The 115,154-nt window shown below is 52.8% G+C and overlaps 7 protein-coding genes and 1 long non-coding RNA gene across 26 annotated transcripts; 6 read left to right on the top strand and 2 right to left on the bottom strand.

Annotated features, from left to right (window-relative positions):
- Positions 1-779: 779 nt before the first annotated feature.
- Positions 780-15,554, top strand: BLVRB (biliverdin reductase B). 3 transcript variants are annotated; one of them, XM_075993096.1, is made up of 6 exons: positions 780-953; positions 6,568-6,618; positions 7,880-8,044; positions 8,187-8,276; positions 12,270-12,398; positions 15,278-15,554. In XM_075993096.1, exons 1-6 carry the CDS (start codon positions 875-877, stop codon positions 15,331-15,333), a joined length of 570 nt encoding a protein of 189 aa, XP_075849211.1. In that variant the 5' UTR covers positions 780-874; the 3' UTR covers positions 15,334-15,554. The 3 variants fall into 3 exon arrangements, with proteins under 3 accessions (XP_075849211.1, XP_075849210.1, XP_020138941.2); XM_075993095.1 differs by having other exon boundaries at positions 785-953; positions 15,301-15,554; XM_020283352.2 differs by lacking the exon at positions 6,568-6,618 and having other exon boundaries at positions 785-953; positions 15,301-15,554.
- Positions 15,555-18,063: 2,509 nt separating this feature from the next.
- On the top strand, positions 18,064-21,692 carry SERTAD3 (SERTA domain containing 3). Of its 9 annotated transcripts, none has more exons than XM_012774564.3 (6): positions 18,064-18,566; positions 19,975-20,081; positions 20,192-20,243; positions 20,463-21,009; positions 21,190-21,246; positions 21,352-21,692. In XM_012774564.3, exons 4-6 carry the CDS (start codon positions 20,469-20,471, stop codon positions 21,417-21,419), a joined length of 666 nt encoding a protein of 221 aa, XP_012630018.2. In that variant the 5' UTR covers positions 18,064-18,566; positions 19,975-20,081; positions 20,192-20,243; positions 20,463-20,468; the 3' UTR covers positions 21,420-21,692. The 9 variants fall into 9 exon arrangements, with proteins under 9 accessions (XP_012630018.2, XP_012630017.2, XP_012630028.2 ...); XM_012774563.2 differs by having other exon boundaries at positions 20,192-20,247; XM_012774574.3 differs by having other exon boundaries at positions 19,975-20,247; positions 20,463-20,635; positions 20,774-21,009.
- Positions 21,693-28,060: 6,368 nt separating this feature from the next.
- On the top strand, positions 28,061-31,249 carry SERTAD1 (SERTA domain containing 1). The gene is made up of 2 exons (XM_012774593.3): positions 28,061-28,224; positions 30,183-31,249. The coding sequence occupies exon 2, from the start codon at positions 30,186-30,188 to the stop codon at positions 30,894-30,896; it is 711 nt and encodes a 236-aa protein (XP_012630047.2). The 5' UTR covers positions 28,061-28,224; positions 30,183-30,185; the 3' UTR covers positions 30,897-31,249.
- LOC142861088 (uncharacterized) lies at positions 29,096-29,547 on the bottom strand. Its single transcript, XR_012912459.1, has 3 exons — positions 29,429-29,547; positions 29,215-29,304; positions 29,096-29,183 (listed from the first exon to the last, which is right to left on the bottom strand). It is a non-coding gene; the product is annotated as an uncharacterized LOC142861088 (long non-coding RNA).
- Positions 31,250-38,111: 6,862 nt separating the features above from the next.
- Positions 38,112-52,270, top strand: PRX (periaxin). Its single transcript, XM_020283353.2, has 7 exons — positions 38,112-38,163; positions 41,247-41,290; positions 41,374-41,472; positions 41,586-41,711; positions 44,061-44,217; positions 46,765-46,961; positions 47,630-52,270. Exons 4-7 carry the CDS (start codon positions 41,685-41,687, stop codon positions 51,365-51,367), a joined length of 4,119 nt encoding a protein of 1,372 aa, XP_020138942.2. The 5' UTR covers positions 38,112-38,163; positions 41,247-41,290; positions 41,374-41,472; positions 41,586-41,684; the 3' UTR covers positions 51,368-52,270.
- A 1,289-nt stretch (positions 52,271-53,559) lies between these two features.
- On the top strand, positions 53,560-60,876 carry HIPK4 (homeodomain interacting protein kinase 4). Its single transcript, XM_075993093.1, has 4 exons — positions 53,560-54,024; positions 57,034-57,390; positions 58,694-59,542; positions 60,389-60,876. Exons 1-4 carry the CDS (start codon positions 53,560-53,562, stop codon positions 60,566-60,568), a joined length of 1,851 nt encoding a protein of 616 aa, XP_075849208.1. The 3' UTR covers positions 60,569-60,876.
- A 763-nt stretch (positions 60,877-61,639) lies between these two features.
- Positions 61,640-78,784, bottom strand: PLD3 (phospholipase D family member 3). Of its 5 annotated transcripts, XM_012774580.3 has the most exons (14): positions 78,634-78,757; positions 74,422-74,534; positions 69,940-69,972; positions 68,977-69,068; positions 68,796-68,870; positions 68,565-68,707; positions 67,943-68,126; positions 65,715-65,835; positions 65,512-65,639; positions 64,187-64,387; positions 63,354-63,493; positions 62,789-62,954; positions 62,229-62,328; positions 61,640-62,134 (listed from the first exon to the last, which is right to left on the bottom strand). In XM_012774580.3, exons 4-14 carry the CDS (start codon positions 69,022-69,024, stop codon positions 61,947-61,949), a joined length of 1,494 nt encoding a protein of 497 aa, XP_012630034.1. In that variant the 5' UTR covers positions 69,025-69,068; positions 69,940-69,972; positions 74,422-74,534; positions 78,634-78,757; the 3' UTR covers positions 61,640-61,946. The 5 variants fall into 5 exon arrangements, with proteins under 5 accessions (XP_012630034.1, XP_012630035.1, XP_075849207.1 ...); XM_012774581.2 differs by lacking the exon at positions 74,422-74,534 and having other exon boundaries at positions 78,634-78,748; XM_075993092.1 differs by lacking the exons at positions 74,422-74,534; positions 78,634-78,757 and adding an exon at positions 71,677-71,694.
- A 164-nt stretch (positions 78,785-78,948) lies between these two features.
- C16H19orf47 (chromosome 16 C19orf47 homolog) lies at positions 78,949-106,695 on the top strand. Of its 5 annotated transcripts, none has more exons than XM_075993091.1 (10): positions 78,949-79,030; positions 84,238-84,289; positions 88,577-88,664; positions 88,772-88,886; positions 90,341-90,422; positions 93,617-93,754; positions 95,476-95,625; positions 97,506-97,576; positions 99,862-100,210; positions 100,873-106,695. In XM_075993091.1, exons 2-10 carry the CDS (start codon positions 84,271-84,273, stop codon positions 100,968-100,970), a joined length of 1,110 nt encoding a protein of 369 aa, XP_075849206.1. In that variant the 5' UTR covers positions 78,949-79,030; positions 84,238-84,270; the 3' UTR covers positions 100,971-106,695. The 5 variants fall into 5 exon arrangements, with proteins under 5 accessions (XP_075849206.1, XP_075849205.1, XP_075849204.1 ...); XM_075993090.1 differs by having other exon boundaries at positions 95,473-95,625; XM_075993089.1 differs by having other exon boundaries at positions 99,862-106,695.
- The last annotated feature ends 8,459 nt before the right edge of the window (positions 106,696-115,154 follow it).

Here is a 115,154-nt window from a genome sequence, read left to right as displayed (position 1 = left end):
CATTCAAATGGGGTCCCAGTGTCACACATCTTTGTCATGACACATGTGCTGTCACACGCTGTCACAGTCTAATGGTCACACACTCCCATATAGAACACCTCACACATGTTCCCTGCTCACCATATCACACAGGCTGACCCACGGTGTCACCACGAGGTCACCAAAGAACAGTGTCAATGCCTGCCACACGTGGTGTCACACACAGTCTCACTGTAACACAGGGTTGCACATGGAAGAAGACACAAGGTGTCGCCCACAATCATGCTCTCTCTTGTGGTGACTTAGGGTCACACGGGGTCATATAGGTACATAGACACGCAGTCACAGTGTCTCACACACATACACACACACAGTCCTCCCTCATTTTGTCTCGGTGCCTGTTGGGGACGCCCTGGGGATAGTGTGAGTCCCCGAACTGCCTCTAGGCGCTGGGAGAAGGAGCGCGAACTAGGAGAGACCGGTGGGCGTGGCTCTGCCAGCCCCGCCCTCCCCGGGTGGCTGGAGCGCGGAGACGCGGTGCCGAGTGACGCGCTCTTCTGGCCCCGCCCACTCGCGCCCTGTCCGGATGGAGGCGGGGTCTCACAGGGGCTCGCCTTCCAGCCTGAGGGGCGGACGGAGAGGGCGGTGCTGGTTGTTGGTCCGGGAGCGAATGAGCTAAGTCCCGCCCCGCCCACCTGCGTTCCTCCCAGCTGGAGGCGTGGCCTGTGTGGCCCCGCCCCCTTACCGGAGCGGAGCAGGGGGCAGGAGCGTGGCCCCAGGAGCCGGCTCCGCCCCGTTGTTCCCGCTAGAAAAGGGCAGAGAGCGCCACCCAGCAGCCACTGGGTTCCCGCGTGTCCTGAGACCCTGGAGCCTTGCGCTCCCACGACCCGGCAGCATGGCCGTCAAGAAGATCGTGATTTTCGGCGCCACCGGCAGGACCGGGCTCACCACCCTGGCACAGGCGGTGCAAGCAGGCATGAGCTGGGGCGGGCGGGGGATGTCACCGGGTTCACGGGCGTAGCATTAGGAAGGGGCAGCGTGGAACCGGGCCCAGGCTGCTGGGGGCCACCAGTGCCTCAGCCAGGTGTGTGAGGACTGGGGGGGGGCAGAAATGGGGAAGGCTATGAGATCCAATTTTACGTGAGTCCAAGGCAGAGGAATTGGCCATGGGAGCCTGAGAACTCCAGTGACACCATTGTGAGTAAATGCAAGAAGGCCCTTCTGCAGTGTGGTGGTGGTTAGCACGCCCAGAGTGGGTTTGTTTACTAAGCCAGGCCCAGCCAGGCCCAGCACCAACCCGTCTTCACATGTGTTAAATCCTCGCAGCCCTTATATGGGGTGGGAGCTAGTATTACCCCACTTGACAGACGAGAAAACTGCAGCCTAGAGAATGACTTGCCCAGCATCACACAGTTGTTAAGTGACGGTGCTGGGATTTGAAGCCAGCTCATGCTCTTAACCACCAAAAGTCCACAGGCTCTCCGCTTGGGCACAAGAGCTCAAAATTGAAAAAGTTGGGGGGCAGGTTGCTGTAAGCACCTAATGGAAAGCAAGTACAGACAGAGACTTGGGGGCACTAGTCCTGGAAGTCAATGAGGGCTGCAAATTCAGAGTTCCTCCAGGACAGGGGGCAGGAAAGGGGATAGCCACCCTCCAGCATCCCCTGCACCCATGGTCCAGATTATGCCAACTCCCAGCGGGGCCTGGGACTTCCAGATAGAGGGCCCCACCCCTTCTGACTCTGAAGATACTTACTATCCGGGTCCTCCAAAAGGGTGGAGCCCACAGGATGCCACTCAATGCTGTCTCCCTGCCCAGCCCTCCCCTGGAGGAACTATGCCTGAAAGTTCCTTGTTAGACCCACGGCTCTCCTCCCTCACAAGAAGAACTATGAGCATCTTGACTTGCGGAGAGGGGGAGAGCCATGGGCCTCCCAGTTAAAACCAGTTTGCTGATGAGCATTTCTGAGAGGAAGAGGGTTCGGGAAGGAAGTAAGGAAGAAGTTGAGAGGTGCTGAGTCATCTGGAAATCCACTGAATTCCACTCCCCCATCCTGCTGGTCACAGGTGGGACTGCACCCAGGGGCATTGAGAGCTGGGACTTAGGGTGTAGCTAACTCTGAAAAGTCTCTTTGCTGCTCTGAGCCTGACTGTCCCCATCAGAAACAAGAAGGGCTTAGATGAACTTAGGTTCTCAATGGTTCTGCAGGGCCAAGAGTCATGACAGGCACGGACTCCAGTGCCAGCCATGTTCCATGCATAGCTGGTGCTCAATAAATGCCTGTAATCCTAGCACTCAGGGAGGCCGAGGTGGGCGGATCGCTCAAGGTTAGAAGTTCAAAACCAGCCTGAGTAAAAGGGAGACCCCATCTCTAATATAAATAGAAAGAAATTAATTGGCCAGTTAAAAATATACACAGAAAAAATTAGCCAGGCATGGTGGTGTGTGCCTGTAGTCCCAGCTACTTGGGAGGCTGAGACAGGAGGATCCCTTGAGCCCAGGAGATTGAGGTTGCTGTGAGCTAAGCTGAGGCCACGGCACTCTAGCCTGGGCAACACAGTGAGACTCTGTCTCAAAAAACAAACAAACAAACAAAAAAAAAAACATAACTCTTTGGCTGGGTGAATTCAGATTATCCCTAGCACTGAATTCTGCAGTCTCTAGATCAGACTCACGTAGGTAAAAATTCAATGTTGTCCACCTACTAGCTGTGTGATCCTGCCCCAATTGCCTAAAATTGCCTATTTCCCCATTCTCAAAATGGGCAGGGGAACAAATACCTACCTAGTTGAGTTGTTGCAACCTGGTGCTTCTCAAACTTTGAGCCATAATGAGTTCTGAAATATATTTAATTGGTCAAAACAATATCAAAATGTATCACATGTTAAATATTAGTCTTATGAAACTTTTGCTTCAATTATATATCTGTAGGTTCTTATGTACTGGGTTAGACTGTGAAATCTATTTTGTGGTGAGGGTTGAGATGAAAAAAGCTTAAAAAGGGAATGACTTCTGCAATTTACTCTCAAATTTGCATATATACATCTACTTTTGTATGTATATGTATAAATGTATTTATGTACACATGTATATAATTATACATTAATACATATTTTATACATATGCACACAGACAAAGAAGGATAAATCAAAAACAAATGTGATGAATCTCTTACAACTTCTCTGTAGGTCTGAATTTATTTCAAAATAAAAATTTACCCAAAAAAGTAAATAAAGGCCAGGCACGGTGGCTCACGCCTGAATCCTAGCACTCTGGGAGGCCAAGGCGGGCAGATAGCTCGAGGTCAGGAGTTCGAAACCAGCCTGAGCAAGAGTGAGACCCTCGTCTCTACTATAAATAGAAAGAAATTAATTGGCCAACTAATGTATATAGAAAAAATCAGCTGGGCATGGTGGTGCATGCCTGTAGTCCCAGCTACTCGGGAGGCTGAGGCAAGAGGATCGCTCGAGCCCAGGAGTCTGAGGTTGCTGTGAGCTAGGCTGACGCCACAGCACTCACTCTAGCCTGGACAACAAAGCGAGACTCTGTCTCAAAAAAATAAATAAATAAATAGAAAATAAAAAGAAATAAAAAATACATAAATATACCCCCCAAAAAAGAAAATACCCACAGTTGACTATATTGGCTCCATGGAAGCCCCCACTGCTCCCCCAGGTGTGAGAGCACCACGGATTTTTGTGTCATTCCCTTCTGAAAGGTGTCACATAGTTTGGGGATGGCGGGTGTTGTGATCCTCGTGTCAGGGACAAGGAAGCGGAGGTCCAGTCGGGGAAGACGTTGCTTGAGGTCCTCAGCCAGTAAGTGGTAGAGCTGGAGTTTGGTCCCAGGCCCATGGGTTCAGTGAAGCCTGTGTTTTTGTGTTTATAAAGGGTCTGGAGGTGGCAGTGACTATGACACAGTCCCTGAACTCGCAGGGTCTTGGTTTACTCCAGGTTACTCCAGCTCAGCAGAAGGAGGGCCGTGACGGAGGAAGTTGAGTGACTGGGGGACCTGGGGAAAGAGGGTGAAGGGTGTTCCAGGCAGAGGGCACAGCACGTGCAAAGGCCCGGAGGCAGGAAGCAGCATGCGGAACTGACAAGTGCAGTGGGCGGAGGCTGAACAGGGCAGCGGCTCCAACAGAGGCTGGGGAGAAGAGGCCAGGTCCTGAGGGGCCTTGAAGGCTGTCGTGAGGACTGTGGCTTTATCGCAGGCCATTGAGAGGTTTCAGGAGGGATCAGAGCAGGGAGGCACTTAGATATAACTGGAAAGCTCGCTCTGTCTGGCTGCCATGTGGAATATGGATTGGAGGGGACAGGACTGGGTCTGGGAGCCCAGGGACCAGGAAGGAGACTCAGGGCTTGACCAGGCCAGGGCTTAAAATTGGGAAATGATTACCAGACATAATAATAGCAAACAACCAGATAGCACTCATTTCTGTACCAGGTACTACCCTAAACTTTTTGTTAATTGGTTTTAATTTTGCTTTTGAATTTTTTATAAGAGCTTTGTGAGCTATAACTCACATACCGTACCATTCACCCATTTAAATCATTCAATTTGGCCAGGCGAGGTGACCACACCTTTAATCCTAGCACTTCAGGAGCCTGAGGCAGGAGAATCGCTTGAAACCAGGATTTGGAGTTCGAAACCAACCTGAGCAAGAGCGAGACCTGGTCTCTCCAAAAAACAAAAAATTAGCCAGGTGTAGTAGTGTGAACCTGTAGTCTGTACTCCCAGCTACTTGGGAAGCTGAGGCAAAGGATCACTTTGAACCCAAGAGTTTGAGTTTGAGCTATAATGATACCACTGCACTGTCTACCCCTGGCGACAGAGTGAGATCCTGTCTCAAAAAAAGGGGGGGGGGCATGGACAATATATGTAACCTTAACATTTGTACCCCCATAATATGCTGAAACAAAAAAAAATAAAAATAAATATGTATATATTTATACACACACACTGTGGTTTTCACAGAGTTGTGCAAATTCCATTACAATCAATTTAGAACATTTTCACCCTAAAAAGAAAGCCCTAGAAGTCACTCCCCATTTTTCTGCCCAACGCCTCCCCTAGCCCTAGGCAACCACTTGTCTACTTTCTGTTTATATGGATTTGCCTGTTGTGGACATTTCATATAAATAGAATCATACCATATTGGTTCTTCATGATTGGCTTCTTTCACTTAGCAAAAAACATTTTCTCAATGTTCATCCATGCTGTAGTATATATCCGTATGTCGTTTATTTTTTATTGCCAAATATTATACTGTATGGATATATCATATTTTATTTATCCATTCTTCAGTTGATGGATGTTTGGGTTGTTTCAGCTACTGTGAATAATGCTATTAGGAACATTCTTGTGCAAGTTTTGCTGTGGATATATCTTTTCTTTTTCTTTTTTCTTTTGCAATTAATTAGCTGTCTCAGGTTGAATGTTTTCTTTGCTTTTGGGCATATATCCAGGAGTGGAATTGCTGAGTCATATGGTAATTCTGTGTTTAATCTTTTGAGGAACTGCCAGATTGTTTTCCAAGACAGCTGCATTATTTAGCAGCATATGAGGGTTCCAGTTTCCCCACATGCACATCAACGCTTACATCTGTCTTTTTTATTACAGCCATCCTCATAGTCTCACTCTGTTGCCCTGGGTAGAGTGCAGTGGCGTCGTGATAGCTCACTGCAACCTCAAACTCCTGGGTTCAAGTGATCCTCTTGCCTCGGCCTCCCGAGTAGCTGGGACTACAGACATGCACCATCATGCCTGACTAATTTTTCTATTTTTAGTAGAGACTGGGTCTCACTCTTGGGAAGCTAAGGCAGAAAGATCACTTGAGGCCAGGAGTTTGAGACTAGCCTAGGCAACATAGTGAGACCCCATCTCTATGAAAAAAAAAAAAAATTGAAAATTAGAGTCACTTTATAAATCAGACCCTAAGGTCCAGAGAAATTAAGTGGCTTGCCTAGGGTCACATAGGTAGTCAATGGTAGGGCTGGGATTCAAAACCAGGGTTGCTTTGAGGATTTAACAAGCTAACGAATGTAAGGCACTTGGCAGCTGACACATAGTACTGTACAAATATTATTTATTATTAGCTTCATCACTGCCCCAGAGTGTAAAAAATCTCCTGTTTGTTTTTGAAATAGATAATAACAGCTCTCAAGAGAAATGAAACAATTCTATTCTTTTTCCTTTTCTTTTATCATTTCCAGGGTGAGGGATTAATCCTGTGATAGCTGCCAGTGGTGACCAATGAGGTTTCTTTGTTAGTATCATTATGAACTCACAGAGTTTTATATTTTTGACATGTTTGAATTCTTTTGGACAATCACGACGCTCTCCCTGCTTTGCCCAGTGGGAGCCCCTTCCAGTGGCTTCTGTGTCCTTTAAACATTGCCCCATCATTCCTTAAATACCACCTTACCTGTCCTTTCTCTGCCCCAGCCCAGCAATCAGACATTCCCCCCAGGAGCTCTGGGTCATTTTTCAGAAGAATGAACCTCAGAGTCTATCTTAGCTTGGGCTGCCACAGCAAAATACTGTACCAAAGGCCGAGTGGCTTAAACAACAGACATTTTTTTTTTGCAGTTCTGGAGGCTGGGGAGTCCAAGATCAAGGTGCCGGTAGATGTAGTCCCTGGTGAGGGTCCTTCTTGGTGTGTTCTCACATATAGGGGAAGAGAGAGAGAGAGAAAGGGGGAAAGTGGGAGAGAGGGAGAGGAAGAGAGAGAAAGAACATTCTGGTCTCTCTTCTTATAAGGACACTAATCCCATCATGGGGGTCCATCCTCATGACCTCATCTAAACCTAATCAGTCCCAAAGTCCCCACCTCCAGTCACATCACATGGGGGAGGAGGGGTTAGGGCTTCAATATATGAATAGGGGTGGGGCACAAACATTCAGTCCATAACTGAGACCACAATTAATCATTTTATTTCTACAATATCACCATTAAAATATACCCAAACATTAACATCCTTTGCGACTACTTAAAACAAAGGACGAACTATATTAGTTGTGAATTCTAAAATGTGTATGTGTGTTCTAGGGGTGGGAGACAGTTATCAAAAATTCTTTTGGGAGGGGGCATACTGAGGTGATGTTCAAAATCTTTAACGAGGCCAGACGCGGTGGCTCACGCCTGTAATCCTAGCACTCTGGGAGGCCGAGGCAGGCGGATTACTCAAGGTCAGGGGTTCGAAACCAGCCTGAGCAAGAGTGAGACCCCGTCTCCATTATAAATAGAAACAAATTAATTGGCTAACTAATATATATAGAAAAAATTGGCCGGGCATGGTGGCACATGCCTGTAGTCCCAGCTACTCGGGAGGCTGAGGCAGCAGAATTGCTTGAGCCCAGGAGTTTGAGGTTGCTGTGAGCTAGGCTGACGCCACAGCACTCGCTCTAGCCTGGGCAACAAAGCAAGACTCTGTCTCAAAAAAAAAAAAAAATCTTTAATGACCCCTAATGAGGAGGGCCAGGCCTTTGGGCAGTAAGGCCAGGGACAGGGTCTGGGGCTAATCCCAGTGCTGATCAGTCTCTTGGCAACTCAAGTTCTCTGTACCTCAGTTTCCTCCAGGACCATGGATAGGGGCCATAGCAGTGCCTGGCATTAACCCTTTAATTGCTGGAGGGTGGGGAAGTCTATAGTGGAGCTCTTTGAAGGCCTCAGTGCAGATTTTTTGTGAATCAGCATGAAAGTATCGCCTATTTTAACAGCTAGCTGAACATGGGCCGTAGATATGCCAGCAAAAAACGTTGGAAGGCCACTCACTGTCCCAGAGCAGGAGACCTAGGGGATGAATCTGCGGGCTCATGGTGCCCTCCTGGACCCACCCCCTGCACCCCAGAGTGCAGGCCGCAAGCCCACTGACCCGCCTCTCTGCTCCTCTGCCCACAGGTTACGAAGTGACCGTGCTGGTGCGGGACTCCTCCCGGCTGCCGTCCGAGGGGCCCCGGCCAGCCCGCGTGATTGTGGGCGACGTCCGGCACGCGGCAGATGTGGACAAGGCCGTGGCTGGGCAGGATGCTGTCGTCGTGCTGCTGGGCACCGGCAGTGACCTCAGTACTGAGCCCCCCCTCTGCCCGCGGCCCCCCCCTGCACCTCGGCCCCCGGCACCGCCCCCGCCTCCCGCCCCGCCCCTGCCACCCCCGCCACCACCGCCACCGCCGCCTGCCAGTGACAGCCACTCTCTGTCCCCTCTAAGGTCCCACCACGGTGATGTCCGAGGGCGCCCGGAACATCGTGGCAGCCATGAAGGCTCATGGCGTGGACAAGGTCGTGGCCTGCACCTCGGGTGGGTGGTGGGGCTGCGGGGGAGGGGCTGAGCTGGAGGGCGGGTGCTGGACAGGCAGCCCAGGGGGCTCTGAAGGATGGCATTGGAGCCATGCCAAGTCGCCGTGCATTTACTGAGCACCAGCTGTGTGCCTGGAGCTTGCTGGCCGATGCTGAGATGCGGTGGTGACCGACACAGCCCCGGGCGCTGCTCTCGCAGTGCTCACCGAGGGGGCAGGGGGAGAACAGGTCCATGGCCAGACTGACACCCCAGATGATCAGGGCCAGGATGGGGGAGGCGCAGGCACAGGGGGCAGGATGGGAGAAGCCTAGAGGACCGCGGGAGCCCAGAGGAGGCATCTGACCCGCCTCCCAGAGGAAGTGACAGAGCTGTGGCGACATGCCGAGTCTCTGGCCTCCCAGAGCCCCCAGTGATGGGGAGATGGACATTAAACAAATGGTTGTCCTGAGCTGTCCAAAGGGCAGGGGGCAGAACAAGAGCAGTTCGTGCTAACACCATTTATTGAGCACTCACTATATGCTCGGTGCTGTATCTGAGCACTTTTAGGGATAAATGCCACTTAATCCTCCCTAAACTCCTTTGAGTACTCATACTCAAAGTGACACATAGTAGGTGCTGCAATTTTAGAATCGTCCGCTCTTCGGTTTTGGCTTGGTTTTTTCTTCCATGTCCTGAAGACCAATTTGAGTGGTTAAGACAACTTTCAGTCCCATGGAAGAAACTAAAATGGATTTAATCTGCTTTGTTTTATTTCCAAATTTTTTTGTTTATATTTTTAAAAATATTAAAGTCATTCAAGTTGACAACTAAAATTATTTTTTTTAAATATATTAAAGTCTTATGTTCGCCAGGATTTGGCTGGGTTTTTTTTTTTCTTTTACCTTTTAACTTTTTATTTGGAAATAATCTCAAAATGATAGAACAGTTGAAAAGACACCAATGTCTCTGTCTCTCTCTCTCCTTCTTTGACCCATTTGAAGGTGACAAGACATCATGGTCCTTTACTTAAGTGTGTCTCTCCTTAATATGTTTTTTTTCTTTTTTCTTTTTTCTTTTTTTTTTTTTGAGACAAGGTCTTGCTTTGTTGCCCTGGCTAGAGTGCCATGGCCTCAGCCTAGTTCACAGCAACCTCAAACTCCTGGGCTCAAGCAGTCCTTCTGCCTCAGCCTCCTGAGTAGCTGGGACTACAGGCATGCACCACCACACCTGGCTACTTTTTTTCTATTTTTGGTGGAGACGGGGTCTCACTCTTGCTCATGCTGGTCTCGAACTCCTAAACTCAATGATCCACCCGCCTCGGCCTCCCAGAGTGCTAGGATTACAGGCCTTTTTTCAATTTTTTATTATGAAAATTTTCAAACAGAAAAGTTGAAAGAATAGTAAACACCCATATTCCTGCCATCTTGATTCAAAAACTGTTAATGTTTATCATAATTGGTTTGTCTGTGCACATACACATACACAAATATTTTTTGATTTTGTTTTTGTTTTCCTAAACTATTTGAAAAGGAGTCGCAGACCCAGGAACCCCTTCCCCAATTCCTAAGAAAAGAAAAGGACTTTCTCTTCTAGTACCACTGTCACACCTTAGAAATTTAACACTAATTCTCTTCTAGCCTCTAATTATTAGAGTCTAATATTTATTCCCTCAATATCCAATTTCAGGCCGGGCATGGTGGCTCACACCTGTAATCCTAGCACTCTGGGAGGCCGAGACGGGCAGATTGCTCGAGGTCAGGAGTTCGATACCAGCCTGAGCAAGAGTGAGACCCCCCTCATCTCTACTAAAAATACAAAGAAATAAGTTGGCCAACTAAAATATACAAAAAAATTAGCTGGGCATGGTGGCGCATGCCTGTAGTCCCACCTACCTGGGAGGCTGAGGCAGGAGGATTGCTTGAGCCCAGGAGTTTGAGGTTGCTGTGAGCTAGGCTGATGCCACGGCACTCTAGCCTGGGCAACAGAGTGAGACTCTGTCCCCCTCCCTCAAAAAAAATCCAATTTCAAGGTAAAAGATTAGAAAGATCCTTGTCATCTAAAGAGCTTGGCATTTATCCATTAGGGCTTGGGAAGGATTGTTTTTTTGGAGGTGTCTGAGAGGATTAGAAAGAAACCCGGGGTAAAAAGCAGACTGGATTTGAGATTGCGTGCTAGAGGCTAGAGGCTGCCAGCAATGTTGAATGAGGAAGGGGAACTAGGGCTCTGAGGTCCTTGCTGAGTGGCTTGGGCCCACCACTGTACACACTGAACCTCAGTTTTCTCATCTAGAAAGAAGGAATCCTATAGACCAAAATTCTTCAGGAGGATAAAAAAAAAAAAGAGGGAATCCTGCTCTCTATGAATCCATGAGACAATTAGTGACTACTGAGTGAATTTTCCTCTGTGCCACACCTTTTTATAACTGCTAGTATTAACTCGGACAATTTTTATTATTCCAATTTACACATAAGTGGCAGAGGCAGGTGGCCAGTGGTAGATCCAGAATTTGAACCTAAGCAGAACCTAACCTTTTTTTTTTTTTTTTGAGACAGAGTCTCGCTTTGTTGCCCAGGCTAGAGTGAATACCGTGGCGTCAGCCTAGCTCACAGCAACCTCAAACTCCTGGGCTCAAGCAATCCTCCTGCCTCAGCCTCCCGAGTAGCTGGGACTACAGGCATGCGCCACCATGCCCGGCTAATTTTTTCTATATATATTAGTTGGCCAATTAGTTTCTTTCTATTTATAGTAGAGACGGGGTCTCACTCTTGCTCAGGCTGGTTTTGAACTCCCGACCTCGAGCAATCCGCCCACCTCAGCCTTCCAGAGTGCTAGGATTAAAGTCGTGAGCCACCGCGCCTGGCCAGAACCTAAGCTTTTCTCTATTTCACCAAACTGCTCCTAAAACATTTAGCATAGTTCTTAGCATATGGTGAAGTGATCCATAAATGTCAGCAGGTATTATAGCTTAGCCAAGGCTAATTCCTGCAGCAAGCATTTGGTGAGTACCTGAAGTGTTCCAGGCCCTTCTAAGGGCTAGGGATGGAGCAGTGAACATAGATACATAGATAGCTACATAGATAGACAGAAAACAAGACACCAAAACTGGTGTAGGAAAGCCCCGCTGAAAGGTCACCTTTGACTGAGGTCTGGAAGGAAAAGGAGGGAGCCATGTGGCCGAGAGGGAAGTGCATTGTGGGCAGAGGGATCAGCCACTGCAAAGGCCCAGAGGCTGCAGTGGAGGAGTGATGGGAGAGTGTGGGTGGTAATGGAGGAGAGCTAATGGGATCTGATCAGGTGGGGCTTGGGGGCTGGACTGGATGAGGACTTTGCTTTGTGAGTGAGATGGAGCCAAGGATAGGACCTAACTCAGGTGCTCACAGGCTCCCTCTGGCTACCTGGAGGGGGCAGGGCAGGGCCACCAAGGAGGGGACTGTTGCGCTGGTCCAGGCAAGAGGTGGCAGTGGACAGGACCAGGTGGGGTGAAAAGAGGTTAGATTTGAGATGATTGTGATCCGCTGACAGCGCTCATCTGGGGTGTGAGGGAAGGAGAGGAGGCCAAAAAGACACCCCCTTTTTTTGCAACTGGAAGGCAATGGTGAGCCACAGCAGGATCTAGTCCTGGCATCAAGACAAGAGAGCTGGCCGGGCGAGGTGGCTCACACCTGTAATCCTAGCACTCTGGGAGGCTGAGGCGGGCAGATTGCTCGAGGTCAGGAGTTCGAGACCAGCCTCAGCAAGAGCGAGACCCTGTCTCTACTATAAATAGAAAGAAATTGATTGACCAACTAATTTATATAGAAAAAATTAGCCTGGCATAGTGGCGCATGCCTGTAGTCCCAGCTACTCGGGAGGCTGAGGCAGAAGGATCGCTTGAGCCCAGGAGTTTGAGGTTGCTGTGAGCTAGGCTGACGCCACGGCACTCACTCTAGCCCAGGCAACAGAGTGAGACCCTGTCTCAAAAAAAAAAAAAAAGACAGGAGAGTCCAGGCTGACCCTGCCTTGTGTCTTCCCTAGCCTTCCTGCTGTGGGACCCGGCCAAAGTGCCCCCACGACTGCAGGACGTGACCGATGACCACATCCGGATGCACAAGGTGCTGCAGGAATCCGGCCTAAAGTATGTGGCTGTGATGCCACCACATATAGGTAAGTGGGGTGGGGACCCTGTGGCAATGATGCCACCACCTGTTCCCTCCTGCCTTCTAGGGACATCTGCAGGGCCTTCTGCTGGCCACCCTAAAATTGCAAACCTTTCTGTGATACTGTGAAATACAGATACTTCTTCCTTCCCCAAATCCTGGCATACAACTCCCTTGGAATCTCCAAAGTGACAAGTGTCTTTTTGTATTCTAATGAGTTGACTGGTGGCTGGAAGCCCCTTGGTAGCTTCAGGATGGGGGCTGGTCACCAGAAAGACTGAGGCAGGTTTTGGGGGTTGGGACTCTTACCCCCAACCCACAACCCCAGTGGCCCAGAGGACCCACGTGGTGTTGTCTGCTTTCCTGGCGTGTGGGGAAAGCACCCCCGTACACACAGAAGGTCACAGAAGTCTTCGGTCTGTGTTGATTGTTGAGAGAATAGGAAAAGTGCTTCACTTTGGTCTTTCTCCTGTATCCTCAGACTTCCTCCCCATGTTTTCTATCCTCCTTCCCTGCTTTATTTTACCTCCTTTCTAACATACTGTTTGATTATCTCAGCAATTCACTCAAATTGTAGAAATGTACAACAACAACTATCATTTACTATGATTATCTCTATCGGTACTGGGTACTGGGAGCTGACAAAGCTCAGTGGGTGGTTTTTGCTTGGGGTCTCTCATGCAGTTGTGAATTTGGTTGGTGGCTGGACATAAAATCATGCACTTAGTTGTCAAAAAAATCTCTTAAAAAAATCTCTAGATTCTTGATCAGATTCTTTAAATATGCTTTCAACCTGCCCACCCCCACACCAATCAGGATCCAACTGACGGTCAGGCACATTTATTTAATAGTTGCCATGCCACCTTTAATCGGGAACGATCTCTCATGCCTTTTTTTTTTTTAAGTTTCTCATGACATTAACCAGGCCAGGTGACTTTTTCAATGTCGCACATTCTAGATTTTTCTAGTTGTTTTCTCACAGATTCAGATTAAGCATTTCGGGCAGGAATGCCACATGGGTGTGTCGCTTATCTCACATGATCGCAGTAATGTCCCTGCATGGGTGACACTACGTTTGATCCCTCAGTTTAATTGCTTACTGTTGGATATTATTTTTATTTTTACTTTTTTCATTACAAAAGCTATCCATAGAAAGGTATTATTTTTAATTACCATAGGGCAGCCACTAAATGGCCTCTCAACAGCCAGATTTCGGCTGCCCACTATCCCCAGCAAGACCGCGTTGTACCCCTGGCATCAGGACATACCGACTCTTTGTTCACAAGATCAGAAAAATATGACTGCTCTTCCATTGCCTACAAAATGCAGGCCCACACTTGACAGGTCACTTAGTCCTCTCATAGGGGTCCAGAGAGAGGAAAGCATCCAGAGGGAGGGGCCCAAATCTAACCATTCCCACAGCGAAGTGACCCTTTGTAACCCAGGGACGTGACTTCCTTTCTCCAAAACTCAGTTTGCTGATTTGTAAAATAGGCTTAATAATAGGTCCAGGACCGGGCATGGTGGCTCATGCCTGTAATCCTAGCACTCTGGGAGGCCGAGGCTGGTGGCTCCTTTGAGCTCAAGAGTTTGAGACCATGACCTTCCTCTTGGGCATAAAAGAGGGGAAAAAAAAAAAAAAAGAGTTTGAGACAAGCATGAGCAAGAGCGAGACCCCGTCTCTACTAAAAAATAGAAAGAAATTAGCTGGACAACTAAAAGTATATAGAAAAAAGTTAGCTGGGCATTGTGGTATGCGCCTATAGTCCCAGCTACTCGGGAGGCTGAGGCAGGAGGATCACTTGAGCCCAGGAGTTTGAGGTTGCTGTGAGCTAGGCTGATGCCACAGCACTCTAGCCCAGACAACAGAGTGAGACTCTGTCTCATAATAATAATAATAATAATAATAATAATAATAATAGATCTGGGCCAGGCATGGTGGCTCATGCCTGTAATCTCAACACTTTGGGAGGCCAAGGCAGGAGGGTTGCTTGAGGCCAGGAGTTCGAGAACAGGCTGGGCCACAAAACAAGACCCAGTCTCTGCAAAAAAATAAAAATTTACTGGTGGTGGTGGCGCAGGCTTGTAGTCCCAGCCAGCTATTCAGGAGGCTGAGGCAGGAGAATCCCTTGAGCCTAGAAGTTTGAGGCTGCAGTGAGCTATGATGGTGCCACTGTAGTCTAGCCTGGTGACAAAGCAAGACCCTGTCCTCAAAAAATGATAATAATAATAGGTCCTACCTGTCCTCTGCTTTATTTCTCTCCATCTAATATATTGTCTGTTTTGCTTTCTTATATTCCTTGCCTTTTCTTAGTGAATGTCTGTATCCTCAGGGCAGGGATTCTTATCTTTATTGTCCCTTGCTGGCTGCCTGTAATAGGTAATCAATGAGGCTTTGCTGACTGAATGAAGCAAAGGATGTAGACAAGTGGCCATACCTGGGCCACCTGGGCTGGGCACACAGAAGGCACCCTGGGAAGGTTATCTTCTGTCGGGGGAGGGGAAAAGACATCTGCTTCACCCAGTCCCTCTGTTTTTTTGTTGTTGTTGTTGTTGTTGTTTTTGTGAGACAGCGTCTCACTTTGTTGCCCAGGCTAGAGTGAGTGCCGTGGCATCAGCCTAGCTCACAGCAACCTCAAACTCCTGGGCTCAAGCAATTCTGCTGCCTCAGCCTCCCGAGTAACTGGGACTACAGGCATGCGCCACCATGCCCGGCTCATTTTTTCTATATATATTAGTTGGCCAATTAATTTCTTTCTACTGATAGTAGAGACGGGGTCTCGCTCTTGCTCAGGCTGGTTTTGAACTCCTGACCTTGAGCAATCCGCCCGCCTCGGCCTCCCAGAGTGCTAGGATTACAGGCGTGAGCCACCGTGCCCGGCCAAGTCCCTCTGTTTTTACCTTTACAGGAGACCAGCCGCTCACCGGAGCCTACTCAGTGACCCTGGATGGACGAGGGCCCTCGAGGGTCATTTCCAAGCACGACCTGGGCCACTTCATGCTGCACTGCCTCACCACTGCTGAGTACGATGGGCACAGCACCTACCCCTCCCACCAGTACGACTAGGACTCTGGCCCCATCCAGGAGGATGGCATGTGGGAAATGAGGAACAGAGGAAGGGAGCAATAAATTTTGAGCCAAGAGCTTCAAATTGTTCTAGAAGACCTGACTCTGACTCTTCCTCTTCTGCCTTTGCCTGAGTATTTCAGTTTCTCCCTCCGCCTGCCTGTGTCACATTTTCTGAGTATTCAATCATTTATTTGTTCAGTAAGTTTATTGAGTCCTTCTCCTGTGTCCAGCCCTGTGCTAAGGACCCAGTGGTGACTGTGGGGACCCAGTGATGGCCAAGATAGCCATGAGCCCTGCTTTCATGGACCTCACGGTCCAGTGGGAAATCTGCCCCAGCTTAAGGAGCAAAAAAAGCTGTGTGGCAGAGGGGATGTCCAGCTTGAAACCTGGTTTGGTAAGAATAGGCCAAGAGAAGGTTCTAGGGCTTGACAATATTCCCAGCAGAAGGAACAACATGAGCGAAGGCCAGGAGCCATGCTTTCCATGGCTCCTTTAAAAAACTAAAACCTGTCCCCCACAGCTAATAATACTTGTACTCTGTAGCGAGTATGATAGAACTAAGAGGCTGGGCCATGGAAGCCAAATTGTGTTGTAAAACCTTTGAGCTTTATTCTGAGGTTTTATGCAAGCAGTGGAGTCACAAGCACCCTCAAACTCCTGGGCTTAAGGGATCCTCCTGCCTCAGCCTCCGGAGTAGCTGGGACTACAGGCATGCACTACCATGCCCGGCTAATTTTATATGTATATATATATATATTTTGGTTGGCCAATTAATTTCTTTCTATTTATAGTAGAGACAGGGTCTCGCTCTTGCTCAGGCTGGTTTCCAACTCCTGACCTTGAGCAATCTGCCCACCTAGGCCTCCCAAGAGTGCTAGGATTACAGGCGTGAGCGCCCCGGCCTGAAATTACTTAATGTATTATGTGTCTTCATTTTCAAGAGTCCCTATGAGGGCAGTACTAATATCATGCCCATTATATGGAAGAAGAAACCGAGGCACAAAGAGGTGGTCACTTCCCCAGGCCACTGCACCCAGCCCAAGGTTGTGTTTTATAAAGCTTCCCTCACCTACTGTGTGAAGGTGAGGCTGAGACCGAGGCAGGGGCTTTGAGGAGGGGAGAGAGTGGGTGGCAGGAGCGCTCAGGAGCCTGAGTGGACAGTCCCTGTGGGAGGGGAGGCAGGCATCCAGGAAGCAGAGCAGAGTATGGATTGTAACCTGGGGACAGAGTGACAGTAGAGCTTTCCTGAGGTCCAGATCCTGGAGGTAGAGCAGTTTGGGGAGGGGGAAGGGAAACCACTGCCTCTTCCTAATCATGGCCCTCTTTGGAATCTACTGTCTACTTCCTTTGTTCCCCAGGGACACTTTTCCAAGTGTGGTGAGCCACTCTTCTCTCACTACTTTCATGGACCTCACAGAACCCTTAATTCAGAAGACTGGATTAAGAAGACTGTGACCCCACAGTCACCCACCCACCTATCCTCCTGCCCAATTGTATCCCCTGAGAAATCCTTTCCAGTCCTACATTGCAAACTGCAGAACGACTTGGTAGACAAACTCGAACCGGCAAGAACTGGCCTGAGGAGCCTTAAACCACCCTTCCCTGAGGTGGCCTGGAGAAAACTGCCTTCCTCTCTCTCCCAGAGGGAAAACTCGTTGTGGGGGTGGGGCATGACTGGTGCAGGCTTTCAGAGGACACTAGCAGGGATTTATTTCAGCCCTCTCGATTTCTCTTTCTTCGACGCTGTTTGCAGAGCACTTAACAAACTTTCACTGGGCACCTGCTCAGTGCCCAGCCCAGTGCTGGGGAACGCTGCGGGCAAGCGGCGGGTGACAGATATAACTTGGGTCCTCTGGGAGCCCACAGTCCAGACAGTGACAGCCCAGGACTGGGATGGGGGAAGCACAGGAGGCCATGGCAGCCCGGAAGGGGTCCTAACCTAACCTGGACTGTCAGGAAGGGCTTCACAGAGGAGAGCACCTTCGAGATGAGTTCTGAACAGAGGCAGCCTGGGAACTGAGGGTATATTTTCAGGATGAGGAAACAAGCTTAAAGATCCAAAAGCCTTTCATTCTCTCTTTTTTTTTTCCAGCTCAGGTAGCAAAGCTGAGATCATTTTCGTTTTTAAGCACTTGCTATGTGCCGGGCATTGTAGACACTGGAGCAAGACAGGGAAGAAAACAGACAAAAATCCCTCTTTTCGCGGTGGTGGTGGGCGCTTGAGGCCATTTCAGAGACACGGAAAGAGAATTGGTGCGGCAGGGTCGCAGAGAGCCCGGCGAGCGCCCCAGGGCAGATGGTGAAGGGCTTTGTGGCAAAGGAAGGAGTTTGGACTTTGTCTCCAGGGCGGTGGGGAACCATGAACTACTTTCCAGCAGCGGAGGAGCCATCCTGAGAGAGTAGAGAGGGTGGGAACCAGGCAGGACCGCCCGGGCTGAGAAGACCGGAGGATTAGGAAGGGGCAGCTGCGTAACGGGGGGCGGGGAGCCGGAGTAGTGGAGGGGCGGGGCTGCGGTCGCCCAGGCAACTCAGGCCGCGCCAAACTATTGGCTGGACTTCCGCTGCGTCATCCGGCCGCGCTCACAGCGCCGCCCTCGGATCCCCGGGGGCGCGGCCTCCGCGAGTTGCTCAACCCCGCCCGCCTGGAGAGCCGGGAGCTGAGGGGCAAACTAGCCCGTCTTGCTCCGCCATGGGGTCCAGGCCGGGTGTAAAGGAACTGTAGAGAGCAACGCTGATGCTCTCGAGCGAGGGCTGTAGCTGAGTTGAAGGAAGCGGTTTTGGTAGACATGCCACCTCCGCCCTGAAGAGGCGGTCCCGCCCCCTGGCTAGTCGGAATCCTTTAAATGGCCCGGGGCGTTAGGGAAGGGAGGGCGGATCGGGCGTCTCCAGGCGACAGGGGGGTGGCTCCACCCAGCCAATCGGCGCCCCGCAGCGGGCCGGGCTCCAGCCAATCGAAGCTCGCAGCTCAGCTCCGGGGCGGGGCTGGGTGGGCCCGAGGGCAGAAGGAGAGGCCCCGCGGAGGTGAGCGAGGTCCCAACCCAGCCCTGGTGGGTCTCAACGCTGTAGGCGTTTCGGGAGGTGGTTGTTGAAAACCTGGCGGCTGAGGTGAGGAGTGGCCGCCTGGCTAGGGATCTACCTTGGAGGGGGGAGCGAGGCGCGGCGGGGGCGGGACGGGAATGGGGGGCGCAGATTAAGGGTGATGATAGGGTTTGGAGGGTCTGGGGACCCGAGACTTAGTTGGAGATCCAGGTTTGAAGGTGAGGTTGTTGGGGCAGGATTTTCAAGCGGAGGGAGTTTGAAGCTGAGACGTGGGGTGTTTGGAGAAGTGAGAAAACTAAGGGAAGGAACTTTCGGGACAGGGAATCTGGAGATTAGACCCTATTTAGGTCTTCCAGACGGGTTGAATTAGGGGTTCTGTAGTGTTCTGGAAAAGGTGTGAGAGGTTTGAGGCTGATTTGTAAATGCCCGGCTTTACAAATCCCGGGCATTTGTAAAAGTGAGAGAACTAGGGTCAAGGAATCTTGAACTCCAAGACGCATTGGCAGGGAGTGAGAACTGCAAAGAGTTCAGTGTTCGCATCATGGGGTCCGATGGGGAGTTTGGAGGTGAAGTCCAGAGGCGTTTGGAATTCAGGAGAATTGGAGAAAGTTTTGGGAGAGGTATTAAAAGTGGCATACCTAGTCTCCCGAACGGAGTGGATCGCAGAGCATTTGTCGTCTCTTAGCAATGTATTGGGGCCTGGGTCTCTAGACCCGAGGGCACTTTGGGGGAAGAATCCCGGACCTTCGGGGTCGGAGGGACCGGGAGAAAGCGGTTTTAGAGCTGTGGTCTAGGGTGGGGGAGGGGTATTCCGGGCGTGGAGCTCAGACCCGCCGCGCCGGAGGCACTGGAGGGCGGGGCTCGGCCGGCGCCTGGCAGCTGGACGTCCGGGTTCCCTTCCCCCACCCAGCCGGGTCCCTGTGCGCATGCCTTAAAGGAGGGTTGGCCGGGGGCGAGGGTGTTCCTCCCATCAGCCAGCAGAGCCCTCTGGGGATTGTAGTGCGTGCTCGGTGTCAGTCCGTGTACCTGGCTGCTATTGGCCCACGTTTCCCAGAAGCCCCTGGGCCAAATTGGGGCGTTCCTCGGTGCTGAAGAGACGCCCGGGGAGGGGGCGGGGCTTGGCGTGAGTTGAGTCCTGGCGAGTTTTCCTATGGGGCACGCTTTGGGGGAAACTGAAAGCGCGGGCAGAGGGACTGAGGAAGGCCCCTTCCCTGCTCTTGGGAGTGCTCCCAGTCAGTTAAGGAAGAGGGCACGGGCAGAAATATCCTACCCGTGAAAGAAGAATCTCGAAAAAGAGGTGCCCTAACAGGGTTCCAGGTAGCTCGTGTATAGTAAGCACTCAAAACTATAGTGAATAAATGGCGATTAACTCTTGTTATTAAGCACTTACCATGTGGTGGGCTCTGTTCCTATTAATCGTGGGATGTCCTTGGCGGATGTAGTGAAAAGTATGTTTACAATCCCCATTTTACAGATGAGAAACTGAGGCCCAGAGGTGATATCACATCACTTCCCAAGATCATACAGCTGAGCAGTGTACAAGGCAGAATTCAAACCCGGGATTCCCTACTTCCAGTCCAGGTCCCTGTACTCCACCCCTTTCTTGTGTGTGTGACATGTTTGAAGAAATGAGTATTGTGGAAGAACAATTTTAAGACTCAGGGACCTGAGTTAGGTTCTTTACTTTGCAGATGAGGAAATTGATTCTCAAGGATGTAAATTCACTCTTTGAGGCCACAACAGGCAAGTAAGTGGGATTCAGACCCAGCTTTAAGTCCATATCTTGCTTTCTTAATCTCATATATTTACTCACCTCCTTAGCCTTGTAGGATTCAGACAACGTTATTTTACAAATGAGTCAACTGAGGTTTAGATAATTAAAAATCAATGACTATACAGGCCTGAGAAAGGGGGGTTTGAACTAGCTCTACTGTGTCAGACTTGCCCTTCTTCTCTCCACAGGGCATCATGGTGGGAGGCTTGAAGAGGAAGCACTCAGATGTGGAAGGGGAGGAGGCGGATGAAAAGTGGGACTGGAGTCCAGCAGGCCTGCAGAGCTACCAGCAAGCCCTGCTCCGCATCTCCCTAGACAAAGTCCAGCGCAGCCTGGGTCCCCGAGCGCCCAGCCTCCGAAGGCATGTCCTCATCCACAACACCCTCCAACAGCTCCAGGCTGCACTTCACCTGGCTCCCGCCCCTGCCCTGCCCCCAGAGCCCCTCTTCCTGGGTGAGGAAGATTTCTCCCTGTCGTCCACCATTGGCTCTATTCTCAGGGAGCTGGAGACCTCCATGGATGAGACGGAGCCTCCTCAGAATCCAGTGGCTTCCCCAAGCCTCCAGAATGAATTGCCACCCCAGCCTGATCCAGTCTTCTTAGAAGCTCTGAGCTCCCGGTACTTGGGGGACTCTGGCCTGGATGACTTCTTTCTGGACATTGACACATCTGCAGTGGAAAAGGAACCTGCACTGGTCCCGCCGGAGCCTCCTCACAACCTCTTCTGTGCCCCAGGTTCCTGGGAGTGGAATGAACTAGATCACATCATGGAAATCATTCTGGGGTCCTAAAATTTTGATTTGGGGTGGGGGAAAAGCCTCATGTCAGCCTTGGTAGGCTAGATCCCTGGATGCAACTTTGTGTGTTTTGGGGGTCTCTAAACAGTGACTCTGGCCCCCTTTCCTCCCATTTCAGGGTTCCACAAACTGTCTTGCATGTGTGTGCGTCTGGTTACCCCAGCCTTCTGTGAAGGTGGGTCTTCCTGAATTAATTTATCTGTTCCAAATGCCTTAATGAGACTCTGTTTCTGGGAGTCTGATCTTCCACTTACACATTTCTTCTGCCTTTTCCCTCCAGTTCCTACTCCCCTTGTGACCACTGGGGGCTCAGGGAAGATAAAGAAAGCTAGGCCTGTCAAAGGATGACAGGGATGTGCTGCCAGGTTGCTATGGAAACCCAGGCTCTGCCTCTTGCACCTTGAGGGAGTGGGAGGGGCTGGTCCCCTCCTCCCAGGCTGAACCCCACTTCCTCGGCAGGACCCCAGTCCCAGCAGCCTCCTGATTCATAACCAGGCCGGACCACGTGCAATAATAGGGTGGAAACCAAACTGCTCCATGCTACATTATTTAAAAGAAAGGCAGGGTTTGTGGTGGCTTTTTTTATTGTAATTTTTTTTAAATAAAATATTTTGGAAGGAATGACGCTGTCTTAAGTTTCTAAGATTCACTGAGTCGATGGGAGAGCCTGTTGAATTTCCTAGACACCTGCACCCCTTCACTGCCAAAGTGGAGGCAGGTATATCATTGCACATAACGTTTATTGAGTACCTGTTAAGAGCACTGTTCTGACCACTTTATTTGAATTAAGTCCTTTAATCCTCATGATTATATAGAAGTACATACTATCATCACATTTTATATAGGGGAAACCTGAAGTTCAGAGAGGCCAAGTCATTTACTCAGGGTCACCCAGGAAGAGCAAGGACCAGGGAGCTAGGACTCTTTAGAGGACAAAGACCTCTAAAGAGATGCAGCAGGTGAACTTGCACAGCATTAGGGACTTTACTGGAAGCGTTGGGAGGAGGACCACACCGGGTTTAGTCCATGGCAGAGAAAGGTTGGGGATTTTGCCTGTGGTTTCTGGATCAAAGCCAGATTTTCTCACCCTGCGGGGATCACTAAGTCAGAAAGTGGAGGGGTCACCTGAACAGTTAGGTGCCAATCCAGAAAGAGGAAGGGGTGATCACAGGGATCTCCAGAAAGCATGCCAGGTCTGCATCCCAATATGGATGCCAAGTGAATCATGTCTTCCTCCTGAAGACTTCTTGTCACGCTCAGAATAAAACCTCAGCTCTACAGAGGCTTCCTGATTCATAATCAGGAGCGAGGACTGAATGACTCTCACTCCTGACAACTTTCCCAGTTTCATCTCCCACTCTCTCCTTCAATCACATGGGTCCCCTTTGACCCCTGGCCCCTTCTTCCCACTACAGGGCTCCTGCCCTTGATAGTCACTTCCCCCATAGCTTCACCAATCCAAATGTCGCCTTCTCAAGTCTTCCTTGTCCTTCCTAGCTCAATGTGTCCAGGTGGGTCACCTCCCCACCACAGCCTGTTTGACTGTCTAAGTAGCACCTATCCGATCTCAAGTTATTTATTACCCATTTATGGTTAGCCTCTTGCTCTACCAGCAACCGAGAGGGAGGGGCTGTGTCAGTGTTTGCCCAGCGATACCCCACCTAGTGCCTAGAACTATGCTTGGCACATACGGGCTCTCAAAAAATTTGTTGGAACAAATGAACTCCAGACTTTGCAATGGCCGACCCTCCCTCCCACCTCTCTGAACTCACACCCTCCTGTGTTCCAGCCACGCCATTCCCTGCTGCTCTCAAACACTCAAACTCGCCACCATACTCCACCCTGCAGACCTAGAGTAATACCTGCCTCACAGCAAAGTGTGTAAGACAGAGCCTAATGCACACTGAGGTTTCCCGTAATGCTCAGATTTATTGAGTGCCTGCTGTCCGCCTGGCACTCTTCTGGTAGGCACATGAGCAAAATAGACAATTTTTGCTCTCATGGAGTGTAACAGTGGAGGAAGATTGAAATAAATATGAAAAAGAAGTTAAAATGTACAGCCTGCAGGTGGTGGTGATACATGCTGTGGGGAAAAAAAGCCGGAGACTGGAGGGGATATTGCTATTTAGATGGGACAGCCAGAGAAGGCGCCACTGGCAAAGTGGCATTCAGGTAAAGACCAGAAGGAGGTGAGGGGTGAGCTGAGTGCTCTCTGGGGGAACAAGCCAAGCAGAGGAAACAACCAGTGCAAAGGCCCTGAGGCCAGAGCCTCAGTGGAGTGACTGCGGAACAGCGAGGAGGGGTGTGACAAGGAGCAGAGTGTGCAAAGGGGGAGAACACCAGATCAGGTGACAGGGGAGAGGGGCCAGATGGCTAGGGCCCCCTGTGTGTCCAACAGGGCAGACTATAACTTTACCTCGAGTGCGATGGAAGCCACGGGAGGGGACGGATGTGACTGGACTCATCTTTTTCTTGGAGCTGTCTTCGACTGTGCTAAAGACAACCGAGCGTGGGGGAATCAAAGCGTGTAGCCTGTTAGTACCACGGTGAGGCACAGTATGCAGAGCACCCACTCTCCAGATGAACAAACTGAGTCTCAGAGAGGCCCAGCTCCTTCCCTAACGTCGCGCCAGGCAAAGAACTGGCCACAGAAGTGGAAAGGCTGGCCCTGCGGAGGGACCCGAGTCCCCAGGGCAGAGTCCACGTTCCCTGAGCTTCCCTCCCCAGCCTGCCCGCGGTGGGGGATGGGCCCGCGGCCCTCGCTAGGCGGGGCGGGGCGGGGCGGGGCAGTTCGGTCCCTCCTGGCTGCCCACCCTCCGCCCTGGGCCGGCCAGCCGGCGGGACACCAGCGAGGCGACCGCGGCCCGGAGCCTGCCTGGCGCCTCCTTCCTCCCCAGGGGCTGGGCGGGGCGGCCGGCTGGGGGCCGGACCCCCCTCCTCCCTCCCTCCCTCCCCAGCTGGCGGAGGCTGCTCCCCAGGCCTGCCCAGCCTGGTGGCTTCACTTCTGGTTTCATTTCCCCGAGGCCCGGGCCTCTCTTTTTCTCCCTTCCCCCAGCCTTGCAAGTCCTGGCTCCTTCTCCGTTTTCTGGTCTCTCTGAGCGCTCTGGCTGCAGGCGCCTCTCCCCACCGTCCCGTTCGGTTTTGTTTCTCAAGTCACTGAACAGAAGTGGAAATTATTTTCCTCATTAATTCATCTTCCAGGGCCTTCTGATCCCACTCGCAGTAAAAATTGAAAGGGTCACAGAGGAATCTAAAAGGCCTGGTAACTTCTCTGACCTCCTCCCAGGCAGCTCCCAGTCCAGCCTTGCTGCCCCACAAACCTCAGGGCCTTTGCACTGGCTCTTCCCTCTGTCTGGAACACTCTTCCTCCAGAGTTTTGCAGCCTCTCTTATTTCATCAGGTCTCTGCTCAAATGTCACCTCTTCAGAGACAACTCCCTGCTAAAGCCACCTACCCTTCCATTACACTCCTCCCACTCTGCTTTCTTTTCCTTTGCACTTATAGTTCCTAAAGTACTATGTCATTTCTGTCAGTTTATTGTCCATCGCCTCCCATAAGGAATTTTTATCTATAATTTCACTGCCGTATCTTCTGTACTAGAATAGTGTCTGGCACACAGAAGGGGCTTAAAACATGAATGTTTGTGAATCAATGAATGCATTTGTTTTCATGTCTTTTCTCTCTCCACCCCCCTCCATGAGAGGCGAGACCGTATGAGCTTTATCCAATGCTGTAACCCTATCACCTACAACAGTGCCTGCCACATAGTAGGTGCTCAATAAATACATGTTAAATGACTCCTGTGAGTTCTTCTTCGGTGGATGACCTGGAGAAAGCCACTTGGAAACCCCAAGCCTCCTTTTTGCCAGACCATAAAAATGGGTTGTGTGTTTATTAGGGATCCACAGCTGTGAAAGAAAAAAAGCAAAAATATAAATAAATAAAAAGAGAAAAAAAAGAAAGAAAAATAAATTTAAAAAAAATGAGCTGTGAGAGTAATTATGTGAATTTGCCTAGCAGAGGCTTGGTTGTAATTAGCATTTTACCCTATTTTTATTATGGAAAAATATTCAAGCACATAGAAAAAAATGAGAAAAAAAATATTCTGAGCACCTGAATACCTTCCCACCTAGATTAAATTAATAGTTCTTAACATTTTGCTAAGTTGCTTTTATCTACATATGTATAGGTATATATACATTTTTTTCTTTTCTTTTTCTTTTCTTTTTTTCTTTTTGAGACAGAGTCTCGCTCTGTCATCCTGGGTGACACCTCTGTCAGCTGGTGTCATCATAGCTCACTGCAACCTCGAACTCCTGGGCTCAACCAAACCTCCTGCCTCAGCCTCCCAAGTAGTTGGCACTATAGGCATGTGCCAGCATGCCCGGCTAATTTTTCTATTTTTATTAATAGTAGAGATGGGGTCTTGCTCTTGCTCTCAAACTCCTGAGCTCAAGCAATCCTCCTGCCTCTGCCTCCTAGAGTGGTAGGATTACAGGAGTGAGGCACCACACCCGGCCATGTATATATTTTTTTTCTTTTGCTTAACCATTGAAGAGTAAATTTCAGATAGCTTGACATTTCTCCCCTTAAAAGCTCAGCAGGTTCTCTTGAGAATAAGATCTCTTGAGGCCAGGAGTTCAAGACCAGCCTGAGAAACATAGCAAGACCCCATCTCTACAAGAAACAAAAACCACCAGGCATGATGGTGCGCCTGTAGTCCCAGCTACTCAGCATGCTGAAGCAGGAGATTGCTTGAGCTCAGGAGTTTTGAGATTGCAGGGAGTTATAATGACACCACTGCACTCCAGCCTAGACAACACAAGGAGACCCTGTCTCAAAAAAAAAAAAAGAATAAAGACATTCAGGCTGGTCATGGTGGCTCATACCTGTAATCTGTAATCCTAGTGTTGGGAGGTTGAGGCAGGAGGATGGCTTGAAGCTAGGAGTTTGAGACCAGCTGGGCAACAAGGTGAAACCTCCTTTCTCCAAAAGAACAAAACAAAAAAATAGAATAAGGACATTCACCTATAAACTACAATAATATTTCATATCTAAGAGAATAAAAATTCCCTAATATCACCTAATATCCAGTCCATATTAAAATCTCTCCAATGGGCCCAAGAATACCTTTTTTTTTTTTTTTTTTGAGACAGAGTCTCACTTTGTTGCCCAGGTTAGAGTGAGTGCCGTGGCGGCAGCCTAGCTCACAGCAACCTCAAACTCCTGGGCTCAAGCAATCCTGCTGCCTCAGCCTCCCGAGTAGCTGGGACTACAGGCATGCGCCACCATGCCCGGCTAATTTTTTCTATATGTATTAGTTGGCCAATTAATTTCTTTGTATTTATAGTAGAGACAGGGTCTTGCTCTTGCTCAGGCTGGTTTCGAACTCCTGACCTCGAGCAATCTGCCCGCCTCGGCCTCCCAGAGTGCCCAAGAATACCTTTTATAGTTGTTTTCTCTTCCCCCAAATCAGGATCCAGTGAAGGTTCATGTGCTATTTTGGTTGTAATAAAGAAATTACATAGTATCTCTCTCTCTTTTTAAATATATTAGAGATGGGGTCTTGCTGTATTGCTCAGCCTAGTCTTGAACTCCTCGCCTTGGGTCATCCTCCTGGGTTCCAAAGGGCTGGGATTGACAGGCATAAATCTGGCCAGTATCTTTTATTCTGGAACATTCTACTTCCACCTGTTTTTGTGTTTTCTTGACATTGAATTTCTGGCAGAACAGCCCAGTTATGTTGTAGAATGTGCCACATTCTGGATTTGTCTGATTGATTATTTCCTATAAGCTGGAGACTGGGCCTGATGAGAGTCAGTTTATGCAACGTAACAGGGAAACTCCACAGGGTATGGCACACACTTCCTAATAAGTTATTGGAGGTGGCACCCAGCGTCAGGATGTCCCACTGATCAGTTTCATCTCACAGTTAAGGTTGTGAGCACATCATAAAAGAATTTCCTTCTTTGCAGTTAGCAAGTAACCTTTGGGATAAGGCTTTGGAGCCTGTCAAGATCCTGCTTCCCACTAACCTTTCTTTCACTCAAGGATTTAATTATGCATTGAAAATTGCTGCCTGAATTAACTATTGTAATTAACACTTTCATGAACTTCGGCCAGGGGCTTTATTCACAACAGTTTTCCCCATAGATTTGGAGTTAGCAAATGAGCTACATGACAAAGGTAAGTCTCACTGCCAGTTTATCAAATATTAAACTCTTGTCTACCTCCAGCCCCATCCCATGTGTCCACCCGCTTTGAACTAAGCTACAACAGCTATAATACTAACAAAAGAAGACGTTGCACCCCACTCTGAGCACTTTGCACAAATTGTTCTATTTAATCCTCAAAAGGATCTTCTGAGCCAGGCGCTATTTCCCTCATTTTAAAGAAGATGAAACCGAGACCCTAAGGAATAAAAACACTTGCCCCAGGTTACGCAGCTACTTAGAGAGTGGAGCCCAGGATGTGACTGGTGGTATTCCACTCCCACTTCCCGCCTTCGTCCACAACGGAGTCCAACTGTCCAGCATTTGCTAAGTCTGGCGTAGTGCTCTTACAGACGCGATCTTATTCCAGCTTTCCTAACTCTCAAGCGCTAAAGAGATCCCTATTTAACATACTAAGTGTGGCTCGGAGAGGTCGAACATTTTTCCAAAGTCACGCATCGAGGGAGTGGTGAGTCAAGATTTGAACCCAGGCCTACCTGGCCTAGAGTGTAGATCCTTGTTGGGGCTGGGTTTGGCAGGTGCATGGGTACGTGTGAAAAGCCTGTACTTGGAGAAGCAAAAGCCCCTACCCACCACCAACCCATAGCCAGCCACCCCTCCTTCCCCTCTTCCCTCACGCAGCAGCCCGGGCATGCGCCCTGAAGGCAACCTCCCCTTTTTAGAATCTGCCCCCTGCAGGCTCCGCCCATCACCGCCCAGGGCCAATCCCTGGGGTGGAGGGCGGGGCCGCCACCGGAGTGGGCGGTAGCCAAGGGTAGTCAGGAGTCTGGAGTCGTGCGCCGGAGTCAGAACTGCGTCTCGCAACCCAGGCGCCGGTTGCTGAAGGAGAGCAAGCGAGCAAGCGATGCTGCCGCCGCCGCCGCTTCCTGATTGGCTGTGGTTGGCTATCTCTTCGTTCTGATTGGCAGCTAGTGAGCAGGGTATGTAAATGAAGGGGCCTGGGGAGAGAAGGGGTACCGGCCGGCGGTCGGGTTCTTTAGCGAGTTCGATCCCTGGGTCCGGCAGGTGCGCGCTGGGGCTGCCCGGGATCGAGTAGCGCGGGCCTTTACGTGTCGTCCGCCCCGGCCGGGCCGGGTGAATCACGCCGGAGCCCGAGAAGGGGGCGGAGGCGCCGGCTCCCTGGCTCCGACTGCGTGACTCACCCGCCCCCGCCGCCGCCGCTTCTGGAGGAGCCGCCTCCACTGCCGGAAGCGAGCGGAGGCCAGGAGCACAGAACAGCCCGCCTGGGGTCTCTGCTTGCGTGGCCCCGGGCGGCAGGCAGGAACCGCAGCCGGGGCGCGGGGCAGTGTAAAGGGTCCCGGGGTCAGAGGGGCCAGAATCCGGGGGGAAGGCTAGCCTGGGCGCCGCCAGGGGGCGCCGGGACCCGGGGGGCGGAGTCGGGGGTGGGGGCTGAATTCCTGCGGTTCCGGGCTCCCGGGTCTTCGGAAGGGGGCGAAGACCCAGCTGTACGTAGCGCGGCGGGTCACTCTTAAGGTCTTGCCAGGTCCCGTCCTGGGGACCCGACCCTGCAGTCTTCCTGGCCCAAAAAAGTAGGTTGGGCCAGGAGTCCAAAACTCCAGGCACCCCCCCCACCGCCCTGCCACCCCGGGGGGAAGAGTGTGGGTCCTCAAACTTATCTCGGTGACTGCCCCCGTGCCCATGGGATTTCCTGGCAAGCCCTGTCCCCTCTGTCTCCCAAATAAGTCCTTTATCAACCAGCTTCCTTTCATGTCCACTACCAGCTTCTACCCCAGGCCATCGTCATTGTATAGTAGCCAAGAGTACAGTAGCCTCCCAAAGGGTCTGGAAACCTAATCAGCTCACAGCACCTCTCCCCTCCCTGCTCAACCCCCTTCAGTGACTACCCACCACACTTAAAATCCACACTCCCCACCTCTGCCTATATGGCCTTCTGCGACCTGGGCCTCTGCCTCCCTGCTCCCCAGCCCCCATCTGGTCTCCTACCATGTCACTCCGTGTGCCAACCACACTGGTCTCTTTGCAGTTCAAGCTCATGCAGCCTCCGGGTCTTCCTTTGCCTTTGTTATTGTTCCCTCTTGTCCAGATGCTTTACCCTGGTCCCTCTGTGGCTGACTTCTTCTCTTGCCTCAGGGCTCAGTTCAAATGTCACCTCCTTACGGAAGCCTTTCCTGTCCATCTCCAGGACCTTCTAGTTTCCTCCTCTCAATATCTGTACATTTCCCGTGTTTGTTTATTTACTGTTTGATACAAAGTAGACACCTGATAAATATTAAACTACATGAAACAGCCACTTTCATAGGAAAAAAAGTAAGGTTAATATTGGCCATTCGAATAGTTCATTGAAGAAATAATAATGTTATTAAGAGTACTTATGAGGCCAAGTGCAGTGGTTCATCCCTGTAATCCCAGAATTTTGGGATGCCGAGGTGGGAGGATCACTGGAGGCCAGGAGTTCAAGACCAGCCGGGGCAATATATCGAGACCTTGCCACTACAACAAATTAAAAAATTAGCTGGGCGTGGTAGTACACACCTGTAGTCCCAGCTACTTGAGAGGCTGAGGCAGGAGGATTGCTTGAGCCCAGAAGTTCGAGGTTATGGTGAGCTATGATCAAGCCATTGCACTCCAGCCTGGGTGACAGAGGAAGACCCTGTCTCAAAAAAAAAAAAAAAATTATTAATAAGATTGATTACTATGTACCAGGCATTGTTGTAGGTGCTTTTTGTTTATTTTCTCATTTAATTCTTAAAGCAAGTTATGAAACAGATACTGTTATCATTCACATCTTAAAGGTTCCCTAAGAATGCCACAGAGATGTTAAGTGACTTGCCCAAGATCACACCTACAGTAGTTGATAGAGCCAGGTATGAACCTAACATTTGCTTTCCATAACTGAATAACTCCTCCCTCCTTGCAGACAATGCTGAGCAAGGGTCTGAAGCGAAAACGGGAGGCGGAGGAGGAGAAGGAATCTCTGGCAGTTGATGCCTGGTGGCTGGATCCTGGCCACCCAGCAGTGGCACCGGCATCCCCAGCTGTGGCTTCCAGCTCCCTCTTTGACCTCTCGGTGCTCAAGCTCCACCACAGCCTGCGGCAGAGTGAGCCGGACCTACGGCACCTGGTGCTGGTGGTGAACACACTTCGTCGCATCCAAGCGTCCATGGCACCCACGACTCCCCTGCCACCTGTGCCCAACCCGCCTGCAGCCCCCAGCATGGCTGACAACCTGCTGGCGAGCTCGGACGCTGCCCTCTCAGCCTCCATGGCCAGCCTCCTGGAGGACCTCAGTCACATCGAGGGCTTGAGCCAGGCCCCCCAACCCCTGGCAGATGAGGGGCCACCAGGCCGCTCGACTGGGGGAGCCCCACCCAGCCTGGGTGCCTTGGACCTGCTGGGACCAGCCACTGGCTGTCTGCTGGACGATGGGCTCGAGGGCCTGTTTGAGGACATTGACACCTCCATGTATGACAGTGAACTTTGGGCACCAGCCTCTGAGGGCCTGAAACCGGGTGCTGAGGACGGGGCAGGCAAGGAGGACACTCCAGAGCTGGATGAGGCTGAGCTGGACTACCTCATGGACGTGCTGGTGGGCACTCAGGCACTGGAGCGGCCACCAGGGCCGGGCCGCTGACCCGGAGGGCTTGAAATGGTTGTCTAGTCTCTGAACTGAGCCTGGTGGCTGGACCCACTCACCTTAGAAAGACACAGCTGGGTTCCCTAGTACTAAGAATGGAGCATGAGCTACTTTGGGAGACAGAATCCAGTCCTGGGCATCTTCACATCCGTCCTCTTGCCTTGGGGCTGGTGGTGGAGTCTGGGATTGGCCCCTAGTGATGGAATGCCAGGTCTGGTGGCTGGAATGTGATCGCCCAGGCCCTGTGCTGGACTGAATTTCTTGGGGCCATATCCTGGGCTGTTCCTTCCCTGGTAGAGGGAAGAGACCCCAATCAGTTTTTTCAAATTAAAACCAGTCCTGGGAAACAAGTCCGTGTGCTTCTTTGTGTGAATGTGAACATGAGAAAACATGTAACATTTCCTGAAAGTGGACTGTGTACCAGGCACAGTTCTAAGAATGTGCATGCGTTAATTCATTTATGCCCATAACAGCCCCACAAGATTGTCCCCATTTTACAGTTAAGAAAACTGAGGCTCCAAGAGGTCATCACTTGAGGAGGTGGGTTTTAAATCATGAACTTTCCTGCTTTATTAGCTTGAGAGAGAGGCAGACCAACTAGGTCTGGCTGCGAGAGAGCCCTCCACACGAACTCAGCAGAACAAACCCAGCCAGGTTTCCTTGTGCCCAGTGTGTGTATATAAAAGGTAGGGGGAGAATGCCCCAGGCCACTGTTTAAAAATGAAGGCTGCTCCTTCCTGGAGTCACTCTGTGTATCTGGAGAGGAGAGGGCAAGGGAGCTTTCAGGATGGTCCAGAAATAAAAACAAGAGGCTGGAGAAAGCCTCTCCAAGGAGCCCTCGCAGTCAGACCTCCAGGAAAATGGTGCAGGAAAGGAAGACACCAGCCAGCTTTTAAAAATAAAATCCACTCCCGGTCTCAAATCTCTCACTGGGCAGAGGATGGGGCAGCCCGGAGGCTGTCTCCGAAATAAAGCCACTAGGTTTGGTGGCTGGACTGAAAAAGAGGGCGCTCAGGGGCAGGCCGTTGTGCTTTCCTTCTAGAAGAAACTCGGGCCCAGGCGAGCCGGGGCCACCTGCCTGCCTGCCGAGTGTCAGGGCCGCCACCGCCGGGAGTCTGCGGCCGCCCCCGCGGCCCGGCCGCATTCCTGGCCGGGCTGGGAGGGGCCGCACACTCAGCGGCCTGGCACGGGACGCGGCTGCGTCCTTCCTGGCGGCCGTGGGGGCAGGGCGCAGCCGGGCGGTGGGGGCGGGCGAGTGTCGCCCTGAAAGCTTAGGGTCGGGGCAGCGAGGAGCAGAGAGCTGCAAGGTGACCTGAGGAGCCAGCTGGGCCTGGAGCGGGGGACGCGCCGGCGAGGGGACACCCAAACCGCGCGCCCCAGTACGTCCCGCCGGCCGGAAGCTGCAGGGAGGCTGAGGCAGGGGTGGGGCTGGGGGAGGCGGGGAGCCCCGGGCCGGCGCCTGGGTCCTGGAAGGGGCGGGCAGAGCCGAGCTTCCTGGAGGAGCGGAGGAAGTTGTGCCCGTTTCTGGAAGGGAGGTGAAAATGGCGTGCAGGGAGCCGCCGCCGGGCTGAGGGTCTTCCCGGCGCCGGACTCCAAGCCCCGGTGACGCCAACCGCGGGACGGCGGCGACTCAGACTCAGTTTTGCCCCCGGCCCAGACCCTGGGAGCCAGGGCTGAGCTCAGCGACGCCCCCTGGTGCCCGGCCTGGGGTTCCGTGATAGCACTGCCTTAAGTTCCCTGGAGATGGGTCTCCTGGTCTAGGAGGCCCCCAGAGTGGGGTTATTATTAACACTCTCTGTTTACAACATCCTAAGAGCCTGTTTCTGATGTTTCTGAGTGCTAATCAGGGGAGTGACCTGTGATACCTACCCATGCAGTCAGCCTGCCCATCTGTCAATGACCCTCCCATTTTCCCCGTGTCTCCTTGGCCAAGTGATGCTCCCTCTCCCCAGAGCCTCTAGGTACGGTTGCACAGGTTGTGCACCTATTTAAGCGGCCGCCACGCATGTCTTAGGTACCATGCATTTACATATTTCTTACAACAGTTGCTTGGCAGATGTGGGTCAAATGCCTTGAGGAGGGAACACGACTTTTGCACACAAGCAACCATATGGGCTAGGTCGGCCCTAGTCCCTTCCTCCTGGTGCCTGGGGTTTATGAAAGGCTCATGCCTGCGGACTTGCCCCTCTCTCCCCATGTCTGACCCCTGGATTGCGGTGCAGGCTCTCTGGCTGTGGTGGAGTGTGTCGCTCCACCCTCAGGCTCGGCCCCAGGACACCACTGCACCTCGGCCAGCAGATTCCAGGGCCCACACCATTCCTAGCCGCGCTGCCAGCCCTGGCGCTGCTCCTGCCTTTCACAGAACCTCTGTGTGTCCCGGCCACCACACCCCCAGGCCAGCTCCCCTCCACGGGCATTCCCAGGAGCAGCCCCCCCACACACACACACTTTCTCCCCCCACACCTGGGGGAGCTGTGACCAGACACCCTAGGCCTCCCTTCTCTCCTTCCCTTCTTTCCTTCCCTCCTTCAGCAAACATTCATGAGTACCTACTGTGTGCCTGTCCCTACGTAAAAGGTAAATCTGACCACATCTGTCCCTCCCCTGGGCCCTCAGGATATACCCCAGTCCTCTGAGATCTGAATCCTGCACCTTCCAAGGTTCACCTTCGACCCCTATTCCATTCATCCATTCACTGAACATTTAACTGAGCACCGGCAGTATGCATTCCCAGTGCATTGTGGAAATCTAACGCAGAGATGTGGCTGAAGCAATACGCTTTAGAGAAGAGGTTGTGCCTGAAAGCCAGACCTACCTCCTGGGTCTGGACCCCAGCTTTGTCACTCTGCGGCTGTGTGACTCTAGGCAAGGTAATTAACTTCTCTGAGCCTCGGGGTCCTCATCTGTAAACTGGAATAGTAATAGTATCCACTCGAAGGGCTGTTGTTCTGGGGAAGGGGAACAGCATGTGCAAAGGCTAAGAGGTGAGGGACCCTACAACATTTTCAGGGATCTCTAAGCTTCAGGGCTTGGCTGGAACGAGGAGGAAAGTGAGAAGGTAAGTGATGCGACTGGAGGGGCCAGCAGGGGCCAGGGCACCCTGGATGGGGGACTTTACTCCAAAGGTCCCAGGTAGCTATGAAGCAAAAGGGTCCCTTTGCCAGGTGCGTGTGGTGGTGGCGGAGGTGGGTGAGACTGGAGTCCTGGAGCCCAGGAGTGGAGAGCCCAGGGAGGGACGGAGCAGCCATTGGGATGGAAAGAGGGGAAGGGACACTCAAGAAGCCCAGTGGACAGGCTGAGGCTGATGTCCCATGATTGAGGAAGGGTCTATGATGAGGCTCAGGGCTCTAATAAGAGGACTAGGAGACAGTAGGGCCACCCATGGGATGGCGACTAGGGGAGACAAGCAGATCTAGGGTTGAGGCTGAGCCCAGGGAGAGGCACAATGGGTGCAAGGGACGGGGGGCGGGGGACACTGAAGGCATTGAAGCTGCTGGGCCCTGGGACTGGAGCTCAGAAGACAGGACCAGGAAGCAGGGGTGGGCGTGAAGGGTGGGGGCGAGGGAGGCACCGGTTTCCCTTGGCTGGACCCAGCAGCAGGGCAGGGCAGGGCAAGGCAGGCTCCTGCTTGGCTCTGACTGGGTCCGGAGAGGGTGGTCCCCAAAGAGAAGCTTCCACCTCCTTCCCCAGCCCGGCAGGATGTCCTGTGTTTACTGAGGTGGCCTTGGCTGGAACCAGGACACTGGTGCCACCCGCTAAACTCAACTTCCCCTGGCCACACCCCTGCGGGTGAGGGACAGAGAGAGAGAGAGAATGAGACAGAAAGAAACCCTCAGGCAATGCACGAGGACAGAGAGGGACACAAAGACAGAGACATCACTCACAGCCAGCTAGGAAGGGGGCCTCCTTAACCTGGGACGGGGCATCTGCAGAAAGCACGTGGCTAATGTTAATATCACACCTAACAGCAAAGATGGAATGCTGTCCCCTGAGACTGGAAACGAGCAGGGGTCTCTGCTCTCTGAGACGAGGGGAGGCAGGACAGTGGGCGCCAATGTCCCTTTTCTGTTTGATCCTCAGCAGAGAGAGATGGGCTTTCCTCCTCCCGTCCAGTCTGGCCTGTAGCTCAGCCGTGTCCCACCCTCAAGTTCTTAAACGCTCAGCTCTATGTTGTCCCTCCCATAACTACCCAGGGCCCACAGGACAAAGTCGCAGTCCCTCGTCATGGCACTGCCGGGCTCTGGACCTCCTCACAGCTGCCCCTCACACTCTCCCATGAACCACTTGCTCAAAGGGCCTTTGCCCGGGCTGCCCTGCGGCCTGGAACACACTCTCATTCATTCACCGCCCATGGCTTTGCATTAGCTCCTACATACCCTTCAGGTGCCGGCTCAAATGCCACTTCCTCCAGGAAGCTCTCCCTGACCTCTCTTCCTGGGTTGAGGTGACACCCTTCCTGGGCACCCCCATCCAGGCCCTGACGCTGCTGTGCCTGCGATTCCCGCCTCTCGGCCCTCATCATTCTGGCTTGTTCCCTGTTGGACTGTGAACTCTGTGAACGCAGCCCTGAGCCATCTCGGTCACACAGTGTCCCCAGCACCTCCACCACGGGGCTGGGCACAAGACCGGGTGCTCGCTGAGTGTTTGCTGGTGTTGAAGAAAGGACTGCTCCCTTTCTCACCGCCGGTCCTCTGCCTGGAACCCTCTGCCCTGCCCTTTTCCTTGGCTCCCTTCTCCCCAGCCTTCTTCTTTTTTTTTTTTTTTTTGTGAGACAGAGTCTCGCCTTGTTGCCCAGGCTAGAGTGAGTGCCGTGGCGTCAGCCTAGCTCACAGGAACCTCAAACTCCTGGGCTCAAGCAATCCTCCTGCCTCAGCCTCCCAAATAGCTGGGACTACAGGCATGCGCCACCATGCCCGGCTAATGTTTCTATATATGTTAGTTGGCGAATTAATTTCTTTCTATTTATAGTAGAGACAGGGTCTCACTCTTGCTCAGGCTGGTTTCCAACTCCTGACCTCGAGCAATCCGCCCGCCTCGGCCTCCCAGAGTGCTAGGATTACAGGCGTGAGCCACCGCACCCGGCCTCCCCAGCCCTCTGGTTTGACTTCAAATGTCACCTCCTGTAAGAATCCTCTCCTGAGTCTGCCCCCCAGGGTGGAGTTAGGTCTCTTGGTGTCCCTGGTGTCCGACAAAGGACCTGCCACCAAACAAGGGCTTGCAAATGTTAGTTGAATGAATAAATGAACAAATGAATGTTGAAGTGAATCAGTGAATGAGAGAGAGAGATCGCAATGATGTGAGGGTCTCTTCAGGCGGCAGGAGCCCTGGCCACGCCATCCCTTCCACCCCTTGGGAGGAGGGTTCGGGCCACACCCCACCCCTGGCTGCTGCCAGGCCTGGAAGGCATTTCCCAGAGCTCAGCACATTCCTGCCTTCTCTGGTGGCCGAGAGTGGGCAGGGGGCATTTCAGAGAGAAGGGGGGAGGTCCCTAGCATTCTGGGATCCTGCCATCCCGGCCCGGTCCCCCATGCTCTCGGAAGTAGGCCCCAAGGTCTCAGTGGGGGGCTGGGCACAGGTCTGCAGAGGGGCCGCCCGAGCTGGGGTGAGGGGTGAGGGCTCCGACCGAGGCGGGGGCCTGGTGTCCGGCCCGGCTGCACAATGGGGCAGAAGCTGCTGACGTGGGCTTTGGGGGTAATCCCCCAGCCTCACCCGGGCCAGGCCTGGGGCCTGGGCTCAGAGAGCGGCGAGCGTCCGAGGCAGCGGCCGGGTGGGCGCGAGGGGCATGTGGGGGTACCTGTGCTCCCTGTGCCGCCCCCCGGGGTCTGGTGAGTCGGGGAGGGCAGGCTGGGGGCCGGGCCCGGGGCCAAGGGCTAGGGGCGAGGCCAGGCCTCAACCTGGCGGCCTTGGCTTGGAAGTTGGACAGGGCTGGGTTCCAATCTGAGCTGCTGCCAATTACCTGCTGTGGGGGAACTTGGAGAGTCACTGGCGCTCTCTGAGCCTCCTTGTCTGTGAACTGGGGGGACAGAAGAATGTGGAGGGGTCTTTGGGGTCCAACAGAATGGGGACTGGACCACAGCCACACCAGCTCTTGTCCGGGTAGCTATAAATCAGGCCACCTTACACCCGTGGTTCAGAAGCAGAGCTTTGGTGCCCAGAATAGTGTTTTGTATGTGACAGGTGTCTCCCCAAGTGGCAACTCCATTAAACAGAGAAATGGGGCTCCCTAATGCCCAGTTTCACTCAAAAGGGGCCAAAAGCCCCTGACAAGACTAGGTAGCCATCTAATTTGTGTGAATAATAATAATACAAACTATTTAAGAGTAGCACTCACTCTGTGCTGAGCATTGTTTTATGTTTTTAGCCTCTTTTATTTTATTTATTTATTTATATTTGAGACAGAGTCTCACTTTGTTGCCCAGGCTAGAGTGAGTGCTGTGGCATCAGCCAAGCTCACAGCAACCTCAAACTCCTGGGCTCAAGCGATCCTGCTGCCTCAGCCTCCCGAGTAGCTGGGACTACAGGCATGCGCCACCATGCCCAGCTAATTTTTTCTATATATATCAGTTGGCCAATTAATTTCTTTCTATTTATAGTAGAGACAGGGTCTTGCTTTTGCTCAGGCTGGTTTCGAACTCCTGACCTCGAGCAATCCGCCCTCCTCGGCCTCCCAAAGTGCTAGGATTACAGGCGTGACCCACCGCGCCCGGCCATTTAGCCTCTTTTAACTCATTTAATCTTTACCACAACCCCACGAGGTGGGCGCTCTTACCATCCCCATGTTAGAGGTAAACTGAGGCCCAGAGGGAAGCTGTGACTTGCTGGAAGTCAGACAGCCAGGAAGTGGCTGAGCTGGGATTTGAACCTAAAGTGAGACGGAGCGGAAGGAATTTATCTCAGAGGCCCCAGGAAGCATGGGGGCCAAGCCTGGGTCCAGGAGCCAGGACATGGTGGGGCGGGTGGGGTGCTAGGACTCTACGTGGGGGCAGTAACGTGCGCGTCCCCGGAGCAGGGCTCATGGTGGAAGTCTCAGCCCAGGCAGAGGACAGGCGACGGGGCTGTCTCGTGGTCCCCACCCCCTTGTGGATGGATGCAGCTGGAAGAGGGGATGTTTGTTTCCCCACCACCCACCCTCTGGTGACGTCACGCCCCAGCAGCCAATGGCTGGGGGCTCCCTCTCCTCCCCCTCCCCATTCCTTTTCCCCCCAGCTTAGGGCTCGGGCTGAGCAGTCGGACGGGAGCTCTGGAGGTGTCTGGAGGCCCAGTGGTAAGAGATCAGCCAGCCGGTCCCCTCCCTGGCCAGGCTGAGAAACTGCGGGACTGAGATCCAGGGTCCTGGGAGGTGCTGGGGGGTGTCCGGGGTTCAGAAGGCAGTGTGGTAAAGGTGTTAAAGGCACAGACTTTAGAGCCAGACCCTGGGTTCAAATCCCAATTTCCTCCTCCTTTCTGGCTGTGCAGCCTTGGGCAAGATACTTCACCCTTTGTGCCTCTGCCTTCCCATCTCTAAAATGGGCTGATGTCAGGGCAACATCTTAAAGGGCTGGCATGAGAGCCAATGGGTTGCTGTTATCAAAGAGCTAAGGCAGGATGAGCTAAGGGACATTCTGGTCCCTTGAACAGGGTGCTTGGGAGGTGGCATGGATGCTGTCGGTGGCAGGCTGGTGTCTGAGCTGGATTTTGTCCCTCAGCCAAAGTCCTCCTTTGGTAAGGGGGCCAGGGGGGACCGCTGAGGAGCAAAGGCTGGGTACGGGACACTGTGAGATACACAGCCCCCTCTCTCCATACGCTGTGTTGCTGTAGAGACTAGATTATAGTCACTGAGCACTTTCCATATACTAGGAATATTCTCAGCACCTTCTGTTGTCTTACAAAGCTTCAAAGCCACTCTGTTGGCTCCATTTTACAGATGAAGAAACTGAGGCCCCAGAGGTGAAGAATTTTGTCCAAGTACTCTCGCCTGGGAAGTGCTGGAACAGGGACTAACTGAGGCAGGGACTAACTTCTCCCGCACAACTAGATGGCCTCAGATAGTGGTCAGGAGCCAGGACGAGTCAACCCCACACGCCCATTGCTGGGGGCACCAGATCACCGGTGGTTGGGGAGAACCAAGGCGCTGTGTGGGCAGAATTCCCAAGTGAGGCTGGCGTGGCAAGCGGGGGAAAGGGCCAGAAGGGCACAGCCCTCAGCGGATTCCTCAGTAGGTCTCAGCTCAGCGGAAGGGCCCACCCAGGGCCCAACGACAACCCCTCTCTCCCAGCCATTCTGAGGGGCATGAGTAGCATCTGAAAGGATATCTGAGTTGCACATGCCCCAGGGAGATGTTACAAAGATTTAATGAGCCACAGCGTGGAAGGATCTTACTTAGCACATAGCAAGTGCTCAAGAAACAAGGACCCCGGGAATTCTGGAAGCTCAGGTTCGGACCAGGGCAGCGCCACAGTGACTGCCCAAGAAATGGGCTTTTGGCATCTGGAGGGATCTGCCTGGCCTTGATTCCCCAGGGAGGTCCTGTTAGATCTTCCCCTAACACAAGTCAGGGACCCCCTAGGAACCTCCCACCTCTCCTTCCCCTGCCTAGCGGGATGGGCAGAGCTGGGAACACAGAGTGCCTGGGGTGGGGTGGGTTTCCTTCCGAAGCTGCCCCCACCTTACCCTAAGGAGCTGGGTACTCAGCTCAGGAAGGGCACAGTTGGGCTAAATATAATCTGGGCTGGGCGCCTGTCCCGGGCAGGGATGAGGAAGGAGGGACTCGCTCTCTCTTGCCCCGCCCCGCCTGAAGTTCCTGCGCCAGGCTCTGGGTGCGACCCTCCCTGCTCGGGCCTGGACCAGAGACCTTGTGGCCCGGGAGACCCTCCCTGCATCTCCACCACCGTCCCCAAGGTCCAGGCCTCTCCCACCCCCAGCTCAGGATGCTACCTTGTGTCATCGTCCTGGATAAGGGACTGAGTTAGCTTGCACACGTGGCTTTGAGTCCCAACTCTGTCACTGTGCTAGCCTGTCCCTTAACTCTCATTTACTCATCAGTAAACTGGGGTCCCATGAGACCAAGTTTGTAAAGCGCCTGCCTGGCCTGGTGCCAGGGAAAGCTCCCTCTAAAAATGTGTTTCTGCCACCCTCGGTCCCTCCTGCCCAACCCAGCTCCTGCCCCAGCGCCCAGAGCCACCAGTGCAAGTTAAGGTGCAGAATAGGGGGCAGCGGGCCACTTCCTGGCTGTGTCACCCAGGCAGGTTTCTTCCCCTCTGTGAGCCTCAGTTTCCAGCCCTGTCATAGCCACCATGTCCAGGGTGACTTTGAGGGCCAGCACAGGGCCCAGTTCAGAGGACATGCCCCAGGCACGGGAGACAGCTGGGGAGAGGGCTGCTCCCCGCTTGGAGGGGCGGGGGGCCCAGAGGGGAGGCTGGGGAAGGACACACAGACCAGGACCCCTAGGAGACCCAGAGAGCAGCCCTCTGATACTATGGGGGACCGCCAGTGGAGTGGGTGCCGTGAGAGTGCTGAGGGGTCCCCATGCCCTCTGTCCTGGCCAGTGGTGGGCTATGAAGGGCCATTGTGTGGCCGGGGTGGGTGGGCAGGGGCGGAATGTGACCGGGCACAGCAGACGGGCCATTGTGCGAGGGAATGTGCCGCGTGAGGCCTGACCTTTCCCTGTGCAGCAGGGGTTGGCGGGTTGGCATGCCAGGTGGGGGCCGTGAGGACACGCCCAGGGTCAGAGGTCGGGGGTGGGGGGAGACAATATCCATCTCCATTTCCCCAGAACAGAAGGGCCTGGTGGGGGGCGAATCCCAGCTCTGTTCCTTCTGTTGGTGCCATGTTCCACCTTGGGGACAGTTCCCCTGGTGGCTCAGAGGACGTGGTTTCGGAGGTGGGGAAGAAGGTGAAGGTGTAGCGCAGGGATTGGCAGACGGTAGCCACTCCCTACCCACCAGCTGAGGACATAGGAGCTTTCCGACAAGTTCAAGTCCTGGCATAGCCATTTGTGACCTGGGCTAGTGACATCCCTTCCCCTAGCCTCAGGTGTCTTCTCTGTAATGGGCGGTTCTGAGGTTCCTGTGCAATGAGCCCTGTGGGGCATTCGACGCAAGGTCAAGACCACTGGAAGTTCTTAGTAATAATAATAATAATAGCAAGTACTTATCCAGCACCCCCCTCAGTCGGCACAGGCAGTTGGCACAGGGCTCTGCTGTCAGACAGGCCTAGGAGTCAGTTTTGGCTGTTGGGTATAGGGCTTCTGAGCCTCAGTTTCCCCACCTGCACTATGGGGACAGGGTATTGACAGCGCAGGCAGGGTCAGGCACTCAGGAGCAATCGGTGGGTGTTAGACGCTGACACTGCGCACATTACTCTTCTTAGAGCCCCGGACCCAGGAGGCCCAAGGAGCTGGAGGTGACCCTCAGGTGAGCCCTGGCTAGTGCCACATGCCCCTCCCGTCTCGTCCCTGGCCCGCCTGGAGCCTCATGCCCTGGTCTTTCCCTGGCAGGCAGCAAGAGCCCAGAAGAAGGGCGCGAGCCCCGCAGACAGCTGTGCGTCGCCTCGGGCTGGGCTCCTGTTAGGAGGGGGTGCCTGTGCCGAGGCAGCGGTGAGAGGACAGCTGGGGTGGGGGGGGCCCTTCTCCTCGCCCTCCTCCTATAAGCGTGGCCTCCACCTCTCATCCCCTCCTGGCCTCAAGCCTCCACCCCCTGTCCCCCGCAGGCCCAGAGGCAGCTGCTCCATGCAGAACTGAAGCTGGTCCTGCAGCAGAAGGGGGAGAAGCAGCAGGAGCCTGGGGCCCAGGTGACTCCCAGCAGTGCCATGGAGGCCAGGAGCCGGAGTGCCGAGGTGAGTGCCACGTCCTGCAAGGGGGACTTGTGGGGCATTGGCGGGGGAGCAGACTAGGGCAGCCACGAGACACTTTCTGGTTTCTCTGTGCCTCAGTCTCCCCATCTGTGAAATGGAAACAGCAACAGGGTTTATTTTATGGGTCACTGTGAGAAGAAAAAAATTAACATATCTAAAGTGCTTAGTGCAATTCCTGGCACAGACCAAGACTCAAAGCAGCTAATTCATTGGAGGATAAAGGAGTTAAATTAATAGTGACCTAAATCTAGCACCCTGGGTGGCGGAGGTGGTGGATTGCTCAAGGTCAGGAGTTCGAAACCAGCCTGAGCAAGAGCGAGAGACCCCATCTCTACTAAAAATAGAAAGAAATTAATTGGCCAACTAGAAATATATAGAAAAAGCTAGCCGGGCATGGGGGTGCATGCCTGTAGTCCCAGCTACTGAGGAGGCTGAGGCAGAAGGATTGCTTGAACCCAGGAGTTTGAGGTTGCTGTGAGCTAGGCTGACGCCATGGCACTCACTCTAGCCTGGGCAACAAAGCAAGACTCTGTCTCAAAAAAAAAAAAAGAAGAAGAAAAATAAAATAAAATAGTGAGCTAAAGAAAATCCTGCAGAATACCTTAAGAGGCAGTACTGTAGGAGTTAAGGACATGGGCTTGGACCCATGGGCTCGAGCTCCCAACCCTACCACTCCCTCTGTCGAGCCCTGGGCAGGTTACCTTATCTCTTTGGGGCTCAGTTTCCCCATCGGTGAAATGGGGTAATGGTCCTCCCCTCCGAGTGGTTTAAGGAGTGCCACTGGGGCCATTTGCACAGGGTCTGGTGCCAGGGAAGCGTCCTTGAATGTCAGCCGCTGTCACTATCGCTGAGATAGAGCATTCGCACTGACAGTGTCTTACTGTGTGCCAGGCACAGAGTGGGTCCACTTTTACCGGAGCCAGGCGGAGGCTGGGGTGGCAGGCAGGGAGGTAGAGTGCGAGGAGGTCTCTGCCTGCAGAATGGCCTCTGGGTTCTGGGGTCATAGACCTAAGTTTGAGGCCCAGCCACTTAACTTGCTGTGGGGCATTACGCAAGTCACCTCACCTCTCTGGGCCTTAAGTGTCCTCCTCTGTGACTGCCCAAGGCCTTGGGAAGGATGAAACGAGATGCTGCACATAAAACGCTTAGCCCAGGGCCGGCTAAGCCAAAGGGCGGTGTTGATGGTCATGCTGTTGTCCCCTGCTGCCCCTGCCATGACTCTTCTTACCCACATTGCCCTGTCCAGGCCTCTAGTCTCTTGAGCCACTGCTGTGGGGCATCTGGCCAGACCTGCTTTCCCCTCTGAGCTCCGGGATCAATTCCAGCCCATGGTGGCCTCGATGCCCTGCGCCCATTAGTGTCCCCTGGGATCTCTGCTGCTTCAGCTGACAATCAGAGATTCCTTCCCCAATGCACCCTTTACTTTACTGTGGGGAAGTGGGCCCAGAGAGGGCAAGATTTTCCCCAAAACACACAGCAGATTGGATTCCTAGACAGAGCCCAGGTCTCTCACTGCCTTTTCTGGGAAGCCCCTAAGTGAATCCCACAGGGCGCTGCTGCGCCAGGGCCAGTCAGCACCATTTACAGCAAATACCAGGAATGCCATGTCTGCGGGTCCACCATTCATTACCCACGCACCCCCCTTCACTGGATTCCCTCTCCCGTGGGCGTCATGCAGGTCTTGGGGTCACGGAGTCCACAATAGAGCACATTCTCACACACATTCAAGCCTGCGGGGAGGCAAATCTCACTCCCCATCCCCACCATCCTGCAAGGTTTAAGGGTCCAGCCCTTTCCTCGGAATCCCACCCTCAACCTCACCCCCTGTTCTGCTGTAATTAAAGCCCCGCCCCATAGCTCAGTCCCACCCTTAAAAGCAAGGGTCTCCGCCCCAGGTCCGAAGGACCCCTCGCAAACTCTGGCCACACCCCCTCATACCTTTGGCCCCTCCTCTCCCGCCTGCGCTCTCGGACCCGGCTCCAACCCCTAGCCCCGCCCTCTCGAGCTGGGCACGCCCCCATGCCCTGGCCCCGCCCCCTATTTACATACAACTGGGGTTCCCCCTCGCCCTCCCCACCCCGCCCCTTCCGACCGCAGCGCTGGGGGCGCGCAGAGCCGGCCTGTAACAGTGACGCGGGTCCTGGGGAGCGAGCGGTGCGCGCGCTTGCTGGCAGGAGAGACGCCAGAGTGGGTGGGCGCGGACTCCCCCGGGCCGCGCGGAGGGCCATGTGCCCTGGGGGCCCGCCCGAGACCCGCTTTCAAGCGCGAAGTTGGGCTCGGGACAAGGTCCAGCCCTGGCGCCCCGTGGCGACTCCTCGCCGCCCTCTGCAGGAGCTGAGGCGGGCGGAGTTGGTGGAGATCATCGTGGAGACCGAGGCGCAGACCGGGGTCAGCGGCATCAACGTAGCGGGCGGCGGCAAAGAAGGGATCTTCATCCGCGAGCTGCGCGAAGACTCCCCCGCCGCCAGGAGTCTCAGCCTGCAGGAAGGTGGGCGGGGCGCGGCGTGGGGCGGGGCCGGCCTGCGGGGGCGGGGTCAGGAGGCTGCCCTGGGTCCCTTCAGAGGCTGAAACTAACCTGGACGTGTGGGCGTGGCCGGCCTGCGGGGGCGTGGCCGGCCTGCGGGGGCGGGGCCGGCCTGCGGGGGCGGGGCCGGCCTGCGGGGGCGGGGTCAGGAGGCTGCCCTGGGTCCCTTCAGAGGCTGAAACTAACCTGGACGTGTGGGCGTGGCCGGCCTGCGGGGGCGGGGCCGGCCTGCGGGGGCGGGGCCGGCCTGCGGGGGCGGGGTCAGGAGGCGGCCCTGGGTCCCTTCAGAGAGGCTGAAACTAACCTGGACGTGTGGGCGTGGCCAGCGACCAAGAGGCGGAGTTAAGGGCTTGGGCGGAGCTTTGCGGGCTTTGTGGTTGTTAAGAACCGGCTCTGGAGGTTCATTGTCTGGGTCCGAATCCCAAATCCTCCTTTTTACTAGCTTGTGATCTGTCTGTGCCTTGGTTTTCTCATCTCTAAAATGGGACTAATTCTAGTACTGACCTCATAGGGTTATTATGTAGATTAAATGAGTCACTATTTGGAAACACTTAGCACATAGCTAAGTGGCACACAGTGCTGCATAAATGCTAGTTAATGTTTTTGTTGTTGGGACAGGAGAAAAGGGGTGGAGTTAACAACTTAGTGAGGGATGTTTTAGGAAACATGAAGCTGATGTGATTTACTCATGCGACAACTATTTAAGTGCCTTCTATTTCAGACATTATCTTAGGTGCTTGGGCTACAGCAGTGAACAAAACAGACAACAGTCCCTGCAATTATAGAGCTTACATTTTAGTGGGCAGAGACATAAAAAAAAAATAAGTGAAATGCCTAGTAAATTCGAAGGCACTATGTCCTATAGATGCCAGAAGGAAAGCTGCATTTTTAAATAGTGTGGGCAGGGAAGGGTGAAAAGGCTGAAGGTGGTAAGGGAACAAGACATGTGCCCATCTGGAAGAACATTCCAGACGGAGGGAAAAGCTAGCGCAAATGTCCCAAGGTGAGAGTGTTGGAGGAACAGCAAGGGAGCCAGTATGGATGCAGCAGAATTAGTGAAGAGGAGAGTTAAGAGATGAGATCAGGGTGGTCAGGGGAAGGGCAATTTTTAGAGGACTTTATAGGGTGTGGTTGAGGTGACAGAGTGAGACTCCATCTCAAAAATAAAATAATAAAACAAAAAGTCCCGAATCTGGATGAGCTTCCCAAGAATCCCCAAGGGGTGACTGAAGCATGCGGACAGAGAACGCAAAAGATCCAGAGCCTGAACCCTGGGGCAGTATGTCTTTAAGAGGTCAGGGAGATGGAAAGAAACCATTGATGGAGGCTGAGAGGGAACCTCCGGAGAGGTTCCAGGTGGTGTGGCCCCTGGAAGCCAAGGGACGTGAGTGGATGAAGGAGAGCGTGAAGTTGGGTCAAATGCTGAGTGGTCCAAGCAGATGAAGTCTGGGACTTGAGCATTGGACTTAGCTACAGAGGTCACTGCTGCGACTTGAGAGCAGCAGTTCAGGGGTGTGTGTGTGCCTGTGGGGAGGTGAGGTTGGAAATGTCATTGGAGAAGTGGGAATAAATGCTGCTAGACAACTCAATGCACTTTGCTGTCAAGGTGAACAGATAAATGGGCCAGGAGCTCCTGTGGAGGGAGATCAAGATAACTTTTTTTTTTTTTGAGACAGGGTCTTGCTGTGTCACCCAGGCTGGAGTACAGTGGCAACATCACAGCTCACTGCAGCCTCAAACGCCTGGGCTTAAACAATCCTCCTGCCTTAGTCTTCTGAGTAGCTGGGACTACAGGCGTGCACCACCACGCCTGCCTAATTTTTAAAAAAAGTTTTTTAGAGATGGGGTCTTACTATGTTGCCCAGTCCCAGTCTGGTTCTGAACTCCTGGCCTCAAGCGGTCCTCCCGCCTTGGCTTCCCAGTGTTGGGATTACAGGCCTGAGCCATCGTGCCTGGCCAAGAAAACCAACCTTTCTTTTGGGAGAAATAATAATATATGTGTATGTTGACTGGAATAATGCAGAAGAGAGAGGTAACCCATGACGTGTGAAGTGGGGAGAATTGCTGGAGGATGACCCTGAGAGGGCGATGGAGGGATTGGCCTGAGCTAGGAGTGGGGACAGTTTATCCCTAAGGAACAGGAGGGACAGTAGAGTAAATCCCCGTAGGAGCAAGGAGGTGAACAGATGGTGTGGGAGCTTCTGCAAGGTTCCTTCTGAGTCTGTGCTCTCAGTAAACAAAGTCAGTATATTAAACATAAGGTCGGGGTAGGGGAGTGGAAAAGCGACGGGCGTGACCTGAGTGGGCGTGGATTTGTTCAGTGCGGGAGGGGCGGGGCTTGAGGCCATGGGGCGGGGCTTCGTTCTTTATAGTCTGGACCTTAGACCTGCGCAGGGCATAGGAGGGGCCAAAAGTTGGGGCGGGGCCTCACCGCGCAGGCTCGGAGGAAGTGGGCAGAAGCAGGCCCGCGGGGAGATGCCCACACCTTGCCCGCCTCCACCTCGCCTGCAGGAGACCAGCTGCTGAGCGCCCGCGTGTTCTTTGAGAACTTCAAGTACGAGGACGCACTACGCCTGCTACAATGCGCCGAGCCTTACAAGGTCTCCTTCTGCCTGAAGCGCACTGTGCCCACCGGGGACCTGGCGCTGCGGCCGGGTACCGTGGCCGGCTACGAGATCAAGGGCCCGCGGGCCAAGGTGGCCAAGCTGGTACGCGTGCTTAGCCCGGCCCCGGCGCTGGAATGCCCCAGCGATCCCGTCTCTGCGCCGTGAACCCCACTCCCCGCCATGGTGGCCAGAATTGCCCTCTGTATTGTCACTAACCCAGCGCTAATCCCACCCTGCCCCTTGTTCTCTTCTCCTAAACTCCTCCCTTGGAAGGAGAGGGCAAGGAAAAGGAGGGTAAAGGAGGGGGACCCGGGGACCCACCCACCCCACACCAGAGCCCTCATCCCCACGATTGGATCCAGGCTTGCCAGGTGTCCTGAACCAGGGTACTTCGAACCAGTGAAGTCAGGTTCCCAGCCTGAGTGCTGCTCAGTTACTGCTGAGTGACCCTGGGCAAGTTTCTTTCCCTCCCTGAGCCTCAGTTACCCCATCTCTAGAATGGGGGTGTTGGGGAAAATCCTGAATGAGAACCTAGAAGCCTTGGGTCCCAGATCCTACACTCCTGTTGACTCCTTTCAAGATTCTAAATGAATGTCTGCCTTCCCCTGCACTAATAGTGAAATGACAGGCAGGAAGTGGTGACGGTGTTTTGGGGACAAGATACTTGACCCAACACATCCCCAGCCTGGTACAATACCAGTGGGGCTCTTCCTGTCCACTCCTGGCCTCCCACTGTCCCACTGCCTCCCGCCTCTCTCCTCTCTCCCCAGAACATCCAGAGTCTGTCCCCTGTGAAGAAGAAGAAGATGGTGTTGGTGCCCGGGGCCCTGGGGGCCCCTGCTGACCTGGCCCCTGTTGACGTCGAGTTCTCCTTTCCCAAGTTCTCCCGTCTGCGTCGGGGCCTCAAAGCCGAGGCCGCCAAGGGTCCTGTCCCCGCTGCCCCTGCCCGCCGGCGCCTGCAGCTGCCTCGGCTGCGTGTACGAGAAGTGGCTGAAGAAGCCCAGGTAGCCCGGCTGGCCGCCGCCGCTCCTCCTCCCAGGAAGGCCAAAGTAGAGGCTGAGGTGGCAGCAGGAGCCCGTTTCACAGCCCCCCAGGTGGAGCTGGTTGGGCCCCGGTTGCCGGGGGCCGAGGTGGCTGTCCCCCAGGTCCCAGCACCCAAAGCGGCCCCCTCCGCAGAGGCAGTCAGCGGCTTTGCCCTCCACCTGCCAACCCTTGGGCTGGGAGCCCCGGCCGCACCTGCGGTGGAGCCCCCGGCTGGAGGGGTCCAGGTGCCCCAAGTGGAGCTGCCCGCCTTGCCCTCACTGCCCGCTCTGCCCACACTGCCCTGCCTGGAGACCCGGGAAGGGGCTGTGGCCGTGACGGTGCCCACTCTGGATGTGGCAGCACCTGCCGTGGGGGTGGACCTGGCCTTGCCGGGTGCGGAGGTGGAGGCCCGGAGAGAGGCCCCTGAAGTGGCCCTGAAGATGCCTCGCCTCAGTTTCCCCCGCTTCGGGGCTCGAGCAAAGGAAGTTGCTGAGGCCAAGGTGGCCAAGGGCAGCCCTGAGGCCAGGGTGAAAGGTCCCAGACTTCGAATGCCCACGTTTGGGATTTCTCTCCTGGAGCCCCGGCCCGCCGCCCCGGAAGCTGTTGCTGAGACCAAGCTGAAGCTGCCCACCCTCAAGATGCCCTCCTTCGGCATTGGGGTGCCAGCGCCTGAGGTCAAGGCACCCAAGGGGCCTGAAGTGAAGTTCCCCAAGGCCCCTGAGGTCAAGCTCCCCAAAGTGCCCGAGGCAGCCCTTCCAGACATTCGACTCCCGGAGGTGCAGCTCCCGAAAGTGCCAGAGATGAAACTCCCGAAGGTGCCGGAGATGGCCGTGCCCGAGCTGCAGCTTCCAGAGGTGCAGCTGCCGAGAGTTCCAGAGATCAAAGCCCCCGAGATGAAGCTCCCCGAGATGAAGCTCCCGAAGGTGCCTGAGATGAAACTTCCTGAAATGAAACTCCCGAAAGTGCCAGAGATGGCCCTGCCTGACGTCCACCTCCCAGAAGTGCAGCTCCCGAAGGTTCCAGAAATGAAGCTCCCCGAGATGAAACTCCCAAAGGTGCCCGAGATGGCTGTCCCCGACATGCACCTCCCGGAAGTGCAGCTCCCGAAAGTTCCAGAGATGAAGCTCCCTGAGATGAAACTCCCGAAGGTGCCCGAGATGGCTGTCCCAGACATGCACCTCCCGGAAGTGCAGCTCCCGAAAGTTCCAGAGATGAAGCTCCCAAAGATGCCGGAGATGGCTGTGCCAGAGGTTCGACTCCCCGAGGTGCAGCTGCCCAAAGTCTCAGAGATGAAAGTCCCCGAAGTGAAGCTTCCCGAGATGAAGCTCCCGGAGATAAAACTCCCCAAGGTGCCTGAGATGGCCGTGCCGGATGTCCACCTCCCAGAGGTGCAACTGCCAAAGGTGTCAGAGATTCGGCTGCCGGAAATGCAAGTGCCAAAGGTCCCAGATGTGCATCTTCCAAAGGCCCCGGAGGTGAAGCTGCCCAAGGCGCCAGAGGTGCAGCTAAAAGGGGCAGAGCAGGCCGAGGGGGTGGAATTTGGCTTCAGGATGCCCAAGATGACCATGCCCAAGCTAGGGAGGGCAGGGTCCCCACCACGAGGCAAACCAGGTGAGGCAGCTGCTGAGGTCTCGGGGAAGCTGGTGACACTTCCCTGTCTGCAGCCAGAGGTGGGTGGCGAGGCTCGTGTGGGCGCCCCCTCTCTCATCCTGCCCTCCGTGGAGCTGGATCTGCCAGGGGTACTCAGCCTGGAGGGGCAGGCCCAAGCAGCTGAAGCGGGCAAGAGGGAGCGGGCAGAGGGCCCGGGGCTGGCAGCAGGGGTCGGGGAACTGGGCTTCCGAGTGCCCTCCGTGGAGATCGTCACTCCACAGCTGCCCACAGTGGGAGCTGAGGAGGAGCGGCTAGAGATGACGGAGTTGAAGGTCAAGCCCTCCTCCAAGTTCTCCCTGCCCAAGTTTGGACTCTCAGGGCCAAAGGTGGCCAAGGCAGAGGCCGAGGGGGCTGGGCGAGCCACCAAGCTGAAGGTGTCCAAGTTCGCCATCTCACTCCCCAAGGCTCGGGTGGGGACGGAGGCTGAGGCCAAAGGGGCAGGGGAGGCAGGCCTGCTGCCCGCCCTCGACCTGTCCATCCCGCAGCTCAGCCTGGATGCCCATCCGCCCGCAGGCAGGGTGGAGGTGGCGGGGCCCGACGTCAAGCTCAAGGGGCCTAGGTTTGCTCTGCCCAAGTTTGGGGCCAGAGGCCGGGACACCGAGGCGGGAGAGCTAGTGCCGGGGGCGGCTGAGCTGGAGGGCAAGGGCTGGGGCTGGGACGGGCGGGTGAGGATGCCCAAGCTGAAGATGCCCTCCTTCGGGCTGGCTCGCGGGAAGGAAGCGGAAGTCCAGGCTGGGCGCGTCAGCCCCGGGGAAAAGCCGGAGCTCGCCACCGGGCAGCTTAAGATCCCCGAGGTGGAGCTGGTCACCCTGGGGGCCGCGGAGGAAGGGGGGGCAGACGGAGCAGTGGCTGTCAGCGGAATGCGGCTGTCAGGGCTGCAGGTGTCCACAACCAGGCAGGTGGTCACGGAGGGCCATGAGGGGGTGCTGAGGGTGCCGCCACTGGGCATCTCCCTGCCCCAGGTGGAGCTGACCGGCTTTGGGGAGGCGGGCGCCCTGGGGAAGCAGGCTGAGGGCACAGCGCCTTCGGCGGAGGGCACAGCAGGCTACAGGGTGCAGGTGCCTCAGGTGGCCCTGTCTCTGCCCGGAGCCCAGGCGGCAGGTGCGGAGCTGCTGGTGGGCGAGGGTGTCTTCAAGATGCCCACCGTGACCGTGCCCCAGCTTGAGCTGGACGTGGGGCTGAGCCGGGAGGTGGAGGGGGGCGAGGCAGCCACAGGCGAGGGGGGGCTGAGGCTGAAGTTGCCCACCCTGGGGGCTGGGGCGGGGGGAGAGGGGGCCAAGGACCAGTCCCCAGGGGCCGAGCACACCTTCCACCTCTCGCTGCCTGATGTGGAGCTCTCGCCACCCTCCGTGGGCAGCCACGCCGAGTACCAGGTGGCAGAGGGCGAGGGGGAAGCGGGACACAAGCTCAAGGTGCGGCTGCCCCGGTTTGGCCTGGTGCGGGCCAAGGAGGGGGCGGAGGAGGGTGAGAAGGCCAAGAGCCCCAAACTTAGGCTGCCGCGAGTGGGCTTCAGCCAGGGCGAGGTGGTCATGGGGGATGGCTCCCCCAGCCCCGAGGAAGAGGAGGAAGAAGGCAGTGGGGAAGGGGCCTTGGGACGCTGGGGCCGGGGCCGGGTCCGCTTGCCACGGGTGGGCCTGGCAGCCCCCAAGTCTCCTGTCGGGGAGAAGTCACCCAAGTTCCGCTTCCCCAGGGTGTCCCTGAGCCCCAAGGCCCGGAGTGGGAGCGGGGACCAGGAGGAAGGTGGCTTCAGTGTCCGGCTGCCTAGCGTGGGGTTCTCGGAGACAGCGGCTCCAGGGCCCGTGAGGATGGAAGGGGCCCAGGCTGCCGCTGTGTGAAGCCCCTGGGCAGGTGGAGACCCCCTTCCTGTCCTCCCACCCTTCCATCCCCCCGTTTTGTGTGTGGCGTAACTAGCACTAACCCCAGAGGGCCAGGAGGTGGGCGCCTGAGCGGCGCGGGGCGGGTGGGGGTGCCAGTGCCTGTCTCGCGGGCGCCTGTATCACACCAAGCCATGTGAATAAAATAATCCAGAGGTAGCCACGTGTCGGGTCGCCTGTGTCCTGGGGAACCTGCTCCCACCAGGCCTGGCCCTGCCTTTCCCGTGGATCAGGTTTGACAGCCCTAACCGCCCTGGCCCCACCCAGGAAGGGCCCTCCCGGTCTCCTCTCCAGGATTCTGGGTTTAAAGTCCTCACCCCAAGCACTGGGCTGTCTCTTAGGAACGTGTCCCAGCGTCCTCAGCACCTGTCAGGGCTGGGTCTCAGCTCCCAGGGACTGTGGGCCATCGACCCTCTCCCTTGCCCCATATCCACTCAGGATCTAAGTCGCTAGGCGGTCACCGGGACCGCCACACTCCTCCGTGTCTGCCGGTGACGCCCCACGCTGGACAGAGAAGCCTCGCTGTCCCGTCCTAGGTCTCCTCCAACGGCCCCCCACTCTCTTCACATCCCCCTCGCCCCTGCAGGCCCCTCCTCGCCCTTTCCCTTCCAGCTGAGCCCCAAGCCCCATCCTCCCTACCAACCATGGCGGGAGTGACAGACACGGTGCCTGCCCCTGGCCAGCCCCCAGCACTGGGCTCTTCCTCCCACCCGGACTGGCCTTTCAGTGTCAGCTGTGACCTCTCCGTGGCCACACTTGAAGGTTTCCTGTGACCCCTGTCCTGACTCCCAGGGCCCCTTCCTTCGTTCTCTCTCTTTCCCCCACACCTCCCTCTCCTGCGTCCCTTTGGGTCCTCAGGGTGCCCCCCAGGCCCTCACCCACCCCCACGGCCTCCCTGGGCTGTGTCACCCTCCACTGTGGTTTCCGCACTGCATCTCGGAGCTGACACCCGTCCCCAGCGGCACCTGCACGCCTCCACTGGATGTCCCCAGGCACTGGGAGGCTGTGTGGGTGGCGGTTCAGAGTTTGGCTCCAGAGCCCCGCTGCTCAGGATCAAAGCCTGTCTCTGGCACCCAGCTGGGTGACCTTGGGCATTTTTAAAACTTCTTTGTGCCTTGATTTTTCTCTTCCATAAAATTTCTACTTTGTTTGTTATAAGGATCCGAGAAGACTTCTGAGGCACTCAGTACGTGTTTAAATGTTTTGATGTTAATTTCCTAATTTGACTTCAGTATTTTCTCCCCCAAACTGCTCCTTGTCCATGTCCCCTTCTCAGGGACTGCCCCCTCATGCCAGAGCGCTGGGCTGGGCCTGGGCAGCTCCCTTCCTTCCCCCCAGCCGGTCAGGCCCCCAGCCTGGCCTTCTGAGTGTCTCATCCCCAGCCTCCTCCTTCCCTCCCAACCTCTGCCACCTCCACCCGCGGACTCCTTCCCGAGCAGCACTCTCACCCCTCAGTCCACCCTTTCTCACACGGTAGCTTTCTGACACTCAAATCTGACCCTGCCCTGCCTTGCTCAAAGTCCTTCTGTGGCTCCCCAGTGCCCTCAGAACAAAGTCCAAACTCCTTAGCCCGGCATTCAAGGCCTTTTACAAGCTGGCCCTATGGCAGCCACAGGCTGGGATGGGCGTTTTCTGAACACAGACACACACCACCCCCCCATCCCTCTAGCTCGAGAAGCCTGCCCTCCTCACCTCTGTAGGTGTGTCCCCGTCCTGCGTGCTCAGGGTCCATGATCAGACTCCCCTCTGCAGCCCCTTCACTTGTTTGGCCTCTCCAGGGTTCCGCCACGGGCGGGGGAGGGGCCCGCCTGGCACCCCTCCCCCATTCCAGCCAGGGGCTCAGGTCTCCAACAACAGAACCGAAGCCACTCAGCAACGCTGGAACCCATTTGGGGGGGCCTGGGGCCCCTTGTCCCAAGCCGGGAGGGCTTTGGGGGAGGGGTGCAGCCCCTGGCAGACTCACAGTGTGGCCAAGGGGGCTGGAGGGTGCCAGGGAGGTGGGGGCCAGCCTCGTAGGAGGAGGCACGAGTGCGGTTCTCTTTCCCCCGCTGGGGGGGCCGTGGGGCCGGCGGCGGCGGCGGGGCGGGAGGCCGGGGCGGCAGAGCCTGTGGTGCGGGGGTCTCGGCGGGGCGGTGCCTGGCAGCAGGGACACTATGGCCACCATCCAGTCGGAGACCGACTGCTACGACATCATCGAGGTGCTGGGCAAGGGCACCTTCGGGGAGGTGGCCAAGGGCTGGCGGCGAAGCACGGGCGAGATGGTGGCCATCAAGATCCTCAAGAACGACGCCTACCGCAACCGCATCATCAAGAACGAGCTGAAGCTGCTGCGCTGCATGCGGGGCCTGGACCCGGAGGAGGCCCACGTCATCCGCTTCCTCGAGTTCTTCCACGACGCCCTCAAGTTCTACCTGGTCTTCGAGCTGCTGGAGCAAAACCTTTTCGAGTTCCAGAAAGAGAACAACTTCGCGCCCCTCCCTGCCCGCCACATCCGGACGGTCACCCTGCAGGTGCTCAGAGCCCTGGCCCGGCTCAAGGAGCTGGCCATCATCCACGCCGATCTCAAGCCCGAGAACATCATGCTGGTGGACCAGACCCGCTGCCCCTTCAGGGTCAAGGTGAGTGGCTGGGGCCGTGCAAAGGCCCTGAGGCAGGCGCGTGCCAATGAGGTGCATTTGGGGAACACTGGGAAGGCCTGTGTGGCTGAACCGAGTGAACGAGGTGGAGAGGGAGGAAATGAGACCAAGGGGGTGACAACGGGGCCGGGTCATGCAGGGCCTTGCAGGCCACAGCCAAGACTTTGGTTTGCTGCTGTGGCAGACGGAGCTACAGGAAGACTGTGAGCAGAGGAGGGATGAGATTCCGCTCGGGTGTTGGCGGGGTCCCTCTGGCTGTGTGAGGGGAACAGACCGGGGGGTGGGCAGGAGCAGGAAGGCAGGGAGGTGACCGCGCTAGTCCAGGTGGAGACGTGGCAGATGGGACAGCGTCCGGGCAGTGGGGGCAGCAGGTGGGGGAGGGTGCTGGGCAGATGTGGGAGCTGCAGACAGCAGGGGCTGTCGACGGGTCCTATACGGAGGGAGGGAGGAAGCGAGGATGGCAGGTGGCATGCCTGTGCTCATGGCCACCCTGGCTCTGAGCCCCCTGCCCTGCCCCCCATCCCACCAGACCCCTCTGCTTGTGAGTTTGTCACTGTGCAGTGATGGGTCTGTGCCAGGAGCACCCTGAGGGCAGGGCCAGGGCCACCTTGGTCATCCCCGTGTCCTCAGCGCCTCCGAGCACAGGGCTGTCACGGAGTCAGAGTGAGACGCAGGTTTGTCAGAGACACCGAGGAATACAGAGACAGGAAAAGGCAGGTCGTTCTGCCCCAAGCGATGGAAGGACAGAGACCCAGGGACGGAGACATTCCCACAGACACAGCACTTGGCCAGCAGGGTCGCCCCTGCTACCTTTGCGGAATGAATGAGCGAGTCCCACAGTCGTGACTGAGTGCCCAGCGTTGCTCAATGCCTTAGGGATTCCAGCCCTGGCACTCTGGGATCAAGTCCAGATTAATAGTCATTTCATGACACTGCCTCTGCTAATGACGGTGAGGGCTGGCTGAAGGAAAAGCAGAGAAATGCAGAGAGGGAAACTGAGGCCGAGACCAAGATAGTCATGGACTTTCAGGGCGAAAATGGCTCCACCCAGATGCACGAGGACAAATGCTTTCAGCCGTTCAGTGTTGGTTTCACCAAGCACCTGTCACGTGCCAAGGGCCTGTCTGTGGAGGGTGTTAACAGTGCCTGGTGATGGGACAGAGAGGACTTCAGGGAGGTGACTTTGTCGTGGGCGACACAGCGACAGAGACAGAGACACTGAGATACAAGAGACAGGCAAGCAACGAAGAGGCATTTGGAAGGAAAGAACAGGAGACATCAATGCAAACAAGAGACAGAAAGAAGAATGCCAAGGGCCAGATGTGGTGGCTCACGCCTGTAATCCTAGCACTCTGGGAGGCCAAGACAGGCGGATCGCTCCAGGTCAGGAGTTTGAAACCAGTCTGAGCAAGAGCGAGACCCCGTCTCTACTATAAATAGAAAGAAATTAATTGGCCAACTAATATATATAGAAAAAATTAGCCGGGCATTGTGGCGCATGCCTGTAGTCCCAGCTACTTGGGAGGCTGAGGCAGGAGGATCGCTTGAGCCCAGGAGTTTGAGGTTGCGGTGAGCTAGGCTGACGCCACGGCACTCACTCTAGCCTGGGCAACAAAGCGAGACTGTGTCTCAAAAAAAAAAGAAAGAGAATGACAGGGATCCAAACGCAGTTCATTCATCCTTTATTGAGCCCCTATACTGTGTGCCAGGCACTGTTGTAGTATCTAGGGATGCAGCCTGGAACAAACGCACAGATCCCTGCCCTTGTGGGACCAACATCCAAGTTGCAGAAAGAAACCATGAACTTGATAAAAAAAGTAAAATACACAGGGTGTGACATGCTGTCAAGAGCAATAGTGAGGCCAGGCGCGGTGGCTCATGCCAGTAATCCTAGCACTCTGGGACCCGAGGCGGGCGGATCGCTTGAGCTCTGGAGTTCGAGACCAGCCTGTACAAGAACGAGACCCATCTCTGCTAAAAATAGAAAAAATTAGCCGGGCATGGTGGCGAGTTCATGTAGTCCTGGCTACTCGGGAGGCTGAGGCAGGAGGATCGCTTGAGCCCAGGAGTGTGAGGTTGCTGTGAGCTAGGCTGACGCCACAGCATTCTAGCCCGGGCAACCAGAGTGAGACTCTGTCTCAAAAAAAAATTTAATTTATTTAAAAAAAGAGCAATGGTGAGAAGTAGAAGGCGTGGAGGGGGATGGGAAAGGAGGGGGCTGCCACTTTGACAGGATGGTCAGGGAGGCCTCACTGAGAAAGTGACATTATTTTTTTGCTAGTTTTTTCACCCCTCACTTCTCTTTCAATGGAGAAGGTGACATTTGAGTAAAGGCTGGAGGAGGTGAGGGAGGGCGCCTGTGGGCAGGCGGGGCAGCCGGTGCAGGGCCTGAGCTGGAATGTTCTGGAGCCTGCAAGGAAGAGTGAGGAGGCCCGTGTGGCCAGAAGAGGGCGAGTGAGGAGCGGGTAGCGGGAGGGGAGGCAGGGAGGGGACAAGGGCAGAGGGGGGACTTTGGCTTTTGTCGCAGGATGTGGACGTGAGCGGGGCAGGGGTGCGATGTGGCTCAGGTGGCCACAGGGTCCCTCTGGATGCATGTGGGGGCGACCAGACGGGGGGACGGCGGGGAGGAGGCCCCTGCGTCAGTGGGAATCAGTGGGGGCGGGGGGGGGGGCAGCGTCGGAGTCTGTCTGGAAGGTGGAGCCAAAGGATTTGTTTGGACAAGGTGTGGGGAGAGAGAGAAAGACGGGGTCCCGTCCGTCACAGGCATGAGTTCTAGGGGACAGCAACAGAGGCAGAGCTAGACACACGTCCAGAGACAAAGGCCAGGAGAGACACAGGTAGGGACATAAACAAGAGATAGACTCACGGACACAGAGACGGGCAGCGTCGAATGACAGGTGCAGAGACACCAGGTGCGAGATGGCAGGGGAGGCCCAGGCCACTGTCCCTGCAGCTCGACCTGCCCGCTCCCCTCCTCCCCACCCCCAACAGGTGATCGACTTCGGCTCCGCCAGCATCTTCAGCGAGGTGCGCTACGTGAAGGAGCCGTACATCCAGTCGCGCTTCTACCGGGCCCCCGAGATCCTGCTGGGGCTGCCCTTCTGCGAGAAGGTGGACGTGTGGTCCCTGGGCTGCGTCATGGCCGAGCTGCACCTGGGCTGGCCCCTCTACCCTGGCAACAACGAGTACGACCAGGTGCGCTACATCTGTGAGACCCAGGGCCTGCCCAAGCCACACCTGCTGCATGCTGCCCGCAAGGCCCACCACTTCTTCAAGCGCAACCCCCACCCTGACGCCACCAACCCCTGGCAGCTCAAGTCCTCAGCTGACTACCTGGCCGAGACCAAGGTAGGGGGACAAGTGGGGTGAGGGCAGTCAGTGTCGGGGCTACTACATCAAGATAAATCTGAGCTGGACGCAGTGGCTCATGCCTGTAATCCTAGCACTCTGGGAAGCCGAGGCAGGAGGATCGCTTGAGGTTAGGAGTTCAAGACCAACCTGAGCAAGAGTGAGACCCCCCCCATCTCTACTAAAAATAGAGTGTCGAGTGCCTGTGGTCCCAGCTACTCAGGAGGCTGAGACAGGAGGATTGCTTACGCCCAAGAGTTTTGAGGTTGCTGTGAGCTATGATGACACCACTGCACTACAGCCTGGGTGACAGAGTGAGAATCTGTCTCAAAAAAAGGAAAAATCTAGGTTAGACCTCGGTGAGGACTGGAAGGTTGTGGGTCAGCCTTGGGTATTGTCACAGCAGGAAAGATCTGGGTGAGAACAAAGATGGGCCTGGAAGTTTGAGGGTCAGCTCTCGGGGCTGCTGCAAGACAGATCTGGGGGAGACTGCAGGGAGAACTGGAAGTTTGGGGGTCACATGTAGGGGTTGCTGTAGCGGGGGGATCTGGGTATATCCCGAGTGTGACGGAAACACTAGGGCAGCTCCTCTGCCAGCTCCAGCTCTGGGCTCAGCACCTCGTGCAGCATGAGGGATTTGGGTTAGACCACAGAGAAAACGTGAGGCCTGGGGTCGGGTGTGAGCGTTGCAACAGAAAGAGGGATCTGAGTGAGACCCTGGGTGGGACTAGAGGTTTAGGACGGCCCGTCTGCTCCTGCATGGCTGTGATCAAACCTGAGCTGCAAGAGTTTGGGCTAGAGAGCAGAGAAGACGAGGACTTGGGGCTCTTGCTTTCTCAGCAAGAAGGGTCTGTGTGAGGCCGAAGGCAGGAGTGAAAGTTCTGGCAGGTCCTCTGACAGTTCGCCAGCTAAGGCAGCAAGAAGCCTCTGGGTTCAGCCGGCCACCGGGAGGCATGGGGGGCTGCGGTCAAGTGTGGAGGCTGTGGCCATAAAAGGGACCTGGATTTGGTTCCGGGGAGGACCAGAGGTGCACCCTAGTGTAGGGCAGCCCCTCTGCTAGCTGCCAGTCGGGTTGGACCCACGGCGCTGGGGAGGACTGGACGTCTGGGCCGAGGTGTGGAACTTTCTGGAATAGAGAGGCGGGGTCTGGTGCGAGGATCAGGTGCGGCCTTCCCAGCAGCAAGGGAGCTCCAAGGCGGATATGGGCAGACCTAGAAGTCGGGGGTCACGTGTGGGTCCCCCAGCGGGAGTGCCCGGGCCCTACTCCGGGATGCGTGTCAACCCTGCGCCCCATGCCCACCAGGTGCGCCCCCTGGAGCGCCGCAAGTACATGCTCAAGTCCTTGGACCAGATCGAGACTGTGAACGGCGGCGGCGCGGCGGGCCGGCTGACCTTCCCGGACCGCGAGGCGCTGGCCGAGCACGCCGACCTCAAGAGCATGGTGGAGCTGATCAAGCGCATGCTGACCTGGGAGTCGCACGAGCGCATCAGCCCCAGCGCGGCGCTGCGCCACCCCTTCGTGTCCATGCAGCAGCTGCGCAGCGCCCACGAGACCACCCGCTACTACCAGCTGTCGCTGCGCGGCTGCCGCCTCTCGCTGCAGGTGGAGGGCAAGCCCGTCGTGGCCGCCACAGAGGACGGGCCGCCCTACTACCGCCTGGCCGAGGAGGAGGAGGCCGTGGGCATGGGCGGCGTGGCGGGCGGCGGGCCCTTCTTCCGAGAGGAGAAGGCGCCGGGCGTGCAGAGGGCCATCGACCAGCTGGACGACCTGAGCCTGCAGGAGGCAGGCCGCGCGCTGTGGGGCGAGGCCCGCGCCGACATGGTCTCCGACATGCTGACCCCTCTCAAGGCGGCCGCCCCTGGCCGCCGCGTGCCAGACTCGGGCCCCGAGCCCATCCTGGCCTTCTACGGCAGCCGCCTGCCCGGCCGCCACAAGGCCCGCAAGCCACCTGCAGGCTCCAAGTCTGACTCCAACTTTAGCAACCTCATCCGGCTGAGCCAGGCCTCGCCCGAGGATGACGGGCCCTGCCAGCGCAGCGGCTGGGAGGAGGGAGAGCGACGCGGGGCCTCTGCCGAGCCGCCCGCCATCCCGAAGCGGGATGGGGATGGGCCCAACATCCAGGACATGGCCATGGACGCCGAGGTGAGCCAGGTGGGTGTGTAGGCTGTCCGTGCTTCTGCGGTCCCCCAGACCTGCCTCCACGGTGGGGGCACAGCCGACTCCGGCCTGGCCTCCCACACATCTGTGTCGCCTGCCACGGGCTCAAGGTCACGCTAACCCACCCTCAGGAAGGCTCAGCACACACTAACCCGTGTTCAGAATACAAGATTTGAAAAGGGCCGGGCGCGGTGGCTCACACCTGTAATCCCACCACTTTGGGAGGCCGAGGCCAGAGGATTGCTTGAGGTCAGGAGTTCGAGACCAGCCTTAGGCAACAGAGCGAAACCCCGCCTCTACAAAAAATGAGAAAAATTAGCCTGGCATGGTGGCGCCCACCTGTAGTTCCAGCTACTTGAGAGGCTGAGGCAGGGGGATCGGTTGAGCCCAGGTTTGAAGCTGCAGTGAGCTATGATGATACACCACTGCACTCTAGCCTTGGTGACAGAGCAAGACTGAGTCTCAAAAAAAAAAAAAAAAGAAAGAAAAAGAAAAAATTGAAAAAGCTCTGCACACACTAACCCATATCAGGATCTGTGGTTCGGCCCGCACTAACCCATCCTTGCTACGGGGTAAGGCTCAGCACACACTAACCCGTACTCAGGACATAAGATTTAATAAGACTCAGCACACACTAATATCCTAAGGATATGAGAAGCTTAGCACATATTTATCTACCTTCAGGCTGTGACAAAAACTCAGGACATAGTGATCCACCCAGAAGTGATAAAGGCCGAGCCCTGGATAAGACCCTGGCGCCAGCTCACCCGCCGCAGGAGGAGTGACAGGCTCGGTGGACACTAGCATTTCTCGCTGACACCCCTCTCTTCTCCCCCACAGAGGCCAGGCCCTGAGCTCTTCGACCCCAGCAGCTGTCCCGGAGAATGGCTGAGTGAGCCAGACTGGACCCTGGAGGGTGTCAGGGCGCCACGGGCTCAGGGACTCCCGCCCCGCCACCCACACCCACACGGTCCGTCGCGGACCACCAGCTTTCTGCAGCACGTTGGCGGGCACCACTGATGGCCATCCCACCCCTGCCTATCGCTGGGGGCTGCGCTAGCCGGGCCGCCGTCCCCTTCCGACCCCAACTGCTCCTCAGAGCCATCCCCCGAACCCACAAATTATTCTTACAGAAAGATAGTTATCCAGAAACTCCACTCCCCCTGCCTGCAGCACATGGCTGCACACACACCCCGAACATAAGAGGGCCTTGGGGTCTGGCACACGGTCCCTCGGCCAGACGGACAGCAGGAAGGGGACCGCACCCCACTGGCCCTGAGCCCGCCCTCGGCCCTGCTGCCTCTATTTCAATAAAGAACTGTTCAGCAGTCCTGCTTCAAGACTGTTCTCCCTGCCGGAGGCCTGGACTGGGGTTCCAGGCTGGCCCCCAGGGCCTTGTTCTGGGGTGCTGCACCCCATTGGCAGCTGGCTCAGGCTGGAGGCTGGGCCGCTGTCATGCTAGGAGGGGAAGGCTGTGCTTGGCAGACTAACTCGTCCCCTAAACGTGCTAAGCGCTTGGCACATTGAGAATCCCCCCTTAGAACATCCTGAGTGTTCAGCATGTGTCAATCTGAGCTTGCCAGGTGCTGGGGTCTCATCGTCTCTTGGCCTGACCTTCCTACGTGTTATGGCCTTGGCATGCAGTCGTCTATACTTGGGACATGCTCCATGTAAATTCACTTGGCAGGCACAAACTCACGCTTGTTGTATGCGCCAGTGTTCAGACATGCTAGTCCACCCTGGGGACAGGGCCATGGTTCAGTCCATGCTCATCTATCTGGGATCATGCTTAGTGTGCAGCACACACTACCCCATGCTGGCTACATGAGTGTTCAGGCCATGCCAGGCCACACAGTCTCACGCTGCATGCTCAGCACACGCTAGCCCAGGTGCGCGGACGCCGAGGGCCGAGCACACGCCAGCCCACACCAGTCACATGCCGAGGGCTCAGTACATGCCAAACCATGTTGGTCACACGCCGAGGACTTAGCACACACCAATCCACACGGGTTGCACACTGAGAGCTCTCCACACTGAGCTGTCCCCTAGCCCTGTCTCCCCATCTCACACCACTCAGTCAGGCACAGGCTGTACAGACAAGTTATTTACTTATTATAACCTTGGGCCCACTTTGCCCTTGCAAAGGGGGGTGGGCCAGGGGGCCGGGCCCAACATGCACCCCCCACTTCTTCGGGGGCTGATCTCTCCCCCAGCTCTGCTGGGCCCGGGGCCACAGCGTCAGGCCGGTGGGGGCAGAGGTAGAGGCGGGAGAGCAAGGGAGAGCCTGTGGAGCCACAAAGGGGCAGACAGAAGCGGGGGCGCGGGGACAGGGACCGGGACCCGGAGTGTTGGGGTCCACGGGGCCCGGCAGGCCTCGGCCTGTCTGCTGGACCGGGCCTCAGAGCAGGCGGCAGACGTTGCCCACGCTGTTGGCCGAGGTGTTGAGGTCATGGCTGTAAGGGGAGTCCCAGTCCCTCTGGAAAACGGCCTCCAGCTGGCTGCGCAGGCCACTGCGCCCGTTCTGCGTCACCAGCAGCGCGGTGCCCGCCGTCTCCGTGAAGTAGTTGCCAGACCAGTTGGAGGTTCCTGCAGAGGAGGGTGCACGGTGAGGGCTCCAGGGGGCGGCCAGGCCCTGCTACCTGGAGCCCCCCCGCCCCCCGGCGGAGCCCAGGACTCTCACCAATGTAGGTCGCGCGTTCGGTCACCATGTACTTGTTGTGGTTGACACGGGCATAGGGGATCCGAGCCTGGGCCTCATCCGCAGGGACCACGAAGAGTTTCTGAGCGGGAGGGGGCATGAGAAGGAGCATGAGGTGCAGGGTTGTCGCGGTAGCCCCGGTGCCAGGGAGTGGGTGGAGCCAGGTCTGGGGGACTGGGGACTCGGCTGCTGCCCGCAGAATCCTCGGGGGTCGAAACAGGGCCCAGCGGAGGGGTACCCAGTAAACACAGGCTCTGGTCACCTGCAACCCTGTCCCTCTAGGAGGGCTCCTATTCACTCCTGCGGTCTCATCTCAGATGTCCCCTTTCCCGGAAAGTCTTCCTCGGCCCCTCGGCCTCGGCAGGGGCACCCCCATCCACCCGACCCCTCTGCCTGGGCCCCCCATCCTGGCCCGTGGTTTCCCCATCATGACACGGCTTGCCTGGGTCATCCTTGTCGGATGACACATGAGCCCCAGGCAGGCTGTGTCCCCAGTGCTGCCCCAAGCAGGGACGGAGGGGTGGCCTGGGCTGGGTGCTCACCACCTGGACGTCGGAGCGGGTGCGGTTGTCCCGCAGGGAAGCCAGGGAGAGCAGGAAGGCACGCATGGATGGCTCCGAGTGTACCCAGCAGCTGATGAGCAGGCGCACCTTGACGCCCCGCTCGTAGATGGCCCGTCGCAGCCCCTCATCAATGGCCGGCCAGAACCTGGGGGCAGCGGGTGGGTGCAGGGTAGGGAGGGCCCCTTTATCCACGGGCTTTGGCCTCAGGTTTGGGGAACCGAGCCCGGGGGCTGCTTTGGCTTCTGGGAGGACCACGCCATCGCTCGCCTCCGGCCCTGCTCCTGCCTCCTTAAATCCCCCTCATGCCCCCCTCCTGTTCCTGGCTACCGTTCACCCAAACCCAGTCCCCCGCCATCCCCACCTCCCCCATAGTCCCTTTCTCCTGTCTCAAGCACCCAGATTCCCTTTCACTGTCACCTCCCAGGCCCCTCTGCCTCTCTGTGGCTTCCCTCCCACCCGTCCCCTTGCCGGCTTTCTGAGCCCCATCACTCCCTCCCTGTCCCCCCACCACCTGCGGCGGCTCCCTGGCCACGCGCCCGCGTACCTGCGCGGGTGGGAGAACTCCATGGCGGGCAGGTAGTTCATGACCGAGATGTAGATGAAACTCCGGGCGTTGTCCACCACGTTGAGCAGAGCCTTCAGGTCTTGGGTGCGGCCGCTTGGACACAGGGGTGGGGGTGCACTCTGCAGGTGAGGGGACAGTAAGACGTGTGCTCTGCCGTGAAGCCCACGTACGGACAGCTCTCCGCGAGCCACGTGCTGTGGATCTCACTGCATCCTCGGCCTCCACGAAGCCACAGATCACACTTCCCTGCATCCACAGTGACTCTGGGGACTTGGCCAGGCGATTCGCTCGAGGGGACCTAGAGGGACCCAGGTTGCCCACCCCAACTAGTGAAAATATACTAACGGCTTAAAATGCGCTGTCGGGAGTGCTCAAAACCTGCCACAGGCAAGAGCCAGCGACGTCCAAGACGGTGGCCACTTGCTGCCATCTCACGTGTGCTGAGCACTTGGAGCGTGGCTAGTGCGGCCGTGGAACTAAGCTGTTAAGCACATTTCATTTTAATTAATTTAAATGGAAAGGGCCGCAGTGGCTCTCCTGAAAACAGACACCAAGGGCTCGGTGTACGTGAACTCAGTGGCACCTCACCTCGTAGCCCTAGAGGTCGGAAATGTGGATACCCATCTTCTAGGTGACACCGAGGCCTAGAGAGGCTGGGACAAAGCCCAGGTCCCTGACCAAGCAGAGTGACCAGAGGTGAGGGCCAGTGGTCAGGACGCCCCTCCCCACCAACCACCAGGCACGGCCAGATGGAGGCCAGGAGTGACAGCATGGGGACAGAGCGTGGCAGGCCCCACTTGCCCCGGACTCACGGCCAGGTAGGCGAGAGCAGGGGTTCCATTGAGGCAGATCTCCATGGGTGTCTCTTGATTGTAGCGGGTGTCATAGGGCCGGGGCCAGGTTGACGGGATGGAGCTGCCTGCCTGGCCCAGGAACCAGTAGGCCTCAAAGATCTTGGTCAGGTCTCGAGCCAGGCAGCTGCAGTTGTACATGACCACGCCCAGCTCCTTCACCTGTGGGAGCACAGCACCGAGCCTGGGATAGCGGCCTGGGGCCCAGAGACGCCACGGACACTCCCAGCCCAGCCTCTCTGCCCCTTGGTCTACCACCCCTCTCGGTCCCTCACCCCCTGCCGCCACCCCCGTGATAGCTAAAGTTCTGGAATGGCCATGAACTTAAGTTTTGGTGAAAATCATTCAGTTATCCCAAAGCTCCAGGTTCCTGAACCTGTTGTCTCCACCCTCCACCACGCTAGCTCCTGCTCATTCTTAGGTGTAGGTTGGCCTGTTTCCTCCCCCAGGAAGCCTCCCTTGACTGCCCAGATGGTGCCGGGCTTCCTCTGGGCTCTCAGAGTCTCTTGGGCCTTCCTGATCGTTCTCTCTGGTAACAAACCTGTCTCCCCATTGGGCCGGGAGGACAGGAACCAGGGATGTCTCAGTCACAATTTATCTTCAGCACCTCCCCGCATAACTGGAGAGATTAGGAGTTTAGGGAAATAATTGTTGATGGAATGAATGAGTTAATGTCCTGTCCTCCCACCGCCTAAGCTGCTCCCTCTTTCCTGCCTGTTAGTTACTCCCCATCCTTTGGGCATCAGGTTAGCTGTCACCTCCTTTGGGACACTTTCCTCGATACCCCAGGTTGGGTCAGATGCCTCCTCTGGGCTTCCGAAACCCTCTGTTTCCTCCATTTGGCCCTGATTCCTCCCTGACCCTGGCCCTGTCCCCTCTGGGCTGTCACTGCCTGGTCACAGGCCAGCCTCTGCACTGGACTGAGAGCCCCATGAGGTCCTTCTGTTACCACCATGCTCCCAGCATCATCCAGAACAGGGCTGGGCTTAGAGTCGGCGCTCAGGGAATATATAACGAAGGCCAAATGAGTGGACGCTGAATGGCCCATAGAGGGGCCGGCAGCTGCCATGAGGGACTGGAGGGAGGCCCAGGCTTCCAGGAGCAGGGCAGGGCAGTGGGAGCCCAGACTGGGGGATGTTTCAGGAAGCCCAGTAGGGAGCAGGAAGGAAGCCGTTGCAGAGAACAGGTAGAGAGGACTCTGGACTGAAGACGGGCGCAGGCGGAGACTGCGTGCCCAGTGGGGCAAGGACTGGCCTGGATGGGAAGGTAGACAGGTGCACACAGACCTGGCTCAGTGAGCGCCAGTCCATGTTGGCACTGCCCAGGTAGAAGTGGGTCTGGTCCACCACCCAGAACTTGGTGTGCAGGACACCATGGGTCAGCTTCTGCATGTCCACCATGCGGACCTGGGCACCTGTGACCAACAGGGGCAGTGGTCAGGAGCCGGCCTGGGCAGCCCCGGGCGGCCCCCAGCTGGCCCCCCGCTCACCGCTCTGCAGCAGGGCCTGCAGGTCTGCCTGTGGCTGGGGCCCGTTGGGCTTGTTCACGGCGATGCGGATCTTCACGCCTCGCGGCGCCAGGCTCTGGAGCTGCCGGAGGACCTCCTCGCCCTGCGGGGAGGGGGCGCTGCTGAGGGGCTGGGCCAGCCAGCTCCAACCCCTGGAGGCACGCCCAGAGGGGCTATTTTGAGATGTGATTAGGAGTAAACAGGCTTTCTATTAGCCTTTCTAGATTAAAGCCTTTACAAAATAAACTATCAAAACCCTTCTTTATCTATTTTAATAATCAGCTGCTCTCCCAAGGCCTCCCTGCCCCTCCTGGGACCTTCCAGATCCAGCACTCGGAGCAGCAATGCAGGGGCCTCCAGGAATCTGCCAGGATGTTGGGGGCGAGGCTCTGGCTGGGGTCCGGGAAGGTATGGGGTGAGGCACGGTGATGCCAATAACAGTCAGAGATCATCTGGTACCTACTGTGTGCCAGGCTCTGTTCTAGGCCCCTTCGTGTCTGAACTCATTGAATTCTCACAACCCTCCGAGTCAGGTCTAATTATAATCCCCGCGGTGCAGATGAGGAAACTGAGGATTCGAGAACTCAGTAGTGCAGTGGGATTTGAACCCAGACTGTCTGCCTCCTACGTCTGTGTTATGAAGTACTTCAGTGGGAGCCAGCAGGGATTGGAGTTCATGGTTTTTAACTTTATTATTATTATTATTGTTATTATTATTTTTGAGACAGAGTCTTACTCTGTTGCCTAGCTAGAGTGCCGTGGCATCAGCCTAGCTCATAGCAACCTCAAATTCCTGGGCTCAGGTGATCCTCTTGCCTCAGCCTCCTGAGTAGCTGGGACCACAAGCATGCGCCACCATGCCCAGCTACTTTTTTCTATATATATTAGTTGGCCAATTAATTTCTTTCTATTTTTAGTAGAGACGGGGTCTCGCTCTTGCTTAGGCTGGTTGCCTATTATTATTTTTTAAAGAATAGGTTCTCACTGTGTTGCCCAGGCTGGAGTGCAATGGTTATTGACAGGTGTGATCATTGCTCTCTGCAGCCTCAAACTCCTGGGCTCAAGCAATCCTCCTGCCTCAGCCTCCCGAGCAGCTGGGACTACAGGTGCGTGCCACTGAGTCCGGCTTTGGTTTTTAACTTTCATAATTATTATTTTTAAGGCAGTACTCAAGGAGCCCTGTCATTTTAATAGGTTTTAAGTCCACTTCTCATAAAAAAGAGGCAGCTGGGAGAAGAAAACAGAATGAACACATTGATCATGATTATCAATGGAAGGGGTTAGTCACCTAAGCTGTTCCTTTTCAAGTCGTGAAGCTTTTATGTTTTTTCAGTTTGTCTGAGACCATAACAAGAATATAGTAATGGCAAACACTCCCAAAGGGCTGACTGTGCCAGGCACCGTGCTACAATTTGCATGGATTAGCCTATTTCATCCTCATAAGAGCCCTAAGAAGTGGGTGCTATATATTGGCCCCATTTTACAGATAAAGAAACTGAAGCGGCCGGGGCGCGTGGCTCATGCCTGTAATCCTAGCACTCTGGAGGCCGAGGTGGGCGGATTGCTCGAGGTCAGGAGTTCGAAACCAGCCTGAGCAAGACCCCGTCTCTCCTAAAAATAGAAAGAAATTGATTGACCAATAAAAATATATATACAAAAAACTAGCTGGGCATGGTGGCGCATGCCTGTAGTCCCAGCTACTTGGGAGGCTGAGGCAGTAGGATCACTTGAGCCCAGGAGTTTGAGGTTGCTGTGAGCTAGGCTGATGCCACGGCACTCACTCTAGCCTGGGCAACAAAGTGAGACTCTGTCTCAAAAAAAAAAAAACCAAAAAGAAACCGACTGAGGTTTCACAGCTGGGAGTCGAACAGCTGGGAGGTGGCAGCCTGGCCCGATGCTGGGCTCTTACTTGCTCTGTTCTTGCATTTCTTTGTGTGGCAGGGTCAGGGCCGTTTGTGGCTGACCGACATCTGCCAGTCTAATCCCTTGTAACCAAACCTGCACCCTGACATTCAGAGGCCTCCAGATGACCATGACAAATGCCCCCAGTCCAGAGGGCCATGTGAAGACAGCAGCTTCCAAACACCTGTGTCCAATCCGCTGTATGAGACATGCCCACTGGTCTCCCGGGCTGCAGGGGAAACCCCTTCATCCCCCCACTGCCCCCATCCCTCTCCCGGCTGTCGGTTGGGGCCAAAGCTGCCAGGTACCTGCTGGGCAGAGGGCTCCTGCGTGCGGGTGTCATTGTTGGTGAGGCTCCAGTAGAAGGAGGCGATGTCCAGGCTGCTCCGGGCGCCGGCGAGCAGCCCCAGCCAGGCCTGGCTGGTGGAGGGGTTGCCCGTGGAGTCATTGGGGAAGTGCAGGCCCTCGGGAATGCTCTCCACCAGCACTGCCCTGCGGTGGGGTGGGGGGAGCACCGTATCAGCCACCGGGTGCTGGAGATCACTGGCCAGGAGGTGAGTGCTCACCTGTCTGCCCACAGGTGCGTGGAGGGAAGACTGTGTGTGTGTCTATACTCCGTGCATTTGTCTGTCTAGAGATGTGGAGATGGGTTGCATATCTGCATGTCTGTGTGTGTCTACCAGCAGACGTGGATGGAAGATGCTGCGTGCATCTGTCTGTTCGCAGACCTGGATAGAAGATGACGCTGTGGCTGCCATGGCAACAGTGTATGTCAGGGGGAGGGGGGTGGGCATGCACTTGGGAGTCTGCAGCCTCCTCACTCATCACAAGCACTGGGTGCGGCTAAGCGCAGGCCCTGATCAGTGTGTCTAAGTGTCCCTGGCCTGGCAGAGCCCCTCCCCCACACACCTGCCCCTCCCCCACACTTACTCGCAGGGGTCATAGCAGGGGGCTGGGCGCTGGTTGGGCCCAAAGAGATGTAAGTCACCGTATTCCCATAGAAACAGCTGAGTCATCAGGGCACCGAAGCCCACGACCGCCAGGATGAGGACCAGCAGGACCCAGCGGGCTTTCTGTGGGGAGGAAGAGGTGGTCAGCCAGCCCAACAGGGACAGTCCAGCCTGTCCCTGAGACTGATCAAGGGTGGCGGAGGGCTCCTACCTTCTCTGCAGCCTTCCACGCCTCAATCTCATTCATAGGCAGCTCGTTGGAGGGCTCCTCAGCAGGCACCTTCAGCTGGGGGACGGGGATGGGGATGGTGGGGGGGTGATAGGGTGGCTCGGCTGGGCCCTGGCCCTCCGCTTCACCCAGCCCCTCCCCACTCAGCTTCCCATCCACCTACCTCCTGGTACATCAGTTTAGGCTTCATCTTGCCTGGCAGCTGGGGCATAGGAAGAGCCCAGGCGGGAAGGTGGGTGTGTCAGGGTCTCCAAACTGGTGGAACAAAAGCAGGCACTGTGTGGGGTGTTCTAGGCTTTTGAGGGACATCACAGAAGGCAGATTAGTCTTGGGGCTATGGGATCCACTGGGTCTCCTTGCTCATGATCACGGGGGCCACTGGCATCGCGCCCACGAGCCCAAAAGGAGGAAGATGATCGTTGGTCAGCAGGGATTTCGAAATCCCTTGAGGTCCGACGCCTGTGCTTTCCTCGCATCGCTCTGCAGTGTCCACCCTGCCCCCCTTCGCACCCACGCTGTTTCCATTTAGCACCCTTCTCTATCCCTGCCCCGGCTCTAATCTAGGATATTCCCCAAAAGACAGCCCTGGATGGGGTCAGCGCAGCCCCAATCCTTTGCACCTCGTCTCAGTCCTGGGGCTACTCACGGGGCATTTTCCAGGTGGCTCCTCTGCCCTCACCCTCAGGTACCCACCACGCCAGACAGCTCTGCCCAGGACCACCGGGGCCTCCCCTCCCCGCCACCCCTCAGCCCATCTCCCCCGCCATCCTCCCCCCTACCCCTCAGGGGCCTCGGCCTTACTCGGCAGGCGGCTGCTGCTACCTCTGCGGGGCCCCAGCTTCTGCCCCGACAGGCTGAACAGGGGCTGGAGGAGGGAGGGGGCGGGGCCTGAGGGGACTCCGCCCACTGCAGCGGGGAGTCTGCGCAGTGCGCGCGTCAGCCTGGGCTCACCGCAGCGAAAAGGGGGGCCGGGGCGCCCAGATACGGTCCCGCCAACCTGGCCGGGGTGGGGGGAGCACGGCTGGGGGATGGGATTGGCCACACTCCACCCGAGAGTCCCTGTGTGAGGCAGGCAGGCCACAGGTAAAGAGAAGAAGGGACCCCACGTCTTTTCTTGTCTACAAACCTGTGAATTTTTGTACCATGGGGCATGCATTACCTAGTCAAAAATAAATACATAAATACGATTAATAAAATGCTTATAATAAAATAACATGGAGAGAGTAAGGTTGAATAATAGGAATAAGAGTTGGGGCGATAAATTCAGCAGAAGACAAAGCTCATGGTATGGGATGGAAGAAAAGGGCAGGGGAGATGGTGGATTTTCTGCTGGAGTCTGTTTGGATTTCAGTATTTGATTTTGTTCTTAAAAAAGCCAACTGATATTTTGATAGGGATTTAAATAAATTTGTTTTTGATCCAGGCTTCTGGATCGCACCCATCTCATATCTCCCAAGCAAGATTTAAAGTCACGGCTGGAGAAATAAATTCGAGACCCCTCCTCTCCTCCTCCCTCCTCTCTTCATTGCGAGAGGGCGGCATCTTTCTCAATGCAAGGGACAGAACACCCTCTCCCCTGAAACCCCCCAAACACACAGGGCAGGAAGTCAACAGATAACTGCAGAAAAAGAATATTAATGGGAGAAGCAACAGGTTAGATGCGGTCGCCTTCAAGGGAGTGGGATTTGTGGGGTGGATCAGGATTGCATTTTATGGTAAACCTATTTCCTTTTTTTTTAAAAAAATTGTGAAATATCAGCTACTTACAAAGAAGTATAGAAAGCATCTCCATGCAGATTAAGAAATAATTATAAAGCAAACACAGGCATGGCCAGTTTTGTCAGTTTTTAAAAAATCAGGGACATGTATTCCTGTGATTAAAAAAAATAAATAAAAAGAACATTCCCAAGGGGGGCTAGGTTCTCCCCTAACTCCATGCTCCAGTCCAGATCTCATGGGATAACTTGGAAACTCCTCCCCACCAAGGTCCAATCCCAGATTGGAGAGGGCAGGGCAAGCTAGAGCCCCTCCTCTCCTTGCTGGGAGACAAATGGGGATGGGTTAAAATGGATCCCGCAGGGAACAGCAATAGGTCAAGGTTATTTGAAACTGCAGAGGTCACCAGGAGAAGCAGATACCACCAGTCTTGGAGGTGGTTGACCACAGGGTTGTGGGTGGGGAAGGGAAGCAGGAGGGCAGGAAATGGGTTTTGCCTTTCAGTGTTCTGTGAAGGCCTTGGTGAGAAGTGTTTTATTGAAGAATATGGGGTTGAACTAGCAGGCAAGGTAACATTAGGGAAGCCAAGATGACTAAAAACAAACCTGAGGGAGAGGTGGCGTGTGGAGATCTGAGGTGATAGTACCGAGACAGCCTCAGGGCTGGAAAACTGGAATGGCCACCAATAAGCCAAAAATTAGGAAGAAGCTAGGTGGACTTCATTCATATTGTTAGTGACTGGCTTTGAAATTGTGCAGTGATTCCAGGTCTTTAATGATGGGTTTAATTTTTTTATTTGTATAAATTTAAGGAGTACAAGTACAGTTTTATGTGTGTATATATATATATATAGAGAGAGAGAGAGAGAAAGAGAGAGAGACTGTGTGTGTGGTCTGGGCTTTTAATGTAATAATGTAACCATGACCCGAATAATGTACATTATACCCATTAACTAATTTCTCATCTCTCACCCCCATCCCACTCACTTTAACTTTTGACATATTTTTAACAAAGCAATACACCTAAGGCTTTTCAAAGGAAAACTAGCATGGAGAGGCGGTTTGGATTGGATTAGATTGATGAGACAGTTAATATAGTAGGTGCTAGAGCCAGATACCTGAGTTTGAATCTGTGCTTCAGAACTTACGAGACTGACCTTGGAGAAGTGACAGCACCACTGTGCCTCTGTTTCCCCATCTGTGAAATGGGCATGTTAACAACATCTACTTTTCATAAGGTTGTTCATTAAATTTACACTATTTATTTAGTACCTACTGTGCACCAGGTATTGTTTTAGGCACTGGGGATACAGCTGTGAACAAAACAGACACAAGGGAAGATGGATAATGAATAAGATTATAAGCAAATTATATGTTAAGAGGTAATAAGTGCTATAGAGGATCAGAGAAATGGGATGGTTTGCAATTTTAAATAAGGAGGTGAGAGAAGGCCTCACTGAGAAGGGGGTACCTGAGAAAAACTTCAATGAAGGGAGGGAGGAAACTACCTGGACTTCGGGGGGGAGAAGGGGGAAACAGCCAGTGCAAAGGCCCTGAGGCAGCAGTGAGCCTGGTATGGATGGGGAAGGGCCAGGAGGCCAGTGTGTCTGCAGTGGAGTGGGCTGGGGGGGGGAGATATGTCACAGAGGCGGCAGGACCAGATCCTGCAGGGCTGCCTGGACGGTGGTGAGTAGGACAGCGTCACCCTTGGGTTCCCAGCAGAGGAAGAATGACGCAATTTGCCTTGGGTTTTATAGCAGGTTGAATGGTGGCCTCAAAAAAGATATGTCTGATGTGGGCACAAGCCCTGGAACTTGTGCATGTGACCTTACTTGGCAAAAGAATCTTCTCGGAGTAATTAAATTTAGATCTTGAGATGAGATCACCCTGGATCACCTGGGTGGGCCCGAAATCCAATGACAAAGGTCCTTATAAGAGACAGAGGACACACAGAAGGCCCCCTGGACCAGAGTGGCAGAGATGGGAACGAGGTGGCCACAAGCCCAGGAATGCCTGCAGCCACTAGAAGAGGGGGCGGCTAGGAATGAAATCACCCCTAAAGCCTCTGGAGGGAGCGTGGTCCTGCCAACACCTTGAATTTGGACGTCTGGCCTCCCAAAGTATGAGACAATAAATTTCTGTTGTTTTAAGGCAAGTTTAAGGAAATCTGTTACAGGGGCCCTAGGAAACGAACCCAGGGCTGTTTGGTTAACAGGCTGGGGCAGGGAGCCCAGGGAAGAGGCTACTGGGAGCATCCAGGCAGGGGCATGGGACCAGCACGCAGGCAGCCACCAGGGCGTGGGCGGCAGACACGGGGTGAAGAATGGGCTGGCTCTGGATGCATTTGGAAGGTGGAGCGGGTGGGATTTCCACATTGGATGGGGGTTCTGGAAGAAGCAAGTAGTGAAGGATGACTCCAAGGGTCTCAGCCTGAGCAACTGCAAGCATGGAAGAGCCAGTAGTTCATTTGGGGAAGACAGAGAGGAGTGAGTTTGGGGAAAAGACCAGGATTTGGTTTTGAATGGGTCAAATTTGAGACAAATGACTCCTGAACCGAACACCGTGCACTGCACAGCCGCTGACATGCGAGGGGCTCTCAGCAAACATGAGTAATTGTCAAGGCACAGCTCCAAAGGCAAGAGAGTTGCTTTTCATTGCAGGCCTTTGCTACTTAATTTCTTAAAATGTACATAGCACTTCCATGCACATTAACTTATGGCGAGGCTCAAGCTCCTAGCTGGGGTGCCCCTTCCCCTAAAAGACTCAGTGCTCGTGTGTTCCCAGGACCCCAGAACCCACGAGGGTGCCCTGTGCAACCAACCCAAGCTAATCCTTATGCCCAGCCTCCCTGCTGGCGTGGGGCGGACCTCCGCCAGGAAGCGCGTGGCCTCCCGGACCACAGAATATCCCCCTTGAACCCTTGGCTGGTGGCCCCGCCTGCCTGTGATACCGCAGCCCGCAGAAAAAGAGGAAACAAAACCCACTGGGCTTTCGAGACATGTCAGGTCACAGCTCCCTGAACACCCCAGCCCCGGGTGAGGGTGGCAGAGAGAGACTTGACCCTTCCTGCACCAGCAGTGATTTGGACTGGGGGGCTCAGGCTTCACATACGGCCTCTGCCACTTCCTCGCCGAGTGGCCTTGAGCGCGTGGGGCTTTACTTCTCTGAGCTCTGCTGGCCTCATCTATGAAATGGGTATCATCTTATACCCATCTGGAGGGAAGTAGCTGGGGGGATCTCTGAATGGGTAACGGGCTGGGTCTCAGAGTCCCACAGTCCTGGGTTCAGATCCAAGCTCTGTGAACTAGGAAAAAAAGAGCTCCCTCCTCTGAGCCTCACTTTCATTCTCTGAACAATGGGGAGATTAATAATAAATCCCAACCTCACATTTTTTGGGAAGAGTCAACAAGCTCACCCACAGCAGGCAGAGAGCACAGGGAACCCGCACACATGCTGGTTGGTGAGATCCGTGTGGACCCCGGTATCCTGAACACATTGTCATCACAGATAATAAACCTATTTATGTGTCCCTTGAAAAGCTAAGTGTGTATCTGATTTATTCCTCTAGCTCCGGTGCCCGGCACGTTGTAACTGCTCGATAAATATTTGTTGAAAGCAGAAGAGACAGAACAGTAGAATGGAACACTTTGAAAAAAAAGACTTTCTTTAGATGTCTCTCTAGACCTAGTGACGCTTGTTTTCTGTACAATGATAACTCTCTAAGGCCACAGCAGAGAGAGTGGGTGCAGAACATGGCATCTCAGCAAAAGTAAAGCACACAGAGTGGGGAAAAGGTCAAGGCTGATTCATGCCATCGGAGAATGCCAAGGAGGGTGCTGCAGAAGCCAGTGGGAGGCACGGGGCAGGCCCTACCGCAGGACACAGTTACAAACCCACGGGCCTTCCACATGGTTGAAAACAAATGTTCTCATGTTTAAGGTTGCTAAGTTTTCACTTGATGGTGCAGACGCCTTTGGACTGAACAATCGACTGGTGGTGGTCAGGTCTACAGAAAACAGAACAGAATACTGGTTTTGCAAACTGGGCTTTTTTGTTTCTTGTTTTTGTTTTTCTTTTAGGCAGTAGTTCCTTTATTTCAAAGGACCCATTAAGATAGGTTCTCTTCTCTCTCCTAGGGAGAGAAGAGGCTCAGCCTGAAAAACAATTAAATAGGTCCAAAGCAGCATCCTGAGTGGTGAAGCCTTCTGAATTGGAACTAACAAATCTAAGCCGCCCCACTCCTGCTCAAAATCCTTCTGTGGCTCCCTACTACCCTCAGGACAAAGGGCAAATTTCTTACCAGGTTCTATAGGGGCCTACATCGACAGGCCCGGATGGACCTTCCCCCACCATTATAGCTTTAGTTCCCCTTGCTGAACCCAAAGCTCTGTCTCCTCTCTCCTGAACTCCAGCTCTGGAGATCCCAGCCTCTCCCTGACTCCCCCAGCCCTGGGCTCTGTCCTGGACCCCCACACTTGGCCTCCTGAGGGTCTCTCCCGCCTACCCTTCCCCTCGGCAGCTCCGACCTGGTCTCTCCCACTCCGGTCACCTCCCTTGGCTCCCAGCCTCCACTCAACTCTCCCAGTGCCCTTCCATTTGAATGTGGCTCCCAAGTGTTCTCAGGACGAAGTCCCAGCTCCTCACCGTGGCTCTCTCACCATGCTTTCCACCCCAGCCAGATTTAATATCTTTCAGTTTCTTGAACTGAAATCACACCAAACCCTCCCACAACTGCTTCTCCTGATGAGGACACCTTTCCCTCCTCTTCGTGCTGCTACATGCCTATCAGCTCACGTGCCACCTCCTCCATGAAGCCCTCCAGGCTCCCACAGTCCCCTGTGCCCCCCCCCCCATAGCCCGTGCTGTCAGTGCCTGGTGATGGGTCTGTTTCTCACTGCACTGGGAGCCCTAGGAGAGCAGGGCTGGGCTGTCTCAGTCACTGCTGTGTCCCCAGTACCACTGAGCACAGGAATAGTACGTGCCAGGTGCTCAGTAAGCCAGGTCGTTCACCTGTCATTCAACTAATACTTATTCAGTAACTATTCTCCGACAAGCCCTGTTCTAGAAACTGGGGCTACAGCTCAAAACAGAAGGAAAAAACCCCTCTCAATGCTAATATTCTACTGGGGGGGGGGAGAGCGAGAATAAATGAGTGACAAACGTGGCGTGTACCTTGGGGAAAAATAACGGCAGGCCGGGGGGGGTGGCATCACAGTTGGGAATGGCTGATGCTCCGGTTCAGAAACAACATGACAAGTCTGGGGCAAAGGAGCATGAGTGTCCCTGTTTTTCAGGTGAGGCGGCAGGGCTTGGGGAAATCACCTGCTCAGGTTGCCCTGGTTTGTTGGCTGGGAACTTGAACCCAGAACACAGCCCGGCTCCAGGGCAGTGCACTGTTCAACCAATTCATGAACAAAGAAAAAATAAGGCAGGATCTCCCTTCATCGCCTCACGTGAGGGACCCAGCCACCCGAGGGAGGCGTGAGACTGTCCTGCCTGTGACAGTGCAGGACTTGAGTGGGGCAAGGGGGTGTTTTGATCATTGAACCAGGCACTGCTCACAGCACTTTATACGTTTAATTCTCACAACGGACTTTTTTGACATCCCACTTAAGAGATAAGGGAATTAAAGACCTAGAGAGGTTAGGTTTTTGGCATAAAGGGAAACAACCAGGAAATAAATGGTAAGAGCCACGATTTCAACCCAAGTTGCCTTGGGGTTCCAGGGATAGACGCCCCACAACACGTGCCTCTCCTGTTGTTCACCACCTGTAGATCTGCAGGTGGCCACCCCCTCCAACAGCTACTGAACCCAAAGCTGGTGGCTTTGACATCTCAAAAACTCCATCAGCACCTCCCTCCCCCTCCAAAACTTTGACAAAAAAAATTTTGTTTTTGAGATGGGGTCTTGCTATGTTGCCCAGGCTGGTCTCAAACTCCTGGGCTCAAGTGATCCTTCTACTTTGGCCTCCCAAGTAGCTGGGACTACAGGCAGGTGTGAGCCACTGTGCCCAGCTCTGATGGATATTTGAATCTTTCTTCAAATATAAAGGATATGTGAGTGCAGTTTGAAGACTCTGGCTCTCCTTCCGACAAGGCTGCCTCTTGCCGATCCATCTGGGTGGAAGTTCTAGAGTTGCTGATGCTGCTCAGGGTGATGGCTTCATGGTTCATTGGCTTGTGTCCCTCCTCTGCTCCAAATCCTCTGTGGCTCCCTCCTCCCTCAGAGGAAAAGCCAGTCTTCTCCATGGCACAAGAGTTCCTATCACAATCTGCCCCCATCACCTCTCTGACCTCGTCTCCCTCCCTCGCTGACTTGCTTGCTATTCCTTAAATATTCCAAGCACATTCCTACCCCAGGGCCTTTGCATTTGCTGTTCTCCCCGCAGATAGCCATGCCACTCTCTCCTCTCCTTTAAGTCTTTGTTCAAATACCCCCTTCTCAGGAAACTTTCCCTGACCACCCCATTTAAAGCTACAACCTTGACCTCACATTCTCCATCCCCCTTCTAACATCAAACAATCTACTTACCTGTTTGCTCATTGTCTCTTACTCCCTCTAGACTATAAACTCCATAAGGCAGGGTATTTTTGTCTGTTTTGTTCACTGATGTGTTCCAATGCCCAGCACAGTGTTGGGCACGCAGGACGTGCTTAAGAAGGACGTTCTGAATGAGTAACTTGTGTTTTCGCTCCATATTGCAGATGCAGTAACTGAGGCATAGGGAGGTTAAGGCGGCTGCCCAAGGTCGTGCAGCTGTTTAAGTACTAAGAGCTAGAACCAAGATTGTTCCAGCCCGCAGGCTCACGTCACTAACCACTGAGCTACACTGCCTCACTAGGACAAGCTGAGTGAAGAGGACACTTACCTCTCTGCCTGGAGATTCAGGACTGCTGGGGTTTCAATGAAGTGCGGAGGGACCTGCCTCCTCTCTCTATAGCTCCGATTCTAAAAGTCCAGGGAGGTCTGGGGCTAAGCTGCTTATGGCCTCCCCCCGCAAGCCCTCCATGACGCCCACGGCACTAGCTAAATGCTCTCATTTTTAGGGGTGGGAAATCACTCAATCCAACAAGGTCAAGAGATAGGGATTGAATATTTACAGAAGCAAGGTTCATGACGGCTGATAGGCCACCCCCTCGGTGGCGGTGACGTGGCAGAGGCAACAATGGAGGTCGTGGGGTGGTGTGGTTGCTGTGGCAGAGGGATTGGTCACAGCGAGGAGTGTGACAACATCACCAGAATGATCAGGGTAGCTGGGGAGAGGAGAGGTGCGACTGTGAGTGAAGAGGTGATTGGATGAGGGTGAGGGTGACAGCGTTAATGGTTTTAGCCAAAAATGCCACGATGAGCCGAGCATGTCACAAGAATAAACTCACAGAATCTTCACATTCACCCCTGACGCAGGTGTCCCCGTGTGCATGTGCAGATGAGGAAGCTGGGATTGGGAAGGCGTGGCAAGGTGATCAAGGTTACCCAGAGGTTTAGTGGTGGAGCTGGGTGGAACTGGCACACCCTGCGCAACGGGCTCTAGGGCCCGCATGGTACGAGCAGGTGAGATGTGGCATGTGACATGGGGAAATGACAGAGACGTGGAGGGGAGAAAAACAACTGTAAAACTGGGTGGCTCCTTATGGGGAAAACTGGAAGACTGAGGCATGGATGGTGACTGTCTGAGGAGCAAAGGTGACAGGGGAGGCACGAAGACATAAGGGATAATGACATGAGCGTCGCCTGAGAGAGATGGTAACGGTAGCTGCGCGAAGGTGACATGGGGGTATGACGACGATTTAAGAGAAATGAGGATTTCATGAAGAAATGGCAACAAAAGAGGCGTGCAGGCGACATGAGAAGGAGACGATGACTTAAAGGGGGGGCGACTGCGACATCTAATGGCAATGAGGACTTAAGGCGAACGGAGGCGAGTTAAGGAGGTTGACAGCGACATAAGGAGAGCGATGGCTACAGAAGAGGAGGGGGATGCAACATAAGGGGAGGGATGGCGACATAAAGGGACGGAAGACGACATAAGGAGAGGGATGCATTACAGACAGGAGGACAACACAAGGAGGCAGCCGAGGCGCTGCGCCCTCGGACCACACAGTACCTGCAGTGCTCGTCTCCCACTCTGGGGCCAGCCTCGCGCACACCGTCCAGGCTGGAACCCCGCCTGACCGCCCCCATCCGCGCGCAGGCGCACTCCCGCTGGACTGCCGGCCGCCGGGGGCCAGGCAGGAACCTTTCTCATTGGCTGCGCTCCTCGCCAGCGCCAGGAGCAGGGAGGCGCTTGGGAGACTGGGGGCGGTCACGTGACGGTCGCCGCGCCACTCTCGCTGGTGGCGGCCCGGCGGGCTAGAGCGGCCGCGGGCGGGTCAGCCAGGCTTCCGGCGGGGAGGGCGGCGCTTCCGGGGCGGGCTGCTGGGGACCAGGGAGGAGTGTCTGACAGTTGGCGCCGCCGGGAGGGAGGGCGGGCGGCGCGAGTGGGCGCGGGCCCGGTGGGCCAGGTGAGGCACGGGCCCGGGGTGGTGGGACTGGGCCGAATGCGGTGGGGATGGATGGCGTCCAGGGCTCTGGAGTTACAGTCTGAGCTCCGCTGTGCGGCTACGGACAGACGACTTGTTTCTTTGAGCCTCAGTTTCCTCCTCTGTAGAATGGGGGTCAGAATCCGACTGTAGCACCCGCTTCATGGGTTAGAGTGAGGAGTCAGCTCGTGCACGTCAGAATCCCTAGCTCAGCGCCTGCACAGAGTGCTCCCTTCGTTGCTTATACTATTATTGTTAGTATTGATGCTTGAGCTTGGTGTGAAAAATTGGGCTTGGAGGCCAACGGATTTCAGTTCAAGTCCCAGCTCCACTGTGCGGCAGTGGGCCTCTGCCTTCCCTTCCCTGAACCTCATGTTTCTCATCTATACAATGAGGACTAATTTAGTTCCAATATCATAGGGTCGTTTTGAGGATTCTAATGAAACATGTTTAAAGCTTTTAGCTCAGGGCCTGGCACAATAAGAGCTCATAGATTGGGACTGTAATGGTAATGATTCTGAAAATCACTGGTGTAACTGGGAAGTCCCAGGAAGTAGTGGGAAGGAATGTTATGGGACCACCAGGTTCTTTTGCCTGCTGTGCAGTAATCAGGCCAATACACTGAGACAGCAGGGGTTGCAGCAGAGAAAGAGTTTAATAATCATTGGGCAGCCAAATGAAGAGATGGGAGGAACCCCTCAAATCCATCTCCCCAAGGAGTTCTGGGCTGGGTTTTTCTTTTTTTTTGAGACAGGGTCTCACTATGTTGCCCAGGCTATAGTGCAGTGGTATCGTTGTAGCTCACTGCAATCTCAAACTCCTGAGCTCAAGCAATCCCCTTGCCTCAGCCTCCTGAGTAGTTGAGGCTGCAGGTGTGCACCACCATGCCTAGCTAATTTTTAAATTTTTTGTAGAGACAGGGTCTCACTGTGTTGCCCAAGCTGGTCTCAAACTCCTGGCCTTCAGTGATCCTTCCATCTCAGCTTCCCAAAGTGCTGGGATTGCAGGGATGAGCCACTGTGCCTGGCCTGGACTAAGTTTTATAAGAGAATTTTGGTGGGCAGGGGGCTTGGGAATTGGCATAATTAATTGGCTGGGTGAGAATGTGTGAAAAGTACAGGGATGTAAGAACGGCATTTCTGAACTGAGTCAGTTCTTTGGCAGGGATCACAGGACCACCTGTCCCATTGGAATGCAGTGTCTGGGAAATATCTTAAAAACAGTCTTAGATTGGAGATTTTATCTGTAAGAGCGATTATGGGAAGTTATGGGACTTTGTGACAAAAGGCTATACCACTCAAGCGGTAAACAGAAGGGAGTGGGCTCTGGGGCAAAGGCTGGTTAATGTTTAGCTGTTTTTCTTTTTTTTTTTTTTTTTTTTTTTTTTTTGAGACAGAGTCTCGCTTTGTTGCCCAGGCTAGAGTGAGTGCCGTGGCGTCAGCCTAGCTCACAGCAACCTCAAACTCCTGGCTCAAGCAATCCTGCTGCCTCAGCCTCCCAAGTAGCTGGGACTACAGGCATTCGCCACCATGCCCGGCTAATTTTTTGTATATATATTAGTTGGCCAATTAATTTCTTTCTATTTATAGTAGAGACGGGGTCTCACTCTTGCTCAGGCTGGTTTCGAACTCCTGACCTCGAGCAATCCGCCCGCCTCAGCCTCCCAGAGAGCTAGGATTACAGGCGTGAGCCACCGTGCCCGGCTTGTTTAGCTGTTTTTCTTCAAGACTTATGTCCTTGTTAAAATCCCAGCATCTTGCTTTGAATTAATATTATGAGGATGGTTTCTGGAGGAAGCTCAGAGACAGCAATAGGAAAAACTTAGAACTAGAGCCAGGAAGAATCGACATTCTGCCACTTACTATTTGGCCAGTTCCACCGAGTCCTGTACTATTAGATTTTTCTTTTTCTTGAAAACACCTGATACATTTTCTTCCAGTCAATTAATTTGGGAAGGAAAATGTGCATTGCTATCTTAATGGAAAACTAACATTACTGGCCATAAAAGGAAGGAAAACTTAACCTAAAATGCAATGGAAACAGAACAGTCTATTAAATTATAGACAGAAATGGAAAGAGAATTGAAGAGAGAATAACTTGTACTATGTGATCCCATGTTGTAAGATCCTATGGACTCCATCAAGTTGTCTTATACTCAGTTCCCAACTCAAACTTTGCATACCAATGACACTAGGTCATTGACTGTCCCACCCTGTCCCTCAGTGAAGGTTTATTTGTTTTGTTTAATGCAGGAGCATTGTTCTAAGGGCTTTGAGTTTATTAACTCATTTAATCTCTATTACAGCTTTATTAGTACTCTTATTCTCATTGTACAGGTGAGAGAAGTGCGATCAGCAAGGTTAAGCCACTTGTCCAGAGTCAGGATTAGGAAGTGGTGAAATTGGGATTTGGATCTCAGTCTTCTAAGGGCCTAGCACATAGAGTCTGGTACATGGTAATTACCTGAGTTTTGGGAACTGTCATTTTTTAAATGACTATTTTGTTAAAGTTTTCATTATTCAGAAAGTCAGTGCTTTTAAGATTGCGGAGAGAGGAAACTGAGTTCAACAAGGAATTCTGTAGTAGTAGCGGGAGAATACCAATACTTACAGGATTCTGGTGAGCATTAACCTGGACTTTGCAAAGACAGGCCACTGTGCCTGGCTTGTAGTAATCCCCTGATGGCACTAACCATAGCTAATGGGCTGACTTGGGCTCAAGTCCTGACCCCGCCATTACTTGCTGAATAACCTTGGTCTTGCCACTCTAATCTGTAACATGGGACTCATTTTTACTTTTTTCCTAGGGTGGTTGTTCTTGGCACTTAGTAAACACTCAACAGGAATGACTACATGGGCATTGGAATCAGGGAGAACTCGTTTTTGAATCCCAGTAAGGTCAGTTGCTAGACATGGCATTTGGCAAGTGACTGCACCTCAGCGAGTTGGTTTTTTCATTGATTAAAATGTGGCTAATAATAGCCCTCACCCATGAGGCTGTCGTGAGGCATCAGCATGATGCTTGGCCCTGGTCCCGGGGCACAGTCAGTGCTTGGTGTGTGAGAGATTGTTCTCTCTGACTCGAGACCTCTCCATGGCCTGCTCTCTGAGAGATGCTTGTTGTATTGTCTTTGTCCAGTGGTAAAATCTGGAAGGGAAAGTGGATCTAAGAGTGGCAAGTGCAGGGTGGAGCCATGTTTGTGGTCATGTTCATCAATAAGAGATTCAGCAGAAGCCAGAGGTGGGCAGGGTGAACCCTAGCTGAGGGTAGAGGAGAGAGTTTCTTGCGTGGGGACTTAGGGGAAGCTTCACAAAGCGATGGCAACCAAGCAGAGGGAAGGAGAGCTTGTCAGGAGGACAGGAGGAGATAGGCATTTAGGCACAGGTGACATCCTGTGAAAATACTGGGAGGCAGACCAAGCACCTGGGTGGAGAGGGAGGGTTGGGGTGGGAAGAAAGGAGCAGAGTACTTAGTGTGCACCAAGCACTGTCTCAGGTGACTTCATCCATAGAAACTCATCTAGCCCTCACAGCAGTCCTCCAAGGTAGGTAATGTTTGCACCAACCCAATTCACAGATGGGGTTACCAAGGCTTGCCAGATGAAGTAACTTGCCAAGGCCACACAGCTAGTAAGTGGTAGAGCTGGATTTGAATCTGCAGCCCAGTTCCGGAGTTCTTACTCTTAACCAGGCTGTTATACCATTAAATTGGGTGTGGCGTGGGGTGGGGCAGATCGTATGGGGTGGCAAACAGGTGCTGGGGCCCAGGGCCTTCTCCACCCTTTGGAGGGGGTGAGGGAGAGGGGTCAGGATTGGGGGCTGGGTGGGTAGAAAGGAGCAGAGTGAGGGGAGAGGGCAGAAGAGTGGAGGAGAGGAGCTGCACCGGGGAGAGGAGGAGGCTAAGTGGGAAGGAAGTTTGGGCCAGGCACTGTGGGCCAAGTAGCTGTAGAGTCACGCAGCACCGAACCAGCACGTGAGAATAATTTCCCTGAGTTCCCTGTCGAAGCTGCTGTTAATGGAGAAAGTCTCCAGGAGTGCTGATAGGTCTTTAACTCCACCTTCTACCACCTGCTCATCTTTTCTAAGTGAAAATTGGTTTTTCGTTTCTTCTCTGGGGCCCCTCGTGATCTGGTGCCCCAGCTCCCTGACCTGTCCCCTCCGTGCTTGCTCCACTGCCACACCGGCTCCTTGCTGCTGGCTCAGGGCACTGGACTTGTACCTCCTGGGACACTCTTCCTCTGTAAGACCACAAGGCTCATTCCTTCCCTTCCTTTGCGTCTCTAAATGTCACTTTAGAGTCTTTGCCGATCACCCTATTGAAAATTGCAACCCCTCCCTTCCCAGGCCCTGTATGTTTACCCCATGACACCAAAGCCTTCCTAACACACTATATTCTTTTTTTTTTTTTTTTTTTTTGAGACAGAGTCTCGCTTTGTTGCCCAGGCTAGAGTGAGTCCCGTGGCATCAGCCTCGCTCACAGCAACGTCAAACTCCTGGCCTCGAGCGATCCTCCCGCCTCAGCCTCCCAAGTAGCTAGGACTACAGGCATGCGCCACCATGCCCCCCTAATTTTTTCTATATATATTAGTTGGCCAATTAATTTCTTTCTATTTATAGTAGAGACGGGGTCTCGCTCAGGCTGGTTTTGAACTCCTGAACTCGAGCAATCCGCCCGCCTCGGCCTCCCAGAGTGCTAGGATTATAGGCGTGAGGCACCGCACCTGGCCACACTATATTCTTAATTGTTTTGCTTGTTTACTCTTTGTCCCCCCAGTCCCCTGACCCCGGCTATAGGCCAAGTTCCATGTTTTTGTTCATCTCAAAATTTTTAAGTGCCTCACACATAGTAGGTTCTCAGTACAGAGTGTTTGGATGAATGAATGAATGGGTCTTAGGTAGGGGGTGTCTATTTTCTGTCCGGCTTCTATTCCAGCTGACCTTTCCGGCCGTGTGGGAATGGAGCTGTGGACATTTGCTGTCCCTGGGCCCTGTCCCAGGCACAAATGGTAGTTGTGGTGGCAGCTCTGTCTCAGGCTGACTTCCTGCCAGCTGCTCCAGGCTATTCCTGGGCGATGAGCCCCCAGCCCAGGAACGTTCCCCTGGCAGGCAGACAGACAGGCACCAGGAGAGGGACATACACTCGCAGCCGGTGGCGACTCATGGGCCCTCTCCCCTTTTTCTCTCTTCCAGGCTCCAGGGAGCAGCGTCAGGGCCAAGGAGACAATGGTCTCCGTGACTATGGGTGAGTCTGTCATCTTCTCTCCAGGCCCCCCCTCCCCACTGCCCTTTTTGAGGTATGGCCTTGGTGGGGGAAGACAGGGTGGGGGAGGGAGGGCCAGGTCACTGGCAGGAACAGCTGTACTCTGAGGAACGTAGGGGCGGGGCTGGGGCCTGCTTCCTCGCTTGTCTGCTCCTGTGTGTAGTTTAGCCTTAAAGAACTTGAATTATGAAGTCCGTGGGTCTCTCAAGTGGCCTGTCAGAGCCTTGGTTTTCTCACCTGTGAAATGGAGATGATAAACTCCCTACATCCTAGAATTCAGGAGATTATCTTAGGAATAGGAAAATCTTAGGAATAGTTCTCAACACATGTGAACTGTCACTATCACCAGCCTTATCACCATATGCTCTTTAAACTCTGTATTTTGGTTTTGCCAGAGCATGGGGATTAGTAGGTGCCGGTGAAAAATTTTGAGATTTATTGGACATATAGAAAGATCCATAAAATCATAATTGCATGGTTTTAAGAGCAATTAAAAAGGAAACATTTGAGTATATCCTTTATGATTCCCTTTACAGAAAGCACAGAAGCAGGCAAAACTAATCTATTCTGTTAGAAGGGGGGTGTAGGGACCATAAGGGGAATGCCCGGAAACTCTGAGCTGTTAGGAATGTTTATTTCTTGATCTGTGTGCTGGTTACGATATGTTTGGTTTAGGCAAATGTATCAACTTGTGTACTTTGTTGCCTGTATGTTATAGTTCAACAAAAAGATTGAAGAAAACCAAAGCTCCTCTAACCATCCAGGTCAAGAAATATAATATGGACAGCTTGCTGAGGGTCCTACTCCAATCATAGTCCCTCCCTTTTCCAGATAGAATAAACTACTCTCTTATCTTTTGTGAACATCTTTCCTTGTTTTTGTAGTCATATCACCAGTGGAAACATTCTTATTCTACAGACTTTGGTTTTGAACTTGTATGAATGAAACCTTGCTATGTGTTCTTTTGTGTCTGGCTTCTTTGTTGCCATGCATAGCTATACTTTCTTTTCATTGCTATATAGTATTTCACCACATGAGTGGCCACCATTTGTTTATCAGTGCTACCATCAATGGATATTAAGTTGTTTCTGGGTTGTAGCTGTTGTAGACAGGCTGCTATGAATATTCTTGTACATGTTTCCTGGTATGTGCAGCAAGCCACAACTCATCAATACCAAGACACACATTGTTACACAACTTCACATTTCTGAAGTGGTGGTACATCTTACAGCTGGTGGCAGTTGAATTGGCCTTGAATTTTCCTTCTAAGTAATGCAGTTAATGATGGTGTGTGCTGGAAGGGACTTTTGCAGTTCTTGGGACACTGGGTTTCAGTAATCTTGTGGTTAAAATCACGGGCTTTGTCTCAGAAAGAAAGCTACCACCAACCTGTTTTCTCCCTTTAATGATAGTTTAATTGAGATCTAATTCATGTATCATACATTTTACCTATTTAAAGTATACAGTTCAATAGTTATTATATTCTCTATTCATAGAGTTGTGCAACCATCACTACAGTCAATCTCAAAACATTTTCATCACTCCCTCTAAAAACCCCATACCCATTAGCAATCATTCCCACTTTCTTCCCCAACCCCTAACAGCCACTAATCGACTTTCTATCTTTCCAGATTTGCCTGTTCTGGACATTTCATATAAATGGAATCATTCTGTGGTGCTTTTTGATACTTAGACGAAGGTGCCTGCTTTTGGCTAATGGAACCCAGGGCCCAGTGGCTTGGCAGGTGGATAGTGCCTATGTGACGTAGGAAAATGGTGCCCCTTTCCTCTGGGCTAGGGGAGGAAGTCCTAAGGGCACGAGCTCTTTGCCAGCCTCAGTCCCCAAGGGCTTGACCAGTTAGCACCCTGGGAGATAGGCCTGTGTGTGGCTAGCTGGGCAGGGGCCTCCTTGGGAGAGATGTGGCTCACGGCCTTTGTCTGTGCCCCACACTGCCACCCACATCAGACCCAGAGTGTCTCTTTCCCTGCTCTGAGCCTCAGTTGTCTTCAAAGCAAAATGGGTGAAGTAATAACAGATTTCTTCTAATCTAAAATAGTGTGGATTGTAGCCAGGCACGGTGGCTCATGCCTGTAATCCCAGCACTCTGGGAGGTCGAGGTGGGCAGATTGCTCAAGGTTAGGAGTTTGAAACCAGCCTGAGCAAGAGCAAAACCCTGTCTCTACTACAAATAGAAAGAAATTAATTGGCCAACTAATATATATAGAAAAAATTAGGGGGGCATGGTGGTGCATGCCTGTAGTCCCAACTACTCGGGAGGCTGAGGCAGCAGGATCACTTGAGCCCAGGAATTTGAGGTTGCTGTGAGCTAGGCTGATGCCACGGCACTCACTCTAGCCTGGGCAACAAAGCGAGACTCTGTCTCAGAAAAAAAAAAAAAAAATAGCGTGGATTGTTAAATGTACTGTTATACACCATGAGAAAGAAAAAAGTTGTTAATTAAACCATGATGCACCAACAATCAGAAGTAGAGCCGGCCGGGCGCTGTGGCTCACGCCTGTAATCCTAGCTCTTGGGAGGCCGAGGCGGGCGGATTGCTCAAGGTCAGGAGTTCAAAACCAGCCTGAGCAAGAGCGAGACCCCGTCTCTACTATAAATAGAAAGAAATTAATTGGCCAACTGATATATATATATATATAATTAGCCGGGCATGGTGGCGCATGCCTGTAGTCCCAGCTACTCGGGAGGCTGAGGCAGAAGGATCACTGGAGCCCAGGAGTTTGAGGTTGCTGTGAGCTAGGCTGACGCCACGGCACTCACTCTAGCCTGGACAACAAAGCGAGACTCTGTCTCAAAAAAAAAAAAAAAAAAAAAAAAAAAAAAAAGAAGTAGAGCCTATAATAGTTTCAGAGATGTTAAAATGTGAGAAAAAAACATTCTACTTAGAATCAATGATCTTATCTACCATGTGGTCTGACAGGTCAAGGTCAGCTGGAGGTTATATCCAAGAGGCCAAAAAAGAAGTTTAGAAAGAATAAAACTTCATGGGTGGAGTCTGCCTAGTCTTGGCCATGGCTGTATGTTCAGTGGTGGTAGTAACAGTAATAATAATAACAGCTAACATAGGTTGAGGATGTTTTCTGTGCCGACCACCATTTTTTTTGGGACAGAGTCTCACTCTGTTGCTCAGGCTAGAGTGCTGTGGCGTCAGCCTAGCTCACAGCAACCTCAAACTCCTGGGCTCAAGCGATCCTCCTGCCTCAGCCTCCCAAGTAGCTGGGACTACAGGCATGCACCACCATGCCCAGCTAATTTTGTTTTTATATATATATTTTTTCAGTTGTCCAGATAATTTCTTTCTATTTTTAGTAGAGATGGAGTCTTGCTCTTGCTCAGGCTGGTCTCGAACTCCTGAGCTCAAACGATCCTCCCACCTCGGCCTCCCAGAGTGCTAGGATTACAGGCGTGAGCCACCGTGCCTGGCCCCAACCACCATTTAAAGCCCTTTATGTGAATTTTCTCATTGAGTCTGCACAGTGACCCAAGGATGATGGTGCTGCTATCACTAAAATGTCAGGACAAGGACTTCCTCTTGTGCCCTGTGGTATCCCCAACGGACCAAGTACCCAGTAAATACTTGTTAAATATATTATTCCAAATTTACAGATGAGGAAACCAAGACACTGAGAATTAAGTTGCCCAAAGTCTCCCAGCCAGGAAATGGCAGGGCAGGATTTGAACCTATGCTCCAGCTCCAAAGCCTGTGTTATAACTTCCATGTCTCTCTCTGAGGCAGAGCTGCTCCTGTGGTGGGGAGGAGGCTTGTTGAGGCTTGTGGACTAGCTCTGTGACCCTTCTCTCCAGCTACCTGTGGATCCTGTCATCCTCTGTGCTGGCTGGCTGAGAGGGACCAGGGCAGAGAGCCCAGAGTCTAGTCCCCCTAAATCAGTCCTTGGCCACACGTGTATGATAAGTGCTTAGAGTCATGCTGCGATCCAGGGCAGGCCAGAGCTGTACGGGCAGAGATGCCTGGTTAATGGGGTTCAGAGTTTGGAATCTCTGCCTCTCGAGAACACTGTAGCCTGGAGTGAGTTGCCCAACTTCTTCTTGCCTCAGTTTCCTCATTGGCAAATCGGAGGAATTTTTATACTGCTTAACTCATGGGGTCAGGAGGGCTTAGTCCCATCATGTGTGTGAAGCACTCAGCACAGGGCTCGGCGACCTGTGGGTGGGACCGTTGCGACCGTGGTTTTGCTGCTGCTGTCTCTAAAGAGAATGACATGACTAATGAGCCCCGTCCAATCTCCCAGCTACTTCCGAGTGGATCCAGTTCTTTAAGGAAGCCGGCATTCCTCCAGGACCTGCTGTCAATTACGCTGTGATGTTTGTGGACAATAGGTGAGGTGGCTGAGGGCACAGGGCTGAGCTTGGGGGGAGGGAGGTGGGGAGCTAGCTGGCCCCCCACTCTGGCCCACTTGGGTCCTCACACTGACCCTCCCCTGCAGGATTCAGAAGAGCATGCTGCTGGATCTCAACAAGGAAATCATGAATGAGCTGGGCGTGACCGTGGTGGGCGACATCATTGCCATTCTCAAGCATGCCAAGGTGGTGCACCGCCAGGTGGGGTGCCTCGCCCAGCCCCTTTGTCCCTGGGTTTAGTGTGGAGGTGGAGGGGCACTTGCAGAGCCAGCACGTGGCCTGACAGCAAAGGCAGGCTGACCTGGGTTCCAGGGCTGGTTCACCCGTCTGCTGTGTGACATTGGGCACGTTGCCTACCTTCTCTGAGCCTTACTTTCTCCATCTGTAAAAAGCAGAGGCAAACCTATCTTGAAGGAGTGTTGTGAATATTAAGCTAAATAAAGTCCTAGCACAGTGTCAACTTCCTGTAGTAGGGACTTAGTAAAGACTCTCTGTAATTACTATTACTGCTACTTCTTTTTTTTTTTTTTTTTTTTCTTCATTTAAATAATTCTTAGCATCAAGATATTACTGCTACTTCTTATCTTTCTCATGATCATTATCATCTCCAGGACTCTCTCTGTCCAGGACAGGAGCTTCCTATGTGGGACCCAGATGGTGGGGACTTGACTGACAGTTTGGCCATTGCAGTCTGGGCCCCTCCACTTATAGTGACCCACCTTTCTGGGTTTCTTTCAGATGGGCTTTTCACACCCCCCTGCTGCGCAGGGTGGCTGTGGCCGCGTCTACCAGATATTGTACGAGGCCCTGCCTGCCAGGCCTGGGGTGAAGTGCTCCTTAAGTTACAGGAGCTAACACTCACCCAGCACTTGCTGTGGCTGGCCAGGCCCGTCTCCGTCCCTTATCCACGTGAGCTCAGTCACTCCTCATTGCACTTGACCCCGAAGGAAACTTACCCCAGAGCTGTGTTCTCAAGCACTCCACTTTAACAGACAGTAGCTGCTGTGGGTATTCGCGTCATTTTTGGTGGCCTATTCCATTTCACGACAGGCCTTCATCTCTCTATCAGCTAGGACAGAACCCCACAGTGAGGGCTTTCTCAAGCCGGGACATTCTCTCAGTTGTCATAGAGAAGGTCACTGAGCAAAACATTGTTTTGTTTTGTTTTAAACTTTTAAATTTGGGAATAATTTGGGGATGATAGAAAAGTTCCAACGGTAGTACAGAAAGTTTCTGTATTTCTTTCATGAAGGTTCCCCTGTTAATATTTCTCATAGCTGTGGAACATTTGTCAAAACTAAAAAGTTAAGATTAGTTCACTACTATTGATTAAACTATAGACTACTTGCATTTTATCAGTTTTTCCAGCAATGATCTGTTCCCAGGTCCAGTCCAGGATTCCACATTGCGTTTACTTGTCATGTCTCCTGAATCTCCTTTGATATGTGACAGTTTCATAGTCTTTCCTTGTTTTTTGATGGCCTTCATAGTTTTGAAGAGTGTTGGTCAGATATTTTGTAGACTGTCTCTCAGTGTAGGTGTGTCTGATGCCTTCTCATGGTTAGGAGTAAAGTCAGGTTTGACCCTCCTGGTACTGTTCAGATCTCTAGGTCCCCAATTCTGCTGTGGTGACTGAGGTGCCTATCTTTTTACAGGACATGTGCAAAGCTGCCACCGAGTCAGTGCCCTGCAGCCCCAGCCCCCTCCCAGGCGACATTCGCCGTGGCACCTCTAGTGGTGAGTCCCGTCTGTTCGGGTCCCTTTTCCTTCATTCTTACACTCCAGCAGTGAAGGGGACACACTTGGTCATTGTGTCTATCCCGCAGTCCGCAGAGGTGGAAACAAAACCATCTGAGACCCTTTTCTCTTAGGGAAAAAAATAAACACGGTAGTGAGTGGCTATACACACAGTTGCGTGTGTTCTATGAAGTCACCACATACACTGAATTAGTGAATACTGAGCCATTGCTCCTAGGGGAAATAGAGTATTAGGTTTTAGCAAGCCTCCAGTCATATTTTCATTAGCTGGTCAAATACATAACCTTATTTTATGTATGTTTCCTTTTAAAGAAACCTTATTTAATATATATTGTTTATTCATTATCATGGAACTCAACAGCCAATGACAATATAGCTCAGTCTTGAACAAGGCTTATCTAACATGCATGTTTTTTCCTTAAGGCATATCATACCCTTCTTGCACTTAGCTGTCCTACACAGCCCTTCAACACTGTGCTTGGGGGCCATTTTAAATAGGAAAATCACCAATAAAAGGCATAAACATTGAAAAACATTCACATGTGTGGCATTAAGTAACCCAGGAAAAGGATACTTGTTTACAGTATGAGAGCTAAACCAAGAAGGCACAGTGCCTTATTTGACCTCAGCTGGGAACATGTGTGTTGGGTGACTCAAATTTTCCCCCATGCATGTCTATAATTGACTAAAATCACTGCCTGTATTGATTTTGGGGAGATAAATGCATTTTAGTGAGCAGGTAAATTTGCAGTATGGAATCTGTGAATAATAGATGTTAATTGTATTTATCCTTTTGCTTTTTTCAAGCAGTATGATACCTTTTCTTAAAATAAACTTTAAAAATTTAACATATTAGCCTTTGCTGCTTGGCAAGCCACCCCGAAACTGGGGTTTAAAATGTAAACCTTTATTTCTCATGATCTGATTGGTTGGCTGGTCAGTTTTGCTCTGGGCCAGCTCAGCTGATCTCAGTAGTCACCTGGCAGCTAAGTCGAGGCTGGGTTGATGGCCTCATTCGCATCTCATGGTTGGCTTGATGTCATCTGGACCGACAGAGGTGACTTGGCCATGTGTCTGTCATTATCCAGTAGGCCAGCGTGGGCTTGTTCTCACAGTGCTGGTTGTGGAGTTCCCAAAAGCAGCATAAGAGGGCAGGCTCTGGTGCGCAAAGCACCTCTTAAGCCTCTGCTTGTGTAACATTTGCTTTTGTACCGTTGGCCAAAGCAAGTCACACGGCTAAGCCCAGAGTCGGGGTGAGCAGGGCCTACCCAAAGGCGTGGATACGGGGAGGCTGAACAAATTAGGGTTCATTTCTGCAACAGTCCTTGACAACACACCTACAGCAAAGGATTCAATCATAACAGTACGGCTGAATGACCTTTACAGACGGGACATCCTTGTAGCCAGCATCTAAATCCAGAAACAGAAGCATGACCAGCCACTCTGAATCCCCTTCCTTGCCCCCTCTCAATCACGACCCTCTCCAAGTATCCATTACCCTGATTTCTAATAGCACAGATGAGTTTGCCAGCCTTTTAAATCTTTATAAATTAAATTTTCATACCTTTCTGAATGTCTTTAATAGTTTTAAAGAAGTTTAAAAAATTAAAACACACATAACCAGCCTGGACAGTAGCAAGATCCCATCTCTAGGAAAAAAAAAAAATTAGCCAGGTATGGTGGTGTGCACTTGTAGTCCCAGCTACTTGGGAGGCTGAGGCAGGAGGATCGCTTGAGTCCAAGAATTGGATGCTGCAGTGAGCTATGATGATGATGTCACTGCACTCTTAATCTGGGCAACAGAGTAAGACCCTGTCTCAAAAATAAATAAATAAAACACATACACAGAAAACTAGTGAGGAAAGTGGGCAGTTAAAAAGAGAAGGGGGCCAAGCATGGTGGCTAACACCTGTAATCCTAGCACTTTGAGAGGCCGAGATGGGAGGATTGCTTGATGCCAGGAGTTCAAGACCGGCCTAGGCAACATAGCGAGACCCTGTCTCTACAAAAAATAAAAAAAAAAAAATTACCCAGATGTGGTGACACCTGTAGTCCTCTGTGGGGAAGAATGCTCCAGAAACAATGCTAGAGTGCTGTGGCATCAGCCTACCTCACAGCAACCTCAAACTCCTGGGCTCAAGCGATCCTCCTGCCTCAGCCTCCCAAGTAGCTGGGACTACAAGCATGTGCCACCATGCCTGGCTAATTTTTTGTATATATTTTTAGTTGGCCAATTAATTTCTTTCTATTTTTAGTAGACACGGGGTCTCACTCTTGCTCAGGGTGGTCTCTAACTCCTGACCTTGAGCGATCCTCCCACCTCGGCCTCCCAGAGTGCTAGGATTACAGGCGTGAGCCAGGGCACTCAGCCTTTAAAAACAACATTGTTGATAATATGCTTTGTAACATTGTACATGTGTGTTTGTGTTGGGAGGGGGAAAAGAGAGCAATTCTTTGTACTGTGCCGCCCTGATGGCAACTCAAATTCAGTAGAGCAAAGATTAAGTTGATTGTTTAGCCTCAAATGCTGGTTACGAGTCAGGATGATAAAACATCATATATCTGACCTCTTTTAAGCAATACATTTTCCGCTGGGTACAGTACAAGAGGCATGGCCCTCTCAACTGCATGCTAGTGATTGATTGACAGGGTCTTGCTCTGTTGTCCAGACTGGAGTTCAGTGGCATCATTGTAGCTCACTACAGCCTCAAACTTCTGGGCTCAAGTGATCCTCTGGCCTCTGCCTCCAAAGTAGCTGGGACTAGAGGCATGCACCCCAATGCCCAGCTGATTTTTAAATTTTTTATAGAGATGAGGTCTTGTTATTGCTCAGGCTGGCTCAATAAGTGATCCTCCCGCCTAAGCCCCCCAAAGTGCTAAGATTATAGGCGTGAGCTACCATGCCTGGCCAACTGCTTGCCTTTTATACAAAAAATCTTGATTGTATTGTACTCGGCCAGGTAGAGTATTGTGCATGGAGGCTCTCACAGGGACAGAAACCACCCCACCTCAAGCATCTCCATCACGAGGACAGTACAGCCACAGGGGTGACACCAGCTGACCCTTCCTCATTCAATCCTAAGGCTGGCCTTCTCCAGCCTAGCCCTGAGACTGCTGATTCAGGCGGACCTCCCAGGACCCCACCCAAAAAGACTCCCCTTTTCTCTCCACAGCCGCCTCCCGAATGATCACCAACAGCCTGAACCGCGACTCCCCACCTGGCACTCCCCCTAGGCGGCCAGACACCAGCACGTCCAAGATCTCAGTCACTGTGTCCAACAAGATGGCAGCAAAGAGTGCCAAGGCCGCAGGTGAGGGGATTCAGGCAGGAGGTGGGAGGAGCTAGAGGTGAATATGGGTTGGCAGAAGGCATTTGGGGGTTATTCTTCCAACTCTGTAAGGTGCTTTGCAGGACACAGAGCATACAAAGAGTTTGGACTTGAATCACTTCTGTGAACTTACCAAGTTGCTGCACTCTGTGGGCCTCACTTTCCATGTCTCCGTAGTGGAGGGTGGTGCTACACTACTGAGAGGAAGGTGGTAGGAAGCACTTGAGACGATGTGTTGGAACACACGTGCATTGCAGTTCTCACTTGGTGGTGCAGTCTTTTTTAACAGGTGTTCAGTGAGTCCCCCACTGGTGCATGGCCTTGTGCTCCATGCCTGAGGTCAAAGGTAAAGAACCTACTGCCTCCTCTTAGCAGCCAAAGGATCCTGTAAGACCTTCAGTCTGATCCTATCACAGCCTTGACTATAACTCTCAGGGCTTCCCATTATTCCATTAAGAAAGTCCAGTCTTCTCCTAGTGGCCTTATAGGACCCTGCGTAATATCGATTAATGTCTTGTACCTCCCTCTTGCTTGCTGGCTCAGCTCCCCTGCCCACTGAGGGGCCCTTCTTCCTCAGCCTTACCCATGGCTGGCCTCTGTTCTTCTTCCAGGTCTCAGCTTGAAAGCTGGGGATGGGACTCCAGTCTTTGGGCTCCAAGCCCTCCTTCCGTCCTCCACACACTCCTGCCTTTGTTGGACCCAGCCCCACAACGGCAATCTTACCGTGTCATTAGGCACATGTGGAAACTGAGGCCCAGGGAGCTTCATGTTTCTGACGCCCACTCCCATCATGCCCTGTCCACCTCCACTGTGAGGTCTCCTCTTTGTCATGTGTGTTCGAAGTGCCTCACCCCTCTGGCCTTTGATCCGTGTGCCAAGAACAAGAAAGTTAAAATGAGTTTATAAGGATTGAAAAGATGGTGAGCCAGGGAACGACTGGCTCTTTTACCCCTCAACACATTTGACCGGTTCTTTTTTTAAAAATATTGAGGTAAAGTTTAGTTATGCACAGTGCACGACTTGTAAGTATGCAGCTCGATTACTTGTTAAAAAGGGAGCATAGCCATGAAAGCGCTACCTAGTTGGAGCTCTAGAACTTTCCACCACTCTGCAGGCTCTCTATCTGAGAGCCTGGGAGGTCCGCCACAGCCTGGGGATTCCAAGTGCCTTCTGTAACCTCACGTTGCCCAGAACTCTTAAGTTTCTCAGTGGTCCAGTCAGTGGCGATGTGGGTGGTTGGGAATAAAAGGGATTGTAGCCATGCGAATGCATTAAAGGGAACCTGTAGGCTGGGTGTGGTGGCTCACACCTGTAATCCTAGCACTCTGGGAGGCCGAGGCAGGCAGATCGCTAAAGGTCAAGAGTTTGAAACCAGCCTAAGCAAGAGCGAGATCCCATCTCTAATAAAAATAGAAAGAAATTAATTGGCCAACTAAAAAAATATATAGAGAAAAAATTAGCCAGGCATGGTGGCACATACCTGAAGTCCCAGCTACTCGGGAGGCTGAGGCAGAAGGACACAGGAGTTTGAGGTTGCCATGAGCTAGGCTGACTCCGTGGCACTCTAGCCCAGGCAACAGACTGAGACTCTGTCTCAAAAAAATAAAGGGCACCTGTGTGCCCTTTGCCTGGTGTCTGGCCCCTGCTCCAGGAGAACATTGCATCTCAGAAGGTGCTGAACCCCCACCTTCCTCCCCTAGCAGCGCTAGCCCGCCGGGAGGAGGAGAGCCTGGCTGTTCCCGCGAAGCGGCGCCGGGTCACTGCTGAGATGGAGGGGAAATACATCATCAACATGCCCAAAGGCACCACCCCCCGGACCCGCAAGATCCTGGAGCAGCAGCAGGCAGCAAAAGGTACCAGCTCGTGGGAGGCACACTTCAGTGTGGGGACTGTTTCCCTTTACTGCATTGTACGGGGTTGGTCAAGCCCTACAGGCGATGGCTGAGAAGCAGGCTCTAATGCGGATCCAAGGCCTTGGGCCAAGGGGATAGCCATGGTGGCCGCAGAGCAGGGGCCACATCACCTGTCATGCTGTAGTTAGTGTAGGTGGGCTCCTCAGTACCTCTCCCCTGAGGGGCAAGGGCAGGCAGTCAGTGATGGCCTGCCTGTAAGGTGAGTGACCGTGACCGTGCCTGACCAAGGGGAAGGGCCCCAAAGTGGGCACCGCTGTTACGAGCCAGAGGAGACAGTTGTGATCCAGTCCAAAGCTAAGGCTCATAGCTGGTAGTGCAGAGATGGTGTTCCTTACCGTGGGATTGTCTTAGACTATCCTACACACACTCCTTGACTCACGGTGGGGTTGTGTTTCAATAAGCCCATCTTACGTTAAAAATATCGTAAGTCGAAAATGCACTTAATACACCTAATCTACTGAACAACGTAGCTTAGCCTAGCCAGGGGTTCCCAAACTTTTTATTTATTTTTATTTTATTTATTTATTTTTTGAGACAGAGTCTTGCTTTGTTGCCCAGGCTAGAGTGAGTGCTATGGCGTCAGCCTAGCTCACAGCAACCTCAAACTCCTGGGCTCAAGCAATCCTCCTGCCTCAGCCTCCTGAGTAGCTGGGACTACAGGCATGTGCCATTATGCCTGGCTAATTTTTTCTATATATATTAGTTGGCCAATTAATTTCTTTCTATTTATAGTAGAGACGGGGTCTTGCTCTTGCTCAGGCTGGTTTCCAACTCTTGACCTCGAGCAATCCGCCCGCCTCGGCCTCTCAGAATGCTAGGATTACAGGTGTGAGTCACCACACCCGGCCCTCAAACTTTTTAAACAGGGGGCCAGTTCACTGTCCCTCAGACTGTTGGAGAGCCGGACTATAGTTTAAAAAAAACTATGAACAAATTCCTATGCACACTACACATATCTTATTTTGAAGTAAAAAAACAAATGGGCAAAAACCCCTGCATGTGGCCCGTGGGCCGTAGTTTGAGGACGCCTGGCCTAGGCTTAGCTTAAATGTTCTGCTTTTGCCCCATACTAAAGGCAAAAATTGTAAGTCAAGCCATTGTAAGATGGGGACTGTCTGTGTGCATTCTCATGGAAAAACTTTCAGATGATGTGGAAACATATACAGTAAAACCATCTCCCCTCACTCCCATGTCCCCTGTCTCTTCTTAACCTCTGCAGACTAGCATCTGTACATGTGTATGTACAGGTATATAGGTGTTTTTTTTCTTTTTTAAACTCAAAAAGCATCATCCTGTAAGTATTGTTCTATAACGTTTTTATTGAGATAGTTTGCATTAGTGCTTGTAGACCTTCGTCATTCTTTATTTAATGGTTATTTATTATTTCCGTAGTATTTATATAACATAATTTAGTAAACATTCTCCAGCTGACCAACATTTAGGCTACAATATAGGGAGAGGACTCACTGCCTTTCGTCAGATTCTCTTGGAGACCATGACCCCAAGAAGTGAAAGGGATGAGTAGGGATTAAGAACTGTCCCACGCACACATTTTGTAGCTTGTGCTGCGGTGCGAGGGATGTGTGTGTCCGTTTTAGCCAATTTTTCTCACATCGGACACCAGCCATCTGCGGGCAGGCTCAGGACAATGTGAGCCGACAGCGTAGACTCAAACCTGACTCCGTGCAATCTGTCCCGGAGCTGGCTGGCATCTGGGCTGGCAGTGTCACCGCCTGTGGTGTCCATACAGTGCTTGACATGGGCCCGGCCCATAGGGGCCGCTCAGCAGGCGCCGCCTGATGGCCTCACTTTCCTTCCAGGTCTCCACAGGACATCCGTGTTTGACCGCCTCGGCGCGGAGACCAAGGCAGACACGACAACAGGGAGTAAGGTGAGTTGGGAATGGGGGAGCAGCTCTGGGCTCGCCAATTCTTGTGTTGCCTGGGTGTCATTTTACTGCCACTTCCCTCTCACCCCTCACATGGCCCATCTCATCCACCCTCCTGGCCTCAGCGCCCTTCTTTGCTCTGGCTGCCTTCCCTTCTGTCTTCTGCCCCATCTCCTGACCCCATTTCCAGCCGCAGGGATCCGGCAGACTCCTGGATGTCTCCCACCCACCATGTCCCAAACTGGCCTCAGCATCTTCCCCCAAAGCAGCTCCTCTCCCGGGCCCCCGTGTCAGGGCCGCCCACCACCGTCTCCATTCCACTCAGTCACCGATCTCATGACCCCGTCTGTCTCCACCTCCCCTGCCACCTCTCCCTGTCTGGACAGGGCGAGAGCTGCTAGCTGGTCTTGCACAGTCGCCATTAACCTGCTGCAGGCCCCCGTCCCCACAACAGCAGCACGTGCTGCCCACAGGCAGGGCCCGTCCTGTTCCCCTGCTCGAGGCCCTTCAGAGGGCTTTTCACTGTGTTCACGGAGAAGCCTGCCCCTGTCGCCACGGCCTGCAGTCCTGCATGTGGTTAGGAGCACAGCCTGAAGTCCACTGGGGCCTGGCCACATGGCCTTGGCCATGTCACTTAAACCCTTGTACCTCAGCTTCCTGATCTATACGGTAGCCACCCCAAAGGACCGTGTGAGGATTGGGTGAGATGATGCCTGTGCGGTGCCGGCTGTCCGGCACGTGGTGAGCGCTCTTTATTTTATTAATTAATTAATTAACTAATTTTTGAAACAGAGTCTCACTTTGTTGCCCAGGCTAGAGTGAATGCCGTGGCGTCAGCCTAGCTCACAGCAACCTCAAACTCCTGGGCTCAAGTAATCCTCATGCCTCAGCCTCCCTAGTACCTGGGACTACAGGCATGCACCACCATGCCCAGCTAATTTTTTCTATATATATTAGTTGGTCAATTAATTTCTATTTTTAGTAGAGACGGGGTCTTGCTCTTGCTTAGGCTCGTTTTGAACTGCTGACCTTGAGGGATCCTCCCACCTTGGCCTCCCAGAGTGCTAGAGAGTGCTCTTTTTTTTTTCTCTGAGACAGAGTCTCACTTTGTTGCCCAGGCTACAGTGAGTGCCGTGGCGTCAGCCTAGCTCACAGCAACCTCAAACTCCTGAGCTCAAGCAGTCCTTCTGCCTCAGCCTCCCGAGTATCTTGGACTACAGGCATGCGCCACCATGCCTGGCTCAGTTTTTCTGTATATATTAGTTGGCCAATTAATTTCTATTTATAGTAGAGACAGGGTCTCACTCTTGCTCAGGCTGGTTTCGAACTCCTGATCTTGAGCAATCCACCCGCCTCGGCCTCCCAGAGTGCTAGGATTACAGGCATGGGCCACCGTGCCCGGCCCAGGAGCACTCTTTAAACATGAGCTCCCCAGCTGTGTTTCCCACCTCTCAGTCCCTCGCTTGCCAGGGCACAACCACTCTGACTTTCTCTCCCTTTCTAGAATCTTTTAAGTGCGATAATAACACGCAGGATCATGTGGCTTGAAGATTCGGCCATGTAGCTTGGCACACAGTGAGTGCTCAGTACATAGGATGATTATTCCTGCCTCAGGGACTTAGCATATGCTCTCTTCTCTGTGGATTCATTCTGGAGGGCCTGGCTTTAAAGTTGGTGCCTCAGAGAAAGTTCTTTGGACTCTAAGAGGAGATGAGCCATCCTTGTCCCCTGCCCTGTAGCACTCTGTTGTCCTTCATAGAATGCATCACTGTCATCCTTACGGAATTGTTTGTGTCATTTCTGATGCTAAGTCTGTCTCCCTGACTGGGCTGTAAGCCCCATGAGGCAGAGCTGGGGCTGTCTTGGTCATCACTGCATCCCCAGCACTGCTCAGCTGAGGGCCTGGTACAGAGCTGGGACTCAGGAAATACTTGTCAAGTGAATGGCCAAATTAATCTTCCCATTCATGCCCACCTATAGACCTTGCACGTGATCGTGCCTCTGCATGGCACGACCTTTCTCTTCCTTTTGTGTTAGACCCATTTAACACTCAGGTATCAGTGCAGATGTCCCCTCTCCCAGGGAAGCTTCCCTGAGTGTCCAGGCAAGGTTAGATGCTTCTTCTGGGCTCCCAGCCCCTGTCATGGCTCTCCCCACTGTCTAGGCGTCACTGATGGGTGTTTCTCCCAACTGTGAGTCCCAAGAGGCCAGGCACAGAGGAGGCAGCTCGTCATGAATGTGCATTGAGTGACTGAATGACTTCCTTCTCCTATCTCTGACCTCTGCAGCCCACAGGAGTCTTTAGTCGCCTGGGGGCCACCCCAGAGATGGATGAGGATCTGGCCTGGGACAGTGACAACGACAGCAGCAGCTCTGTCTTGCAGTATGCTGGGGTCCTGAAGAAGCTGGGACGGGGCCCAGCCAAGGCCAGTCCCAAGCCGGCACTGACTGTCAAAGCCAAGGCCACAAGCTCGGCGACAACGGCCACTGCCCCGACACTGCGGCGCCTGGCGCTTTCCTCACGCCCTGGGCTTGAGAGGAAACCGGAGTCCCTGTCCAAAGTCAGCATCATCCAGAGACTGGGCAAGGCCGCCCTTGTGCCTGAGGCCCAGGACAGCCAGGTCACGAGCACCAAGAGTAAGTCCTCAGCTGAGGTCAAGGTCACCATTAAGAGGACTCTGGTGGGGCCCCGGGGGAGCAGCTCCAGCGAGGGCCTTGGTGCCCAGATGGACCACACGGGCACTGTGAGCGTGTTCAAAAGACTGGGCCGCAGGACCTTCTAGCCCATGTGTGGGGCGGGTGCAGGCGGCAGAACCTGCAGGTGTCTGTCCCAGCCCCTCTCCGGGTTCCATCTCCCCTCCTGCCAGCTCCTGGATGACACTGCTGTCTCCTCCGGCACGCAAGCCGGGCCCGAGTGTTCTGGGGACTCACCGTGTTCCCTAGTCTGGCATGGTGTGGCCTGGCCTTGCCCGCTCTGGGACTCTCCTTCTCTCGTGTCCTCTGTTTTCTCCTCCCTGTGGCCTTGGTGGACCCACATCTCTACCTCTCCCGAGTGCCAAGCGCTCGTTTCTCTCCCCCATTTCCCCTCCCTCCCTCTCAGCGGCAGTGTCTGCTGCCCCAGACCCCAGCTCCTCAGCCTCCCGTCCCCCGTCACCCACAGAGCGGTGCCACCTTGGGGGGCTCCCTTATCCTCCTACCCGTCGACTTCCCGCACTCCTCTGTGCCTCCCCCCATTGCTTTAGCCTCTCTCCCCCCTTCACTCTGTTCATTTCTCTTCTGTTTTCTGTCCCCGTGGCAAGGCCCGACTGTCCGCTGCGTCCTGCCTGACCCTCCTGCTCCTCTGGCGTCCCAGCGGCCCCCTCGTCGACGGTGGCGTCGAGCCTGTAGAGACTCTTAGGCACCCTCCGCCCCCAGGCTGGAGGGGCCTCCCCAGACCCGGGGCTGCGGCCGGGCGACTCTGTTTTCCCGCCCTGGACACCTTTTTCTCTGAAAGTCGGTGGCGGGTGGTGGGCAGAGGCACCGGGAAGGAAAGCCGGTGCCGAGAGCGAAGACAACGGCTGTTTTAATATATTTTTGTGACTTTCAAACTGTTTCCCTCCCCTCCTTCAGGGTGAGTTGCAGGCTGTTTTCACATGAAGCACAACGCGGGTGGGGGCGCTGGCGAGGGTGGGCTCACCCTCTGAAGGTCACGCTCCCGGCACACACGTGGGCCACGTCTTTGCTGCAGGCCCTGAGTTGACGGCAGTAATGGTCACGGTCACCGTCAGTTAGGTTGTCTTCTCCCCGCAATAAGCTGCAGTGGTTCTGTCCCTCTGCCCCCGTCCCCTCCATAGACGTCACCTGTTCCTGCCACTCTGCCTGTTGGCGGCTTTCCAAATTATGGGCTCCATTTGTGTTGACTTCGTCACTTGCCCCCTCACTGCTGCACAGCTCCTCTGTGCCGGGTCTGTCCTAGGAGCTGGGGGGCCCGCGGTGAGCGGGGCAGACCAGGGCCCTGCCGGCGTGGCTGGCGTCCCCAGTGAGGGACATGGAGGTAAAGTGATCGTGCTGGCCAAAGAATCAGGGCACGGGAGAAAGCGGCCAGGGCCACTTCAGGTGTTGGGGACAGGAAGGCCTTTCAGAGGCGGTGACATGTAGGCTGAGTTGGGGACGAGAAGGCGTGGCTTTGTGAACAGGACAGCGTTCAGGCAGTGGGACAAGGAACACGAAGGCTGCTGTGGCTGGCGAGTGAGGAGCCTCCATCCAGCATGAGGTGAAGGCGGGTGGACAGGAACCAGGTGACCTGGGGCCTGGTGACCCAGGACGAGCGATGTGGACCGTAGCCCGAGAGCACCGAGTTGTTTGGGAGGGTTTGAAGCAGGGGCGTGATGCTCAGACCTGCCCGCTGGGACGATGGCTGTGGCTGCTGGGAGGAAAATGCGTTGCTGGGAGGGAAGGCGCAGCGGCCACTGCAGTAGTCCAGGCAGGAAACGAAGATGGCTCCGAGCGAGGTGGTGGCGATGAGGAGCAGAGAACAGGGGTGGGCACAAGGTGTGCTTTGGAGGAAAAGCGGTGGGATGCGCTGGCGGATTGGAAGTTGAGGCCAGGGGAAGATGGGAATCACGGGGCCTGCCGCGATTTTAGACCTGAGCATCTCGGGGAAGGGCTGCTGGCAGAGATGGGAGATGGGAGGGAGGAGGAAGTCGCGGAGGGGAGCTCCGACTTGACCGTCTTGGGGGTGAGGGGCCCGTGAGGGCTCCAGGCGGAGATGTTGAGCAGGCTGCTGCGGCTCGGGGGGCCACCAGGGTGGAGGTCACAGCTGTGGGCAGTGCTCAGGGTGCAGCTGGAATCAAAGCCAGGGGCTGCTGATTCCAGCTGGAAAGGGAGCACAGAGATTGGAGAGGACCTGGAAGGGGGCCGTGTTGATATCTAGAGAACAGGGTGTGCTAAAGGAGCCAGCCCAAGGGTGGTCAGGGAGAATTAAGAGAACAGGTAAAGAGGAGATTAGACGTCAACCATTTATTTATTTGCTTTCATTGTGGGAAATATACATAATGTGAAATTTACCGTTTTAACCACTTGTAACTGTGCTGTTCGGTGGCATTGCGTCCGCTCACACTGTTGTGCACCCGTCACTAGCCTCCACTTCTACGACCTCTTCATCTTCCCAAACTGATCATCCATTTATGTTTAGTTTTTCAGTTATGTCTTATTAGGAGACCACTGTGTGTCAGGCAGTGTCCTAGGCACCAGGCCTGGGGTGGGACAGTCTGGACGTCAGGGTGAGGGACATCAGTAGAGAGCAGTGTAGACCCCTGTCCCTGTGAGGACCTGAAATGATGGCAGATACTGGTGATGTCAGATTCTGGGGCTGCCTTTCGTGTCATTGCCACCAGGAGGAGCTCACACACAGGCACGTCCCCTGCTGAGCTTCAGCTTTTTTTGTTTTCCTAGTAATTTCCTCTGGTTCCACTTCATGAGTAATTTTAACAACTGCCGGGGGTAACTGGAAGAATTCCAGTTACTAAATTTAAGAGCCCATGGTAATTTCTTGATGTATAATAGGAACTGCAATGATATTTAATAGAAAAACATGTATAGCTCACTTACCACCTAAGGCCTACCTGTGCCAGGTAAGTTGTGTCACTGTTGCTCTTTACAGAGGCCCCGAGAGGGGAGTGTACTGCTGATAGCCTCACCCGGTGGGCATGTGGCAGGACTGGGTTTGACCTCAGGGAGCTGACTTCAGGATCCTCGCACCTTAACCCCGACCCTGTGCTGCCTGGATTACAGATTTGGAATGTAGCCTCTTTGGATGGTGCTTTTGGACTCTCTGGAGCTGTCTGTGTGTGCATGTTCCCACCACCCCATCAGCTTGTCCTGGGACGCGTGTGCAGCTCTGAGCTGCTGCAGGCCTTCGGCGTCATGCCCCGTGACCAGAGCCCATGCCACTCCAGAGTCACTGTGTCCCACCCATTTGACTTGGCAGTTCTCCCAAATCAACGCCAACAGCTGTGACCCACAGGGGTGGATCATTTTTTCCCTGCTTCTATTAAGCATCTTTGAGCATAAAGAATACATCCATGTGGTTCAGAATGTGAAAGATACAAAAGGCTCTACAGTAAAAACTGTCTTCCCTCGCCTCTTACCACCAAGTTCCTCCCCAGCGACTACCCTCTTGTGTAATCCTTCCAAAGGGTGTGGGTGTGTATATATACACATATAGATATATACAAACATAAATCAGAGGGACATGTAGTACACACACACAAATACACATGAGTATTAACAGTCTATTCCTTTTTGAAGGAAATTCAGGTTGTTTCCAATCTCTTGCTATTACAAATAGTTTGCTATAACCGTAATGAATAACCTTCTTCACCTATGGAATCAATTCAGGGGTGAATTTGAAGAACACAATTATATCATTAAAGTGTAAATACTGACAGTGAGTCAATAGCAAATCTGAACTAATTCTTGCCTGAGATTATTGGCATTCTTCAGGTGATTGATTTATACAGTGACCACCCCATTTCATAAAGGAATGAAAAGCAGTTGGGCTCTTCTAATTGGAGACTGTTGGAGGAATTGGGTCAGGGGATGTAGAGAGCCAACATTAAATACTACCAATGTGCCAGGAAGTGCGAAGTAAACTCTTGCCAAAGTTGATGGACCTGTCGAATTGTGAGGGCAACACCGTGAAGGGCAAGGACTTCCTGTTCCCATCCCATGAGCAGATGAGGAAAGGGAGGTGCAGTGAGCCCAGGGCTAGACCTGAAGCAACCCAGCAAGATGATGCTGTGCAGATGGTGGTCTTGGGACAAGGTCTCCTTCCAGACATGTCACCTCCTCTGGCAGCTCAGCCCAGTGGAAACTAAAGCCAGATGAGAACTTGTAGTACCTGGCAGCCGTGGCCCAGCCCAGCCCCGGCCTTCCTCTAGTGCTGCTCAGAGGAGCCAGGAGTTGAGCTGTAGCAACTTTGACCCCTCCCTTGAGGATCTATCCTGACTTAGTTTGGCAAGTGCTACTCCTACAGGACTGCCTTTGAAGGCCTGAACGGGGTATTGGAGGAGAGTTGTCATTTTCCTATAACCTGCTTTGTGAGCTCTAAATTAGGGCTTCACAAACTTCAGGGAGAACCTTTCTTTCCCCCGTTAGTAATAGACTTTATTTTTTTAGAATAGTTTTAGAGTTACAGAAAAGTTGGGAAGATGGTATAGAGAGTGACCTTATACCCCAAACCCAATTTCCCCTATTACATTGGGATGGTACATTTGTTACAATTCATCAGTATTGACCCACTAGTATTAACTAGAGTCCATAGTTTATTCAGATTGTCTTAGTTTTACCTAATGTCTTTTACTGTTCTAGGATCCCATCCAGGATACCGTATTATATTTATGTTGTCAAACATTTTTGTTGACAAATAAGCAGCTACCTTGTCTCCTGAGGCTCCTCTTAGCTGTGGCAGTTTCTCAGACTTGCCTTGTTTTTATGATGACTTTGATAGTTTTGAAGAGTACTGATCAGGTACAGGATCCCCCTGAACTGGAATTTGTCTGATATTTTTCTCATGATTAGACTGGGCTTATGTGTTTTTTTTGTTTTTTTTTTTTTTTGGAGACAGGGTCTTACTCTGGGTTAGAGTGCAGTGGTGTAGTCACAGCTCACCGCAGCCTCAAACCCCTGGGCTCAAGTGATCCTCCTGCCTAAGCCCCTCCAGTAGCTGGGACTACAAGTGCTCGCCACCATGCCTGGCTAATTTTTTTATTTTTCGTAGAGACAGGATCTTGCTATGTTGCCCAGGCTGGTCTTGAATTCCTGGCCTCAAGTGATCCTTCTGCCTCAGCCTCCCAAAGTGCTGGGATTACAGGCCTGAGCCACTGCACCCAGCCCAAGGGGTCATGTATTTTTTGGAGGAAGACCTCAAAGGGTAAAGTGCCATTTCATCCCACCACATCAAGGGTACATACTCTCAACATGATTTATCACTCTTAAATGTTAACCTTGATCACCTCTTTGTCTAGTTTTCTACTTTGTAAAGTTACTCTTCTTTCTCCTTTTATGTATTATGTTCTCTGAAAGGAAGTCACTCCGCACAGCCACGCTAAAGGAGTTGGGGGGCGTTTGCTCTACCTCCTTGAGAGCAAAGTACCTACATAAATTATTCAGAATTCTGCAACAGAGATTTATCTGTTCTCCATATTTGTTAACTTATTCAATCATTGATTTTTTTAAAATCAATTTTGACTCTTGGATATGTATTTTATACTTCGGGTTATAATCCAATATTACTTTAACTTTCTTGCTCACGTGAATCTGGACCTGGCCATTGGGAGCTTTTTCAGTTGGTTCCTGTGTCCCTTTGGCTTGCTATACCCTCATTGTTGTGTGGTGGTTTTGTTTTTTTAGCATGTCCTTACTTTCTGACCCTACTGAGCACTCCAGACTTATTGTGTATATTTCTTGCCCCACCTTAGAGTTAGCGATTTCTCCAAGGAACCCAGTTTCTTTCGTTGCAGAACTGTTAGAAACCAAGATCTAGGCATGAGATGTGCTTGTTGCTACTGGAGTAACGCCTCCTTTTTAGAAAATGAGATCTTCATATGGAACTCCAATATATAAAGTGTGTTTAAAATAGAAAAGCAATAACTTATTAGCATATGTTTGAATGCATATTTTGGATTAATTCATGCAAATACTACAAAATTCAAAAGGATATACAATAAGACTACTTACTGCCCAGTAGACTGGCAAAAATTTTCAGTCTCACGTGTTAGGGAAGATTGCAGATGGAAGAGCAATTGGTACCAACCATTTTGGAAAATAGTTTGGGCTAGGAGTGGTGGCTCACGCCTGTAATCCTAGCACTCTGGGAGGCCGAGGCGGGTGGATTGCTTGAGGTCAGGAGTTCGAAACCAGCCTGAGCGAGACCTTGTCACTACTAAAAATAGAAAGAAATTAATTGACCAACTAAAAATACATCACAAAAAATTAGCCAGGATTAGCACATGCCTGTAGTCCCAGCTACTCGGGAGGCTGAGGCAGTAGGATCGCTTGAGCCCAGGAGATTGAGGTTGCTGTGAGCTAGGCTGACGCCACGGCACTCACTCTAGCCTGGGCAACAAAGTGAGACTCTGTCTCAAAAAAAAAAAGAAAAAAGAAAATAGTTTGGTAGGTTGTGGTGAAGATGATACACTTTCCAACCCAGCAACTACTCCTCTAGGAATATACTCTGGAGAAACTCCCACATGCATACAGAGAGACGTTTGTAAGAATGCTCATAGACATGCTGTTTGTAATGGCATAAATTTGGAGACAACCCAAATAGCCATCAACTGGAGAAGGGACAGATTGTGGCATAGTTGTTCCAGTTATCTAATGTATAATGAATCATCCAAAAACTCAGCAGCTTAAATCAACAATCATTTTATTATCTCTTATGGTCCTGGAGGTTGCCTACACTTAATGAAGCTGTTAGCACTTAGGGGCTCTCCTATGGTTGCAGTAAGATGTCACTGGGGCTGGTGCCCTCTTAAGGCTTCCTCACAGATCTGGTGGCAAACCAATACTGGCACTTAGCTGCGGCCCTAGCTTGGGCCGTCAGCCAGATTGCCTGCCTGCACATGGCTTCTCTGTGTGGCTTGGGCTTCCTTACAACATGGTGGCTATGTTCCAAGAGGGAGCTTCTTGAGAGCCAGAGAAAACTCTATTGCCTTTTCTAACCTAGTAGTCACGTTGCTTCACTTCTGCCATGGTCACTGACCCACTCTGATTCAAAGGAGTCATGATAGTCTCCACCTCTCAATAAGAGGAGTGTCAGCGTTTCATTATGAGAAGAGCATGTGGGATGAGAAATTGCATTGTGGCCATCTTGGAGAGTTGGACATCAATATCGGATATGTATTGGATGTGGAATATTATATACCAATGAAAGCAAACTAGAGTTGCACATATGAATATGAATAAATGAGAACACTGAGTGAAAAGGGCAAAGTGCAGGAGAATATGAATAGTTTAAAAATACACAAAATGGGCCAGGTACGGTGGCTCATGCCTGTAATCCCAGCACTTTGTTTTTTATACTTGGACATTCCCACCATGGAATTCCTAGCACTTGGAAGGCTGAGGCAAGAGAATTGCTTGAGGCCAGGAGTTCAAGACCAGCCTGGGCAACATAGCAAGACCTCTACTCTACAAAAAATTAAAAAAATAGCCAGGTGTAGTGGTACATGCCTGTAGTACCTGTAAGTCCCAGCTACTTGGGAGGCTGAGGTAGGAGGATCACTTGAGTCCAAGAGTTCAAGGTTACAATGAGCTATGATTGTGCCACTGTACTCCAACCTGGGTGATAAAAACCTTGTCTCAAAAAAAATATGTAGGCCGGGCGCGGTGGCTCACGCCTGTAATCCTAGCTCTCTGGGAGGCCGAGGCAGGCGGATTGCTCAAGGTCAGGAGTTCAAAACCAGCCTGAGCAAGAGCGAGACCCTGTCTCTACTATAAATAGAAAGAAATTAATTGGCCAACTGATATGTATATATATAAAAAAAAAATTAGCCGGGCATGGTGGCGCATGCCTGTAGTCCCAGCTACTCGGGAGGCTGAGGCAGAAGGATCGCTCTAGCCCAGGAGTTTGAGGTTGCTGTGAGCTAGGCTGACAACACGGCACTCACTCTAGCCTGGACAACAAAGCGAGACTCTGTCTCAAAAAAAAAAAAAAAAAAAATGTAAAATAATGCACATTGATTAGGGATACTTAAAATGTAGTAAATGTATAAAATTTGTGGGAATGATAAACTCCAAATGTATGACAATGGTTTCCTCCAGGGATGGGTGGGATGTGATTGGAGAGGGACACACAAGGTTTACTGTGTTATTCTTTATGCTTTTTGGAGTGTCTCTTAATTTAAAAATAACAACTGTCTCTGCTACTGTGACTCCCTCAGTCATCCGGTTCCCCTCTCCTGAGGCAATTGGTGTTACTGGGCTTTGATGTGTTCTTCCAGAAATATTCTGTATGTTTACAAAAGTAACCGTATTTTTTCATTCAAAGAGTTGCATATATAATAGTTTTACATTTTGCTTTTATCACTTAATATATCCTGGAGATCATTTTATATCAGTACATAGCTTTTTTTAAAAAAATAACCGCTCTATTGGCTGGGCACAGTGGCTCACGCCTATAATCCTAGCACTCTGGGAGGCCGAGGTGGGAGAATTGCTTGAGATCAGGAGTTTGAGACCAGCCTGAGCAAGATCGAGACCCCGTCTATAGTAAAAATAGAAAAACTAGGCAGGTGTGATGGTGCACAACTGTAATCCCAGCTACTTGGAAGGCTGAGGCAGGAGAATTGCTAGAACCCAGGAATTTGAGATTGCTGCAAGCTAGGCGGATGCCACAGCACTCTGGCCTAGGTGACGGAGCGAGACTCCACCTCAAAAAAAAATAGAAAACAAAAAAAGAACATTCTCTTTCATAAGCACAGTATGACAATCAAAATAGAGGAATTTCACATGGATATGGTACTTTTATCTAATCTACAATTCATGTTCCAATTTCATCAATTGTCCCAATATTTCTTTCTTTTTTTTTTTTTTTGAGACAGAGTCTCATTCTGTTGCCTGAGCTAGAGTGCCATGGCATCAGTGTTGCTCACAGCAACCTCAAACACCTGAGCTCCAGCCATCCTCCTGCCTCAGCCTCCCGAGTAGCTGGGACTACAGGCACGCGCCACCATGCCTGGCTAATTTTTTCTATATATTTTTAGTTGGCCAATTAATTTCTTTCTATTTTTAGCAGAGACAGGGTCTCGCTCTTGCTCAAGCTGGTTTTGAACTCCTGACCTTGAGTGATGTGCCCACCGGCCTCCCAGAGTGCTAGGATTACAGGCGTGAGCCACCATGCCCGGCCCCAATAATATTTCTTTTTTTTTGAGACAGAGTCTCACTTTGTTGCCCAGGCTAGAGTGAGTGCCGTGGCGTCAGCCTGGCTCACAGCAACCTCAATCTCCGGGGCTCAGCGATCCTGCTGCCTCAGCCTCCCGAGTAGCTGGGACTACAGGCATGCGCCACCATGCCCGGCTAATTTTTTGTATATATATTTTTAGTTGGTCAATTAATTTATTTCTATTTTTGGTAGAGACGGGGTCTCGCTCAGGCTGGTTTCGAACTCCTGACCTTGAGCAATCCGCCCGCCTCGGCCTCCCAAAGTGCTAGGATTACAGGCGTGAGCCACCACGCCCGGCCCCCAATAATATTTCTTATTGCTGTTTTTCTTCTGTCCCAGAATCCAATTCAGGATCACATGTTGTATTTAGGTGTTGTGTTAGAGCTTTCTTTTAAACGGTGAACGTTGAAATAACAGCGAAGTGATTTCCTGCATTGCTCTGGGAAGGCCTGATGCCTCCTGCAAGTCATCGCTGGGTTTCTGCAGGGATGACCAACGAATGTTGCGCCATCTTGTGGCAATAACATGAATAGACTTTATAAATAACCCTATATGGCAGCTGTGAAATTAATTATTCCTTTCTTGATGACCTAAAAAACCTTGGTATTTATATTATCTCAGCTTTTCCTAATATGGGCTACTATGTTTTAAAGATTTCGTTATTCCAAATCCACATGCTTTAACTTAGCAAAAAATGAAACTCTGCTGTATCTCAAATCTGGACCCATACAGCTAAGTCCAGAGCTGTGGGTAAAGGCATATCTTTGGGAATGGATCTGGGACTCACAACATTCTGGCTGTGTGACCTTTCAAAGAGACTTCCCCACTCAGAGTCTACGTTTACATCTGCAAAATAGGCTTTATAGAGACTTTTGTCTACAGGAACATTTAACAAGGTGATGAATATCGTTCCTAGCACTGTGCCTGGATATGTGGGGATTCTTTAGTGAAGTTTGAGAGATTCTTTTATTTGTTCAACTCTTCATGAGTAGACAAGTTTAGACCTGAAATAAAAATCAGCCCAGTACAGAGCTTTAAACTTTTTAATCAAAACTACATTCAGTCAACAAATTTTTGTTTGTGGGTTTTATTTTTTTGTTTTGTTTTTTTGAGATAGGGTCTTGCTCTGTTGCCCAGGCTAGAGTGCAGTGGGGTCGTTGTAGTTCACTGCAACCTCAAACTCCTGGGCTCAAGTGATCCTCCTGCCTCAGCCTCCCAAGTAGCTGGGACTACAGGCATGTGCCACGGCACCCAGCTACTTTTTCTGTTTTTTGTAGAGACAGGGTCTTGCTCAAGCTGGTCTCAAACTCCTGTTCTCAAGCGATCCTCCTGCCTCAGCCTCCCAGAGTGCTAGAATTACAGGCGTGAGCCACTGCACCTGGCCTGCAACAAGTATTTTTTGATCACCAAGTCTCAACTATGTGCCTGGTATACGGAAGTGAAAAATGGCTTCGCTCTACACTTCTAGGTTCTTTGCACGTCTTTGCACATCTACCAATTAAACTAACATAGGAAGGGTCTCCCTCTGTTGCCCAGGATGCTGGAGTGCAGTGGTCTCATCATAGCTCACAGCAACCTCAAACTCCTGGGCTCAAGCGATCCTCCTGCCTCAGCTTCCCAAAGTGCTTTGATTAAAGGAATGAGCCACCACATCCAGCTTCTGTTCTAGATTTAAAGCTGTTCCTCATTGGAATGTTTTAACAAACCACTTTCTTTCTTTCTGAGTATAGTAATTCCATTTTAGCTTAGGAGAGAAGGCTTCAACAAAGTTCCTATCATGCTCTGAATATAAACCAAAGGTATCTCTAACAAGTGATTTAGGACCAAAACTGATTTTCTTGTTTTTTGTAGAGATGGGGTCTCAATATATTGCTCAGGCTGGTCTCAAACTCCTGGGCACAAGTGATCCTCCTGCCATGGCCTCCCAAAGTGCTAGGATTACAGGTTTGAGCCACCGTGACCGGCCTGTTATACCTTTTTATTCCTCTTTTCACCTATATCTTCCCATAGGTGCTCTCTAGAAGACATTTTTTTATTTTCTTTTTGGAGACAGAGTCTCACTCTTGTTGCCCTGGCTAGAGTGCCATGGCGTCAGCCTAGCTCACAGCAACCTCAAACTCCTGGGCTCAAGAGATCCTCCTGCCTCAGCCTCCCAAGTAGCTGGGACTACAGGCATGTACCACCATGCCTGGCTAATTTTTTCTATATATTTTTAGTTGGCCAAATAATTTCTTTCTATTTTTAGTAGAGACGGGGGTCTTGCTCTTGCTTAGGCTGGTCTCGAACTCCTGAGCTCCAACGATCCACCTGCCTCAGCCTCCCAGAGTGCTAGGATTACAGCGTGAGCCACCATGCCTGGCCTTTTTTCTTTTAAATATAGCCAATTTACTTATTCCAAAAGCAACTTAAACCAATAAGCCTTTTTATGGAAAGATCCAGAGGTAACTTTCCAAGTTTAGAATACCACGGCATTCCCAGAGTAGATGCCAAAGATGCATCCTCCATGATGCGAAAAGTTCACTCCCAGAGAGACTAAGAAAGCAAAGACCCTTGTTGTCACAGGCATTAAGGATAGTGTTTGTGTAAGGGGTGTCTCCAGTCTCCCATGGACACGTGGGGTGCCTCCAGCCACTGCTCTGCTAATGTGTGACACCAGGCAGGCTCTTCTGGGATTGGACTTGCCCAACACTGACCAAGCAATCAAAGGTTGAGATGACAAAGGTCCTTATGGACTGGAACCTCTTATTAAGACAGACCTCCCTGAGAGCTTGCACAATTGGACAAAGAATGCTGCTTGTCACTTATTGTCATAGGCTTCCAGCCTATTGGACTGGCTGCCAATGCAAGGCTACTCTTGTGCTCCCCAACTGGCAGAGACCAGAGAGAGTGTTCTCGAGAAAAGCCAAGCTCTCAGGACATAAGACAGAAGGAGAATCCCATCTGGTTTTTTGTTTTGGGGACTCACAGCAGAGTTCGTCTAACCCGATGCTGGTCTGGTGAGAACTGTGAACTTACCAGTCTGTGAGCCTGGCTTGAACCACAGGCTTATAAGGTCCTGTGCCTGTGTTCTTGCCCTGCGGTTCTCTTCTTTATTACACATAACACAAAATACAGAGACACAGGAAAATAATGACCATCTCTGGGAGAAAAGGAATCATAAAATAAGTATACTCACAGCCCCCAGCAAAAAACAAAAACCCACCAGAGCTATTATACAAGAACTATAAATGTTTTCTCCTGCTAATCCAAACTTAGAAGGGGAAAAAGAGATTCTTACTACTCTCGTTTTTGACCTGCAGAGATCTGGGAGCCTGAGGCAGTAAGAAATCTTCCCTGTGGCCAGAGTGTTGCCAGGGATGCCAGGATCCTGCAGCTGCGGCAGCCTGGAGCAAACAGTGTCCCAGCAAGTGAAGGATGCCCCACACTGGGCACCAGAAGCTGTAGGGGAGTCAAAAATGGCTTCCCTCCACCCTTCTAGGTTCTTTTCCTGGGCTCCAAACTAGATCGACACAAGGTAGATTAACAGGAGGGAAAAAAAGCCATTTTGATTGCGTACATACACATGGAGTCCACAAAATGTGAGATTCAAAGAAGGGTCAGATGATTGAAGCTTATATAGCATCCTGAGTTGCAGGAAGGAATAGGGGCCTGGCTGGGGCTTCTGGGAGGTGGTGGCCACATCAGTTGTGGGAGGGCAAGGGGAGAAACTGTATGGTGAAGGGGTCTTATTGTGCAGCTTGAAAGTCAGGTAAGAAAAGTTGTCTTGGAGCAGCTGTCAGAAGAATAGGTGACTGTCTGGGCATGGTGTCAACTTCCACTGTCCTCTCCTGTAATCTGAGTTCATCTTCCCTGGTTGAGAAGATTCCTACAGAGGGGACTCATGACAGTTGTGTTCCTTTTGGAGGATCCATATTTAAGCAGATAAAGGAAGTTCAGAGAAAGCCCTCCCTGCATTTGCTATTCCCCTGCGTGCCCTCAGTTTGAAGTAATCAGCATACCATAGTGGCATATTTTGGGGTAGCATTTCCTGAACTCTCACAGGCATTCTTTTAGGGACAGGGAATACAGAGGTGCCCAAGACAAGATCTTTATCCTCACAAGCAAATTCATATTCAGGTTTTGGAGAAGACAGTTACAAAATAAACAATGAAAATATCTTTAAGTATTAAGTTCTAGGTAGGGAATACAAATGTGCTAAACAGATAGTGACAGCATGGCTCTTTGGGACTCGGGGTGGCCAGGGAAAGCTCCAAAGAGGTGAGATTTGAACTGAGTTGTGAAAGGGAAGGAGGAGCCTGTCCTGTGAAGATCAGGATAGGGACAGGAAGAGTCCAGGCAGAGGGAATAGCAAGTGCTAATGCACTGAGGCTTGTCTTTATGGAGGGACAGAGAGATTAGTGTCCTGGAACATGGGCCAAGGACAAAAGTAGCTCAAGATGAAGTTAGAAAGACAGGCAGGGACAGCTCACATAGGGCCATGAAGGCCATGGTAAGGCCTCTGGCTTTTATTCCACATGGAATGGGAAAGCATCTTTGTGTTGGAGGCAGATTAATATGGTGTTTGATCTTATGAGTGTAGAAAAAACTTTATTCCAAGGTTAGTCTAGCCACTTAAACGTTTTGAGAATCTCTGCTGTATTAGAAAATTAAATGTGCATGGTGTCTTCTATTAAACTTTTTTTATAGAGTTGGAAACATATTTTATAAAAAAATTGGAACCAACATTTGCAGATTCCCTGAGGCTTATCTGTACTGCTGCCAAACATAACATTACTCTAAAAGGATCTTCCCAAAACAGTAGCATCTTTGTTGGGGGGTGGGGGGTGGCTTAGTAACTTCTGGCTGAGGAATCAAAGATATTATTTCAACATTTCTTTATAACATGAGAGAAACCCTTTTAAATAAAAAATAAAAATGATTTCTTTAATTGTTCCAGACTTTTTTGAGAACTTGATCAATGCTGCAGACTTTCTTCCTTTAAGACACAGTACTTAGGATGAGAGAAAGGGGATCCTGATTCTTCCTGCCCACACAGAAGGGAGGGTTTTTCTCCATGGACTCCTCCATCACCACCAGGAATAGACCCCTAGACCTTGTAGGGATGGAGTAAAAGCTGTCCCATTTGGAGCTGTGAGGAGATTCTTTGTGGCTGGTTCCTACAGCTTGTCTAGTCGCCACCAAGAACCCAATCTGTGTGAGAAGGGTTGAAATGGACTCCAGAGTCTGATTTCTGCTCCCTGGAGACAGAAAAGGGCTTTGAAGAGATATCCTCCTCATCCCTCAGGGCAGGATCCTTAAATTATTTTTTTCTTGAATTATTTGGCCTTTGAGCAACTTCTGATGAGAATTTATTGGCCCACTCTCCCCAGAAAAGTACATGTGCAGCCCATATTTATAATTATGGGTAGGGAGTGCATGGAATAGATTAGAGGGAAGAGAATGATTTGGGGTTGTAGGGAATTTTCTCAATTACCCACTTCTTAAAACTTTTTTTTTTATTATTATTTTTTAGAGATGGGGGTCTCCCTCTGTTGCCCAGGCTGATGTGGAGTGGCAGGAACATAGCTCACTGCAGCCTTGAAACTCCTGGGCTCAAGCAATCCTCCCACCTCACCCTCCCAAGTAGGTGGGACTACAGGTGTGTGCCATCATGCC

This window comes from Microcebus murinus, chromosome 16 (genome assembly GCF_040939455.1).
Source record: "Microcebus murinus isolate Inina chromosome 16, M.murinus_Inina_mat1.0, whole genome shotgun sequence".
Lineage (NCBI taxonomy): Eukaryota > Metazoa > Chordata > Mammalia > Primates > Cheirogaleidae > Microcebus > Microcebus murinus.
Note: the sequence above shows the minus strand (reverse complement) of the source record. Positions and strands in the feature narration are given on the sequence as shown.

Excerpts from the sequence above, each read along its gene's own strand:
- BLVRB (XM_075993095.1), top strand. The coding sequence starts at position 875 with ATGGCCGTCAAGAAGATCGTGATTTTCGGCGCCACCGGCAGGACCGGG. Across the intron at positions 8,277-12,269 it reads GGTCGTGGCCTGCACCTCGG|CCTTCCTGCTGTGGGACCCG; the intron begins GTGGGTGGTGGG and ends TGTCTTCCCTAG. Across the intron at positions 12,399-15,300 it reads TGTGATGCCACCACATATAG|GAGACCAGCCGCTCACCGGA; the intron begins GTAAGTGGGGTG and ends TTACCTTTACAG.
- SERTAD3 (XM_012774568.3), top strand. The coding sequence starts at position 20,469 with ATGGTGGGAGGCTTGAAGAGGAAGCACTCAGATGTGGAAGGGGAGGAG. Across the intron at positions 21,010-21,189 it reads CAACCTCTTCTGTGCCCCAG|GGTTCCACAAACTGTCTTGC; the intron begins GTTCCTGGGAGT and ends CTCCCATTTCAG. Across the intron at positions 21,247-21,351 it reads TACCCCAGCCTTCTGTGAAG|TTCCTACTCCCCTTGTGACC; the intron begins GTGGGTCTTCCT and ends TTTTCCCTCCAG.
- SERTAD1 (XM_012774593.3), top strand. The coding sequence starts at position 30,186 with ATGCTGAGCAAGGGTCTGAAGCGAAAACGGGAGGCGGAGGAGGAGAAG.
- PRX (XM_020283353.2), top strand. The coding sequence starts at position 41,685 with ATGGAGGCCAGGAGCCGGAGTGCCGAG. Across the intron at positions 41,712-44,060 it reads CCAGGAGCCGGAGTGCCGAG|GAGCTGAGGCGGGCGGAGTT; the intron begins GTGAGTGCCACG and ends CGCCCTCTGCAG. Across the intron at positions 44,218-46,764 it reads GAGTCTCAGCCTGCAGGAAG|GAGACCAGCTGCTGAGCGCC; the intron begins GTGGGCGGGGCG and ends CCTCGCCTGCAG.
- HIPK4 (XM_075993093.1), top strand. The coding sequence starts at position 53,560 with ATGGCCACCATCCAGTCGGAGACCGACTGCTACGACATCATCGAGGTG. Across the intron at positions 57,391-58,693 it reads ACTACCTGGCCGAGACCAAG|GTGCGCCCCCTGGAGCGCCG; the intron begins GTAGGGGGACAA and ends CATGCCCACCAG. Across the intron at positions 59,543-60,388 it reads TGGACGCCGAGGTGAGCCAG|AGGCCAGGCCCTGAGCTCTT; the intron begins GTGGGTGTGTAG and ends TCTCCCCCACAG.
- PLD3 (XM_012774583.2), bottom strand. The coding sequence starts at position 69,024 with ATGCCCCAGCTGCCAGGCAAGATGAAGCCTAAACTGATGTACCAGGAG. Across the intron at positions 68,127-68,564 it reads CCCTGCTATGACCCCTGCGA|GGCAGTGCTGGTGGAGAGCA; the intron begins GTAAGTGTGGGG and ends ACCCCACCGCAG. Across the intron at positions 62,955-63,353 it reads GAGTTCTCCCACCCGCGCAG|GTTCTGGCCGGCCATTGATG; the intron begins GTACGCGGGCGC and ends CGCTGCCCCCAG.
- C16H19orf47 (XM_075993087.1), top strand. Across the intron at positions 90,423-93,616 it reads TCGCCGTGGCACCTCTAGTG|CCGCCTCCCGAATGATCACC; the intron begins GTGAGTCCCGTC and ends TTCTCTCCACAG. Across the intron at positions 97,577-99,861 it reads ACACGACAACAGGGAGTAAG|CCCACAGGAGTCTTTAGTCG; the intron begins GTGAGTTGGGAA and ends TGACCTCTGCAG.